This window comes from Musca vetustissima, unplaced genomic scaffold (assembly GCF_032173495.1).
Source record: "Musca vetustissima isolate MV318-11 ecotype Yass unplaced genomic scaffold, APGP_CSIRO_Mvet_v1 utg29627, whole genome shotgun sequence".
NCBI classification, from domain to species: domain Eukaryota; kingdom Metazoa; phylum Arthropoda; class Insecta; order Diptera; family Muscidae; genus Musca; species Musca vetustissima.
In genome coordinates, this window is record NW_026887236.1 from 1 (window position 1) to 116,120 (window position 116,120).

Here is a 116,120-nt window from a genome sequence, read left to right on the forward strand (position 1 = left end):
CCTTGTTGATGGCTTGAAAAAGTATTCTTTAAAAAATCCACGCCTTGTTGATGGCTTGAAAAAGTATTCTTTAAAAAATCCACGCCTTGTTGATGGCTTGAAAAAGTATTCTTTAAAAAATCCACGCCTTGTTGATGGCTTGAAAAAGTATTCTTTAAAAAATCCACGCCTTGTTGATGGCTTGAAAAAGTATTCTTTAAAAAATCCACGCCTTGTTGATGGCTTGAAAAAGTATTCTTTAAAAAATCCACGCCTTGTTGATGGCTTGAAAAAGTATTCTTTAAAAAATCCACGCCTTGTTGATGGCTTGAAAAAGTATTCTTTAAAAAATCCACGCCTTGTTGATGGCTTGAAAAAGTATTCTTTAAAAAATCCACGCCTTGTTGATGGCTTGAAAAAGTATTCTTTAAAAAATCCACGCCTTGTTGATGGCTTGAAAAAGTATTCTTTAAAAAATCCACGCCTTGTTGATGGCTTGAAAAAGTATTCTTTAAAAAATCCACGCCTTGTTGATGGCTTGAAAAAGTATTCTTTAAAAAATCCACGCCTTGTTGATGGCTTGAAAAAGTATTCTTTAAAAAATCCACGCCTTGTTGATGGCTTGAAAAAGTATTCTTTAAAAAATCCACGCCTTGTTGATGGCTTGAAAAAGTATTCTTTAAAAAATCCACGCCTTGTTGATGGCTTGAAAAAGTATTCTTTAAAAAATCCACGCCTTGTTGATGGCTTGAAAAAGTATTCTTTAAAAAATCCACGCCTTGTTGATGGCTTGAAAAAGTATTCTTTAAAAAATCCACGCCTTGTTTCTTGAAAAAGTATTCTTTAAAAAATCCACGCCTTGTTGATGGCTTGAAAAAGTATTCTTTAAAAAATCCACGCCTTGTTGATGGCTTGAAAAAGTATTCTTTAAAAAATCCACGCCTTGTTGATGGCTTGAAAAAGTATTCTTTAAAAAATCCACTCCGTTGATAGGCCTCGAAAAAGTATTCTTTAAAAAATCCACGCCTTGTTGATGGCTTGAAAAAGTATTCTTTAAAAAATCCACGCCTTGTTAATGGCTTGAATAGGTATTCTTTAAAAAATCCACGCCTTGTTAATGGCTTGAAAAAGTATTCTTTAAAAAATCCACGCCTTGTTAATGGCTTGAAAAAGTATTCTTTAAAAAATCCACGCCTTGTTAATGGCTTGAAAAAGTATTCTTTAAAAAATCCACGCCTTGTTAATGGCTTGAAAAAGTATTCTTTAAAAAATCCACGCCTTGTTGATGGCCTGAAAAAGTATTCTTTAAAAAATCCACGCCTTGTTGATGGCTTGAAAAAGTATTCTTTAAAAAATCCACGCCTTGTTAATGGCTTGAATAGGTATTCTTTAAAAAATCCACGCCTTGTTAATGGCTTGAAAAAGTATTCTTTAAGAAATCCACGCCTTGTTAATGGCTTCAACAAGTATTCTTTAAAAAATCCACGCCTTGTTAATGGCTTGAAAAAGTATTCTTTAAAAATTTCACGCCTTGTCTTCTTCAAAAATATTCTTTAAAAAATCCACGCCTTGTCCTCTTCAAAAATATTCTTTAAAAAATCCACGCCTTGTTGTAGTCCCCTTCAAAAATTTTATTTTAAAAATCCACTCTTCTTGGAGTCCTAAGAAAAATATGTATCAAAAAATCCACGAATCTTGTAGTTCTTGGAAAAATATTCGTTAAAAAATCCACGCCTTCATAGGGTCCTTGAAAAATCCACTTATTGTTAGTCCTTCGAAAAATAGTTGGCAAGGTTAAGGTCCTGTTTCTTTCTACCCCCTCTGTAATAATTATTATGTTCTACGGCGACGATGTCCTTTTTTCGGTTCTCTAAAGTTATTTCTCACTACATTTCTTTGAAACACAGAAAAAAAATCTGCATACAAAGTTTTTCTACTGTGCTGTTAATGGTATCAGAGCAAGAATGACAGAAGGAAGTTTGTTTTCATTTATGCTCTCATTTTCTTTTACCAACAAAAAAAATACGGAAGACAAAAAATCGAAAAAAACTTTAATTAAATACAAAACACATAACAAAAAGTTTGTCCAGGCAAAACTTAACTCAATCTTTTATGGAGTTTCAATGTTCAACTCGTTCATTTCAGGCTGGCTGGTCCGGCGTTTTCCTCCTTTTTCATACTCAGATATTTTCCCGGAGAAAGTTTCGAAAGAAATTTTCTCAAAGATATTTACATATCCTTCACAACTATTTCTTCGAAATGTTTTTGTTCATCTATTTTTTGTTGTAATTTTTTTTTTCGGAAATAGTTTTGAGTTGGCCCTTAAAGCTTTTTGTTCCAGTTAAAGTGGCATGTCTCGCTTACTTCCTTTACCCTCCCCTCGCCCACACTCTTATAAATGATAATGATGGCCAAGTTAAGTTGTGATGACTTTTCGTTCCGTATCGTTTCGTTTTAATGAAACGACAAATAATCAAATATAAATACACACACAGACAAGTCAAACGTTTTATGTTGTAGTAAAAATATTCTATTGGGTAATGATAATATGTTATAACATTTAATAAACTATCCAATCGATATCGATTCTCTTTATTTTCAAAATTGTATTCTTCCCTGAAATTCTGCTTGGCATTTTTCTTTTTATTTATGTCCACATTATTTCCATTTATCTGTCATAACAGGCAATATGTTTTTGTCATCCCATTATTTTTCGGTCTAAATAAATATCCCAACACCATAACCATATCTCATTTAACCGCCACCACCCCTGCCCCCTAATCAGGATACCATCATTTAAATGAGTGCCATATTTTGTTCTTAACATTTTATAATTTTATTAGTTAAATTAAATATGCAATGGAGCAGGTCGTAAATCATGTCACACGTATATTATAACCTCTACTCTCTGTGAGAAAAATATTTTCACAATTTAATGACAAAACCACTCATACCTCCCCCCGCACCAGAAAACAATACAACAAACGTAAAATAACCCACCTCTCCTCCTCTTTAATCATATTTGTGCACTGAAATACGAGTATATATGCACTTTAAATGCAAATAACTCCGAACGCTTCGCTTTCACCCTCAAAACATATCGTTGCCATTATGCATATTAGAAGACATAAAATAGTGGTTCTTTGTTCTTCTTCGTCTTCTTCTATTTTTAGCCACATCCGACAATTGACTTGCTGTGTATGTGTGTGTGTGGCCAGAGACCGCATGAGAATACTTAGAAAGAAATGAAGTACAACAAGGAATGTCCATAACTTTCGCATTCATTTCCATTTAACGCATACAAATGTTTAAACATCATGCGATCCAATTATGGGATAAAGAAAACATTTGCTTGACACGAGCGCATAAAAAATATTGGAGTCCGCACCCACGGTGGTAGGTGTAAGTGTTGCCATCTTAAAATGTCTCTTAGAAATATTCTGCAACGTAATTTGATCGGAAAGTATAGAGCTTCAGGAGTTTCTATGAGAGTGCTAAGTAGAGTTTCTATAGACGAGCTGACAAAAGTGACAGAAATTTAGAATTTCTAGATACTTAGCCATTCTCGTTAAATTCCATTATCTTTAAAGGTTGGCAGGAAGCGAAGATAATCTTTATATTTGGGAGTCATCCTAGACAGAAAACTTAAATGGAAAGACAGCATAAAACAACGAATCAGCAAAGCATATAGATGAGCCCACCAAATGAGCACTCAGTTCAGAGATGATAACCTATTCTTTCATTTTACTTTAGATAGCTCGAACGGAACATATGTTCCATAAGCCGAACTTAAAAATGAATTCCAGGCGCGATGATATTGTGCGCAGTTTATTTTTTTCAATTTGAAGGATCATGAATCGAAATATTTTCTTCCACTTGATCTTTCCATCGAATATTTGACCATTCCCTTCTGCGTTACTTTCTTACTTAGTTGGCTTGTGACAGAACATTTGTTCCATAAGCCGAGCTTAAAAAAGTTATCCAGGCGCGTCAGTCTTCTGCGCAGCTCTTCCAATTTGAAAGACCATGCTCCAACAAGCGATCTTTCACTTGATCGCTGTAGCTCGATACGTCTGACTGTGTCGATGTTCGTGAATAACTATAACTCAAGGTTCATTCAACGGCGATATTCATGTCGACGCAGATCGGTCCATAGATCTTTCGGGTAATTTTTTTCTCAAACACTCCAAAATCTTCCACATCTGCTTGCTTATGATCCATACAACAGCACGGGTAACATCAGCGTCTTGGTCTGGAGAGAGGTGGCCTTGCTTTTGAGTTGATTAATCAGACCATAGTAGCGTCTGTTGGGCAACACTATTCTCCTCCGAATTTCAAAACTGATGTTATTAGTTTTATTTATGACGGTACAAAGGTATATAACATTTTTCTCGAAGCTGTAGTTCTAGGGTTCCACAGTTGGTCCGAGTCTACTGGACGTCTTGTGTGTTGATACCATAAGCCATTTACTGTCAGACCAACTTTAGCAAACTCATTCCCAATTTGTTCGATGTCATCGACATACGCGAGTAACAGATGTATTTTGGTGTACAAAGTGCCATTTCTGTTCACATTTGCATCTCGTATTACCTTTTCCAGCAGGATGTTTAACAGGACACACGACGAACTGTCACCTTATCCGAATCCTTGTTCGGTATTGAAGTGCTCCGAGAGGTCCCTTCGAACTTAAACTGCTGACCTTGTGCCAGTTAAAGTTATCCTGTGTAGCCGTATTCACTTCGCAGGAATGCCGAACGTAGACGTGGCTTTAATCACCTCTGAACGGATAGGGCTGTCGAATGCGGCTTTATAGTCGACGAATAGATGGAATGTGTCGATGTGTTTTTCGTGGGTATTTTCCAGGATCTGGCGCAGAGAGGATCTGGTAGATTTGCCAGGTCTGACGCCGCATTGGTATGATCCAATACAATTGGTTTCAGTCGTTCACACATTACGCAGGATGTCGATGTGTTTTTCGTGGGTATTTTCCAGGATCTGGCGCAGAGAGGATCTGGTAGATTTGCCAGGTCTGACGCAGCATTGGTATGATCCAATACAATTGGTTTCAGTCGTTCACACATTACGCAGGATAGCACTGTATATGCGATTGGAAGGAGGTTTATTCCTCTACAGTTAGCACATAACGTCTTGTCTCCTTTTTTGTGTGTGGGAAACAAGATGCTGAGATTCCTACTACGCCATCAGTAGGTTCGTTTTTACGTGTATTTTGATGTCCTGTCCTAGGGACCCCTAGCGTTTGCAAGTGGAACCTACTTACTGACGTTGCTGGCTAAATGGACATTTTGCCCCAGCGTAAGCTGAGTCATTTCTTGTCAGTTAGTTAGACTGGACAAAAAAAAAACCAAAATTCTATTGCCTGTGGATCATAATATAATTCAGCAATGAGTCCTTTTACAAGACAGCAGATAATGATACAAAATACGATTGGCTCTGTGAGAGAAAACCCCACCCCTCCATATCCCTAAGCCAGCAACGTACACAGGATTTCATTTCGCTCTCTCAAACTATTCATTCACTGCCTGCTTTAAACCTACGTTTCCTTAGCTTTCCTCTTCTTTATTTAATATTTATTTCACATTACAGGTTTTATCACTTTCCATTCCAGTTTCGTTCTTTTCAGGCGATTTTGTGCAGAGGCATGTCCGCCCGTTGTATGTGTATCATATAGGTATGTAAGTTATTTTACAATAAAAAAGTATATCCTCATTTAATTGTTAACAATTTACCCTCATTTTAGAAGGGCTTTCAACTATGAGTAACCGACCTACCAGTACTAGGCTTTTAGGTTGTTTGATAGGTACCTCTGTTCGTCCATCTGGTCTACAGAGAATACTTTTTTTTATTATTATTATTTTTTATTGCAATTCATTTATACATTTTACTTTTGAAGCCCCAGCGCCAAAAAAGCTTTATAGGGGCAAAACTGGCAACCATCAAAATTACATTTTATATAAAATTATGTTTATGAAATTTAGAAAAAAAAGGTAATTACGAAAGAATTGTGTCTATTTTTGTCAATAAATATTTTTTCAATTTAGTTTTAAAAGAGGAAATAGAATTTGAGTTTCTTATTTCAAGCGGCAATTTGTTGTATTCACTTGGCCCAGCAAAACCAATTCGCTGCTTAGTGGTCTCAAAACGACACCTGACAACATGAAGTTGGTCTGATTGACGTGTATTTCTTGCAGTTCTCTCAAAATTACCGGCGAACTCGATTGATCTTACACCTGTGTTCCTGGTAGACTTGAAAACATACGTCAATATTTGCTGCATATATAATCCTCTTATCGGCAGAATAGTTTTGAGTTTGCGTCTAAAAAGTTGGAGGGAAGAATAACGCCGTGGTAGATTTAAAACAATTTTTAATGCAGTGTTCTGTGCTCGTTGCAGTTCTTTTATCGATCTATTGTTTTTATAGGCATATATTCCTGGTAGATACGTAAGATGGGAGTGAATCAATGCTTGATATATCAATAGCTTGCTATCTGTACTCAACAAACGATTAAACTTCCGTAGAATCCCTGTTGCAGAAGAAACTTTAGCTTTCATATTTTCAATGTGGGAATTCCACATCAAATTGTTGCTCATAGTTATACCCAGATATCTAATCGAGCTTGATTCATTAACAGGGACTCCATTTATGTACACGGACATAACATCTCCACCAATGTGAGGTCTAAAACGAATAAATTTTGTTTTTGACGAATTTAGCACCAACTTATTTAGCCTGGCATACTCGGCCAATAAGCATGAGTCGTATGCAACTTGCACCTGCAGCACTTTCTCATCCATGTACTTGTAAAATAGGCTCACATCATCAGCATACATCACAAGTTTACCAAAAATTGCATATTCTTTAAATCATTTATATAAAGTTTGAACAATAATGGACCGAGAACACTTCCTTGCGGAACACCATTTCTCACTCTTACCCAGCTACTTTCTGCGTTGCCGACTTTACTTGAACGCCATAGGACTGGTGGTGTACCTGGTGGATCTTCCTCGTTATGGTGATGACGTTGATTGCGTCTATGTAGATTATGTGAATATCTACTCTTTAAGGGCAATTGATGAAGTTGTGGCTGAAAATATATCATAATCATAATATTCAAGGATTATGATGTTTCGAACCGATAATATCATACGTTTGGGAGCCTTTGATTTTGAAGCGTTTTCTTCGATGTAAGAAAGAACGACCTTTTCTTCACTTTCCATTAGGGTAATATAGAGAGGCTCGCTGTCAGGACCCCGAATACAATGTTGCCACATTCATCATAATTGAATTGCCAACCATCGTTAAAAAATGTAATGACAAAAGCACACAACATTAATCTGGGGCATCCGCATCTATTCCCATAACATGGTCTTCACTATGAACACAGAATTCATAGAATTATAGGGAGACCAAGACTCCAGATGTTGCTTCTACATTGATCCTTTCTAGAAAGCAGAACACAACATTCAACCTAAAAAATGGCAACACTTCCACTGTAGGTGGCAAACAATGAACCTCTGTGGCAAATAAATATAGTGTGTGGAAACGTGGGGGCTACAAAGAGCAACAAAGAAAATTTGCATTTTTATATAAGGAAAAAAAGAAATTCGTTTGTTCATGCTATCGGTGTTTGGTTTGTTGGTCCGTGGTTTATTTATTTCTTTTTCTATCCACTTTTTTCTCTGTAATAATTCAAATAAAAAATGGCCACTCCTGATGCACAATTTGCCGCATTGTAGCTGCAGTATATGCGTATTTATCATAGTTTTTGCTGTTGTTGTTGTTTTGATAAAGATTCAAACAAAATAAATGACTAACTGGAGGCAATGCCTCACACCATCATGCTGACTGACTGGTTGGTTGGTGTGCAATGCAATGCAATTTATTTCAAACGAGATGTCGTCGTATCAATGACAAAGGTAATCGCAATGGTGCAAAAGGATATTAATAATAAAAAACACACATTTATTAATAATGTTAAAATAATTGGATATTGAATGAGTTTTTCAATAGTCGTTCAAATGTGAAATATAAAATATTTGTAATGAAAGGCGCAACAGCTGACACAGGCGTTTTTGTCAAAAAGAGATATCAATTTTTTTCGCCAATTTTATATTAAACAACTTCCGAGCTATTATCAAATACTACTTCCGCTATAATGTAATGATCATAATATAAACTTTTAAGTGCATTGTTCAAGGACTTCCAAAAAGTTCCTTTCCACCCACTTTCTTTAATTTCACGCATAGTTATTTTAAAGTTTAAACTCAAATATATAAGAAAAATACATTCAAACTTCCACGAAAATCTTCAGTCTGTTGCATCATCATTCTCATCGCCTTCAGTTTGTAATCACGGTTGCATTCATAAATACCATTACAATGAGATTCACACATACTTGTATAAACATATTACCCTAAAGGAGATAAGAATAAAACAAAAAAGAGCAGCACACACACATACTCATACAGCTATAAAATTATGAATGCAATTGCAGTAATTCAAAAAGGAAGCGAAGCATTACCCATGAAAGTGGAATAAGAAAAATTAACTTTGCATACTTTCACTTCCTTCCACTGGCTTAACGAAATTCACGGTTTAACTTCAAAAAGAGCAAACAAAGATATAAATCACAACTATAATGTTGAAACCGAAAAATAAAGTAAAAAACGCCAACAAGAAGAGAAAGAAACCGCAAGGAGGTTCGGTGAAAAAGAATCTTCAATACGCTTCTTTGTGATGGAGAATTGGCTGAAGGAATTTCGGAAGAAAGATAAGCGGTGTGGAGGGAAATATAAACGGACAATGGGGAGTCTTCATAGACGAGCTAAGGTAGTCTCTATAGACGAACTGAAGGGAGTTTTTCGTAGATGAGCTGAAGTGAGTCTTTATAGACGTGCTGAAGAAGGGAGTCTTACATAGATGAGCTGAAGGGAGTCTTTCATAGACGAGGTAAAGGGAGTCTTTCATAGGCGAGCTAAAGGGAGTCTTTCATAGGCGAGCTAAAGGGAGCCTTTCATAGGCGAGCTAAGGGGAGCCTTTCATAGGCGAGCTAAACGAAGCTCTTCATAGGCGAGCTAAAGGGAGCCTTTCCTAGACGATCTAAAGGGAGTCTTTCATAGACGAGATACAGGGAGTCTTTCATAGACAAGCCGAAGGGAGTCTTTCATAGACAAGCCGAAGGGAGTCTTTCATAGACGAGCTGAAAGGAGTCTTTTATACGGGCTGCTGGAAGGCTTTTAAAAGGGCTGCTGGAAATCTATGGAAGGGAGCCTTTATAGACGAGCTGAAGGGAAGAAATATCTGCAGACGAGTTGAAGAAAGTTTTTATAGACGAGCTGTAGGGTGTCTTTATATACGAGTTGGAGGAAGTATTCATATACGAATTGAAGGGAATCTTCATATACGAACTGAAGGCAGTCTCTATGAACGAAACTGAAAAACTGAAGTGCATTCGAGCTGAAGGTCGAGTCTTCTAGATGACGATCAGGAAGCGTTTATATCGGAGGCAAAACTATATACACTCCCTTCTGCATTATATAGCGACAAAAATCGTTGACCGCGCATTTTGTAATGAAATTAAAAAAGTCCTCGATCGGAATGTCAGGGCTGCACGAAGGATGACACGTCAATTCCAAGTTTTGACAGTTGATGATTTGAGCCTATGTGTAAAAGTTGGCCTTGTCATGGTGTACTATTTCGCCCAGTGTTCTTCCAAAATCTTGAAGCATATGCATGTGACCGATATACTCTAGATAAAGACGAAAAATTGATGAGTGGCTCACCCTTTTTTGGAATAGGGTCAAGGTCTTCAATAATTTTGCTTCTAAAATCGTGTCATCGAGAACTTTATAATATGGCCAAAATATTTGGGTAATTTGAGCTATAGGAGTTCATGTCACCTGAGTCTTTAGATCTGTGGGTGAACATTTATCTTCGACTATCAATGCTTGCTTTCAGAGTCAACATGTCTTTAATTGTCTTGTCCAAAATTTTCTGAAAGTTCTGAAATCCTATTTCCAAAAAGTTATTCCAGTGGTCAAGGAGGATTTTTAAGCCATGCGAGAACGATTATTGAGTCCGTTCAAATTTGTGTCGAATATGATGTTATTTGAAGATTATTTATAATGGATGCGGCTAATTTGGACAGTAGTACAGCTCCGCATAATTCGAGTCGAGGAATTGAAAGTTTTTTTGATTGGTGCCAGGGTCTTGGCAGCCAATAAAAATGTATATGTGCTATGACCTTTGTTTTCTATCGGAATATACAGTGTAGCTCCGCATGTACGTTCCGAAGCGTCGCAAAATCCGTGTATTTCTACAGGAACCTCTAGAGTGTGATTCTATCCATCTTGAAACATTAAGAAATTGGATTTATTTACTATTTTTCACAACATTGCTTCAATTCATCTGGGTTCCTGGCTTAAATTGGTCACCCCAGGTTAATTTTATCTAGTGAAATTTGTTGCATTATTCGCTTGGCTACTGGCGAGAGCCAACCACAAGCGACAAATAACTTGGCTATTGTTGTTAACACCTTTCGCTGAGTTGAGGTATTTTTTTTTTACTTTCAATTAGCGGTGTCTATGCAGGATAACTTTAAGTGGCACAAGTTCTCAAGTTAAAGTCAGAAAGGACCTCTCTGTGCTCTCCAATACCGAATGAGAATTCAGACAAAGTGACAATTTGTCGTGTGCCTAGACATCGACATAATGGATCGAACATTGCTAGCCTGTCAAAGACCAAGCCGATGGTATCAACACGCAAGATGTCCAGTAGACTCGGACCGACTGTGGAACTTGAAAACTACAGCTTCGAGGTAAACAAAACTGGTAACATCAGCTTTAAAATGCGCAGAAGAATAGTGTTGGCCAACAGAGGCAACCTCTCGGCAGACCAAACTCACACTCTACAAGACACTATTGCCCTTGATGTTGTATGGATCTGAAGCATGGGTACTTGCGCAAGCAGATGAGGCAGCTCTTGGAGTGTTTGAGAGAAAAATTCTCCGGAAAATCTTGTTGCCAGGAATATATATAACGGCCATCCATGTACCAGCCACTATTCACGTTCTTTATCATATTGTAGGGTATAACAACTGAACTTGCTGAAGGAAATTGCGTTGCATGTAATGATAAATGATTTTATTGCATAGCTTTAAAGTCATCATTAACTATCGTACTCACATACACACTCTTTAACTACATTTTACTCTTTACCCTATATTTTTTGACAAACAAATTTTAAACAAACCTCTAAAATTTGTTTAAGGAATATTACAATGCAAAGCAACCATTATCACGAATAGAGGATATCGGGATTTAGTTTCTTTAAATGGCAAAATCCCTTTTCATTGTTATGTGCGTAGCACAATATTCAGAGCAAGAAGAAGTCGGTAATGGCAACATTTTGTTCTGAATGTTCGAATTGGAAAAGATGTAGATAAACATATGGATGGATGGGTGAACGTTCAGTTAAATCGCGAAGGACTGCAATTGGCACGTCTAAGTCAAGGGTAAGTATTTAATTTTTAAATAAATTAAAAAAAATATTTGTGTTACATCCGAATTTATTTGATTAAAGTAAATGAAATTGGAAATTGTCAAACGTTAACATAATTCACAAATTAATTTATCGCCCACACAAATATAATCAGCCAATATTAACTCATTCATCAATGCTTGAATGAAAAGCTCTTTCTGGTTGGTTGGCCGGCTGAATGAATTTCATTAATGAGCATACTTTGATGCTGATTAATGTATAGCCAGCCAGCCAGTAATTCAAAAAGACAACAATCGAAGGTCAAAAGTGTCCTTCGTATTTAAATGGTTTGTAAAAGCGCGATGAAGTGGAAAATTAATTAACAGGACTAACACAATGAATTAGTCCATTAACATAATATAGAGGAAATTGTATATCGAAAAAATCAAATGCAAAAACAAATACAAAATAATGTTACAAAAGTCAACATTAATGCCTTATTTATCACATGTTTATATGGGAGATTAATAAAAGGAAAACAAAAATCCTAATTAAGGATTTTTTGCGTAAACAATCTAAATTACACAATTTGAGTGTTGAAAATTGTTTGCCACTGGTCATGTCAAGTATTGCCTTAAGTTAATTTTAAGGGATTATAGCCCCTTGAAACTTGAAAATCCGCCTTCAGAGAGGAGAGTTGAATACTAACGGACGCGTCAGAATTTCTTCATAAAAATTTAATAACAATGTATGCGATTTTTCGACTGATGTTGGTGTGGCTGCCTTGGCACCCTCAGTCTCGAACACTACAAGTTCAGATTTCAATCAACCCCCACAAATGTTGACGACTCACGCTAAGGTATTTAACCCTTTGTGGCCCAATGTTGCCCACATGCAACAAAGTGTTTTAGAGCTTATATTTAATATGCAGCTAGTAGATATATATTATTAGGATTACATATGTCAAGACCTGCTTATTGACGACACATATCAAAAGAAAAATCAAAAAAATTCAAAATGTTGGTAGAGTTATGAGGCATTCAATATAGAGAAGAGGGTAAATTTGTGTACAGTACTAATTTGTGTATACAGTCCAAATTATTTAAATCGCTTCGTATTCCAATTGTACGAATTCTGCCATCAGAATTATTTTTGATTCTTGTACAAATGAATATAGAGAATAATTTAAAATGAGTTTTCGGTCGATTTTGCATTTGATTTTCCTAATATTGGACTTTAATTTTTTCGAAAGAATGTACTGTATATCCCGAATGCTAGGATGTAGAGATGTCAAATTTTGTGCATATCCTATTTAGTTGCTTTAAATCTGTAAACAGAAATTTGTTCTAAGATGCGGGGCTCAAAGGGTTAATATCGTCCGAAAACGACCACTGCCGTAAGGAAAATTAATATGTTCCGGAAACAAGTAAAAACGTCGTTATGTTCGGCAGGGATTACATTTTTTATGTTATCAGGTGGACATTGAAAATATCCGTAATCTTTCGGGGTTTTCATACATGGCATTTAGGAAGATTTGAATCCTAATAAGGATTAAAAAAGTGAGAGTATCGAGGTAATCCTAAAAAGGTAGATCGATGTCGGTCATTTTTTGTGTGGTTTAATACCCAATGGAAACTCAAAGAACAAAATTACAGGCAATTTTGTTTAAAAATATTCCCAAATTCCACAAAATACCAAGTAATGAAGAGTACCATATGGTTGCTATCTTAAAATGTGAGCCAATATTGATAATAATTTAGTGGAAATACTAAATTCAGTAGTGTTGGCGGTTTATTTGGGATACCATTTGTATTTTGTTTTTGCAAAATAGTCAGGCTGAATCCCAGTTTGTTGTTTTTATAAAAAACAACTATTTATTAGTGGGGAATGTATGGCATTGTTTGCCGAGGGGTAAGGCAGGGAAGACTATAGTTTCGGATCACGCCACTGATCCTCATCAGTTCCCTTAGTTTTTTGTTGGGATATTCTCCCCAGAAGCTATTGCTTCTATACAAAAAACCTTTCATACCCAAATGTCTCTTGTAACAAAGCGAAGTACTTAGCTGACCAACGACATAAACTGCATGAGAATTTCGCTGGAGCCTCACTTCGAGGTTAACAAGGCATTTACAAACAATACGGAAGTGGTTTCAAAAATTCGTAATATAAATGAACAAAACTACATTTAGTAGAATAGTACTTGAATTTGGTTTTGGTGGTTTTGGGAATGTCATATACACAGAAAACCATTTAAAAAATATTTCCATAATATAATTTTAGTTAATTTTTTTCAATGTTGTACATGTATCTCGTTTAGAATACAAGTAAAATTCTTATAATCATCAGAACGCCACTATGTTATTAGAAATATGTAAACATTTCATAAATATAACAACTATTTTCCTACTTTACCATTTTTGCTCTCTATTTCTCTTTCTCTTTTGAGAAAAACAAATGTATAAGGTTTTCTAAACAAATTGTGGACGGTCCTAATGGTCGTAGTACCACTCCCGTAAACGATGCAAATCTCGCCTGCAGTGTCCTTTGCACTATTGCCTTTTTTAAAGCAATGAAGCATAACATGCCGTAAATACCTCGTTTGGTTCTCCATATTGAACGGGACAGAAAAAATTAAAAAAAAAAAAACTTTGTCACCAACGAAACGTACTTTGAAAGAGCTCTGGCACGACTGAGACCGATGCCATAAATGGCTAAGAGATAAGCCTGCATGTTTATATAAGCATAGCCAGTCAGGCCCGTTCATAGCGCGCCGAAGAAACTTATGGGACACTCACTTGATTGTAACTAGTTTTACATTCCATTGTTTCTTTATTTCAGACACTCTTACCCACCTCTGCATGGGTGTTACAGAATTCGCTTATGTATTTTCCAAATTATTTGGATATAAATGCTAAATATTACAATACATATCCTAACAATAAATCCAGAAGTTATTTAGAAAATCGGCAACTAAACTTTGCATGTGCGTAGCAATTCCGAAAAAATATAATCTATGTAGCAATTTGTACATCTCTGTTTAACAACAACATCCCCATTCATACAGCATCATTTTGTTGTTGCTGTTATCACAAGAAACAAAATAAGGATTTTTCTGTTTTAACATTTTATATGAAAAATTGCATTTAAAGTAAATGTAATATGTGATAGAATGTATGTATGTTTCTTTAACACGCGAAACTCGGTGGTAAACTCTGAAGAATTTAAACTTTCAACACCGAACCACAGTCACATTGGTTGTGCAAAAAAAATGCATTTAAAGGAAAAACAAAACGAATAAAACACCGCACAGTGGAATGAAAGTGAAATTTTGTAAATTATTTCAAAAAAGCCATGACAGACACCAGAAGCTGAATTTTATAAAGAATATTAGCCCCTTGAAACTTGAAAATCCGCCTTCAGAGAGGAGAGTTGAATACTAACGGACGCGTCAGAATTTCTTCATAAAAATTTAATAACAATGTATGCGATTTTTCGACTGATGTTGGTGTGGCTGCCTTGGCACCCTCAGTCTCGAACACTACAAGTTCAGATTTCAATCAACCCCCACAAATGTTGACGACTCACGCTAAGGTATTTAACCCTTTGTGGCCCAATGTTGCCCACATGCAACAAAGTGTTTTAGAGCTTATATTTAATATGCAGCTAGTAGATATATATTATTAGGATTACATATGTCAAGACCTGCTTATTGACGACACATATCAGAAGAAAAATCAAAAAAATTCAAAATGTTGGTAGAGTTATGAGGCATTCAATATAGAGAAGAGGGTAAATTTGTGTACAGTACTAATTTGTGTATACAGTCCAAATTATTTAAATCGCTTCGTATTCCAATTGTACGAATTCTGCCATCAGAATTATTTTTGATTCTTGTACAAATGAATATAGAGAATAATTTAAAATGAGTTTTCGGTCGATTTTGCATTTGATTTTCCTAATATTGGACTTTAATTTTTTCGAAAGAATGTACTGTATATCCCGAATGCTAGGATGTAGAGATGTCAAATTTTGTGCATATCCTATTTAGTTGCTTTAAATCTGTAAACAGAAATTTGTTCTAAGATGCGGGGCTCAAAGGGTTAATATCGTCCGAAAACGACCACTGCCGTAAGGAAAATTAATATGTTCCGGAAACAAGTAAAAACGTTGTTATGTTCGGCAGGGATTACATTTTTTATGCTATCAGGACATTTAAAATATCCGTAATCTTTCGGGGTTTTCATACATGGCATTTAGGAAGATTTGAATCCTAATAAGGATTAAAAAAGTGAGAGTATCGAGGTAATCCTAAAAAGGTAGATCGATGTCGGTCATTTTTTGTGTGGTTTAATACCCAATGGAAACTCAAAGAACAAAATTACAGGCAATTTTGTTTAAAAATATTCCCAAATTCCACAAAATACCAAGTAATGAAGAGTACCATATGGTTGCTATCTTAAAATGTGAGCCAATATTGATAATAATTTAGAGGAAATACTAAATTCAGTAGTGTTGGCGGTTTATTTGGGATACCATTTGTATTTTGTTTTTGCAAAATAGTCAGGCTGAATCCCAGTTTGTTGTTTTTATAAAAAACAACTATTTATTAGTGGGGAATGTATGGCATTGTTTGCCGAGGGGTAAGGCAGGGAAGACTATAGTTTCGGATCACGCCACTGATCCTCATCAGTTCCCTTAGTTTTTTGTTGGGATATTCTCCCCAGAAGCTATTGCTTCTATACAAAAAACCTTTCATACCCAAATGTCTCTTGTAACAAAGCGAAGTACTTAGCTGACCAACGACATAAACTGCATGAGAATTTCGCTGGAGCCTCACTTCGAGGTTAACAAGGCATTTACAAACAATACGGAAGTGGTTTCAAAAATTCGTAATATAAATGAACAAAACTACATTTAGTAGAATAGTACTTGAATTTGGTTTTGGTGGTTTTGGGAATGTCATATACACAGAAAACCATTTAAAAAATATTTCCATAATATAATTTTAGTTAATTTTTTTCAATGTTGTACATGTATCTCGTTTAGAATACAAGTAAAATTCTTATAATCATCAGAACGCCACTATGTTATTAGAAATATGTAAACATTTCATAAATATAACAACTATTTTCCTACTTTACCATTTTTGCTCTCTATTTCTCTTTCTCTTTTGAGAAAAACAAATGTATAAGGTTTTCTAAACAAATTGTGGACGGTCCTAATGGTCGTAGTACCACTCCCGTAAACGATGCAAATCTCGCCTGCAGTGTCCTTTGCACTATTGCCTTTTTTAAAGCAATGAAGCATAACATGCCGTAAATACCTCGTTTGGTTCTCCATATTGAACGGGACAGAAAAAATTTTAAAAAAAGCTTTGTCACCAACGAAACGTACTTTGAAAGAGCTCTGGCACGACTGAGACCGATGCCATAAATGGCTAAGAGATAAGCCTGCATGTTTATATAAGCATAGCCAGTCAGGCCCGTTCATAGCGCGCCGAAGAAACTTATGGGACACTCACTTGATTGTAACTAGTTTTACATTCCATTGTTTCTTTATTTCAGACACTCTTACCCACCTCTGCATGGGTGTTACAGAATTCGCTTATGTATTTTCCAAATTATTTGGATATAAATGCTAAATATTACAATACATATCCTAACAATAAATCCAGAAGTTATTTAGAAAATCGGCAACTAAACTTTGCATGTGCGTAGCAATTCCGAAAAAATATAATCTATGTAGCAATTTGTACATCTCTGTTTAACAACAACATCCCCATTCATACAGCATCATTTTGTTGTTGCTGTTATCACAAGAAACAAAATAAGGATTTTTCGGTTTTAACATTTTATATGAAAAATTGCATTTAAAGTAAATGTAATATGTGATAGTATGTATGTTTCTTTAACACGCGAAACTCGGTGGTAAACTCTGAAGAATTGAAACTTTCAACACCGAACCACAGTCACATTGGTTGTGCAAAAAAAATGCATTTAAAGGAAAAACAAAACGAATAAAACACCGCACAGTGGAATGAAAGTGAAATTTTGTAAATTATTTCAAAAAAGCCATGACAGACACCAGAAGCTGAATTTTATAAAGAATATTATTCCAAAGACCATCAGATGCGGATTTTTTAAGAAAATTTCTTCAAGGACCAATAAAAGCATGGATTATTTAAAGAATATTTTTTTTTCAACGACCATCCATCGTGGATTATTTAAAGAAGATTTCTTCAAAGACCATCGAAGGCGTGGATTATTTAAAGAAGATTTCTTCAAGGACCATCGAAGGCGTGGATTATTTAAAGAAGATTTCTTCAAGGACCATCGAAGGCGTGGATTATTTAAAGAAGATTTCTTCAAGGACCATCGAAGGCGTGGATTATTTAAAGAAGATTTCTTCAAGGACCATCGAAGGCGTGGATTATTTAAAGAAGATTTCTTCAAGGACCATCGAAGGCGTGGATTATTTAAAGAATATTTCTTGAAAGGCCATCGAAGGCGTGGATTATTTAAAGAATATTTCGTTAAGGGTCATCGAAGGCGTAGATTATTTAAAGAAGATTTCTTCAAGGTCAATCGAAGGCGTGGATTATTTAAAGAAGATTTCTTCAAGGACCATCGAAGGCGTGGATTATTTAAAGAAGATTTCTTCAAGGACCATCGAAGGCGTGGATTATTTAAAGAAGGTTTCTTCAAGGACCATCATCTCTGTTTAACAACAAGGACCATCGAAGGCGTGGATTATTTAAAGAAGGTTTCTTCAAGGACCATCGAAGGCGTGGATTATTTAAAGAAGATTTCTTCAAGGAACGTGTCGTGCACAATCGCATTAATTGGAAATCTAGATTATTGAAAATCCCACTGTTCGCGGAAATGCAATTCTCAAAATAACCACCAAACGAATAAAAAAGATCAAGTGAAAAACGAAACTTACCAATGAAGAATAAAAAAGAAAAAACAATACAAACCAACCAAGGAACTCCAAGGACCAAAGGAGGAACGAACTTTGTCTTTTTGCCACTAGCATGTTAAGAAAATATACCTTAACAAAGGAAGACTCCAAACGGCAACAGGACTTTTGGGAATAATACAAAAGAGAAAAAAAAAAAACAAACGGAAACAGAAGAATGCACAAACTCACGCCCGACATACGCTTTTCATTTGAAAATCCCAAAAAAAAATGAAATTCAGACGGGTGGGCAAAGCGAAATAAAGAATGAAAATATGTTTTTAACTAAATGCGGTTGTGGCTGTGTGTGTTAACCGCCTTCTTTCGTAAATCTCACACACATATTCACTTACCAGGATGTGTGCACCGCACCACCAAGAAGATGAAGAAGAGCATTCCCCAAAGTATCCTTAATGGTTGCCACACCAAAAAATTTCCAACTCAAATCGCGTACCTTTATCAAGAAGTACATACAGACTGACATAATCCCATATATGCGACGTCTTGGTACGATACGTCGTAGCTTCCATCTCTTTATTCCGTGGCAAAGGTGATACAGCTGTAATGGGAACGGGAATAGTTGTTGGTGATTGCTTAAAGATGCAATGGAGCAACGGTTGCAGTCAACTCACAGGGTTACCAAAATATGTTATGTAAATCGCATAAAATGCACACCTACACACAAACACACACATATATTTCCGTGAAAGTACGCTTACATATGTATTTATATATGTAGAATACGAATATGTAATAGTAACCAAACACATATCGCCACATTGTATTTGTTTTCTTTGCTGTGCTTATTTTCAGTATTTTTCGCCATCGTCTCAGCTTACACTCCGACGTTTTATTTCATTTCGCATTTGGTTTATTTGAATGGAAATGTGATTGTATTTGTTTTACATTAACCTGTGCGATATGGGAAGGAGGAGACGATCGCCACCACACACAAAATGCAATTGAATGCGTGCGAATTGTTTTTGGCTTTCCCAGAAAAAAAAATCTAGGAAACTTGTTCCAAAGCGTGGATTTTTTAAAGAATATTTTTTCAGGGACCACATCAAGGCGTGGATTTTTTAAAGAATATTTTTTCAGGGACCACATCAAGGCGTGGATTTTTTAAAGAATATTTTTTCAGGGACCACATCAAGGCGTGGATTTTTTAAAGAATATTTTTTCAGGGACCACATCAAGGCGTGGATTTTTTAAAGAATATTTTTTCAGGGACCACATCAAGGCGTGGATTTTTTAAAGAATATTTTTTCAGGGACCACATCAAGGCGTGGATTTTTTAAAGAATATTTTTTCAGGGACCACATCAAGGCGTGGATTTTTTAAAGAATATTTTTTCAGGGACCACATCAAGGCGTGGATTTTTTAAAGAATATTTTTTCAGGGACCACATCAAGGCGTGGATTTTTTAAAGAATATTTTTTCAGGGACCACATCAAGGCGTGGATTTTTTAAAGAATATTTCTTGTGGATTTTTTAAAGAATATTTTTTCAAAGACCACATCAAGGCGTGGATTTTTTAAAGAATATTTTTTCAGGGACCACAGCAAGGCGTGGATGTAAAAAAAAATATTTTACAAAAGGAATATTTTTTCAAGGACCACTACAACAAGGCATGGATCTAAAAAAACTATTTTTCAAGGACTACAACAAGGCGTGGATTAAAAAAAACTATTTTTTCAAGGACTACAACAAGGCGTGGATTTAAAAAAACAATATTTTTAAGGACTACAACAAGGCGTGGGTTAAAAAAAAACTATTTTTTCAAGGACTACAACAAGGCCTGGATTTAAAAAAACAATATTTTTAAGGACTACAACAAGGCGTCTATTTAAAAAACAACATTTTTAAGGACTACAACAAGACGTGGATTTAAAAAAAACAATGCTTTTTAAGGACTACAAATGAAAAAAGTTTACTGGGTTATTGGCGAAACCTCAAAACTAGATTCCCCCCTACACCCAATGTACACACCCATAAACATTTGAACAAATATGTATATTTCAAACAGCATCCGCATCCGGATGGAAAATCATATGACAACAGCAGCAATAAGAACAACAACACTGACGATGATGATGATTCGCACTCTGATACTACTAGTCGAATATTTATTTTCGTTTAGCTTTGGCAATGGATGCCCTCACGCCAAAACCCCGCGTTGATGGTGCGCATAAAATACAATAAATGGTTATGCACGGATTTCACGTATTTTGTTTTAAAAATTTAACATATCTACGTGTGCATCTGTAAATTAAATTGGTGTTATCTTCTTCCTTCATTTGCTGGCTGGCAGGTACGACTGCATAGATTTTTTGGGACAAACGGAAAGGAAATAACTATTCACGCAGCACACACACACCTTCACAGGCTCGTTTGTTCGCTCGCTAGCTAACATCGACTCTATTAAAAACGAGCAATGACTGCGACTACAACTATTGCCGGGGTATGTGGAATAGCAGCAGTAGTAGTTGGAAAACAAGCTACGGAAACATTATTGATGACACATTCAAATATCTTTTAATGCACTTAAAAGCTTTGCACCCAAAATTGCATTCATACGATATATATTTTTTTCGGTTATTTTAATGGAATAGATGGATGAAGAGAGACAGAGATAGAGCGAACAAGATATAAGGGGCCAAAGCTATTAATAACAATTATCCTAAATATCTATGAGGTGATTTTTTGTTTTTTTTTTTTCAAGGTGCAAATTGAATTGAATCCGTGTTAATGGTTGTACTAGGGTGCAAACCAAATGAATAAAATACAAATGAGTTCGCTGAATTTATTGATTGTTGTTGTTGAAACTAAATCACAAGAAAAATGTCAATGTAGTTGTTGGTTACTCCGCAATGACGGTGATTTCCTATTGATTTGAAATATAGCAACAGTCTTCAGATAATCTCTAAAATGTCATTATTTTCTATAAAGACGCTCTTCCGATCGGTTGTACATCCCATCCTCAGATTTTCTTTAAAAACTCTCATCCCCAAATCGTTCATAAAGATTCCTTGCGACAGTTTCCTGATTTACCTCGTACATTCCAAGTTCGAGTAGTTATAGGAGGGTTGTCTTCTGACCAAAACTAATGTATGCTTTGCTAGTTCTGACATTTCCATTATAAAACTATATTTTTGTTAGATACGACCATTTAAGTGACTTGAGATAATTGCATTCAACGTGGCTCGACAAAGGTTAATCGATTAACTTTAATTTGTGTAAGGAAATGAAGTACAGAAATTAATACCGTGATAATAAATTATATTTGTCAAAACTTTGCCTAGTGTTCCGCTTGAACAACGTAAGTGAGTCAATTCTTAGTGGTACACCACAAATTGTTTGCTTGAAGTCTTCGGAGAAATTAGGCCTCAAACCTACACATTTAGGCCTGGCCTAATCGTAGAATTTGTGTATCAGCCGACTTGACATCCTCAATTGACATCCAATGACTTACTTTTATTCCCGCACTTCAAGAACAAATCGTGGTCATCGATGTTCGTTCCTCGAGATTATGTTTGAAGCTTTCAAAAACCATGGAAATGTCTCAATTGTAATCACAAGCTCGTCAAATTTAAAATAGAGCTTCGAATTTAAAACATACTTTTGTACTTCCCTGGGATTTTTGATACTAAAATATGAGGTACTGGTTTATATCGATAGCCCCATATATTCGGTATTTTGGGGATTTTGGTCTGGATTTGGTTCTCATAGGTTAGCAAATCATCTTATTAAAGGTCAATATTGGGTAGCCTCCTTAGAACGGTACCTTTCAAAATCGGTATTTTGAAGAGTTTAGGCACATTTTTCAATCAAAATTGACTGTACTGTACGAATCGACTGTGTGACGAGGCGCCGGGTTAGTTGCCCGCACTTGGAAACCCCCTCTTACTATGAAAAAGCAACGTGAAATCAAATCGATTATGTTGTGATAGCGTTTTAGACGTTCGATCGATACGAGTAGCGAATATCGATTCGGACCACTGCATTGTAGCTCAGGTTCGCACTCGTCATAGTATAGCAGCAAAGGTGCGATCTAACACAACACCGAAACTCGACGTCGAAAAGTTGCAAACACAAAAGGTAGCAGAGGCCCACGCCGCATAAATTACCCACCTGCTTGACGACAACACTTCTTGTCACGATAATAATATAGAAGCACAGTGGCAGAGAATTGGCCACCCACTACAAACTGCAGCAAAAGCAACACTTGGGTACCATAAACCACCATCAAGAAATCCATAGTGCGATCAGGAGTGTCGTAATGCTACTTACGTGAAAAATGCAGCGTATAGGGCAACCCTGCAGACAGTAGCAACATGTAATGCGATGGAGAACTATCGGGAGAAAAGGAGAGAGGAGAAACGTGTTTTCAGAAAAAAGAAGAAAGAACAAGAAAAACGTGAGTGTGAGCAAATCAACATTTACAAGAGTCAGAACGAAGTCCGAAAACTTTACCAACGAGTAAACGGGATAGTAGTATTAACAGCAACAAAATTAAACACTCATTCTCTGTTCTCCACAGAAATACACGCAACAGCAACACTTGGGTAACATCAAGAAAGCCGATCAGGAGTGTCGTAATGCTACTGATATGAAAAATGCAGCATATAGGGCAACCCTGCAGACTGTAGCAACACGTAATGCGGTGGAGAATTATCGGGAAACACGTGAACAAATCGAGATGTACAGGAGTCAGAATGAAGTCCGGAAATTTTACCAACGAGTAAAACACCAAACCGAAGGTTTTGGTGCAGGCACATCCTCCTGTAGAGATGAAGAAGGAAACCTGGCGACAGATACAGACAGCGTGTTAGGGATCTGGAAGTAGCATTTTGAAAAGCTTCTGGTATCAAATAGTGGGGGTGAAGAAGATAAAAGATGATGGTATAGAGTGTATACCACCTAGACAAGATGAGGTCATTAAAGCAGGAGCCGACGGGCTCCAGCCGAACTATTCAAGGCTGGTGGTCAGATGCTGGTCATGGGTATGTATCAGCTGATTAGTACAATTAGAAGGAGGAGAATGGGGAATGTAGGAGAGTCTGGCAAAGTGGGTCTGGCAGAAGACCAAGCTGATGGTATCAACGCGCAAGACGTCCAGTGTACCCACTGTGTAACATGAGAACTACATCTTCAAAATAGTTACCGCCATAAATAAAACGAATGACATCAGTTTTTGAAATTCGGAGAAGGATTGTGATGGCCAACAGATGCTAGTATGGTCTAAGTAAGCAGTTTGAAAACAGGATCACCTCCCGCCATACCAAACTCACACTTTACAAGACGCTTATACTACCCGTGCAGTTTTATGGATCTGAAGCATGTTTGAAAGAAAGATCTACGGGCCGATCTGCGTCGACGGTGAATATCGGCGTCGAATGAACCACGAGCTTTACAATTTATACGCAGACATCGACATAGTCAGTCGTATTGAGCTGCAGCGACTTCGTTGGCTAGGCCATGTTGTGCGAAAGAATGAGAATGTCCCAGCTCAAAAGGCATATGAAAGCGAGCCTACTGATGGTTCTCGTAGAAGGGGAAGGCCAAGAATCATATGGAAAGACCAAATTGGAGAAGATGCGCATAAGACTGACGCGCTTGGAAATCTTTTTTTATTGAACAACCGTTCTGAAACAAGCCAACTAAGTAAGTATGCTCTCATATATATATATATATATATATATATATATATATTATTAACTGATTTCATGTATATGGTCTCCCAGAGAACCCACATTTATTTGATTGAAAATATATTTTACATATAATTCAGAATTAAGTCTGGAATGAGTCAGCTTTAAAATTCTGCAAATTTAACGAACACAGAATATACTTCCGAATTGTATATGCAATGTTCTATTTAATTTAATATGCCTATCAATAAGATTCTTAAAGCATACCTGGTATATTTCCAAAGTGGTGTAGGGTATCATATAGTTGACCCCGTCCGACTTTAGTTTTTTCCTTACTCGTTTTATTTGTGTCACTGCTGACGTTTGCCATTGAAAAATGTCAAGACCTTACAATTGATCAATCAATTAGAGATTACCTTATGAATGATTCATGCAATATTCATTTCTTTTGGTGAATATCGTACACACATCCATACATACGTTTTGAATCCACATTTCATTTTTTTCTTGACTTCAAACCACAATCGTTATTATTCTTTGACCGAATTCAATATTATTATCCTTTATAATGATACAAATATATACATACAGACACACACACTCATACATTCAACAAACTTCAGTTAACTTTCAATCCATTATAAATACAACAAGCCACAGAAGACGAGTTTAAACGAAGAAGAAAATGTAGACATCAAGAATCACATCCTGCCATAATTTTCGTATGCAAATAAATAAAACCACAAAGACGCAGAGGAAGAGTTCAAGCGTTCAGGGCAGCAACTGAAAAAAAAAATCATCAACCATGACAGTTGTAAAAATTGCTTTGGTCATCACAGGTCTTTCGGACCAGAAGGCGAAGAAAAAGAAACGTTCAGCGAAAGGTATGAGTCGAGAATGCAAACTCAATATGCAAGTGCGTATGTGTTTGACTGCAACAAGGATCACAATATATTTGTGTATGTGTTTGGACCACCCATCCATCCACCCACCCTTTTTCTTTTTTATAAATAATGATAGAATGCTGAACACAAAATGCATTTACCACATGTCAAGTGCATCTCATAATAATAATGGCCAACTTCGACTATGAATGAGTACGACCGACCAAGTAGCCAAGCAAACACATGTCCATCCACTTCCCCACTATTTGTCCACTACAAGAAATACACATAGCTCAGCAGCACTCACTTAGGTGCTGCAATCTTCGATGTCACACACACCCAAACACTAGTGTGGTTAGTGGTGGCACTTGAAAAAAATGTTTCTATGCAATCGAGACATAAAAGTTTTCTTGCCAGCACGGAGACAGACAGAGATCGTTAGCAGAATGTATGCGAAAAATGTTATAAATAAACTAAATTACCTTATTTTTGCTGCTGCTACTTCTTCTACTTAGAATTTGTTTTATGTTTTTAGATATTACAAGAAGTATACGCAGGTGGATGGAAAAATGTTCAAAAGGAAAATCGGAAGTATTCTGAACCAACACACCAGAGTCAAGGAGGTAGATCTGCTCAAGAAGCTCAGAAAAAACACATGCATGGCAACTTTTATGTATTGCTATTCAACAATCTCATAAAGGGTGATCCAAACTGTTTATAATAATTCTGTATTACGGTTTCGGCTTTATTTAAAAATTCACTTCGACGAATAGTTTTTAGTAAGTTTCGTGAAAATCAGTTCGTATTTACATATACATTTTCGTCCGATTTAATGTAAATAGTGCGCCAAAGCCCCTGTATATATTTTGATTTGTTCTATTTTAGGTTTCATAACATAAAATGTACAGGGAGAATATTGTTAGACTTTATATACCCTGCTGATCAAGTATCCGAAGTGGAGCTTATTTTCAGACCAAACACCAACTGATCGTGGTACGCTCCGTCGATCCAACCTAAATTATGCAGGCAACACGAATCTTACCCTGTGGCCAACAAGAAGAATTTGCAGAATATCTACAGCCACACCTATCATGACTGATCTTCGTCGCATGACAAAGATTCGATGATGAGAAATCAGGATTTTATATTGAGAATGAAAGATGTTTCAAAATGTATAGAACATGTTACGGACAAACAGGCTTCAGATATATAAAAAGAAGAAATTTATATAGTCAAAGTGGCCATTGAGACAATTTTATTCTTTGAAAGGGAAGACATCGCCTTGACGGACGTAAAGCCTCCTGAATACTTTCGTTAGACACAATCTTACGAAATGTTTGGAAAGTACATCCAAAAATGCAATATACCTGAATCCCAGAATACAAAATAAGTTAATAGAACTAATTGGAGAATACATCCAGAAGCCTATTGTTGAAGAAGTGAAAAGTGCTTCATTCTTTTCGGTTTTAGCGGAAGGCAATATATGTGGGGCAATATTGCCAATGTTTTAATATTCCATTTTCAAAAATCGGCTTTTTAGTTTTCGCTCTACATCAATAATTTTTGATACACATATAGAGAAAAATGTCCTAATTCCGAATCCGTACGCGATGAAATTTTTGGTTGATGCGGGCAAAAGTTATGGTACCTATCGTATTAAAAAATAGTAGATTCTTGCAGTACAGGAACATTCCAATTATAAACACAAAACATGATCGTACGTTAAACGGTATTTTTCAATGTGAATGTTAATAGCCAGAAATATATGGGAAATTACAAACATCTTTTAAATTCCATGAAGCTGAGGTTTGCAGGGTTATAACTCGCGAAATATGAACATATTTCATATAATTTAAATTCATTTCTATAAAATGAAGTGTTCTTGTCAAAATCTTAAAATATTGGTAATAAATAATAAGTTGCGTGGAAGCTGTGATGGTGGTAATGTAAAAAAAATGGGTGAAAATGTGTTGAAGCCAATGAGGTTTTTTGTGTTCCTTCCTGATTTGTGGCTAAACTACACAACGCACGCACATGTGATCAGTGACTAAGTTGCAGAATACCCCATGGACAATATGGTTCTAATGTATGATTTTTCGATATAATCACTGCATCCACCCAAAATGGATGCTGACATTTTGAAGCCGGATTTTCGGTGTTTTTTGAATTTTTCTTATAATTAGGATGCGCATCCAGATAATGGAATAAAATAATTATAGGATTGTAGAACTCGTGATTTTGCTTCGTTTAGTGTGTATCTCATGAATGTGCTCACCGTAGCTTCTTTGCAATTGGGTTCCAAAGACGAAAATTTGGTGGGTAAATTTTTATAAAAAACATATTTTTTGAGTCTAAAATTAAGAAATTCCATTCAAATTCCGTGGAACCCCGCGTGATTTTAGTTTTTTTTTTTTTTTTTTTTTTTTTTTTTTTTTTTGCCGGATCTAATGAGCCCATCCATGTTCAATTCCGCCCAATAAAACGGCGGATATAGGTACCTTGAATGTGGGAAAAACTGCAAAAACTTATTTTGACAAATTCGCGTATATAATCGCGTTTTTCTTCGAATTGATTTCACATACATTCATGCTTGTGTTATCATATTCGCGAATCTGTGTGAAAGTGGGTCAAAAATATATCGATACGCGAATAATATGCGTATTTTATCCAAAATCGATTGTGGTTCTTAACCGATCCTTTTAAAATAGGTGTCCTTTTGTGTATTTTAATAGGATATTACTAAAATCGGATGCGCATAAAAATCGTATGCACGTTGCGCCATTTTAATTCATTTTTAGGGTTTTTGCATAGTAAAATGCATCGAGCGGCAAACTTTGACCCCTTTTCAATATTGACCATTTTTATGTATTGTAAGTGCAATATATTCAGTAATTTTTAACGTCGAAAATCTTATCAGATGAATCTACAGACATTTAAGAATCATCTAAAAGAATTTGCAGAAGAAAGCGTCATATATTTCAGAAGATTAGGGCAAAACCGTATTCCCTTAACCACAGTAAAAAATCGAAAATACAAATAAACGTATTGTCTTAATTAAAAAAATTATTTATTTTATTTTCAGATATCTTCATGCTTCTATTTGTTTATCGCGACTACTACACCGTATTTCAATGTGATTTGACAAGTATGCAAAGAAAACAAATGTGTTTATCCATTTGTGAAGAAATTCGCGAATTACAACAAATAGTTTGCATTTAATTTATATTTGAAATACAAGATTTAAAACCGCTATAACTTTTGTGCGCAGCATCCGAATACCAAAATCATGAATGTGCTCGCAAAAATTTTTTTCAATTTTTTTTTTAATGGAATTTTAAAAGAATTTTGTAATTTCCCATAAAATGTAGCCTCTTAATTTCCTGTTGACATTTGCAGAGTTTTTCATTTTCATTGAAGGTAGCTGCACTTTTAAATGTTATTTATTCAGAAAATGAAAAGACATTTCTATCACATCGATAGATGTGAAAAGTTGTACCACTTTTTGGGTACGCAACTGACCAATAGAAATGCGAATGTGTGGTATTAAAATAAACCCCCTTGCAAAAAAACGAAATATCATAAGAATATTAATTTTCTAAAATCGTTTTAAATCAGTAATCGTTTAAAAAATAAAAAATTGTGTAAGTAGCATGATATAATTATTACAAGGTAGGGAAGAGCTACCAACTGATTACAATTTTTTCTCAATGTGGCTTGTTCCAACAAATCAAAATACATATTTTGTGTATGCATGTGTATTGTTTTGAATACTACCCAGAAGAAAATACTCTCTTGCGTGACAATTTCGTTGACGAAATTTATGGAATTGTCACATGATATGTCGTCGAAAATGTCGTTCTTCTCGAAATATGAAAACAAAACAACAATAGTCTGAATCAAGTGTACTATCAAATATTGATATTAGTTTTGTGTTGAAAAAATGTCAAATAAACACAAAGATAAATTTATAAAAGATAAATTTATAATTGAAGATTGTTGCCAGTTTTGGAACAGAGTATATATTTCCACAGTTATTTTACACAATAATATTTATTTTTAAAACAAAAATTATAATAGTGTACAAATGGGATACCATTTGTATTTTGTTTTTGCAAAATAGTCAGGCTGAATTCCAGCCTAATTTTTTGCAAAAACTACAATTATAATTTGTTTTAATGGGATAATTTTTTTTTTTTTTTTTAATGGAATCAAATTAATATTCTTTAATGCGTTTTCTAAATTTCTATTGTGATGACTAAAGTACAAAAAATGTAACAGTCGAAACATGTAAAAACAATGGCATTGCCACACACAAAAACACAATTTAGCCCCCACACAGCTGTTATTAAACTGTCAAATACAAACAGCTGACTGCATAACAAAATCACCTTGTCTCACATTTTCTCATTTTGTGTGAACATAACTCCATTCTACGGTTTTTGTTTAATTCATTAATAAAACTAATAAAAACCACACAGTCAAGATGTCGTTTATGAAAGGTAGAGCCCCGATTCGTCGTACTTTGGAATACTTAAATGCTGGCCGCTTGGTATTGAAGGATAAAGTGAAAATCTTCAGCGTCAATTATAATACCTATGGCGAACATCATGATGGTGCCCGGTAAGTTGATACGTAACAGCGGTGCTACAAGCGGCTACAATGAATTGAAATTATGTTATTTTGTATTTATTTTTTGCAGTGATTTCGTATTTTGGAATATACCCCAAGTCCAGTATAAAAATCCTGCAGTCCAAGTTGTTACATTCAAAAATATGACACCATCCCCATTTGTTCGTTGTTATTTCGAGGATGGTCGTGATATTTTGATTGATATTGATAGCAAAAATCGTCATGAAATTATGGATCATCTAATGAAGGTTGTCGGCAAAACGAAGTGAGTATAAATTTGGAACAAAGAGATCGGTTGTGGTATATATAAAAGTATAACTTCATAAAGAGAATTTTAATTTATGTTGATCAAGTTTAGAAGTTGTATCTAATAAGCCGGTTAAAAGCAACAAAAGGAAAACATCTGAAACTCTGTAAATTAGGAATTGACGGTACAATCATATGGGGTCATAGACAAAATTGTGAATCTTTCTTTCACCAAAAATTATCCCGTACGTGGGTGATTGTTCGTTTATGGCGTCTAGGCTGAAAATATTCACCAGCACCAGAGCTACCCCATAATGTGCTCTTCAATCGATCCAGAATCCCATCCACTAATAAACCAATGTACTAGGGGTCACATTTGATAGTCATGCACCAGGGACCAGCTCAGAAGCTCTTGGGAAAAAGATAAATAAACCCCTTTTTGTCAACTTATAAAGCTATATGCTGGTCTATTGTTAACTATGGAAACACAATGGAAACCTATTCAATCATACCACAACATAGAAAATGTGTATCTTCAAAACTTTGATAGACCAAAACAAGATGCTTCGGTGTTACTGTTACAATCATCCAGGGCATTTAAGACCCAGGCACGCCGGGCAATAGGTTCTGGAATACAAAATGGACCCTCTAGATCCGAAGTTCTGTTACGAAAATTACCCCCATTGATTTATTGGAAACTATGATTATTATAGAGCGAACCTTGTAGATCTCCTGCCATCAGTAGCATATTCAATTGTACTAGAAGTTTGACAAGATGTCTCTTCAAAAATCTAATAGACCAAAACGGGATGTTTGGTTTTTACGGAAACAATCATTATTAGTCATTTTGTACTCAGACACGTCAGGAGGGAGTTCTCGGAGTAAAAAAAGGTCAACCGGTCTACTACAAAGAGTATTTACATTAATGTATTGGAAACTATTCAAGATTACAGATCGACCAGATTTGGCACCCAATTAGGATCCGAAATACTAGATTACAGTTAATTCGATTGAAAAACTTGAACGAAATCCTCAAGATCCCGATATTTTGAGGGTATTTTTATAACGGGACTAACCCATAATGTGGGCCGATATTGATCATTTTTATTAGAGTGCTTTTGTATCAAATGATAATCCAAAATAGCGAAAATTTTGGAATACCTTTATATAGGGGCTACCCGAAAATTGGACCGATACTGACAATTTTATGCAACATTTTGGCGATCTGTTTGTATAGAGATTATAGTGATTACAAGAGACAGACAGAAGGGTCTACAATTCGAAACGACCCCAGTCCTCGGCCCACATCTGTCACCTGAGCTCATTGTTTTAAAGTCATTAGGCTGCTACAACTGACGGAAATGTATAAATCGTTATATACATAATATACTATACAAATTTATCAGGCATTATTGTTTTCTATGTTATTTGGTCCCGACTTCTCGGAATGAACGAATATTTATAAGCAATTGACTGAACTTTTTTTTAAACTTAATTTAAACTGAACCTATAATTAATCAATATTTGTTATTCTTTACAGAGAACAATTGGATGCCGAAGCACGTTTGGCCGAGAGTAAAGACAATCCCGCCAACTTTGGTCACGGTTGCAATCGTCACTGCATTTGTGAAATTCCCGGACAAGTACCCTGCCCAGCATTAGTTAAGCTACCCGATCATATGCGTGGAAAACATATTTTTGCTCCCAAATAAATTTACGTTACGTTTTTAAAACATTTAATTTTGCTACGTTTTTTTATTAGCTTCAAGTTTTTCTTTTGTTACGAGTTAACTCTATGCTGTGAGTTTTGTTTTAAGGTAGTCTGCGTTATGAGGTGAATGAGATAAAAATACACAAATAAATGGATGGAAATATAAAAACGATACATTTTTTCTTTTGAACTATAAGTACGGTGTGTGTTGTGACGAGAACAACAACATTTTGCTTTTACTTCTATCTTCGTTTTGGTCTTTGATGTCTACTATAGGGGCCGGAACTGCTTTTGTGATATGGTCGACGTTGTGTTGCTGATGCAGTTTTGGCATCACGATCCTTATTGAATTGATATTTTTGTATGAGAGGTATAACAGGGCCGGCGGTGGGTTGACTGAAATCAATATCATCACCTTGAGATTCGATGGCTTTGAGTTTTTGTTCGATGGCTTTTATGGCTTCTTCGCGTGTTATTTTGCCTTCACGTTTGCCCGTGCCCAATGCGGGGATTTCAATTTTCGGTTTGGGTCGTTCAAATTCGTCCTAAAAAGTAAAAGGTAAATTGTTAAGATTTGTAAATTTAAAATTAATTCGATTTCAACTTACATAATTTATATTTTTGGCCAATCTCACGGCAATAGGACGATTTAAAATCATATGGCCATTTAATTTTTCCAATGCCACCATAGCTGAACTGGACTAAAAATGTGCAACAGAAACCAAAAGAAATTTCCAGATGTAAATTAAGTCCAATGCCATCAAACATATGTCACTGTTTGTTTACTCACCTTGGTAAAGGTAACAAATGCATAACCCCTAGATTGCCCCTGTAGGGGACCACCTTTGTGGAAGAGCATATCAAATTTTTCTATTTCGCCACATTTTTGCACAACTTTCAGGAGGTGAAACCCATATTTCGAAAATGAAAAGAATGAAATGTTTGCAATTAGCTTCTGAGGGTCTTGATGAACACACATCAAACAACAACAAGCCAAATTTAGTGCTTCTACTTACTCGCTTAATCTGGGATCTAAATTGCCAACCCATATACGTCGATCATCGGTTGTGGATGTAGTACTTGTGGAGGCCTATAAATTTGGATAGTTAATGATTTAAATATCACAAAAATTAATAAATAATATTTTAATATTTACCATTTTCGCGTAAATGCTACAATCATAGGCTATGAATACACACACACTGATATATGGTCAAATGTCACTTGCACTGAAGTTGCCAGATGGCGATATCTTTTCACAGTATTAAGGTTGATCACATGGTGTATAGAAGTTGAACTGTGCAATAAGGGTACTCATTACTAGTCTTGTATACTTAAAATAGGTTTATGTAAGGAAAAAATTCAAGGTATGCTATCATGAGGTGAATAACAAAAAAACGCAACTCTGTGTGTAGTGGCATCTTCCGACAGATAAGAAATAAATATACACAACAAGTTGGGTTTATTAACCATATGTTTTCTCGGTTTATTCGTTACTTAACCCTGATTCTGCATTGATAAATATTGAAGATTTTGACCATTTGTGAGGAAGGTACCAAAAGAAGCGGTCTAGGATAGGTAAAATTATAGGTCGTGCGAAGTTTTGTTATGGTGTTTTTACACGATATGTATTTTACATATGTGCTGTCACTTATTTCATCCATGTGTAATTCCTTATGTGTGTCAAAATTAGCAGTGTACACAAAACATTTATTTTTGTGTTCAAATCGGCATATGTATTTTACATATGACATAACCTATAAACAAAAAAACACTTTTATTTTTTTCTTAAATCAACATCATTTTTTTTTTATTAAACACCTACAAACGAAATAATAATTTGTAATTGTTGCCTTTTCATCCTTTTTTTTTGAATTGCAATTGAAATATTTTCTTCCAACAATGTGTTTCATTCAAACAGCTGATTTCCTTATGTTTCACATACGAAAATAGAGCGCGTCCTATTCGGAAAAAAATACATATGTAATTGCATATCGTTTTGACACATTGAAATTTCCGTATGTTTCACATGACGAGTTCGATTTCCATATGTAAAAAAGTGACAGCACATATGTAAAATACATATCGTGTAGAAACACCATTAAAAGTAGCATTTCTACATTCGCCTGATACTGCGTTTATAAATGTTAAAAATGTTTACCATTTGTGGGGAGGTACCAGAAGGAGGGGACCGTCGGTAAAAATGGTAAAAATAATAGGTTGTACAATGTTTGATACAGATCAGATAATTCGTTCTCATGATATTAAAAAATTAATTTTTTGCACAATTTTGACCATTTTGTGGAGGAGGTATCAGAAAAAGTGGACCGATAATCCTCATCTTCGAACTTAAAGTAGTTTGGATGAAATCGTTTACTCCCTTCCAGAGCCAGACGGACATTTGTAAATAGGATACTAATTGTTTGAAACATGGGGTCTGAAACCAATTTTTCGATGAGGCACATTTTTGCTGTAGCAAACTGTATATACCCTCATTAGCCATAAGGCTGGGGGTATAAAGAATCATTCAAAGAAAAGAATGCTTGACCATGGGATTGCGGAGGTTATTTGCCACATTTCTGACTATTTTGTTGGGGAGGTGTCAAGTGGACGGATATTCCCCATCCTCGAACTTAAACTAATTTTGAAATAAATATTATGAAGTTTACTCCCTTCGAGAGTTAACGTGACCACCAGAGGGATTTAAGAAAGTCTTCGACACCATCCGACCAAATTCAGAACTCTCAACCTACCGTTTCTCAACAACTTGGTAGTAAAGCAAGGATGTCTTCCGTCACCAAACAATGAATGAAATCTGCTCCCAGAAAAGAAACATAATTTGAGGTATTTTACTACAATTTGAGAATGGGTGATATCTGATCTTTCTAACACAGGATATCGAACATGCAGTAATAATTAGAAATCCTTGAAAAACTAGCTCGCAATTTTGGATTTGAGATTAATATCAAGAAAAGTAGAACATTGGAAATTAGCAACATAAGTACAATGAACATTGTGCTACATGGCAATTAAATACGTTGATAGCTGTTGCTATCTAGGGAGAAGAAAAGTTCACATATATCTAGAAAACCCGACCATAAAATATTCGAAGCATGTATAAAATAGATTCTACGCTTCAAAACTGACTCGTCTATCACGCAAAAACTACAGGTATTCATAAATAAATGCCTGAGAATCATATGCAGGTTTATGTGGTCCAACCAGGTCCGACACTCATACAAAAGAAGACTAAATCTAGGAAAAGGAGATGCATTGGTTACACCTTAAGAATGGTGATTCAATGAAATGCCCAAGGATCACAAAGTCGAGACAAAATAAAATTACATATGAAGATGCAAAGACCAAAATAATTTCGATTTTAAATAAACGTCAGGATTTGTTCGAAACTTTTGGATACGCTTAAACGATATGGACTGTAAATTATTTACATTAATCTCCCATTTTGAAAAAAAGACATCTGATTCTGCAGTGACCTGTTATGATCCCTATGATTGTCCTTATCTCTTTTCTATGCGTAGAAATTAATGGTTCCGATCTATGTTTAGAAATTATGGTGTATATCTATATTCCACATTTCATCTTATTGTTACTTTCTCCTCGTAAAAATAGCGGATTTCCCAAACATTAGCTAAGTTTAGGTCTAACAGTATCATCAATTGTTAAATCGATTGACTGCTATCTATGTCGAGCAAGCTCATGAGCTACTTTATTTCCCTTAATGTCACTATGATCTGGATCTAAAAAAGTGCAACAAAATGCCGTATATTCCGCAGAGCGATTTTGGAATGATGAACTTCCCTATATTTCTTTAAGTGCCGTTTGAATATAGTCACCAGTACCGAGTCACTAGTACACAGTTCCTTAACTAAAACCGCTGCTTTAAGTATTGCTAAAATCTCTGCTTGAAAAAAACGCTACTATTTTTACTTAGCTTCTATGAGTTCTTGATTGAAGATTCTTCACAGAAAAATTCGGCACATGTGCCTCCTTCCATCTTTGAACCATCTGTATATATCGACAGACAATCGAAATATACAGTACACTTCGTAATTACTTTACTGATAAATCGTAAATGACATGTACATTTTAACTTTTCAGCGGGTTATAATGATTTAATTGTCAAATATTCAACGCAATTGACAATTTAAATCTACTTGGTAACGAAATTCAGTACAATGTAAATGTTTGCCACTTGCCATACAGGCTATTGTAAGGTAGCTGTTAGCTGCATAAACATGCTCTGTGAATAAACGTCAAATGATCAGCTGTGTAAATTTACAACAAAAACCAATATCATAACAAATAATCAGAACAATAACAAAGGAAAAATAACACCCCCCCACGTTGGGTTGGAAAATCTAAATTAAATGTTTAAGGATTAGAATTAGAAAATATCGGACAATAATGGAAATCACATTAGCTTTAATTAAACCCCATGTGGTACGTAATACAGTGGCGTTGCGCCATTTACTGGAATTGATAAAAGACAATTTCCAAGTACTGGAATCCAAAGAAGTTCACATTACGAAACATTTGTCGGAAAAATTCTATGCTGAGCATAAGGGGAAATTCTTTTATAATCGACTGACCACCTTTATGGGAAGGTAAGTCTTAAGAATGTAAATAATTTAATTATAATGGAATAATTGTTTTGTTTTTTATCTTTTCCAGTGGTCCATCATATGCCTTAATTCTACAATCAGCGGATAGCATTTCTAAGTGGCGTTCTTTAATGGGTCCCACCAAAGTGTACAAGGCAATTTATTCGAATCCTGATTGTATTCGGGCCCTATATGGATTATCGGACACTCGCAACGCCTGCCATGGTTCAGATAGTATTGAATCCGCTACAAGGGAAATATCAATATTATTTCCAGAATTTAATATATCAAAAGCACTGGATGCTTTGGACAAGAGTAGATGAATTGTTATTTGTTGTTATGTTTTAAGTTATACTATTTGCAATAATTAAAGTGTTAAGTGCCATAAGAGGAGTCGTTATTTCATAAAATGAAACGGGAATCAATTGAAAAATGTTCTCAATTTCTTCAAGAAGTCCATATCAAACTTATTTATGAAGAATAGCAGTTCGATTGTAAAATTCAATAATACTAAAATAATTATATCAAGGTGGGATCCCTTCACCTCAAATGATCCGAAGAATTATAGTGGCATCCACAATGGAGAAATGCAGTGGTTTAGCAAAGTTGATTTATTTTCGATTAGTTCTGTGAGAATATACACATAACGATCGTTGGGGGACCATGTAAAACAATATGTATAAGAGATCATGACTAACATAAATAATGTAAATCTAATGTCAGAATTTTTAAATTTTATACTACAAGCAATATTGATTCGCATTTATAATAAATGTGTTTCCGTTGGTATTGGGTAGATTAACACATAAAATTTTGACCGAGATAAGGAGGTTATTTCAGGAAGTCTGAAATCTGTTATTAGGGTCACTGTTGATGTATAGGATTTTGATAAGGAAATTGTTCTGACAATTTGTAATCAGGAGTATATTGCCAGAACAAGATTATACTAAATTTAGTGTACTAGGGTTAGATATTAGGTATAAGAAATGCTGTGGAAGCTTAGGTTTGATATAAGAACATTTAAATTAGGATATTTGATACAGCGTAAACGAAAAGATGTAACATACTTAGATTTGTTATGTGAATTAGTATATAGGGTTGATCTTGGTTAATTTAAGATTTGTTTAACGTATGGAGCTCGTGCTTTAGTAGGAGATGGCAAGTAATGAAATTGTTTTGGAAATGTGTATTAATGGGTCTACGAAAAATTCTAAATTATACTAAATTTAGTACAGTTGACATTGGGTGAACGATTATTCGTTTGAGACAAGGATACGTTTACTCTTTCCAACTACAAGTGCAATAATAGATCTTGAGAATACGAACTGTCACATCAGTCCATTATGTGAAAACCGTGGGGCTACCAAAACAACAACAGCTGCAGAATAAAATCAGCATTTTTTGGACGTGGTAATGATGATGCGATAGAGGGTATATGGAGGAGGAAATGGGAATGATGTTGGAGTATTTTATAGCAAGATGTTGGGGGGCTCGTATTTTTTTAAAAATTGTTTAAAGGAAAGAAATAGGAAACAATTAAGATATCATAGAAATTTCTTTCCGTAGGTATCCTCACATTTGTACCCACAGTGCAGGAGGTAATTGTTTAATGGAAAACCATTAAACAATTGTTTAATGGAAATATAAAGCGACTATATATATGGTGACATTAATAATAACGAACGTCACAGGTCGACTGTAGAGTGCTTGTATTAAATGGTTTCTAGATATTCGTGGACGAACCATATTAAATTTGCTATCTTACAATTTTGTATGGGGATTACTCGTTGCGTGCTGGGGTCAAGGAACAAAGCTCTCAAAGGGTGATAAATGTTACCAAGCTGGAATTATGTAATCTTCGAGAAAGAACTAAAAGGTACAAAATTTAGTGTAATAGGTCGATATTTCTCAAATAAAGTATGAAGGACGCTGTTTTGAAGACTCGTGCTATGACACTATAATTAGTACATTTGGAACTGAGTGAACGAAACAAGCTAGCTTATTGAAAGTCGATGTGTAAATTGGTTTTTAGTATTGAAGGAGATTGGTGTTGAAATGTGTACTTCGTTCGTTCATTTTGGATTTGGTTAACCTATGGAGCTTGAGAAGGAAGTCACTATAAAAGTGTCATTTTGGAATGGGATGGAAATGGGTATCTTGAAATTTGGTGCTGGGATTAAAACAAGTACAGTCAAAATCGGTTATAGCTACGGTTAAGGGCCGGTGAAATTGTTCGCTATTTAATCTTCAGAACTTCTTTAGAGGCTCAACCGATATGTGGTTAAACACGGTGTTATTATAAACGATGTTGACTGTAGTTTAGGGCGAATAGTACTAAACGGCGATTGCATCTTCAACTTTGGTATGTGTATCACTTTTCGAAATGGATAAGTCGGTTTTGATATCAAATATATGAAAAGTAATTGGGCAAGTAAGGCTGTGATAAGTGGACAAAGATGGAATGTGAAATTTGGAAGGAAGAAAATTATTGGTGTACAGTTTCTGAAATTTTAGAGAAATATTACATTTTTAGAAAGTCTTGTTATTGTTTGTACCAAGACATGGTTAACAACAAAATTGCAATGACTAAGGGCGATCAGAAGTGTCTATGACCCATCGACTGTCCCGTCTACCTATTGTATGGAAATAGTATAGCTGATATAATAACAAATGCAGAATTAGTTTCGTATGTTTTGAAATTCAAGAGTATCTACTCTGCCTACATTAAATCGCTGTGCTATTAGAGGAAATATAATTGTTGCATTTAATTGGAATAGCACCCTTATAAGGATATCGCATAGTTTTATATCCTCCATAATATGGTGAAGTGTATATTAAATTTGTCATTCCAAAAAGTACGTATATTAATGGTTAGAAACTTAATGCCGGTCTGTCCATATGTAGAAATGGCGATAGAGACCGTTAAAATACAGAAATGCAATTTTGCACTTTACATTGCTACTATTCCCATCAATATTAGTTGTGCCTGGTTACTTTTCCAGCAACATTTACTCATTTTATTCTCTTTTGCAATAATAACGAGAAAAGATAACAGACAACATCCAGTAAAATTTTTCAAAATATCACGTAATTTCACATAAAATGTAATTATGTTATCAAAAAAGTCCATACTTTCTAAGACTATGTTCATTTAAATTCAAGTATCTGTGGGTCGCAGCCCTTCGGCTGGAAATTTAAGACATTCTCCTGTAGACAGATGCCAACTTCAACTACGTGACAAAATCTCTTTCAATTAGAATAGTATATGTGGGTGGCCGGCCTTCGACCGCGGATTTAAGACTTTCTCCTATGGACAGATGGGTACTCCTATAGCGAATTTAAAATATAAAAAAATGAAAACTGAATATGGTAAACATTTAAAAACTATCCGCGACCTGGCCTTCCTCGAGTATTATGGCTGATTATCATTGGGTGGAAAATCTTTCTACCAACAATTACAAAGTTTCGGGAAAGGCCCAATATATTGGTACTCTTATTATTCGTTATTTTGCGTAATTTTTTGAAGCAAATTGAATGTAAGTTTGTATTATGGCTTCTCTTTGTTGTATGGCAAATATTTCAATCAGAAAGTACTTATCATCTGTCCATCATGGGATCCTCGATTTTTGATATTTTTCGGGCAAGTTTTTCAATCGATTTGGCTCTAACTTGATATTTTGAGTTCTCACTAGGTAAGGCATCTCTATATAAAAAATAAATATTGGTCGATTTTTTTGTAGGTCTATCTAATAGTTATTTATACGATTCTTTGTGAATTTTCTAACCGATGCCACTGTATTTTTGCATTGCGAACTGACATTCCTTAATACTTTCTGTTTGTTGAATATCTGAGCTGAATTTTCTAACCTGAGTATCCTTGGACTGATATCAATTATATCGGTTTGAGAGGACAGATATGGGAAATATTCTAAAATTTGTAAAGGGATTTACATATTTCGATATGGTTTATTACTACCACTATCACACAAGTGAATGCTAGTATTGTGAAACGATAACAGGCTAGAGGTTTAGCTTCGCAGAATGTTCATGTCCAGTGGTAGTTGGGTAGAGTATCATATGGTCTGCCCCGTCCAACAATTATTGGTTATTGGTTTTATAATATTTGTATATATGAAATATAGTAAGGAGTTGATTAAATTTTGTTTTACTTACTTGATAGTTCACCGGAAAATATGAATGATTTCTTTAGTTGAATGGAGAGTTGGTCCCAAAATTTTAATGTCAATTGATTAGTTAATAGTCATATTGTTTATATGCAAGATTATTACTGTCACCAAGTTCAAAGCAAAATTTTTGTGAATTTATTTGAGAAGTGATGTGTATGTTATAGCTGCGAATTCTTGTTTGGTTATTAAAATTTAAATAAATGGTTTTTGTTTTCAAATCGAACGGGCATAAATGTCTTTATAAGCACAAGGGTTCTAACACGGATATTATAACGAGACGAATCACGGCACTTTATAACGAAACCGAACCGGCACTTCTAAGATATTTTTTACCAACGGAACGATACCGAAACCGAAACACTTTTCACTCGCGATCACTTAAAACATTAGAGGACGACGATTAACCGAAACCGAAAAAACAACGATATATTTTATAAAAAATGTTAATTTTTATAACTTTCAAATTAATTGTGTAGTTTTTTTTTTCTTCAAAATTTGGATTGATTGAAATTATGATTTAATGGCAATTCTTTTTTATTTCGTTCGTTTTTTTAATTGAAGATGCTTTTAGTAATTGTTCACTTTTTAATGCATATTAATTTTGATTGATTGATTTCCATTAATTGCGTCTTTTCTAACGGGTGCATGATTGATTTGTATTCTGCTTTTCTTGACAAACATTTTGTAAATGAGAGAGATGAAGAAGTGGAGCTTATTTTGGAGTTATGCAAAATTTACGCAGGTATTTTTTGATGACGTCACATGATAGTACCGTTTGAATTGCTCGTTGAGTATTACAACAAAATTGCATCTTTTTTCATGGTGCATGATTGATTTGGATTCTGATTTTCTTGATCAACATTTTGTAAATGAGAGAGAGACGAAGAAGTTGAGCTATGCAAAATTTACTGTGTGGCACAGTTGATTATAATACAGTTTGAACTACTCGTTAATTATTACAACAAATTGCAGCCCATCAATGAAATGGAACCAATTGAAGTTTGTAAAGAATTTTATAATTTTTTTTATAAAATATTTTTTAGCACAGTGTCATTTTGGTTGATATTATGAAAATTTTGAAAGTGCTTGGTGGATTTCTAAGCACTTTTTAGTGGTATTTTGAGATGGTGATTTAAATATGACACAATTTTTTTATTATTAGTACACACACTTCTTTTGTAGAGTTTTTACTATTAGATCTCTGTTTTTCCTTGCAAATCCTTACTTAGAAACAAAAGCAGATTGCGTTTTAATATCAGGTTTTTTGATTTTAATGATTATGTTCGTCACGTCACAATTAAATTGCAAATGATTTTTGCCATATTTAAACTGTTGAATCTGAAATAAAAAAAAATAATAATAAAAAAAATTAGTTTAAATATTTTGATTTGTTTCTATTTCAATCTAAATAACTTATTTTACATGAAAAAGATTACACAAACTGGTGGACTTCGTTGTATGCAAAGATTTTGCCAAAATCAATACCTATAGTTTTTGGGCATGTATGTATTGTGCCAAAAAACTATAGGAATCAATTGGACCATATATCGATGGCGATAGCCATGTAAAGGCTATAAGTCCGTCTTTTAAAATCTTACCGGAGAGACAAAAAACAGCCAGAGGCATGTAATAAATTGGACTTAGCGCCTTGGTAATTGTAGATTTGTTTCCAAAATTTATGTATTTTTACTTATTAAACATGTCATTATTAAAATCTCAATTTCTAGAAAAAGTGGACTTATTGCCTTTTCACGTTAAGCCTGCGATATTTGTGTGCTAGCCAAGTAGCTCTATTATGGTTCGTACAGACAGTATTTAGTGGGTTGGCCAAGTCATTGTACGCTCAGCAATATGGCTAATTGTATATACCCTTCGATACGGCAAAAACATGCCTCATCATTATATTGTTTTTAGATGCCATGTTTCTTTGGACCAAAGCCGATTTACAAATGCTCTTCCGTATTTATCTAGCTGGTGTGCACGATAACTTTCGAAGGGAGTAACCAATTCCATTCAAACTTTGTAAATCGTAATATTTCTTTCAAACTTAAATTCAAGTCGAAGATGGCGAATATCGGTCCACTCTTCCTTTTTTCTGAACATTTATTTTGTAATATAATGCGAACGGATTGTCCATTTCAACTAAACTTTGCAGAACCTAACATTTTAACAATGACTGTATAATGTTGATTGGTCCACTCCTTGTAGTTCCTCCCCCCAAAGGGTCAACATTTTCAATTTTTATAAATCAAATATTAAGCGAATGGAATGTTCGATTTGACCTAAATTTTAAACATCGTAATATTTTTACCAATCCTAGATTAGGTCTGATGATGGGACCCATCGGTCCACTCCTTCTGGTACCTCCCCGACAAAGAACCCTACTTTTAAATATTGTTTATTCAATATTAGACGAATGGTATGTCCGACTCGATGCAAACTTTGCAAATCGTAATACCTTTCACACCTTCTGGTACCTTTCCCACAAATTTATTTTGAAAATTTCTTAATTCGATGTCAAACAAATGGAATGCCGCATTTGATGCAAACTTTGCACATCATAATATTTTTATCTTGGCAAGATCAAGTCCGAAGATAGGACCCATCGATCCACTCCTTCTAGTACCTCCCCCACAAAGTGTCAACAATTTGAACATTTGTTACTTCAATATCAAACGAATGATATGCCCGATTTGATCCCAACTTTGCAAATCGTAATACTTTTTCCAAACATAGACAATGTCCGAAGATGAGACCCATCGGTACACTGCTTCTGGCAACTCTCCTACAAAAAGTTTAAAAGTTTCAATATTTAAAAATTCAATACTAGATGAAAAGAAGGTCCGATTTGAAGCCGAACACATGAATGAATATCCAATATAAGAGAGTATGCCAAAATTCCACTAAATGGAGTTACTATTTAAGGCGAAGTTTCGGTAAAAATTTGCATGAAATAATCTTCAAACATTAAATTATATGAACCATTTTTTTTGAAAAATAACTCTCTTTTTCCAAAAACTCTTAAAAATCATTGATTGATGTTGTCACAAACAAAATATATGATGTAGCGACCTCTTTTGGAAACAAATATTAACTGTGTATCCTCAGCATGCTTTCGCTAATAACATAGTCGAGATTTAAACCATATGTTTGAAATAAATACTACAGAGTGGTGGAAATCCATAAATTTGTCACTTTATTTTAAAGTCTCCATCTTAAATTAGATTCCACAAGATCAAAATTTTTTTTGGTAAAACCTATCAACGTAAGCTTAGAAGTGAACCAACCTGGGAAAGCTTTGTTTTCATGAGTACATAAATTCCAAACACACACACGCAATATCTTAACAAACGGAACACAATACCACTGAACAAAAATGAACCGACATTTTTTCAGCATAAAATATAAATAATTATCATTAAAAATTTACTCACCCAGTGCAGGATTTACGAAGTTACCTACTGCGTTAAAAGTCTATATTTTTCTTTTAATATTCCAAATAGGGTATAAACTTTTCAAAGCGGCACTGATCAATATCAGTATCGATTTGTTTTTCTTTTTTGCATTCCCGTCCGCAAATATTTTAGACTTTCCGCGACACGTCCGTTCATTTTAAAGTCCGACACGAAACTGATTGTCACAATTCGATTTTCTATTTCACAATCCTCCTGGGGATTAAGGCTGTGTAAAAGGAATAGCAATAGACCCCCGAAACATTTATTCGAATATAAAAAGGCGCAATTTTATCAATTCAAAAATGCTCACATTACCCCAACAATGCTTAGTGGCCCTAGGCATAAAAAAACTTGAAGAGATTTTTTTTGAGGGGGAGCTTTATGGGATATTTGGGGAGCAGAAGAAGGAAATATTTATAGCTGAGAGAGGTTAGTTGCGAATTCCAGGACTTGTCCAATAATTGCAATGTCATTCGTACACATACCAACATACAATATGTGTGTAGCAATATACTGGAAACAAAAAATACTTGGATACTTTTTTGTTTGTTTCTGATTAGAAAGGGAAGACATCTTGAATATCCCAACGACATGTTGGCTACAACATGTTTCAACTACGAGGTATTGTTGCATATACAGCCAAGCATTTTCACGCTCTATGCTTGCAAATTCTTGGCTGTGTATGCAACAATACCACTTCCTTCCAAAGTGTTCTTTAGCAATACGTAGGTACGTACATACATACAATACAGACCATTGTTTCTGTTAGAAAATAAATGTCAAATTAGAGCTTTCGAAAGATAGACGATATTTCTAAATTTTGGCAAGAAAATTTTCCACCCTCTGAGAACATAAAATAAAAAATAAGAGAACATAAATCTGAGAACATAAATAAAGAATAAGGTAAATTAGGGGTATTAGGACTATTCATTATCATGTAGTGATATTGGCAATTTTAGTAAGAACGATTTTCGCCCAATGAGAAACAAATATTTATAATTGCAGCCAATTTTTTATACCTCTCACCACACTGTGGCACAGGGTATTATGTCTTTGTGCATTTGTTTGTAACAGGAATCGAGATAGAGCCATGGTTCCTTTTGGGAATATGTATAGAATCACTTTCTGAGTGAGTTTCAAAGTACAGGTCGCATTTATGATCCGATTTGGATAAAATTTGACACAGTTCATTTATTTGGCCCAAAGACAAATCCTATTGAAATTGGAAAAAATCGGTTCAGATTTAGGTATAGCTTCAATATAGTTTCGTCCGATTTTATGTAAATGATGCACCAAACTCCCAATGTTTGTCCGATTGGGGCAAAGTTTTGCACAGATTATTGAATTAGGTCCAGACTGATGTCTGCGAAGTTTAGTTAAAATCGGTTCAGATTTACATATAGCTCACATATATAGCTTCGTCCGATTTTTCGTGAATGATACAGTTTTTTAAATTCAATATCAGGTGAATGGAATGTCGGATTTGCACCAAACTTTGCACAACCTATTATCTGTAGCAAGCCTAGTCATGTCCGAATATAGGACTAATTTGTGTACTTCTTCTGGTACCTCCCCACACCTAGGGCCGATATTTTTAAATTCAATATTAGGCGAAATGAATGTCCCATTTGGACCAAACTTTGCACAACCTATTGTCTTTACCATGCTGGGATTAAGTCCGAAGGTGGAAACCGTTTGCCCTCTCGTTCTGGTACCTTCATCACAAAGGGTCAATATCTTATAAACTTTTAAATTTAATTATAAACATAAATCAACATAAAATCCGAAACATTGAAAATGTTGATCCTTTGTGGGGAGAGTACCCGAAGTAGTGGACCAATGGGTCACATCTTCCAACTTGATCTAGGCATGATAAGGATAATAGGTTTTTAGTTAAAATCTAACAGTTTACAAACAATTTTTGACAATTCTAAATCCGCAAATCCGACTGATTACAAGTTTTTGTAATTGGAGGCTTTTTTGCAAACACACACACGCAACATCTTAACAAAACGGCATACAATATCACACAATCACACAACATGATTTTACACAATTTCAGAGTAATTCACAATATTAGACTTTCCCGTACTCGTCCGTCCTTTTTACAGTTTGACGTCAACTGTTTGAAGTTTTTAGTTTTTTTTATTTTCTATTTCTTACTCTTCCTTGGCAGAGAGAAAAGAGAATAGTAATATGTGAATTGCAATATTATTCGAATATAAAAAAGGCGCAATTTTATCAGATCGAAAACGCTTCCATTTCCCCTTCAATATTAATTCCCCTGCGCACAAACAAGTAAGACATTTGTTTGCATTGTCATTTACAAACACACTCACTTCCTTCGGTTTTTAACCATACATACACAGGAAACGGGACACAACCTGAACCATTTTTGTGTCTAACTGAAAACGGATGCTTTTGAGCTTATTGAACACGCCATTACAACACTTTTGTAGGAATTCAAAACACACACACCAATTCAAGCATGGACAGTGTTGCCATTTGAAAATTTTATTTCCGCCCAAAATTTCCCTAAAAAGTGCCCAAAATCAACAATTTATGCCCAAAAATTCAAGATTTGAAAAAGTATACACTGACGTTAAGTATAAAAAGCAAGTGTCCTTTTTGTTCTAAATTTTTTTAAATGTTGAAAAACACATTTTTGCGGCATGGAAATATGGGAAAAGTAATAACAAAATTAATTTTTATTTTTGAATATTTTTTTGTTAATAGTACGTTTACATTTAACCGGATTTCGTTAACCCAGTGGGTTTCAATTGTCAATTCCTTCGCATATATGTCAAATAAATCCTCATAAAGTAGGTTAACCCGGTAAAAAGTTCTAATGTACATGCCGTTTAATGTCTTTGTTTTAAAAGTTTGTACTTTGTTGCGGAAAAGTCCCTCATCGAAATATTCGTTTAGTCTCCATGTGTCTTTGGACCAAATTCGATTAAATTTAGAGTCCATTTACAAATGACCATCTGTCTGTTTTGACGATATCTGTCGAAAGAAGTAACCCATTTCATCCAAACTTAGCATAGAGTAATTTTCTTTCCAAATTTAAATCAAGTTCCCCAAAAATGTCGAAATTTTTAAAATTCGTTCATTCAATATCAGTTGAACGGAATGTCTCATTCAAACTTTCACCTACTTTTACCAAACATAGATTAAGTTCGAAGATGAACCCAGGGGTCAACGCTTCTACATTTTAAATGGTTGTAAATATTGATTTCATGCATTGATTGCACATCGTAATATTTTACCAAATCTGGATATGTGGCCTCTAGGGCACTCTTTAAACCGAATGGTAAATACTGTGTAGTCTAAACATGAAAGGCCTTAATACGTATACTTAATATAAATTTAGGTCAATTATCGGTCACAATATAATAAAAAATGTTCCACCTTGGCATTAGAGAGTAATTTCATAGACCACAGCAAACCGTAGATTGCGGTTGTATATATGTCGGCAAACCCGACTGAATGACCTAAAATGAAACCAGTAAGCGGAGCAGAATATTCGGAAGGGGCTGACTATACAATATCCCACACAAATACGACTGGATATACATTTTCAGTGAATGGTTGTCCACATATGAGCATTTTGATATATTCGGCCACATATGTCAAGATAGTTGAGATGATTTCAAAGTAAAAATGATTTTATTTAATATGTTCGTGGATAAAACATGTCCACCATAGAATGTTATGTTCTTCGATGCCCAGATCCACTTCCCGGTTATATTACATGGTATTCGGATCATACATATGGTCTATAGAGCGATTAGAATTAGACATTAATAAAGATTTTGGTCAATTTTATCCCATAAATACTTTCCGATCACTACAGAAATCTATAGGTTTCAACCAAAACATTAAATATTTTGTAACGTTTGCGCGACATTTGATAGTGGGAAAAAGTTGGCCTATAATTTCTGGAGCAACCGGCCAAATATTAAATGATCTTCATTAAAACATTGTTGGGGTCATGGTTGTGAGCTCTACAGCGACCAGAACTACAGACAAAAATAAAGCTTAAGGTCCATTTGAACATATAGGAGAAAAAATATACCGGAAACGAAAAATATGCCCAAAATCTGCCCAAGTCCTAAATTTTACATTATTTATGCCCACTTTTGGGCATAAATGCCCACTTTCGGCAACACTGAGCATGGAACATGTTCGTTAACTATACACAGGAAATATTTGCTGTTGTTTCGAGTTAGAAAAGGAAGAGTAAATTAGAAAGAGAGAACATATTACTCTCTCGATCTTTATTATAAATGTTGCTAACTAAACAAACAAATAAAATCGCCAAACTTTCTAGAAATGTTGCCCACTAAAAAAACAAATAAAATCGTTAAAATTACTAAAAATGTTGGCAATGAAATCGCCAAAAATGAACAGAAATAAAGGATATTTTTACTTAAAACATATATGTTCGAAAATTAGAAAATTAAAAAAAAAAAAAACAGATCAAACCGTATCAAAGCATAAAGGAAGTTATAAGTGATATATACCAAGGAACTTATTTATATTTTTTTTTTAATGAAAGCAAACGATTACTGATTTTTACACTATTACAACAAAAAACATTTACAATGGCATTGCGAAAACACGTTCCAAGACTGATGAAACAAATAGACAATGTTGTTGCATGAAAAAAAACCCTATTTTATCAGTGTGTTCTAAAACGACATGTACATTTATTTGACATATATTCAAAGGAATTGACAATTGAAACCCACTGGTTTAACGAAATCCGGTTAAATGTAAACATACTATGAGGTGGGGGCACATACCCTATGCAGTTTTCAAAAATCGCCAAATTATCGAAAACCGCATTTTAATTGTAATGTATTGTCAACAATTTAAATATATGTCCATGATAAATAAAAAAAGCAATTCTTAAAATACTCTAAAAATCTCTCTATTTATGTCCTCTTTTGCGTTAATCAAGTTCTATGTGATAAAAGTGACAACTATATATCACCGTTTCTTTTTAATTCTAATTATAGTGCGAAATTAGTTGTCTTTTTCACGATTCGAACAATTAAATGTAAATTATGTTGTCGTTTTATCTTAAGCAATGTCAGTCCAATTCTGTTTTCGAAGATCATTCCTCTCTCTTCATTTTTCGAATGCTCTTGCAAAAAAGGGATGCCAACTTTGCTTTATTTATTAAAAACAAGTGCAATGGCGTTTAATTAAGACAGATTGGAGATAAATGGATGTTGGTTGTAAAGTACGACTAGGATCGATTTTAGTTGCTATTTCTTGTCAGTCAAAAATTTTTATATTTTCCAAATATTGTTTGGGGAGAATAATTTTGACGTAGATTACAGTCCTGATTGGACTTCGCTGAAAATTATAAGTATAGGTCTATGTGTATCACAATTAGAATTTAAGCAATGATCACACATCCCTGAAAATCCACCAAATTATACAAAATCACCAATATATTATTATATGAAAATCCCCAATATATTCTAGGGAACAATGTTAAATAAAACATGATGTGTTGTTAAAAAACGCGATAATGGACAATATTTCTAGTGTTGTCCTCTTTTGTTCTAATACCTTTTCATGATAAGAAAGCGACAACTGCATACTTCTATGGAAATTATTGCAATAAAATTATTGGTGTCCTTTTCACATTTCGAAAATGTACGAAATGTTATTTTCTAATGTTAAAAAAAAATAATATTAAGTATGTATTCTCTCTCTTTTCTGAATGCTCTTCAATCACAAAAAGTGATGCCAACTTTACATTATTTATTAAAAACAAGTACAAATTGCATTCATTTAGCACAGTCCTAACGTGTTGTGTTCTTCACTATCAAGGAAAAGTTTGGAAACAATATGCGACCAAAAATAAATTATATCTTTGACTGCCGCACATTTGTATCCGAAAGGGTCAATAGAAAAGTCATTCGCCTACTCAATATTTTCAAAAACGGCTCTTTTAGAATATTCCTTAACTCAATAACACATACACTAAATGTTCATACTATATTGCGAAATTATAGTCAATTTCGTAGTCTTATTAACCCATTTGAAATTTAGAAAATCGTTGCTAAAGATATGGTGTTTAATGGGCATGTTCAAAGGTTCCCCACCTCTGTGTGGCAATGGACATTTATAATAATTTTTTTAGTTAAGGGGACCTCACATATTCTCGATTTCAAATTTGGACATTTTTTTTTTGAAATTGTTTATTATCGATCAAAAATAAAGCTGAAAAATAAGGAAGATCTTGGCTGATTAAATTTATCCTGGTTCAAACAATAGCTATGCAGGTCTAGAATGTCAAATAACTTACCTTAGATATGTTTGAAACAATTGTTGGAATAAATTGTTTAACAAAAATTTACAATTGCATAGGGAAAACATGTTCACTCGACTATTTTAAAACGCTATTTTTCTGTTCAAATGTGCTCTTTTTTCCCTTTCCAAGATTTAGCACATTTTGTCCACATTAGAGTCTCCACACTAATATATTCATTTGTCCACAAAATACTGTAAAATTAGTAACACTTAGACATTTTCGTACACTTCTAGTACAAATTTCCAAAATTCATACCTCTAGCACAAAAACCCTCTACGCTTAACCAGAAAGCTTCAGTCTACATTTTCGAATTAATACGGGCCCAGGTTTCGATATAGCATCTATGAAAAAGTCCCGCTCTTTTTATAATGGTCCACGTTACCAGATTTTTATACTTTTTTCTTTTTGGGTTACAAAATAAATAAAAATTCAACGTTGTCTATTGTAATTACAAATAAACGTATAAGAATGGACCCGTTAATTTTTTATACTCTTCACCACACTGTGGTACAGGGTATTATGTCAATAGGTTCGTTCGTTTACTTTCCCAGTAATATTTACTCAGTAAGAATATGCAGAGAGTAAATACGAATTTTTCCTTTTCAAGAGAGAAAACTGCAAAAAGTAAACGAACAACATCCAGTAAAAAGATTGCTTCGACACAGCTGATTAAAACAACAAACAAATTGGCGCAAACATTCCAGACATGTTAGGGATGCACACTTTTTCGTTTGGATTTGGGACCTAAAAATCGTTCGCCAATTACTCTTGTATTACCTTATTTTTAAATACTTGCGTTTTCTTCATCCATTTTTGTATTTAATGATACAAAATCAAAATAAAATGTTTACAAAACATAACAAAACAGCTGATTAAATATCAGCTGATGGTACAAGAAAATTCTTACTGAGTAAATTTTCCTTGTAAGAATTTGCAAATACTCAGTAACACAACTGTCAAATCTGCTCTCTCAATTCACTCCCTTTTACTGGGATTTTGGGTAAACGAACAACATTTTGTAATAATTTGTACAAATTCGTACAAATTATTGAGTAAACGAACGATCCTATTGTGTATATCGCTCATTTGCTGCGAGACAGGCGTAACACAAAAAAGCGATTTTGCAAAAAAATGCGTTTTAAGTTTTCAATTTACTCACACTTTATATGGGACAGAGGAACTTCTACAGCTTCTCAATTAGAGTGGGTAAGAGATATTCATATTAATTTTTTACACAACATGAGGTTTATTATAGCGAACAATCGTACATCATTAATTCGAAATTACATTTTTTGAGTTATGCCTCTCTTGCAGCAAATGAGCAATATGTTTGTAACAGACACAACGAAACGAGATAGACCCATGGTTCATTTTGAGAATATGCATAGAATCACTTTCTGAGTCGATTTATGCATGACTGTCTGTCCGTCCATGTATTTTTGTGAACAAAGTACAGGTCGCATTTATGATCCGATTTGAATGAAATTTGACACAGGTGACTTATTTGACCCAAGGACGAATATATAGTTTCGTCCTATTTAATGTAATTAGTGCACCAAACTCTCAATATTGGTCCGATTAAAACAAAATTTTGCAGAGAGTACTTAATTAGGTCCTGATTGGTGTACTTGAAATTTTGTTGAAATCAGTTCAGATTTAGATATAGCTCCCATATATAGATTTGTCCGATTTTATGTAAATGGACCACCATACTGTCAATATTTGTGTGTTTTGGCGCACTGTGATGCAAACGCTGCGTTTGCTCAAATACGTCTATTTATATATAGCACCATACATACAATGATTGATGTATCCACAGTGGTGAAGGCTATCATATAGTCGGCTCCGTTCAACGTTGGAACTTGCCTTACTGGTTTTATTTTAGAATAATAAAGTCTTCGATTCTTGTTCCTAAAATTTTTCACCTCTTTTCAGTCAAAACAGAACATAAATAAAATGTCAATACTGCAATTATGCATTCAAAATTATTTGTTGTTTGATAATTAGACGTACCCGAAAATAATATACATAAAACCATATTTTATATTTGAAATTCATACACACACACAATTTAGTTTTTGTAAAACTTTATTTACGAAAAGATTCCCCATTAATAATACATTTCATTTAAAAAAATGAGACCTAAACTAAAAAATAATAATTGTATTCCAAAAATATATATGTATGTGTGTCTATTTGTATACATACTCGATATATATATATATACTCAACAAAATACTTAATAAAAATATATAGTTAGTATTTCAAGTGATTAACAATTGTTGTTATAAAAAAATATTTGTTCAATTCAATAAAATGAAGAAAAAATGCATAAAACCGAAAATCTGTGTGGGCAATTTGTTTTTGTTTGTTTAATTTTCATTTAGTATTTTGTCTTTTAATTGTAACTATATATATAATATGTATATTTATTAAACTTAATGCTTAACTAAATTGTAATATAATATATTGCTTAAGAAGCTTAAAAATTAATTTAATTGATAACAACATTTAGTGTTTGGTATTAAGTTTTTTGTATTTTTTGGCGGGTATTTCTCTTTCTTTTTCCTAATAATGCAAATAAAATTTTTGTTGTTTTATTTCCGTTTTTTTCAAAATACATCTATTCAATACAAATCTCTTAAAATTTTATGTTTTTGTTCAATTAATGCCTAAAGCAGTCCTACGAATTCATGGATTCTCACAACAATAGAAAACAATTAGTTGAGTTTCATTTTTTTCACTTTTTGATTCGATTTCAAAAAAACTAAATCAATTAAGTACATTTTGGTTTGGCAATTCATTTCTAAGGTCACTACAGATTTCATTTTTGTAATTTTCAAAATCTTTTTCCAAACTCATGTTGCATGTAAGTACTTAATTTTGGGCCTAAGGCCAATTATGTTGTATAGTTTATTGCCTCACATAGGAATTTTACCATAATTAAAAAAACCTGGTAAATATCCTATTTGCTACAATTTCCATTAACTTTCCAGCCTTAGATCTTTTGAGAAATCCTATTTTACGTTTCATGATATCTTCTTTTTTTACATTATCTTAAAAATTACATTGTCAGACCAGTGTTTCAATTCGTTTCCTATAGCAAATCCTTTACTCTGTTTTATAAAATAAAAAACATTTCTATAAATAAAGTTGTATACAAAAAACATTTTGAATATCTGGTGTTGACAACAAAGCCTTAATAAAATATTTTCTGTTTTCTTCAAAAAATTCTATTCTGTTGTATAGTTTTTTTTTGTATCATATTTTTTCTTTACATCAGCTACTTTTTTGAAAGCAACAGTTGTAGTAGTTTTTTTCAAAATATTTTGCACTTTTTTTAGATTTTTTTTCATGGTAATATTTTTTCTTCTGTTTCTTAAAATCTACAAAATATATATATTTTAATTAAATATGTTTATATAGTTTTTTTGTTTTCTTCTTCTTTTTGTAATTCTTTGTAATATGAATGTTTGGTTTGCAAGTATATCTTAGTAGTTAGTATATTTTTGACTTGAATCTTTTTTGTTTGTTTGTTGTTTTTGTTTTCAAGAATATTTGTGTCAAAAACTATTTTATAGTTTTTTTTCCATACACTTTTTTCATTTGTATTCTTTGCCTTTCAACTAACTATTCATAGCATTGTGTTGTGTGTTTTCTATTGGGCATCAACTTGAGCAGACTGAGTTGTCATCGTTGCTGTTTCTCAATCGAACAATGCCATGCTGGAGGTGGGCACAACTTCCAATAGTAATTGCAGGAACAAAGTTACTTTGTCTGGAATGGGGAAAAAATGAGAAGATCATTAATATTTTATTTTTCAAATAATATACATATAAATATATTCGAATATATTAATATATCTAACTTAGGTAACCTAATTCATTATTGTTAAGAAAAAAAGATAGACTTCTATGTTTTTTTTAATAATTTTTATCACTAGAGTTTTAAAAATTATTTCAAGATTTTTTATTTAAAAATTGTTTTGACCTTTCTGATTTATATAACCTCCTATATGATATGGAAAGTCAATACAGGTTCATTTTGTGACATTTCGTGTTTTCAGTGAGTAAAAAAGGGATTCAAAGAAATATGTTGTTACCCACCATGAGGATGACAAAATATATAAAAATGAGAAAATTCATGTTATGATAAGACCTTGAACATACCGAAAAATACGCGAGAAAAGGATGATTGAAATTTTCGAAATATCTAATAGTGAAGCTACCGTTATATCGGGCTATACTAAAACGGAGATGAATATAGATATTTTTTGATAGTGAGATTTGACAAACAATGATAATACAAGTTGAAAAAAGTGACCAAAATTATCAAAAATACCGCCATGGGTCAATGTTAATAATTGTTAGTGCGGAGAAGTGATGATACCGTCATGAGAACCGAAAATGCCAAATTCCAATGACCAAAATCTCAAAAAACGAATATTGGGGGATACCGTTATATGGGGATTACCCTGAATCCAAAATACCAAATTAAAGCCAATTGGATTGAAAACGTGTCAAAAATTCCCAGAATTCCGAACACTGGGGATTACCGTTACATGGAAGATACCCTGAAACTTGGATCAATAATAACTTTTGGTACGGAGATGTGCTATACAATGAAAACCTAAAACTCAAAATTACAGACAATTTGGTTTGAAAAACTGTCCAAAATACCGAATATTTTGGAGGTACCGTTATATATGGGCCACCCTCGAACGTGGGTCAATATTAAAAATTTTTAGCACGGAGATGTTAACACAATGAGAACCCAAAATACCAAAGTACAGCCAAATCGGTGTAAACCCGTGTGCAAAATCCGTAAAATTTCGAATATTGGGTGGTACCGTTATATTGAGGCTACCCTGCAACTTGTTTCAATATTAATAATTTTGGGTACGGAGATGTGCTATACAATAAGAACCAAAAATACCAAATTACAGCCAATTCGCTTGGAAAACCTGTCCAAAATCCCCAAAATACCGAATATTGGGAAGGTACCGTTATATGGGGTCTATCCTGGAACGTGGGTCAACATTAATAATTTTTGTCACGGAAATGTGTTATACATTGATAACCCAAAATATTAAATTACAGCTAATTCTGTTGGAAACCTGCCCAAAATCTACAAAATACCGAATATTGGGGGCTACCGTTATATGGGGTCTATTCTGGAACGTGGGTCAATATTAATAATATTTGTCACGGAGATGTGTTATACAATGATAACCTAAAAGACCAAATTACAGCCAATTCTGTTATCCTATGACATGCAAAATTTCGTGAAGATTGGTCCATAACTGTGGCTTACAAATTATAATGGACAGATGGTCGGACGGACACATGTCTAGATCGATTCAGCTAGTCGAGATATGGCGAGCGGTATAATGAAAGGTGGGTCTAGGACCACCCTTGGCTGCACAAAGCGATAATACTTCACAACATAGTTGTGTAGGGTGAAAAATATATATTTTTAAAAACTACGCCTGGTGCTAGACTTAAAAAATAAAATAAAAAACATTTTTAACAAATGCACGCTTTATGTTAAACTTGAGTTTTTAAAATTAATTTTAACTCCAATATTAAATTTAACTCCAAAAAAATGTTTTTTATTTATTTATTTTTTTTTTTTGAAAATCCACGCTATCCATGATATTCTGGTTAAATATTTAGTACCAACAAAAATGTTCGTGTGTTTTCAAAACTCTTCGAGTAGATTAGAAGAGCGGATTCTGAATTTGGGGTACTTGTTTTATGGGGGAATTTCTCTAACAAACGATTAAAATTGACAGGTTACATATTTTATCAGTATGCTAATTAGGCAAAGGGGGGGAAAGTGTGATAATAGATTATGTGTATTGAATTTAAATGAGAATCATTTGTTTTTATTGGGTAAACAATGTAAGATAATTATTACTCAAGAGAGCGGTAAATACATATTTGTATATTCAGGTTGATATCAATGTGTGTTACATTTCTATTGAACGACGAATGTTAATAGCTTGCATGTATATCAGAAAAGGCGGCAACCAAATCATTATGATTATAAGAAAGCGAAAAAGGTTTTTGTAATGTTTAAACTTTTATTAAAATAATAATAACGATGTTTGTCACATTTTCAGTGAATATATTAAAAATCAAATGATATGTAAACAAATGTCCGCTAACAAGACTAAAATCTTATATATATTGATACCAGTTGACTTTTAATATCTTCAATTAAAATGTGACAAACATCGACATTATCAATTTAATTTAAATGCAAATATTATGAATACAGCGTAGATATTGAATCACTTAACAAGAAAACATTTTTCATTCTCATAATCATAATGAGCTGATTTCCGCCCTTTCGAATATACATGCAAGTTATTTACATTTGTTGTTCAATAGAAATGTGACACACATGCATATCAACCTGCATAAACAAATAGATATACCACTGTTTTCAATAATAATTATCATACTTTTTATTCCCTTTCATGTAAAGACAATAAAAAATTTAAATGAGAATCTTCAATAAACAAAATCCATTATCCCATGTCCCCCCTTTTTCCTAATTAGCATACTAATAAAATATGTAACATGTCAATTTTTATCGTTTGTTAGAGAAATTTCAACCATAAAACAATTACCCCAAATTCAGTATCCGCTCTTCTAATCTACTCAAAGAGTTTTAAAACATACACTATTTTGACCAAATCGAAAAATATTAGGGGCTTTGGTGCCCCATTTACATTAAATCGGGCGAAAATATATATAGGAGCTATGTCTAAATCTGAACCGATTTTCAGGAAACTTTACACACATCATTCTAGACTCAATTCTGTACGCTATGCCAAATTTCGTGCAAATCGAAAGATATATACTTTGTTTACATTCTAACATGAACAGACGGACGGACATGCATAAATCGACTCAGAAAGTGATTCTATGCATTTTCTCAAAAGGAATCATGTGTCTACCACGTTTCCTTTTGCCTGTTACAAACGTTTCCTTTTGCCTGTTACAAATAATACCCTGTACCACGGTGTGGTGAAAGGTATAAATAGTGCCAGTGTCGATCTACAGCGGTGATTTCAAAAATGTATATAGAGGCTAGCCGAGAAGTTTCCTTTCTTTTTTCCATTTCAATATAGTCCTAAATAATTTATAATTTTTTCCTTACTCCAATTTTAATATGTAATTCTGTTTCATCATTCTCAATTTTTTGTCAACTTACTCATAAATCTCGGAGTCATGCCCAGCTTAACGAATGGTATGTAAAATATCAAACCGGCAAATATGAACAGTAGAGCATACAAATATTCAATGCGTGGCGAATCGATAATGGGTGCCACCACCAGATACATTGAGATCACCAGAACCACAATGGGAATGATAATAGGCACTTTATATGGCCTTGGATAGTTGGGTTTGGTGAAGCGCATCACAATCAGAGCCATCATGGAGCCGCCATAGAATATCCATGCAGTGAAACTGAAGAAATCGATTAATGAATCGATGGTGCCATAGAGGACCATGGCAGCGGCAATGAGAGACTGGAAGGGAAGGAGGAAAAAGAAAATTAATATATTTTTTTATTAAAATGAGCTATAAGCAAGACTTACATGGAAAATCAGACCAGGAGCTGGTGTCAAACGGCGTACATGGACATATGACAGGATATCCAGTAAATGACCCTCACGAGAAGCAGCAAAGCATAATCTGTAATGAAAGAAAAGATGATTAAATTTTTAAAGAATTTTATTATTAAACGTTCGACATACCTTCCCGCTGCAAACAATGTACCATTGGCACTGCCAAATGTACTAATCGTTACACTCAAGGGCATCAACCAGGCCATTACGCCCAATATACGATTACCAAAGGTCACAGCTACCGCTTCCGATTGTACCATTTCGGTGGGTGACATTGCCGCCAGATATGAGATATTGATCAAAGCATAGCACAGCGTTACCAACGGTATACCAATGACAATGGAACGCGGTAAATTCTTGCTTGGATTCTTAATTTCTTCGGTGACATAGTTGAGATTATTCCAACCATCGTAGGCCCACAGACCCGTGTAGAAGGCCGTTGCAATAGCTCCTACATTCGGATTGGGTCCACTAAATGCATTTGCCAGATGTTGAGTATTACCCTGGAATAATTTCCAGGCACCTCCACATATAACAATGAGTACAGCTACCAGTTTAGCGGCCGTAAATATATTTTGTACAGCCATGCCCAAATTAACGCTATAACAGTTAACAAACAAAATCATCACTGTTGAGGGGGGTGGTGTAGTGGTAGTGGTGATTTTTTTACGAGTGGGGGGAAAGAAAAAGGAGAACAAAGATTAATGGATTGCAAACATATTTTTTTTGGTTGGTGGGGGTATTTATGTTTTTAAAATTTTGAAAGGGGGAAATTTTATAGTTCCGATAGATTTTTTTTTTAATTTTTTAGGGAGTTTTTGGGGGGAGGGTTTAGTTAAGGGATATACTTACCTATTGCTACTAATGCAACCATTTTAACAACCGACATTGGTGGATCACATTCAGAGACAAATGCCTCGACGGCGTATTGTGCAAATGATAAGCAAATAATTGCCATTTGCGATGGCTTTAAGACTAACGTTGATACCCATGAGAATAAGAACGCCGGTGCTGGTCCATATGCGTCCATAAAATATGCCCATTCAGCACCAGACGATGTATTCATTGTACCCAATTCAGCATATGCCAGGGCACCTGGAAATGAGAAAAAGAAAAAAGGAGAGAAGTTAGAAATTTATTGTTGGTAGGTAAAAGGGATTTACTAGGAAATAGGGGGAACGTAAGATGGGCGATAGTTTTGTTGGCAACACTTGTTGGAATCTAAATCCAGATCCTTTTTAGTCCATAGAAGTCCGAAAAAGTCTTCTGTTCATAGGGGATTTTTAATATATAGAGAAAGTCATCAAACAATTTTTTTTATTTTTTTTTTAATCCACGCCTTGCATATTTTTGAGAAAATATTCTTTAAACCAGTGAGCGGAGCAGTATAGTCGGACGGGGCCGACCATATGACACCTTACACAACTACCACGGAACTTTTACTTTCTGCGGATATTAATTCCGAGCCTGGGCAATATCTCGCTATATTTGCACCCTCTTGACCGATTAGAGATCTACAGCACCTCTTCCATACACTGACATATTTTCCGAATATCCCAGTATTCACTACAGCCCTCTAATTACTTGTCCAGATTCCCTTCACAGTGGGTTGTGTTGTGATGTTCGTGGCATATAGATTGACTCGAAAAAAATAAGTTTTCGGTCCACTTTATCCCAATATTATTATAGGCGTTGTTCTTGACCATACCTGGATCCACAAGGAAATTTTCAAAGCGATGAGCGCTATATTTCCGTCCTCTAGTGTGGTAATGGGTTTCAGTGTAATTCCGACATCCGAGTACATACGACAATATAATTGTCATCAACATAAGGGTCAACCACTCACCTTGGATATACTATCAACTTCTCGGGTCAATATCCTTCAGGGGTAAAAATATACGCTATAGAATATACATTTTGTAATATTTCACACAAAAGTCAGGGTCCATTTGACCCGCTTAATATTGACCGATCTTTATCAAAAGAGACGTGCTTATTCTTTGGGCCGATCGCCTTCTCCATGTAAAAATTCACGATGTTTGGGTCAAAATTGCGGCCTCTGGAGCGACGAGAAAAACCCACAAAAATTAAGAAATAGGTCCATTTCATCCCCAAAATGTTAACTGATCTTTACCAAAAACAATTTACCAAACATTGGCCAGAACTCATCCTACATGCAATATTTCGTGAAGATTGGTCCATAACTGTGGCCTGAATCGTGTTTAAAAATTAAAATGGACGGACGGACTGACGGACACACATGTCTAGATCGATTCAGCTAATCGAGATATGACGAAGGTGGGCTAGGATCAATATTTCGCGGCGTTACAAACTCTTAGGGCTGCACAAAGCTATAATACCCAGTTGTGTAGGGTATAAAAATCCACACATTGTACAGCCTTTAAAAATATCTTTAAAAAATCCACGCCTTGTATAATCCTTGAAAAATATCTTTAAAAAATCCACGCCTTGTATAATCCTTGAAAAATATCTTTAAAAAATCCACGCCTTGTATAATCCTTGAAAAATATTCTTTAAAAATCCACGCCTTGTATGAGCCTTGAAAACAAATATTCTTTAAGAAATTCACGCCTTGTATAATCCTTGAAAAATATTCTTTAAAAATCCACGCCTTGTATGAGCCTTGAAAACAAATATTCTTTAAGAAATTCACGCCTTTTATGACCCTTGAAAAAATATTCTTTCAAAAATCCACGCCTTGTATGATCAGTCTACTATTGCAGTTTGCTATAATTTTACGCATAACTGTAACAATTTCAAGAAGTGTTTCATTTCCCCATATTCAGCACCCTCTCTGTTCTCACATAACTCATGAACTTGACAACAAGATCGGCGAAAAAAATTCACAAAAAATCAACACAAATCAGACTACATATACAAACTAATATATACACACCCAAAATATATGTATGTACATACATATATATTTATAATTACACATAGGATAAAGCATCTGACAAATTGTTCATTACATTACTACATGATTATAAGCGTCACCGAGAGAGAGGGAGAACTAAAGAAAAACTAATTCAATTTTTTTTATTATAATTTGCTCACGTTCCTCGGCCATCCCCACCACTAACCCAAAAAAACGAGAAGAAAAATAAAAACCAAATCAATTAGTATTCTTTGTTCCATTGTCAACGTTTTAGCATTAATACACTCACGTAGTTCCCCTATACATATACGTGTGGATGTTTTTCTTTTTAATTAACTTTCAATTTCTTTTCAATTAGCAAAGGCACATGATTTAAGAAATTATTTTATGTGTTTATTTTTCTGTTTTTTCAAAATCTATTTATCGCAAAGTACATTTGCCACAATTTTTAACCTTTCAATGTTCAATAGACAATGCCAAGTTGTAGCAAAAAATAGCAACAACTACGAAAAACATCATTATAAACAGGCAGACAAACAAACAACCAAATTCAATCCATTAATATAAATTTTTTTGTTTTTACGTTTTAGTTTTATTGGTTTGTTGAAAATGATTTGGGTATTGATCTATCCCAATATGAGTTGAAGCGTACTTAACATCTCAAATTAATTGATCGTCTACGTAAATTTTTGGTCATCATATTGTGGTGACATTTTTTTGGCTTGGGAAACGGAACAAATATTATATACTCATTATAATTGTATACTGGTTATAAATAGTCAGTTATATATTGAAGGGGAATTTACTAAAATAGATTTCTTGAACAAAATATATGTTTAAAAATAAAATCTATTTATAACGGAAATTATTTCTAAATGTGCAATATTCAATATTTGTAAAAATGTTGCATGAAATTATTGAATATGAATTTAAATTTAAAAAGTCTATTATTTCCGTATTGGAAAAGACTGTATAAATAATATTAAATAATTGTATGAGGACATTTTTAAAAGACTCATTTCTCATTTTGTCATTAGAAAAAAACAAATAAACTTTGTTAATATAAAAGGCAGTATATATGTAATGCTATGCGAAACAATATAGCTCATGACATATGAAATGACAATTCCTTTTTATCATGGACATTATGTAAAATTTTATGAGGTAAATTTTTTTAGTGTTAGTGTTGTGGTAATTAGTTAATGATTAAAGAAAATAAGGATAAGCCAAACAAACATGAGTAATGAACTATTCAACAAAAATATACCTCAATCGATTTGACATACATACTTGCCAATTCAAAAGTACTGCATTGGCTTTAAACAAGATCACGAGCAAAAAATGATCACACCATAACTTAAAAACTTTGACTATTCCAAATTTTCCCTTCTGTGTTCTTAATGTTCTCATGGAGGGCTTTCAACGCCAAATGAAATTTGTTGCCCCCAAAATCTTCTTGCAGTGTGATTTACTTCCAGCAGGTCTCCACATTAAATGGTATACAAAGATATGAATTTGTGTATTATAAGGTCATCAGTAAAGGTTTATCGCGCCATAACTCAAACAAATTACCTATATCGAATTTGACCTTCTGGGTTGTTTTGGCATATATCAACAAAAAACAAATGTCGATCCTCAAAATAGTGTTATACAGTGTAATTTTTCTAATAAAGGCCTTTCATCTATAAATACTCACAGATGCCCATATTTGTTATTTAAACTTCTGAGCTAATACGTTTTTTATACAAATTTAAGTTTCTAGCATTTTAAATCGAAGATATTTCTCTGTATAGTATTAAAAAAAATAAGTAAAGATGCGGAACTTTTTATACCCTATCCTATGAAGTGAACAATCAAAAATCGATAGATACCTTTACAGAGTCAATGTTTGACAGAAGAAATACAAATTCGAAACTACTGATATTTAGGTTCGAAAATTGGGCTAGGAACTCAAACATTCCGAAAATTAAAATTGACCTTTTTATTAACCCCAATACAAAAAAACATGGACTCTATTGAAAATGTTCTGTGATTGACTTGTAATGCTAAAATATAGTTATTTGCGAGGAAGAATATATATATATATATATATATGTGCCGCGAATTCACCCATAAGAACTATAAAAGAATGGGTTGAGGCGTCGGGTAAAAAAAAATAATACTATGAAAAAGCAACGAAAAAGAAAACAAAATCCCCTAATGTTGACGACCTGCGAATCTCCACTTGGCATGTGCGTAGTGGTACAGAACCGGGGCAGTTTTCGCTTTGGCGGATGTACTCAAGCTGTAAATCAGATGATTAGGCACTATATTATAGCTGCCATGAAACGGGGCATGAATTTGACTGCGGATTTATGGTTAACAGGAGAATAAAGATACAGGAGAGATTCCAGATTAACTCCAGCGAAGTTCTTCTACATCAGTCTCATTTGCACCCATGTAATAGACGGAAGGCATTCATCCAGTGTGTTAGACGTTCGATCGATACGAGGAGCAAATATCGATTCGGACCATTACCTTGTGGCAGCCAAGGTTCGCACTCGTCTTAATGTAGCAGCAAAGGTGCGATCTAATAATAACACGGAAACTCGATGTCGGAAAGTTGCAAACACAACAGGTAACAGAAGGCTACTCCGTTCAACTTACCCAACTGCCTCCCTACAAACTGCAGCAAAAGCAACACTTGGGTACCAAAGACCACCATCAAGAAATCCGTGGTACAATCAGGAGTGTCGTAATGCTACTTATATGAAAAACGCAGCGTATAGGACAACCCTGAAGACTGTAGCAACACTTAATGCGATAGAGAATTATCGGGAGAAAATGAGAGAGGAGAAACGAGTTTTCAGAAAAAAGAATGAAGAACAAGAAGAACGTGAGCAAATCGAGATGTACAGGAGTCAGAATGAAGTCCTGAAATTTTACCAACAATTAAAATACCAAACCGAAGGCTTTGTTGCAGGCAGGATGAAGAGATGAAGAAGGAAATCTGGTGATAGATACAGACAGCGTGCTGAGGATCTGGAAGGAGCATTTTGAAAAACTTCTGGTATGAAATAGTACCGGTGAAGAGGATACTCCAGAACCAATAAAAGATGACGTTATAAAGTGTATACCACCTAGCAAAGATGAGGTCAGAATAGCAATCAATCGGCTGAAGAATAATTAAGCAGCAGGTGCCGATGAGTTACAAGCCGAACTATTGAAGACTGGTGGTCAGATGCTGGACAGGAGCATGCACCAGCTGATTAGTACAATTTGGCTAGAGGAATGCATGCCCAATTATTGAAACTTCAGCATTCTTTACTGAGCACAAAAAAGTAGACAGGACGATATGTGCCAACTATAGAGGAATAAGTCTCCTTCCCATCGCATATAAAGTGCTATTCAGCGCGCTTGGAAATATTTTTTGAGCTAGACTTATGGAGCAACCATTCTTTAACAAGCCAACTAAGTAAGCAAATTATAAAAAAATTATATATATCAAAATTATTTACATTTCTAGAATGAGTTGATTATATATTGAATATTTTTAAGGCCTATAAAAACACGAAGAAAAATAACGTATTACAGAATAGCGACATCAGTTGCAAAATTCTATATTCAAAAAGTATATAAATTAAGGAAACATCTGGAATAATATTTGTAATTTTATACATTTAAATCAACAGGAGTCATTCTGAAATCTCGATATTTGAATCAAAACAAAAATGTTCTGCTTTCTACATATTCTTCTCTATGGATATAGCGAGAATTTCGTCAACATGATATATACATATATTTATTGTCAAAAGACAAGTGTTGTTTATACACAAACATTTCGAGATATATATTAACTGCATATATATATTCATATATATGTGTGTGTTTGTGCACAGTTCATAGTATAAAACACTTTGAACGACACGATTGGCGTTTAGCCAATTTGTCTTTTTGTTTTTCAAAAAAGAAATGAAAAAAATACATTCTCAAATGCGAGTACAAAACGACCATGTACGAGTACATGGACATGGTGGCGTTTATCATTTCATCAGCAACAGGTTATAGCCAAAAAGTTTACAAGGTATTTTGTCTGAGAGTATTATTTAGTTGATTGTTGTGGTAGTTTTTGCTTTTTGTGTTTTATACGTTCGGTTCATCATGTTTTCGTTCTTTACATTTTGTTGTTGATGTTGCTATTGAAATCTAGAGAGTCACATTTTTATTTGTAAGCATTTCGAATTAGGACAAGTAAACAAATCGGTCGGTTGATGCAGTAACGGTAGCAGCAGAATAAATAGGGTTGTCGCTGCATGTATTTGCGAGATAATGCGAAGTGTATATGAACTTTGTCATTCCGTTGAATATTCCATTGAATATTGAAAAATGACAGATAATTCTTATGGGAAAAATTTCCAAAATTCGGAACAATTTTGTAGAAAAATGTTTAAATGTTTTATATACTTTGGCATCCCTGTCTTTCTCTACAATGCATTTTCTGTGAATATATAGTATATAACTCTACAGTTACACTTGTTTGAATGCACACACCAACAAATGTATTATATGTGTGTACGCCTGACATGACCTCCATTGGGGGTTATTTACAATTCCATTTAGCCGCATACAAACGAACAAAAAAACCCCAATTGGCCAATAACAACGATACCTGTTGATTATAGCCATTCTACTTGTTGTTGATTATTGTTCGTTTGCCAACAAAACTGCTACCGTAAATGAGTCAAGGATTATGAAGGGGCGGATTGCAATTTGAACGGCTTGCATGTATTCGGATTTCATGAGTTTGTTCAGTTTTTATGTTTATTTTGTTTTTAGTTTTTTGTCTGTGTAAAATCTACTTACCCATCAGCGAGAGCACACCACAGGCTAGCCATATTATAAAGCTTACACCAACGGAACCAGTTCTAGCTAGTAGACCAGAAGGTGACACAAATATTCCAGACCCTAGAAAAAATTAAATAATGTGTTAATATTTGTATTTGAATCATGAATTAATAGAGTCATATATTTTTAAGGGTATATAATAAAATAACTGCATTTCAAATTTGTCAACACTTCAAAATATTTGTCGACACTTCAAAATATTCACTGCAGACCCCATTTATATTATTCTAAATGCTATGCTTAGTTAACCATATCCGTCAGTCTGTTTAAATCAGAATGTAGCTCGGATGTTTGGTATTGAAAATGTGGTATATTGATATATAGCGTTACTCTAAAAATTCTCTAATTTGGGCAGGTTTTTCAACCGAATTGGCTGTAATTTGGCATTATTGGTTCTCAGCAAATCTTCCTACCATCATTAATATGGATATATTTTGGCTGTATTTATTATATTGGATTCTCATGGGGTAGAAAATCTTCCAGCGGAAAACTATCCATTTTGACATAAGTTTCTGGGTATATTCAGTACAGTGGGGCACGTCTTTCAACTAAATTGGCCATAGTTTCATACTTTAGGTTTCAGTGGCGGTGAAATCTTCGTACAAAGAATTTACCTTGGCAAGTCTTCCTTGTTGTGGAGGGTTTGACACGGCCGTTCGACATGTAAGTAGGTCAATTTAATGTCTAATTTAATTTCAACCTATTACTTCCTAAGAATGTATTTTTAAAATTTTTAGGGAACATTTCAAAAACCGGTTAATTCTGAGCGAAGCCAATAATGCTAGTTGGTATTTTGAGATTCGGATTTTTCAGTGATGAGCAATCATACCCGTCGTCAAAAATAAGGATAAGGATTACAAAAAAACAACAACGTCTTTATCATAGTTTATGCTTTATAGGGAAAACCTGTGGACTTCTATAAGGAAATTATTACTTTTGTTTATCTATAAGAAGGCCAGTGTAAGGGCACGTTAAGTAGTCCTTCTGGTATCCTTTATATACACCTCTATAGGAACCTTAGGGAAAATGATTTGCCATTTTTTTCTTACCTACAATAATACCACAAATATCTACGGTTCTCTGTATTAAAATCTTAGGGCTTCTACATTTGTATTATCTGCGGGTGATAATATAAATATAGATCCTTGTTTCGACAGTGAACCTATATAAAGGTGTCATTCTATTCGAACAGCTACGACTACGATAATTATTTCCACGACTGCGAAGTAACAATCCAAATCGAATCAAGTTCGAAGAAGTTCCAAGGAAGATAAAGAGGTATCTTCTATTTTACTAATGAAATTGTATCGCAGGTGGGATTGTGATATTGATTCCTCATTCCATGACTGTGAGGTATACAGTTCAAATCGAACCCAACCTTAAGCGACCAACGACTGTCACCTCGATAAACAGTTTAAAAAGTTTAGGGCTGCTACAACAACTTAGAGCGAAAAACCATTGTATTTTCTATGTCTGACTCAAAGAAAGGCTCTTAGAAAATAAAATGTTCGTAATATACCCGCCTAGTTTTAACAATGTTGTGCTATTTTTTTCCATTTCAACGTGCTGCTATTTGAGACTACGGATTGTCAATCGGTTCAAAGTCTCATTTAAGACAATATAAATCTACTCTCTGCTATCATGTCTGATTTTATGATATTTGGATAAGAAATATGAGGTCGATAGAAGTTACACTGCGGCCTCGGCAACTTACAGGCATTCCTCGAGACAAATACCCTACCGTGTTCTTCCTAAAGGTTGAAGTTCCTTCCATGCGTTAAAGCATATCCAGATCAAAATTTCGTGGCGTTTGAATAATTAGTTCGATCGGAGGGACTGAGTCATATGATTGGATTGATTTATCTTATGATGAGATGATTATATATATATATATATATATATATTAAAATTGTTTCGGCCAATACAAAACAACACGTGTTTTTGGTATGCCCACTAAAAATCAATGTTTTCTTAAAAAATACATTTGGCCTTGACAACAGTTTACTTTTGCCGTATTCTTTTTCTAGTAAGAACTTTGTGTCGTAAAGAAAACATGATATATATGGAAAATAACTAAATTTTAGAGACGCCACACTTATTAACGCATAAGTTTGTCATCAAAATAACGATACGTGTGTATTTCATACGCCCCTGTACCCTACGTCAATGCTGCGTATGATTGCTATGATTATGGTTTCGATCTCTCTTCTTCCACTCTCATACAAAATATATGAGAGATCTTCATTTTGGGAAAGATATTCTAAAATAGTGTCTCTCTCTATTTCTTTATTCTCACGAGAGAGAGAGAGAGTTTTTATGATAAACATTAATCACATTTTCGTATATCTATATATATACATAAATACGAACAATTGGGCCATAACATTAGCATGAGAAAATAATCATCCTCGTGATTTTTTCGTTTTATTTATATAAATATACATTTTTATACATATATATTTTGTATACGTAAAGTATAGTTTATATATGTTGGCATATATGCATTATTTTTTTATTTATTGCTTTTTATTTTCTTTCTATTTTGTATACAGTAGAAACATTGAAAACAAAAACAACAACTGGAAACATATATGCGTGGGAAATCAACAAAAAATCGTCGTTGTGTGTTTTCGTGTCCAAAAGTCATGTGAGAAAATGCGAAAAATATTTATAATTTTTTTATGGATTTTCCAAAAAAATCAACCTTGATAGGCAATAAGAAGAAACCTTGATGTTGACAAATATTATAATTTCAATTTTTTGAAAATATATTTTAAATATTGGTACTGTCTATGTAATTAAAAATACAGATTATTTCTATTTGTTAAGCGTTTTTTTGGCAACAAATTACACGGCATGCCCTACAATCATTTATATGAAATTAGGATGATGTTATGACGGAAATATATGATCATGTTTTCTAATGAAAAAGTGTTCTAATAAAAACATAGTACAGAAATTAAATTTTACTTTGCATGTATATTTCGGCATGCTATTAAAATTGTTCTTGGTATATGGAATTTCGATCTAAAGAAATTATTATTAAATACATCAATAAATTATGTCTTAATATCTTCCAACTGTCTGCACATTTTACTTTGTAATTAAAGTATAGACCACAGCCATGGACCAATCGTCATGAAATACTGGCTAGGGTATGTTTCTGAGCAAGAATGAAGCTTCAGCACTTAAATGAAACAATGTATCACGTGTATGTATGCATTTAGATTAGGTTCTGGCCAAAGAAGACCGGTTAATATTTAGTGTATGAACGAATAAACCAAAATACTAAGGCCCGAACATCTCGAAATTACATGAGGAAGGGGACCTGGCAATAGCGGCTTTGATGATCCGTCAATATTTACAGGGTCAAATAGATGAAGACCTTTGTGTGAAAAATGAAAACCTCTTTACATAATTAGCATTTGAATTAATATATTGCTCCACTCACTGGTTTAATTATTTTTTTAGTTCAAGTCTCTAAGTAAAAGTATTCCACCCGAAATACCTTCTCTGTCTCGGCATATATCTTAACTAATTATTATATATAGTACATATATATTTATTATATTTAATTATTATACACTAATATCTAAATATTATAATTATTTTATTTCATTTACTTACCTATCATAGTTCCGACAATTAAAGCCACCCCACTGAAGAGTCCCACCCGTCTCTGGAGGTGAACAGCGTCGTTCGGCGCTGAGCCCTTCCTCTCCAACGACTTCCGCATCCCCCCGGTCCCTGATGAGTCGGTCTCTGTCGCTTCGGGCCCTTCTGGCCCAATAGAACCGTTGGTACACGCTGTCCCCCCATTGAGCGCTGCTTTATTTGGCACACTTTGTCCTGGAAGAAGATGAAGAAAAAAGAGTAAATTAAATAATTAAACACATTAATTGTATTGATCAGTATACAGTTACATACATATGTATGTAAATATTTAGATATGTACATACATTTTTAATATAATTTAATATGTTTCGAATTTTTATTTTAGTTCATTTAATGCTTCTTCAATCATTTCTACAATATTAAATTATTTATTTTATTCGAATTATTACACTGTACAGCAATACAATAATGAACCAATCGGGACCGCCAAAATCTGAATTATTGGGCTATAAATTATTAGCTAAGATTTTTGTTTAAATCTGGTTTTAAGTTTTACGACTTGACGTGGACTGTCAAATAATATGTGCTGCTTATCACGCGAACTACTCGAAATATTGATTTTCACTTTTCAGCAATGATTTATTTGCCCCTTTATAATATCTTCAACATTTGCTTTGCGATTAAATCCAAAAAATCAACAACATCTTACTCAAAATTACACATTTATCAAAATATTTATTCGACCAACAACATATGGCAGGAAGATAGTCAATGGAAAACAAACAACTCTTCTTAAAACTCTGTCTGGATTTGATGAAATCAACATGTACAGGTTAAAACTCAAAATCTTAATTATAGTATTAAACACTTATATTTTCGTTAGAATAAAAAAAAAATATTATCAGAACCCCTTTTAAAAAAAAACATTACGCGTCTTTAAAATATTTAAAATAAACGGGGTTTTCGAAAGCGTATTCGTTCTAAGGACAACATTCGACAAAAAAGGTATGTGAAGATTGGTATTTTTGAATGAATTTGCCTTTGGAGGACAAGATATTAATCCTAATATCTACAATAATATCTTCAAATCCTAAAAATCACTTTGTTGTCTTACTTTAATATACACACTTTTTAAAGTCTTTTTTATTAATATTATATTTCGATAGTGGAACTATGTCACGATATCTCGACCGACATTATTGAGTTTTTAAATATTTTCATATTCAATCGAAAATTGTAATTCGACTACTAAATTTGTAATTCTTCACAAAATTACATCAAAATTACATATCAAAATAACACATTTAAATTTCGAAGTATTTAAATAAATTTATTTGCAATAAAAAACATTTCATTTAATATTATAATAATTTCCATTTTGTTAGAATGTTTATATAATGAAAACATTTCAATTCAATTTATTTTAATATATGAAAATCTAAACCAAAGAACCATGAACGATTCCAAAAATAACAGCTTATGATTTACTTCAAATTATATTTCCAATGGTATTGTTATAATTTCAAATCAATTATTTTGGATTTAAAACAGAATAATTTGTATTTGATTTGAAATAAGTAAAATTACAAATAATACATATTGAATCAAATATGTATTTTTTTAAAGATATATTTGTAAAACATTTGAAAAATATGATTTTTTAATTGGAAATATTGTATTGTTATAAATTCAAATCAATTAATTTGAATTTAAAATAGAATAATTTGTATTTGATGTGAAATAAGTAAACTTACAAATAGTACATATTGAATCAAATATGTATTTTTTTAAATATATTCTTTTAATATATATATATATATATATATATATATATATATATATATATCGCAAAATGTTTAATTTGGACAATTGTATTCATGGAATGAAATATTTTAAATTTCAAATGTAATTCTTTGAATCACAAAGATGCATTTGAATTTTGAAAAAATACAAAAGGAAAATAATAATTTACAAATCTGAATCGCTAAATAAAACCGAAATGTTTTGAATTACAAATGTAATTTGTGAATAAAAATTTAAATATTCAAAATGACAACAGATGTAGTTCGAACAACATGAAAATGTGCAGAATTTATATCAGAGTTTCTTAAAATCCCAATAAAAAAATTCCAGAATTTTGAATTATATCTAAAGATGGCGTAGAAATTCAAGAAAATTTCCTGAAAATACCGAATTAAATTTGATACAAGAAATTTTGGATAGAACCGATATATGAGGTATATATCAAAATTAGGATTCAAATCAATAAATGATTGTAAAGAAGTGTTTCCTTAATAAATTCTGTGAGACCTATAAGTAGTTGAAATATTTTTTACTAAAAAAATCGTCGAAACTTTCAGCGAATTCCATTGATGCTTGAATATATTGATTGCAAAGAAGTATATACCAAACAATAAAATCCAAATCCATAAGAATTTTCCCTAAATAAATTCTGTGGGACTTTCAACGTGTGAGAGATATGAAAAAATTTAGACCCATATGTAATAAAATAGTAGAAAAGTTTTTTTACTAAAACAATTCGTCGGAACTTTCAGCGAATTCCATTGATGATTCAATATACCCAAAATTGGGCAGTACTGCTATGTGGGAGTTATGCGAAAAAGTATAACTTTTAGGAAAACAATTTTGTATGGTTAAAATTTAAAAAAATTGTACAATTGTAACCATTTAAGTTAAAAATGCGCTCCTATGTTAAAAGATGGACACACCTATGGATAGTTTTTGTTCGGGGTTACGCTCGTTTTTTCGCAAATTACAAATTTGCAGCCAATTGGTTTGGAAAAATTATTTCAAACAAATTGAAACTGGATGTTTCTGTTATACGAGGGGCTATAGTAAATTATTTATTATTATCACACTTTTTCTGTTTTGAATATATGGTGAGGGATTTCGAACGATTGAAGGATGAAGATTTTAACATGCTAATTTTATCCAAAAATCGAATTCAAAGTTTCTGTATGTGCTTAGTATATTAGTTTTATAACAATATGGGTTTCCATTAGATATTTTTTTAATCTAAACAATTATGGCGCAAGGGTATTACAAGTTTACGTAGCCCTGAAAGTTTGTAACTTCTTAATAACTGAGAAAGATCATCGCATGAAATGTACGTTGTCCTTATTCAAGATCGATATTATAAATATAAAAATTTATGACTATAACGAGACCTTTGACACTTCAATTTAAGATTTTGAAAAATTGATTTAATCGAATTGTGCAATGAACAGCTCACTTATGTCCCGAACTTCAGGAATTTCCTGGTAGGGAAGGGGCCAACGAATGAGCATGTTAGTTTTAATTTAGATTGGTCTACATTTAGCGGGTTAAATGGACTTAGACTTTTACTATTTGTGTGACAAAATTACAAAAATTCTTTATATGACACTTTTTTTTAATCCGGAAAGACATAAGAAGAAGTTGCTAAAGTGTCTAAGAAGTGTTGTTAGCCTTAAAATTGAAATAAATTATATTGTTGTAAGTACCCGGATATGGTAGGTATTCTAAAACGTTTACATGTGCTGACATATTGTGATATTTTTTAGTAGTGTTATTAACACACCAGAGAGTGTATATTTTGTAAAACTAGGCCCAGACATGGGATTTGACTTTGCCGAAAAGTCCACTGGTAGTTGTCTAGTGTATAACAGGATCGGCCATCTTACTGCTTTATAAATACATTCGAAATTTGGCCACCATTAAGAATTGCTGGTATTTTCGGAATCTCAAAATGTTAAGTATGAAATAAGCTGCTTTACTGCATTTTCAAGCATTCATATAACGTAATTTTCTAAAATCTTTTGATTTTATGCAATTTTTATTATAAATTTCCTAAGAATCCCATAGAACATAAAATTTTTTTAACCCCTTTAAAAGCATGGGGGTAATACGTGCGCGATTCATTAATACAATACGGTGAGATGAATGCAAATTTATTTAAGAAGTTATTACTCGCTTATGCGGAACACACCAACGTAACTATGACGTATTTTTTCAAAGTTATGATTATACAAGACACCATACAATAATCTCTGTATTTGGACACTCTGAATTCCCAATGGATAGGTCGTCATCCCTTATATATCGCATACTTGGCGCCCAATTACATATATACATATACATATATTTTTCTCTCTGCCTCACGCTCTCTCTCCCTCTTCATTCAAAAGCATGCTTTACAATGGCATTCAGTTTTCCTGTCACGATTAAAGTCTTTAATGATTTTAGCTAATTTGATACAAGTTACTCATAATGATTATTGAGGTTATATTTATAAATCTGACGGATTATTCATGTTCTAAGAAACATAGTACCGAATTTTCATATTTATTTTTTTGCCTTTATTATGGTTTTTGTTTTAATTTTGTATATATTTTAAATTTGTAATATATAAATAACAACAATATTATTATTTACGTTTGTCGGATTTTTTGTTTGACTATAACTTTGTATATTGATATATATTTTTATTGAAATTTCTTTAATTTATAATATGATTCATTTCTTATTAATTATAAGAAAAAATTTTGTGTTTTATTTTAATTTTATTTATTTTTTTATTATTTATATTTGTGTAAGAGGTTTTGATGTTATAAATCACAGTGGCATTTTTATTATTTATTATATTTTTAATCAAATGTTTTTGATATTATGAATCACAGAGGTATTTTTTTATTATACACTATATTATTATATTATTATTTCTTTTTAATATTTATTAATTATTTTAGGCGTATTTTCATGTGATTGAAGGAAGCATTATTTTGGAACACTTTTTTATACATAAAAATATGTATATTATACATAAAAATATATTTATTAAATAAAACAAATTAGAAAAAAATTATATTTGTGGTTTTTAATTTATATTTTTTTCAATTTTTTAATTCTTTTAGAGGGATTTTGTTTATTTATTATTATTTGATTGATGAAGCATTGTTTTAAAACGAGAAGAAAATATTTTTTTAGAATAAATGTACAAATATTTCAAATTTATTTAGAGGTGTTAAAAAAATCATTTTAATGTTTTTTTATAATAAAATTCACATTTTATAAAAAAAAAAAATATTTAATTATTATTATAATAAAAGCTAAATAGGTTTTTTTAATTTTTTTCAATTTATTAATTATTTTAGACCGACTTTTTTTATTTTTCATTATTATTTGATTGAAGAAGCATTGTCTGGAACAAATTTTTTGTGAAAAATATTCAATTTATTTTTGATAAAAATTTCAAGTATTTCAATTTTTTTAAAAAAAAATCTAAAATTCACATTTTAAAATAAAAAAAATTGTTAATAATTTTTTTAATATCGCACACACACACCTCTATTATCTGTTGAATTATGTTTGCATGCGTTTTTTGGCAAGCAAAATAGTTGGGAAATTTTATCGCGCATGGCATGGACGGATTACAAATTTTACAAATTATTTCGCCGCAAATATTCACGAAAATATTAGGCGAGCAAACGAACAATGGTCTCTGAAAGCTATGAATAAACTGTTTTTCCGATTTTTCACACGCCAATGACTGAGCTGACAAAATCGTCTATGATGTTAGATACTTTTTGTTGTTGTTGCTGTTGGTTCTCTTATCTCTTCTGCACAGGAGTTTTTCTTCTCGGAGAATTTTTCACAAACAGCACTCACACTAACACACAATTTGGGGGAAAATTGTTTCTCTATTTTTCCGCTCGATTCTATTTAGTGGCGGTGTTCTACCCTCTCACTTAGTGTGTGTATGTATGTGTGTTTTTTACAGACAAATTGGTAAATGTATTTGGTTAGAAAGCAAACTTGGCCTATTCTCACAGACACACGGAAAACGCCAAGAGCTATAACAACAAAAACACATGTAAAGCGGGATGATGGGTTGGTTGATTCGTTTGCTTGCTTGTTTTATGGCTAACTGGCTGGCTGATGACGACAATGACGTTGCCTCAGACAAAATGAAAATTCTTTTGACTTTTCTCGTTGTTGTTACTTTTTTTGCTTTTGCTTTATTTGCTTGTAGGCGTCAGTTTATATTTTCTTTTTACGGGGGAGAATAGCAGGGTGATGCCATCACATAGATAATTTAGTCAGTAAAGGAAAATGTGTTTTTTCGTTCCGTTTCAATTTATTGTTTTTGTAAAGAGAAAAAGCTTTAATTTTGTGAAAAATTCAAGTCTTTTTTTTATAATAATCACACTCGCAATATTGAAGTATTTTCATTTTTCGAAAAAATTCTTTTTCCGTTTTTAAGCACTTTTTTTGTTAAAGAATTTTCGTTCGTTTATTTTTTTGCAAAGGCGCGTGTTATCAAATATTTTTTATATGAGTTATTTTGTCTATTTTTGTAGCAGAAAAAAATTGTTGTTCCTTTTTTAAATTTCGTTTTTCTTTTTTAATAAATACGACGACTTTGTGTGGCCAGTAATATTGAAAACATATGGGAAAGTTTTAGGGCAAAGAATTTTAAAAAATTTTGCCATTTATGGACTAATTTTTTCCAAGTTTTTTTCTGCGCGACTGTAAAGATTTTTTTAACTTTATTTTTTTAAAATTTTATTTTATTATTTTTTCATCAGATATTTCAAGATGGGTAGTAGGTAGTTTGTCCGATACACCAAGAATTCGCTTCAATATCTGTTCGACAACTGAATGTGTTAATTTATAATAATTGCCTTCAAATACTCAACTGAAGAAATTCCTCCTTCATTTAGATTTCAATTTTTTGTCTTCGTCTTTTTCGTTTATTTTCTGTTTAGCGTAGATTTTTTTCTGTTCTTGTGGTATTTTTTTATTTCATTTTTTCATTTGCAATTTATTTCTTATTCTTTATTATTACTGTTTTCTGTTGTGTTTGCAAGATTCTCTGTGGCGGTGGACCACATTGACTCAATGTATTGTTAACCAATATCCACTCAATTTAGCCGAATGATTTTTGAGCGAAAAATTCAAAATAAACAGAAATTGAAAAAAAAAACAAATTCAATCATTTTGCGGTGTGTACATGATTTTCATACCGTACATCCAGTGAGTGGGTAATTGTCAATATGACGTAGTTTTCGGGAGAATGGCATAAATTTTAGAAGGTTTTTTTTTTGAATGCAGGCTACTCAATAAATTACCAGTCATCAAAAATTTGACAATTAGTTATTATTTGCAAAATAATTTTTGGTTACCATATAATTTCAGACATGTGATATAATTTCAATAATTTGTGTTGTTGTTCTTTTTTCAGTACAGCTAACCTGAGTCGTTCTTAACTCACACGTGCTGCAATATTTATTATTGAGTTAATTTTTATTGAACTTTATCAATGAATTTGTCTTTATAGACAATTTAATTGAGTTGGAATTTTCTTCGTTATGAATTTGCGTTCGAGAAGTCATCCGGAAAAAATAAATATAGTATATTGACGTTATGGTCAATTTTAGAATTATAAAAAAACAATATAAATTGTAATTTTGTTGAAATCCATATTGAAACAATTAAAAATGCATTTTGAAGATTTGAATCGGTTAGATTAGTCGTTGATCAGTTTGGAATTCTCGGAAAAAGTGGAAGTCAAAAATATGGAGTTAAAAATTTGGGTATTATTTAAAAATATATATATTTTTTAATGTAAAGCCCTATTAGCCAGATAGTTCTCGAAAATGTGCATGTACATTGGTAAACATGGAAAATATGTTTGAATAATAAATATCCAACGTTTAAAATAGTATTTCTACCGGGCCATACTTTGTATACCCACTACAAAATTACCGACGATTTTGTTGTATATTCCGGCTTCGACTTCAAAATACAAGAAAATGCACAGTGCCGTTATATGGAGGCTATGTTATGATATTGACTCATATTCTTCATTGTATTGAGGGACTATGATCTATTAATTTGAAATCCGAAATGTCATCTTACCATCACATCGGTTGGCGGCTATTTCTTTCAAAATACTTACAATGTTACGATGTGAAATCTTAGGACCAATTCTGATAATCATACGATATTTATAATTTATTTTATACAATTCGCCACATTGAGGTACAGGGCATTATGTATTTGTGCATGTGCATGTATGTAACATGCAAAAGGAAACGAGATAGACTCATGGTTCCTTTTTGAGAATATGCATAGAATGACTTTCTGAGTACTCCCCAATTTTCGGTATTTTGGGGTTCTTTAGCGCATTTTAAACTGAATTCGCTAAAATTTGTTACAATGTGTTCTTATTGGGTACAAAATTTCTGCACTAAAAATTATAAATATATGTCCTATTTTTCTGGTAGCCCCCATATAACGGTACCCTCAATTTTAATTTTATGGGCGGTTTGGCACCATTTTTCGCCCGAATAGGCTGTAATTTAGTTCTTGTTTTAGTTCTTATTGGGTAGTAAATCACTCATTAAAAAATTATAAATATAGTTTTTTTTCTGGTAGCCCTCTTATAAGAGTATCTCCCAATTTTCGGTATTTTGAGGTTCTTGAGCCCGTTTTCAAACCAAATCTTCCTCCCAAAAATTTTTAAATCACCCAAATCTCCCTCCCACAATTTTTTTATAACCCTTTTATACCCTTTACCACACTGTGATACAGGGTTTTATTTCTTTGTGCATATGTTTGTTATATGGTTCTTTTGAGAATAAGCATACAATCACTTTCTGAGTCGATTTATGCATGTCAGTCTGTCAGTCCATGTATTTTTGTGAGCAAAGTACAGGTCGCATTTATTATCTGATTTGGATAAAATTTGGCCCAGGTCACTTGTTTGGCCCAGGTCACTTGTTTGATCGAACCCTATTGAAATTGGAGGTAAACAGTTCAGAGTTAGATATAGCTACCATATATAGTTGGTGACCAAACTCCCAATATTGGTCCGATTGAGGCAAAATATTGCACGGCATACTGAATTTGGTCCAGCTTGATGTTTGCGAAGTTTTGTTGGAATCGCTTCAGATTTAGATATTGCTCCCACATATAGTTTCGTCCGCTTTTATGTAAATAGAACACCACACCGCCAATATTTGCCAGATTGAGACAAAAGTTAGCATAGCGTACTGAATTAGGAATCCGTTTAGATTTATATATAATTCTTATACATAGTTTTTACCGATTTTAGGTAAATGGTGAAGGGTATCATATAGTCGGCCCGTCCGACTTTTGAATTTTCCTTACTCTTTTTAAATTGTTATGTGTAATTCACCAGGATTGCGGAATATCAAATTACTGCCACTTCGGTGGGAAAATCTGGCTAAAATCTTAAAAATGCCAAACAAAATTGGTCTCGACCAAGACTCGACCTGTTGTGTAGAAATATGATTTCGCTCTTTAATAACCCAGAATAACAAATTATAGACACTTCGCTGAAAAAATCCGCTAAAAATTTTAAAATACAAGTAAATCCGTTTATATGAGGTCTTTATATTTGTCGGTTTTGCTGGTCGCTCTAGAAACCACAATTACGAGGAGAGGCGACTGGCTATAGAAGCATCACAGTTTCAATGAAAATCGGTCAATATTTAGCGGGACAAATGGACCCAGACTTTTGTGTGAAAATGACAAAATGTGTATTATGTGGCGAATGTATTTAATCCTGAAAGATATGGACCCCAGAAGTTGACTACAGGTTGACCTTTAAATTGATACCAAATTATATTGTTGTATGTACTCGGATGTGGAAGTTATACGTAAATGTTAACACATATCTACATATTCTGATTACCATTACCACACTAGATAGCATGTATTTCGCGCTTGTCGATTTGAAATTTTACACGATATTGCGGTTCTGGTCAAGAACGACGCCTATAATTTTCGGAGCTGATCGATTGATATTTAGGGATTGAAATAGTCCAAATACTTAATTTGTCCAAATACTTTCAAGTCGTTCTATAGGCCACAATAATAAGACGAACATTACAACACATCACATGGGGAAGCAATTCTGGCTAACTAATTAGAATGGCTCTTTTGATGGTCAATATTCAGTTAAAACAACCAAGATCTTTTTGTGTAAAATGATAAAAAAATGCATCTTAGGCGTAAATGTTCACCCCGGAAAAATATTCCGAAAATATGCCAGGGTATGAAATAATTAGCAAAATATTATTCAGGCCCGAAATATAGATCCGCAGAGAGTTAGAATTCCGTTGTAATTGTGTAGAGTATCATATGGTCGGTTTTATAGGATATCATATGGTCGGTCGGTAATTAATACCAAAAAAGAAAAGGCATTTTTAGGTAGACCTATATATACACCGCACATAGTTGTATACGATTCAGCCATCCAGAACCCTTTATACCAAATTTCAGCCCCATCGGTTGGAAAATGGGTCTAAAGTTTCAAAATACCGAAGATGGGATGGTATTATTCTATGGGAGCTATGTCAAACCATAAACTGACATTGATCATTTTTGGTAGCCAGATTTGAAACCCGATTACAACGAATTACCACAATATAAAATAACATGGGCCAATATTGATAATTTTTCTTAGTGAAAAGTGCATCCAAAATACCAACCGTAGCAAAATACGGCTAATTCCAATAATTGGGCATACGCTTATATAGGAGCTATATCAGAAAGTGGGCCGATATACCCCCATTTGCAATACCAACCATCCTTTGCCAGTGCAAAAATGTCATCTATATCTCAAATGTTAATATTTTTTATCTTGACTTCATAGAATTTTATTCTGATCAAGAATATACATATGTATATACTTATTGGGGATAACGGTGAATATTTCGATTTGTTGCAAACGGAATGACAAACTTATGGTAGCGGGTATAAAAATCATCTTTATTTTAAAATTTCGGGACGTTCGATTTTCTCATTTGTTTCCGTTATGTTTGCACACATGTCTGTTATATATGAAGGTCATATCAGTCATTTGGATTCTGACAGATAAAAACGATAGTTATGTTTTGGCGGGCTCTTCGATTTTTTTTTATAATTCGAAAAAAATGATCAAAGAAACTGTATTAATTTGGTGAGGAAAATTAAATGAATTTTTGACATATTACTGTGGTGTCGACTATGAGCAAATTTAATTGTGCTATAACCGGTTTAAACAAGGTCGTATGGTCAATAGGGAATGCTACCTGGAAGTTATGCGCCGTTTGATCGATGTAATTCGTCAGAAACGAACAGAATCTTCGAGAACCAATTATGAGGTTCACACTTCGAAACGTGTGTGTATATTTTGGGTCAAATATTAAAACGAATTTTGTCCAAAGATACTTCTGGTCTAATATCAATATTCGCGTGAGACAAATTTTTGATCACATCAAACCCGGGTTGCACCAATTCCGTTGGAAAATTCGGTTTAAACGATCCAAACAAACACTAACTCGTGAAGTACTATGTGGAAACGTGAATCTGTCTAGGAGAATTACAGTGTGATACAAACAAAGTTCTAATGCACCAATTATTTTTGCTAAGTGACCCAGAAAACCCAAAGGTATTTTCGTGGTCCAGGGACTCCAACTAAACAGAATTGGTGAATGAGAACACCTGAAAAATTTTCGTGTCGTAAAATGGGTATATTTGGAAAGCTACGACCTAACTCAAGTAATAGAGTAGGAAATATGTAAAGCACAACTCACTAGGCCCAACTAGCAATCTATCAATAATCGTTTAACTACGGATTTCTGATTTCTTTTTTTTTAAATTTCGATGAATTTAAAAAAGAAAAATGAAATAAAAACGAATTTGGTGTAACTGTTTTTTGCATAAAATATTTTGTTTATATATTGTGTTCTATTTTTAAAATTAACACATTGGTGGTGTAGGTTATAATTAATAGTTCATTGTAAATATTTCCAAATAAAAACATTTTGTATTTATGTGACAATTACAAAAATTAGCATTAATTAATTGTTGAATAGCAATAAAATTATGGCTGATGAAATTTTAACAATATTTCGGTTCATTCATTCATCGTCGCAACCAAACAAACCAAAACAAATAAACTTTCCATTATTAGATATCGACAACAAAAATAAACTATTCAATATTTTGTTTATTTAAGTTGTTTTCATTTTTTGTTGTCTGTACATACTATTCTAAATATATATATATATATATTTTTGTGAAAACAAAGTGTAGTGCATACATGCGTATGAATGTGTGAAGAAAATTGTATAAACATACAACATATGTAAATTGAAGAAACACAAAATCTTGAATAAATATTGCTCTTCTAACAAAATTGTGTTTGCCTAGATATGACAAGAATGATGGAATTTGGAATCAATATTTCGTGTTATAAATTCACACACCCACACCCACCTTGCTGAAAATACTCAATACGGACTCACACGCAAGGCTTTCGAAAATACTTTCACTCATATTTATATACACTTGTCTGTCCATCGACGGTGGGATACTTTGGATCATCATGTCAGTCATTGTTTTTGTGTGACGTATAGTTGATGATTTATTTTTATACGAATGGGAATAAAGAGGAAATATCCAAGATCTATCTGTAGTGGTTAGTGTGGTTGGGGTTTACTTTTATGATCCAAATATATAATTGTGTATATTTTAAAAAATCTGTAATATAAGATAATTAAGATAATAATAAGATAATTGGATTTTTGAATTGAAATTTTGACCAAGATCCATATACCATAAAATTGGACTGATGGTGCATAATGGAGTGTGGGGTGGAAATACCAAAGGGTTTATTGAATACTAGCATATGCCCGCTACTTCGTTAGTGAATGTAAGAAATATTTAAATATGTATTAACATATTATTTTATTTTCACAAAAAATTGCATATGTCAGAAAAACTAAACAATGCACAAATTAATATCGACCATAAATTTAATTTGAGTACCAAATTTAATGATTCGAGCTCTAAAGGTTCACCCAAATCTAAATTTTACCAAATTAAGTTCCATTTGGCACATATTATTTCCATAAGTACCCTCCTCAACCATCCAACAAAATTTCCTGCATACCCCGATCCTACACCCCCACAATATTTTCAAATTTCAGGATTCCATCTCTAATGGTTCACCCACAATTCCAATTGTACCTTCTTACCCCAAACCTACACCCCCAAAATGATCCGGAATCCTAGTTTCTGGATTCCAACTCTATCGGTTCACCCACAATTCAAATTGTACATAATTTAGTACACAGTAGTACGAATTTCCAAAACATCCTATTTAACCCAAATCTTCACCCCACAGTGAGCTTCAATCAAAGTTTCAGATTTACAACTCTATCGATTCACCCACATTTCAAATTGTACATATTTTTGTACACAGTAGTACCGATTTCCAAAACTTCCTGCATACACCAACTCTACACCTCCACAGAAATCCAAAATCAAAATTTCAGGATTCCAACTCTATCAGTTCACCCACAATTTAAATTGTACCAAATTTAGTATACAGTAGTACCACACTAGTACCCCCACACAGATCCTAAATCCAATTTTAAGGAATTCAACTCTATCGGTTCACCCACTATTCAAATTGTACTAAATTAAGTAAATAGTAGTACCAATTTCGAAAACTTCCTACACCTCCACAGTGATCCTAAATCAAAATTTCAGGATTCCAACTCCATTTGTACATCAAAATTAAATTTGAATCAAATATAGTATCATATAGTACTTTTCGTACACATGAGCACACGGTTTCAAAACCATCTCCTTACATCGACCCTACTTCCCAACCCTAATTCGCATTCCAGATTTCAAGTTTTTAGCTCTATCCATTCAGGTGCTACGAAATTGTACCAAATTTATTTCAGTACATTTCGCATACTTATAGTTCGAATGTCCAAAAAAACCCTTTGTTATATCTATTCTGCACTCCATCAGTGAACCTCATTAAAATTTAAGAGTTCTATCTCTACTGGTTTTCCAAATACAAATGGTATCACATTTAGTACTTTTCGTACCGTTGTAGTACGAATTTCCAAAAACCCAGCCTTATCTGTCACCTTTGTCCAAGAGTGACCCCCACCCAAAATTTCAAGATTTTAGCTTCAGTCGTTTCGTCTGGGCGTTGATGAAACGTTAAGTCAGTCAGTCAACCACTTTACTCTTTTATTAGTATAGATAGATAGTACTAAAAGTGTACGAAATGTAGTAAAATGTACTATAACAGCTATTACTGGTAATTATTGAACGAATAAAGGTCTGCGTAGGAAATAAATTTAGTCCAAAAGGTGAATGCATAGAGATAAAATTCTAAATTCTTCTAGTTTTTTTTTTTTTTTTTTTTTTTTTTTTGAAAATTCCAACAATAAGTACACAAATACGAGGTCAAGTCAAAAATAAACCGTCAAGGTCTGATAAAAAAATGTACAGTTTATGTAATTATCAATAACTATCTTAAAAATAGTTTCTATACCCTACACAACTACGTTGTCAGGGTGTTAGAGCTTTGTGCAGCCCCAAGAGTTTGTAACACCGCGAAATATTGGTACTAGACCCCACCTTTAAGTGTACCGATCATATATCTCGTATCTCATATCTCTGTCCATTATAATTTGTTAACACGATGTAGGATGGTTCTACCCGAATTGTTTTTGGTAATGATCCGTTAATATTTAAAGGGTGAAATGGACCAAAAACTTTATTGTTGTCTGTTTTTTCTAGTCGCTCTAGAGGCCACAGGAAATGAGGAAATTTTTCAAGGAGAAATTTGTCTGGCCATAGAATTAGCAGGACTGTTTTTATGAAGGTTGGTCAATACTTAAAGGGGTCAAATGTACCCAATGTGTGAAAAATTGCAAAATTTGTGTTCTGGGGCGTATATATATAGTCCTGAAGAACATAGACCGGAGAAGTTGACAGTATATAATATCTATTATATGGCAGTATGTCTTCGGATAAGGGAATTATACGTAAATAGTTATAGGGATCTACCTATTCTGATATTATTTGGTATTACAATTGTCAAACTAGAGGGCGGAAATGTAGTGCGGATGGCTAGGAAATTTAGCTTGAAGTTCCTGCTATGGTCAAGACGATGTCTATAATTTTCGATGATGATTATATCATATTTCGGACGCTTTAGATGTCAAAATTATCAGCGGACCACCACAAATTTTCTATGGCAAAGGCGATCGAGTGGATGTCGTTATGATGAACCGACAAATGAACCAAAACTTAGTTGTGTGAAATAACAAAATTTTAATCTTATGAATACATTTTTACTCCGGAAACCATTAATGGGAAAATATGACGCCGAGGTGCTGCTGACCTCTACTCGGCCAAGAGAGTGCAAATATCGCATAATATTACCCAGGCTAGGAATATAGATCCGCAGGAACTTACAGTTCAGTGGATGTTGTGTGGGGTATCCCGTCCGAATATTCTGCTCCGTTCACTGGTTTTAAACCTACGCTTGTCGAATGTTTTCAAAATCCACGCCTCTTTAGAGACCATAAACTATTTATTTTAATACACTTAGGTTATTCTTTACATATACCCCGATTGTCTACAGTCCTTGTCGTAGATCATTTAAAATGTGTGTTTTTGATCCAGCCGTGTCTATGGTTGTTAAACATTTTTTTTTAAATAAAAATATCTTTTGTCCTTAAAACTATTTTTAAAAATCCGCGTCTGTCGTAGGTCTATAATAAATATTTTTAAAAAATAAAATCCATAAAAATATATTTAAACATATCCACTTCTATTAAAAAATCCAAACATAGGAATTATCGCTTTTCTTTGGTATAGACCCCATATAACAGTACGACTAATATTTGGTATTTTGAATTGGCTATAATTTGGTATTTTTGGTTTCCAATGTATAGCGACCTCACTAATAAAAAATATTAATATTGACCCAATATTCGGCGTAGTCGCTATATTAACGGTGCCCCCCAAATTTCGATATTTTGTGGTTGTTGAGCTAAATGTTCATCCGACTTGGTTGAAATTTAGTAGTTTTGTTTGGCAATGCAAATCGATCCTTCTGAATAAAAATTATTAATATTGACCCGGCTTCGGCGTAGTTTCCATATAACGGAACCACCCAATCTGTAATAAAAATTATTAACATTGAACCAAGTTTCGAGGTAGCCGCCATATAACCGTACCAGCAATATTCTGTATTTTGGAGATGTTGGGCACTTTTTTCATCTGAATTGGTTAAACATTTGGTAGTTTAGGCTCTCAATGTATAGCCCACCTTCCTACTAATAACTTTTAACATTGACCCAAGTTTCTGAAAAGCCCCCATGTAACGGTACCCCCCATTGTTCGGTATTTTGTGGTTATTGGGCACGATTTCTATCCGAAATGGTTGAAATTTTGTATTTTGTGTTCTCAATGTGTAGCCAGCCTCCTCCCTAACATTGACCCAAGTTTCGGACGCAACTAACGACGTTAATGATGATTCTTTTCATTTAATTTCCTGTCTAAAAATAGAATGGGTTGTAATTTATGAATGGGTATTAGGCTATGGGAAATTATACACAACATCCTAAATATGTATGTAACTAGCAAAGTACCCGCTACTTCGTATGCGGAAAGGGAATAAAAAATATTTCATATGGAAATCGTGAATACCGTATAATTAGTTGTACTATAGTTCTGAATTCCACCTCAAGTTTATTACCATTAAGTACTCTTCATACACATAAGCACTATTTTCCGAAATCCACACTTTAGCAAAAACGTACAGGTTGTACATGTAACTCCATGTAGAACTTTTCGAACACATAATTATAAATTTTCAAGACTACCTCTATACCGTCACCTCCACTAAATTTAGTACCGAAAACCCTTTGGTCCTTCTTTCTAACTCTCTGTCAATGACCAACATTCTAAATTTTAGGTTTCCAGCTCTCTCCGTTACCCAAATTCAAATTACCTGCGTAAGTCCAAATTTAAGAATTTCAGCTCTATCTGTTCTTACTTGTAATTTTCCTACACTCCCAGAGTAACCTAAGTTGCAACATTCAGGATTCGAGTTCTACCCGTTCACCAAAGTCCAAATTGTACCAAATTTTTTGGTTGTCGTACCCAAAGTACAAATTTCCAAAAATACCTCAGTCAAGCACTCCAATAACAACCTTAGGTCCACATTTAAAGATTCCAGCTCTATTCGTTCACCAACATCCAAATTGTACCATTTATTACTTTTCGTAGACGTAAGTATGAGTTTCTAAAACTGCCTCAATATCCCACTGAAACAGTAATTTTATTCATTAATTTCAGGATAACAGCACTATCTCTTCACATAGATCCAAATTGTACCATATTTAGTACTTTTCGTACTCATGAGTTCGAATTTCCAACACTGTCTCAATCCTTTGCTATAAGAGTAATTTTATTTTCAAATCCTTCCATCACTATCCTTTCATTTAGTACAGATAATTACGTATTTTTAAAACTACCTCATCCTACACTCCAACCTTATTTTTAAGTCCATATATTAGGATTCCCGCCCACACAAAACGAATTGTACCATATTTAGTACCAATTAGGTCTTCTCGTATCCATAAGTACGAAATTCCAATACTTCCTTAATCTTGTAATTTTAATTCCAAATTTACATTTACTATCTCTATCCGTTAACTCGAATCAAAATTGTACCAAATTTTTTTACCATTTAGTACACATAATTACGAATTTTAAAAAATTACCCACATATCTCAATTCTGCACTCAAACTGTAATATTAATTCAAAATTTCAGAATACAGCCCCATCCGTTCACACATTTGTAAGCTTTTCGGTACATTTAGTATTTTTTGTTTCTATAATTAAACATTTCTTAAACTATGTCAATCCTACACTCCAACAGTAATTTTAATTAAAAAAATTCGGGAGTCCAGCTCTATCCGTTCACACGTAATCAAGTTGTACCAAATATAGTACTATTTAGTAGTAGGTAGGTGATATGCTTCCATATCTCAATTCTATATTCAAACATCAACCATTAGTCCAAATTATTGGTTTCCAGCTCTCTCCGTTCACCCAAATCCATCTAGTGCCGTTTAGTACTTTTCGTACACATAAATACGAGTTTCCAAAGATGTCTCTATAGCTCAATCTTCAACAGAAATCTTAATTCCAAATTTCAGGTTTTCAGTTCTATCCTTTCAAGCAACATACAAATTGTACTAAATATAGTACCATATATACCTTTCGTACCAAAAAGTACGAATTTCATTTTAATTCCCAATTTGAAGACTTCAGCTCTATCTGTTCACCTAAATCCAACTTCCACCAAATTTAGTACCAATTAAGTACTTTTCATACAAATAAGTAAGATTTTTTAAAGCTAATTCCGATTATCAAGATTCCATCTGTACACACTCAACTGAAGGTAAATAGTACGGAATTTAGTACCATTTTACACTTTTTATACACATAGGTACGAATGTTTTAAACCATTTTCGTACATCAACACCACTTCCCAACATGTATTCCATTTAAAATGTCAAGATTCCACCTATATATGTTCAATATATATACAATAGGAACTAAATTCAGTAAAGTTTAGTACCTTTAGTGCACTTATTGGTCGAATTTCCAAAAACCCTTTTGCACATCTTTCTAACTTTCCATCAGTGACCAACATTTCAAATTACAAAATTCTAGCTCTTCCCGTTCGCTAATAAAAAGGGTACCATATTTGGTACATTTTAGTACTTTTTGTACCCTTCTACTTCCAACAAAACTTCCTGCATGCCCCGATCCTACACCCCCATAATGATTCCAAATTCAAGTTTAAATGAACCAAATTTAGTACACAGTAGTACCAATTTCCAATACTTCTTACTAAACCCACACCCCCCCATAAACAGTGAATTCCAACTCTATCGGTTCATCCACAATTCAATTTGTACCAAATTTAGTACACTGTTACGAATTTCCAAAAATTACTACTTAACCCAAACCTACACTCCACAGTGATTCTAAATCCCAAGTTTCAGAATTCCAACGCTATCGGTTCACTCACAATCCAAATTGTACCAAATTTAGTACACAGTAGAATGAATTTCCAAAACCTCCAACTTACCCTAACCCTACAACCCCACAGTGACCCTAAATCCAGGTTTCAGGATTACAACTCTATCGGTTCACTCACAATTCAATTTGTACCAAATTTAGTACACTGTAGTACGAATTTCCAAAACTTCCTACAGACCCCAATCCTACACCCTCACAGTGATCCTAAATCCAAGTTTCAGGATTCCAACTCTATCGGTTCACCATCAATTCTAATTGTAAAAAATTTAGTACATAGTAGTACCAATTTCCAAAACTTCCTACATACCCCAATCCTACACCCCCACAGTGATCCTAAATTCAAGTTTCAGGATTCTAACTCTATCGGTTCATCCACAATTCAATTTGTACCAAATTTAGAACACTGTAGTACGAATTTCCAAAACTTCCTACATACCCCAATCCTACACCACCACAGTGATCCTAACTCAAAAAATCAGGATCCCAGCTCTATCGGTTCACCCTCAATTCAAATTGTACCAAATTTATTACATAGTTGTACCAATTTCCAAAACTTCCTAAATATCCCAATCCTACACCCCCACAGTGATCCTAAATCCACGTTTCAGGATTCCAACTCTATCGGTTCACCTACAGTTAAAATTGTACAATATTAAGTACACAGTAGTACGAATTTCGAAAACTTCTTACTTACCCCAAACATAGATGCTAAATCCAAGTTTCAGGATTACAACTCTTTCGTTTCACTCACAACTCAAATTGTACCAAATTTAGTACACAGTAGTACGAATTTCCAAAACGTCCCACTGAACCCAAACTTTCACCCCCAGAGTGATCCTAAATCCAAGATTTAGGATTCCAACTCTATCGATTCACCCACAATTCAAATTGTACCAAATTTAGTACACATTACTAAAAATTTTAAAAACTTCCTACATATCTCGATCTTACACCCCAACAGTGATCCTGACTCCAAATTTCGTGATTCTAGCTCTATTGGTTTGCATAAAATTCAAATTGTACCAAATTTAGTACCATTTAGTACCCATGAATAAAAATTACTGAAACTGGGTAAAAAAATTCCAAAACTACGTACATTCCCAATCCTACACTCCGACGGTAATGTTAATTTCAAATTTCAGGATTCCAGCTCGATTTTTATCTCCAAATTAAATTTGTACCAAATATAGTATCATATAGTACTTTTCGTACACATGAGTACACGCTTCCAAAACCATCTCCTTAAATGGACTCTACATCTCATCCCTAATTCGCATTCCAAATTTCAAGTTTTTAGCTCTATCAATTCACATGGTACGAAATTGTACAAAATTAAGTACATTTTAGTACTTTTCGGATATTTATAGTTCGAATTTCCAAAAACCCGTTGATACATATATCCTACACTCAGCGACCACCAATCCAAATTTCAGAGTTCTAGCTCTACCGGTTCGTCAAATACAAATGGTATCACATTTAGTACTTTTTAGTACTTATCGTACCGTTCTAGTACGAATTTCCAAAAACCCTTTTGTACATCTTCCTAACTATACATCAGTGACCCACATTCCAAATTTCAGAATTCTAGCTCTTCCCGTTCGCCTAATACAAAGGGTACCATATTTGGTACATTTTAGTACTTTTCGTACCCTTCTAGTTCGAATTTCCAAAAACCCAGCCTTATCTCACGCCTACACACCAACACCAACCCACACTCAAAATTTCAAGCTTCTAGCTTTAGCCGTTTCGTCTGGGCGATGATCTGTCAGTCACTCACTCACTCACTCACTCAGTCACTTAACACTAAGCTCTTTTATATATATAGATTATTCAAATGCTAAAATTAGAATCTAGTATTTATATGAAATCAATTTTCTTGCGTGTTGTGAGTCACATTTTTAAAATAAATTATAAATATTTTAAAACTTAAAAATCACACACATTTTAATTTCCCAGCATATCCTTTAACCGCACAATGTCACGCACCTGAAGTCACTTTACACGTTAATTAATTTTTAAATGAAACTAAGTTTGGAATAACTTTATTAAAAATTCATAAAGAACGTGAGAAAAAATTTCATGTATTCAAAATATTTAATAAATCCAAAAATTAAACCTTCAAATGTCCGACAACCAATGTTCCCTATGTTTGTTATGATATTTATCCATGGTGTATATGAATATATGTATGTACGATTGAATAATCATTTATTATTTGACGTAGTATAATTGGTGACGTCAATTACTAATCATGTGTGAAAGAACGGATTTGCCTTATGAGAAAGTAGCAGGGGTTTCCGTTTGGCCTTGAAATAAATATGTGGTACATATAAACATAGATGATATCTATATAGGTCTACCTACACCTTATCGCCAATGCACTTGATAATGAAATATTTATTTGTCTATCATGTGAATTCACACAAGTTATGGAAAATGCGACATAAAAAAACAATGCCTATTATTGTATTGTCAATTATCATTGTTCAAAATTTTGGGAACAAACAAATAAAATATATCATTTGATCTGCTAGACACCATTATGGTATTTACTCAAGGACATACCCATTCTAAGTTTGTCATTCCATGTGTTTTTTTTTTTTTGGTTTACAGCATTCAGGACGATTTACTGATGTTTGCCACGTTTATTTCTAGCTATGGTCTATCCCTTCGTTCAGAAGTACGATAACATGTGGAATCGCGTTTTTGTAATATATTTCAAATTTGTATTATTAGATTGCTTCTTCAACGTACATCCACCGTCAGCGGAACACTATCAAATAAAAACCCCTAAGCAAACTAAAACCACTTTTCCAACGCCATTTATTTTATATTTATTTAATATCGACTTCCATGTCTTTCCCATATAACCTTTCAATGTCAAATTCAGAAATACCCTATATTTTCTGTTCGCAAACCCCTAACTAATATTTCGGAATTAACCACAGCGTCATATTCAAATTGTAATTAAGATCTTCTATCTGTGGTAATTGTAAGTAAAAATTACACAATTTTATTTCTTAGAAAACAAACACAAAATAACATTTAATAGCCGTTCATCGCCCAATTACATTTCGATCGATCATGTGAATTCCATACATTACGTTTTTTGTTGTTGTCTGTGGTGTTTAGAAAAAAAAAAACAACAACAACATGGGACTGACAATTAAAATGCTTTGTTTGTCATCACAAAATAAATCTAAACATTTTGCTTTTTTTTGTGTCATACTGCTGTTGTTCGTTTTGTTGGCGCTGGTGTCATCTGTCGCGTAAAAGTAATTTAACACCAATTGAAATTAATTGTGGTTAGACATATAAAATAGGGTGTCGGCTATTAGATTTTTAGAATGATAAATAATTGTATTCAATGTATTCAAATTACAAACATTTTTTATATAACCTTTAGTTCCAAGAAATTATGAAACCCATAAATTTAACAGAAAAAGCACTAGCTCCGACCGAACCTACACAAATACCCATCTATTTTCACTATATCTAAATCTTGATTCTGTGTAAATTTTCGTGACAGTTGACCCATATTTGCGCTTCTAATAACACTAAATAATTTTAGAATATGAATATGTTATTTAAATTCAAAAATATCTTCTTTTAAAATAACAAAAAAAAATTGTGCGCCATAGAATGAATGTGGAGATATCGCTCATTTGCTGCAAGAGAGGCATAACTCAAAAAATGTGATTTCCAGTTAATGATGCACGATTTTTCGCTATAATATACCTCATATTGTGTAAAAAATTCATATGAATATCTATTACACACTCTAATTGAGAAGCTGTAGAAGTTATGGGACAGAGCCATATAAAGTGTGAGTAAATTGAAAACTTAAAACGCATTTTCTGCAAAATAGGTTTTGTTTTTTGAGTTATGCCTGTCTTGCAGCAAACGTACGATATATGCTTACTCATTGCTCATGGGTCATTTTGTAACGATTGGTCCATAACTATGACACATGTCTAGATTGACTTAGCTAGTCGATATAGGTATACTAAAACCTGTAAGGAAAGTAGTACAGTCGGACTGGACCGACTATATGATAACCTTTACGGCGACCTGTACTTTGTTTACAATTTAACATGGACAGACGGTTGGACGGACGGATATGCATAAATCGACTCAGAAAGTGATTCTATGCATATTCTCAAAAGGAACCATGGGTCTATATCGATTCTTTTTGCATCTTACAAAAATCTGCACAAAGACATAATACCCTGTACCACAGTGTAGTGAAGGGCATAAAGATGGTCTAGGGCAAATATTTCCTGGCGTTAAAATTTCTTGGGGTCACACAACCGTTTAGTTGTGATAATTTTTTTAGTTAATTTTTTTAGTTGTGATAATTTTTATGTGAACTGCTGTACATATTCTTCAGTACCTTTGTATACTACATTGTGGTGTTTATACCAGGTCCAGCCTCAATGTGTAGACGTTCAGGAAATTTGCTATCCACCACCGCACCCTGTTATACCCTTATACACAGGTTTTTGCACATATGTTTGTCCTTTTGACAATATGCTTTCTGAGTCGATTTGTACATGTCCGTCCATCTTTCTGCCCATGTATTCTTGTAAACAGAGTACATGTCGCAGTTATGATCCCAATAAGATTTAATTTGGCACAGCTCACTTATTTGGCCCAAGGACGTACCCTATTGAAATTAGAGAAAATCGGTTCAGATTTAGATATAGCTCCCATATACATATATTTTCGTTCGATTTGTTGTAAATGTTGCACCAAACTCTCAATGTCGGTCCGATTGAGACAAAATTTTGCAAAGCGTACAGAATTAAGTACAGATTGACGTATGTGGAATTTTATAAAAATCGGTTCAGATTTATATTTTCGTCCGATTTTAAGGCCGATTGGTAAAACTGTTTTGCAAAATGTACCGATGATAGTATAACCTAACATGTGGCAAGTTTTGTTGGAAAAGGTTCAGATTTAAATATAGATCTGATATATGTTTTCGTCCGATTTTAAGTAAATGTTGCTTTAAAGACCCAAACATAGGCCGATTGCCACAATGTTTTACACAACGTGCTAGAGTTAGTATAGCCGTACGTGTGTCAAGTTTAGTTGAAATAGGTTCAGAATTTTAGATAAATCGTGGATCGAACTTTTGCATATTGAGCCTTGAATGACGTTATTGTGTTTTGTCGATATTGGTGCATATGGAGACATAGTTTCCACATATTTTCGACTGACTTCATGTTAATGGGGCAACAAATAATCAACGGTGTCCGATTGAGATTACATTTTGAACATTGCTGCAGCATACCGACTAGCATGTGACAAGTTTTCTTCAAATTAATTTTCATAATTTTGTCCAAATCTGCCTCAATGAAATGAAATTTAGCATAGGTCGAATAATAACATGTGTATGCATTAATTTAAGTCGGTTCACTTGTAAATAAAGATCACACATTTAAGTTCGTCCAATTTTATGTGAATGGTTCTATAATGCGAAGACTGTTTGAATGCATCTGTTGAATATAGCCAAAGTGGTAAAGGATATCATATAGTCGGTTCCGACCGACATTACTGCTTTTATTTTAAATTAGTATGGGAATAGCCAATTTGATTGAAAAACGTATCCAAAATCCCAAAATGCCGAATATTGAGTGTACCGTTATATTGGGGCTACCCTGAAACTTGAGTCGTTATTAATAATTTTAGGTACGGATATATCCCAAATTTGGCAGATATATCCCAAATATACCGATATAACCCAAATTCCAAATTTCTATCTTAAATATTGCGATCTATATCGGGATATACGAACAAACGGACATGCATAATTCGACATAGAATTTTATTCTGAACAAGCTTATGAACAACTTTATGGGGTATCCGGTGAATATTGTGGCAAACTGAATGACAAATTTAATATGCACTCACCTTATGGTGGAGTGCATAAAAATCGTTAAGTTTTGCCGGGCTGAACTTTTTTCACACTCCACGAATCAAAAGGGACTATGCAAATTGCCTGCTAGTAGGCTATTTATGTTATTAGAATGTAAAATACTCCGCTTGGAAGGCTATGAACTTCAATATACGAAAATTAAGCGGTGCCCTTAGTAGTTTTAATAAAAATATAGTGCAAGTCTTTTATAAAATATATAATATTTACAAATTCTGATCGTTGATATAGAAATATATAATATAATGATCTACATTTTAAAAATAACAAGTAAAAACGTTGTTAAGTTAGACAGGGTCCTCTTTATATGGGTCTATGTCAAAATATGGACATATAACGAACATTTTGTTGACCATTCATTACCATGAAATGTCAAATTATAGCCCCCAATAGATTAAAAGTATGAAAATGGGAGTATACCTTTATATGGGAGCTATGTTTAAACATAGACATAAATAAAAATTGTTCTACAAAAACGTATTTTACCCGAGTAGAACATGGAATGCCCATTAGAGCAACTTCAAGGAAAGAATGCGGATAAAAACCTTCTAAAAATCGAAAACAAATGAGATTTTTATATCAGGCCTATATCTCTCATATTGAACTAAAAAATTTTCTGCACTTCAAAAATAATTTTAAAATAGCGAAAATGGGGTGGTACGTTATATGTGCGCTATACCAAAACATAACCCGACATTAATAGTTTTTGGTTGAAAAACTTGCCAAAGGTCCCCAAAATACCAAATAGTGAGGAGCTGATGTACAGGGCTACCACGAAACATAGGCCAATATTGATAATTTTTGGAAGGAGGGTTTCTGCCCATTAGAATCGAAAATAATGCATTCTTAAATACCGAAATTTAGGATTTGTGGCTACACTATAAAATGGACCAAAGTGTTAATTTTTAGTAGGAAGTTTCTCAAACCAGTAAGAACCCAAAATATCAAATTTTGTCCGATTATGTTAAAAAACACGTTCACAAGCTTTATAGTATCCAATATTGGGGGACACCGTTGTATAGTGGGCCGTAAAAGGTGGACCGATATATTCCACTTCCAATACCAATCATTTGAGGAATAATATCAAAATATGTGCAAAATTTCACAGCTCTATCGCGATTTCAATAGATCAACGAATATGGTTAAATTTTGTGTACTTTTCGAACACAGATCCACCAAAATTTTCTAAATTTAAAACCAGTAAGGAATGTAGTAAAGTCGGACGGGGTCGATAATGTAATACCCTTCACCACTATGGGTATATTAAATTTATGTATCTTAACAGAAGAGCCATTAACATGAAATAGGATGAACTATAATATGCGACCTTTATCTAAATGTGAACCGACTTAGATCAAATTTCGTCCAAATCGAAAGATATATAAGGACTTTGGTACACCATTTACATTGAATCGGATGAACATATATATGGGAGCTATATCTAAATCTGAACCGATTTTCAAGAAATTTTGCACACATCATTCTGCAAATCGAAAGATATACGGGACTTTCGTACACCATTTACCTTAAATCGGTCGTACATATATACAGGAGCTATATCTAAATCTGAACCGATTTTCAAGCAAATTTACACACATCATTCTAGACTAAATTCAGTATGCCAAATTTCGTGCAAATCGAAAGATATATAGGGACTTTGGTGCACCAGTTACATTAAATCGGACAAAAATATATATGGGAGCTATATGTAAATCTGAACAGATTTTTCCCAATTTCAATAGAATTCGTCCTTGGGCCAAATAAACGAGCTGTGCCAAATATCATCCAATTTGGATTATAAATGCGACCTGTACTTTATTTACAATTTAACATGGACAGAAACACAGCGGACGGACATGCATAAATCGACTTAGAAAGTGTTCTATGCATATTCTCGTTTTCTTTTGCCTGTTACAAACATATGCACAAATACATAATACCCTGTACCATAGTGTGGTGAAGGGTATAAAAATTCGATACTAATATCAGCCAAGGTTTAAATGCTTCAAAATGGCTAATTATTGGCGAAATATCTTCACAACGTTACAAATGAAACGAAACACAAGTGAGTAATCGGATTAATGTCGAAACATTGTTACGACAATATCCTTTAAACAGAACAACCTCTAATTGAACACATACGTAAACTGTTATCGAATGTTTACACGTCACAACCTTCACTTCACATATTGAAATTATGTCCAATAATGAGACACTGTACATATTTTTTTCTTATCATTCCAAAATCAGAGGCTGTACAAAAATTAAATGAAATACATCACCACAAAAAAAAATTAAAAATGATGCCTATATTTTTTTCATCTGCTTCTTCAAATTACTTTATAACTAAAATATACACATTCATATCTGTATTTTGTAACAGAAGCATCCATACAGAAGGTGCTTGGATGAAAAACACAACTATTCTATTCCATTGTACAGTGGGCCTTTATTCCTCTTCAATGTCAATGTCAAGTGTATAATCACCCCTTTACAAAAAAGAACAGAAACATATTTTTTCATTTTTTTATTTTAATTATTACTATTGTTTTTTCAGTTCTTCGGTTTACTTTGCTTGTATTCTCAGTTGTTACTTAAGAGGATCATAAATTTCAATTTAAGACTTTTTGTTTTTGTTGCAATGAAAACAAAACAAGGCCTTTTATTATTACTTTTTCTAATACTTTTGTAGTGTGGGAATTGCGCATTTGTTTTCTTGGGGTTTAATATTATTTTTTGCTGTAGAATAATTTACAGGTGTTTTGAAAGGACAGTGAAGGTCGCAGTTATAAATTTTAATTGTTATTTTTGGCGTTATTATTCATAAGGAAAACTTTAAAAAAAGGGAACTCGTTTTGGTACCTTTTGTCTATTGGAAAAATGCAAATTGGGGTTATTAAGGTAATAACAAATTCCGCAAGATTACAAAATGTCCAAAAACAGAAATTTTATTTTAATCCCTTAACAATATAAGAGAAATGTTAAAAGTCTCCTTGAATTTTATAACTGAAAAAATTTGCGTTGAAATTGACCTATATCGAAAAGTGGAATTTATATTAAATTTGCGTCGTAAAGCTGTTGGCATATATTGCCACAAACATCCAGGTACTAAAAAGGTACTAAAATTGTAACATTAGTATTTGGGCGATGGCAATATGATCCAGAGATCCCAAATAGAAAATAATAGATATCATATAAAGGAGTTTCGAGGACGCTGATTACGATTCTGCATGAATCCAAAAGGTAATTGCAATATATAATTCAGAAGGAGTCTGCCGGCAGTAAATGGTGAGATGACCAAGCTGATGGTATCAACGCGCAAGACGTCCAATAGACTCGGGCCAACTGTGGAACTTGAGATATAGCTTCGATGAAGTGAACGATTTGTATATATCTCGATACCACCATAAACAAAACTTATAAAATACTTGCGCAATCAGATAAGACATAGTCAGACGGATCGAAATATCAAGTAGAACACAACATCTCGGAATATGGTCTTCCAAATTGGATGAGATGGGCACAATACCGCTTGTAAACTCGGCTTATGGTACAACCGTTCTGTCACAAGCCAGCTAAGTAAGTAAGCAATATTTAATATCAAAATAAAACCACTTAGCGGAGCATTAAAGTCGGACGGGGCCGACCAAATTGTTCCCTACACAACTACAGGGTTGCCCATATTCGACGGACCCATGTTTTTTTTTTAAATCAAAGAAAAAATAAAAATTTGGCGGTTGGCAATGTTAATCATTTAATTTGTTCCAAGTAGATTTGTTTACATCAATTTTTGAATATGATATCTCTCAAATGGCCCCCTCTGGCGTTGATGACGTATTGTGCCCTTTTCGCTGCATTTTCCGGCCGGAATAGCGGCTATTTCGTCACGAATGTTGTACTTGAGCTCTTCTACGGTCCTTGGCTTGTTAACGTAAACCTTTGACTTCAAATATCCCCACAAGAAGAAGTCAGGCGGCGTCAAATCGAGCGAACGCGGTGGCCAGTCCAAATCACCACTTTTCGACATCAAACGGCCCGGAAACAAATTCTTCAGAAAATCGATTGTTATGCGACTTGTGTGCGGTGGAGCGCCGTCTTGTTAAAACCAGAACTGTCTCATACGCTTTCTACGAATAATTGGCATCACAAAATTGGTCATCATGTCGCGATAATGGTAACAGCATGGCCATTTTCATTTTGGAAGAAAAACGGCCCAATGACCGTTTTCGCACTAACGCCGCACCAAATTGTGATTTTTTCGTCAAGTGGCGTAAAAACGGAAATTTTGCTTATTTACGGTCACATTCAATGTGAAATGGGCTCCATCGGACATGATAATTTTGTTCAAAATTGCTCGTCATCTTCGGCCATTTCGATGACACTTTGGGCCCATTCCAATCGACGAGTCTTGTCCGCAGGCAACATTCTTTGCGTCAATTGAATTTTGTACGGGAACTGCTAAGAACGGCGTTTTTTGGATGTTTTTGGGGACCTTTCAACACTGGCTCGTACGACAGCGATATTCTCGGTCGATTGCCTTGGTCGACTTTTATATGGCCTCTTCGGATTAGAAAGAGCCTTACCAGTCGAAATTTTTTCGTATAAACGCTTAATGGTGTTCTTAGAAGGCGTACTTCTCACATTTTTTAATGTTTTAAAAGCACGTTGAGTTTTCACAATTGACTTCTTCTGTTGAATGTAAATTTCAACTATTTCAGATCGCTCGCGTGGCGTGTATTGGTTCATGGTAAAAATCTGCTTGGACTGACGCTTCAAACGCGGTATGTCATTAAGCGATGTTACATCTCTTGACCGATTATAGGGCAACAGCTCCACTTTCTAACCCTTGCATATTTTCCAAATCTTGGTTTCCCGAAGTGAATATTTACACGATAAAATTAAAATTTGGCCGATTTAGGTTTTGGGTTGACTTCACCCTCGGAATATTGGCCGATTATCATCAAAACTACAGTTCTAAGTATTTTTTTCAGATCCCCTTCACCGTGTAAAATACATGATGTTCTGCATATAATAATGATCTCTAGAGTGATTAGAAAATCGGACAAAAATAAGGTTTTCGGTACATTGCACCCCTTTAATATTAGTCAACATCACCGAAAATTATAGGCGTCGTCCTTGGCCATAACAGGAACTTCACGTAAAATGTCAAAGCGATCATCGCAACATTTCTGTCCTCTAGTGGGGTAATAAAAATACTAAATAATATCATAACACATAGACACCTTTAAATATTACGTATAACTCTCACATCCTAAAAAAAATACAACAATATAATTGGTATCAATTCAAAGGTCAAGCACTCCTCTTAGATATAGTGTCAAAATTGTCGGGTCTATGTCCTTCAGAAGTAAATATATACGCCCCGGAATACAAAATTTTGCAATTTTTTACACAAAAGTCTGGGTCCATTTGACCCGTTAAATATTGACCGATCTTCATTAAAAAAGTCATGCTTTTTCCTTGGCCAGATTTCCTTAATGGTGTTCCCATAATGGTAAATTTTGAAATTTCCATTATATACATTTCCTTATTTTAATATTCATATTGTCCTGTAGGTTTGCATGTACAATTCGCCGCACCCCCTTTTAAATAGATATCGTCTTAGCGGTTCTGTACATATAAATAATGAATGCATTATTCATACAGTACATATGTACTGAATGAAAAAAATTACTTTAATCTCTTAGCACTTGTTCCTTCTATTTTTCTTTTATATTCTTGTTAATTGCATTCTTCTATTGTTTCGCATGCACATTACACGATATTGTTGATTTTATACAAAAATATTCAAACATACACATATATATTTGTATGCACAACAAAAGCACACATCTAAATTCAATCCGATTCTAAAGTATTCAAATTTTCATATGTCAAATGCAGTGAGGGAAATTGTTCTGTGTTTTCATTTTCGTCGTTGTTATTATTTTGTGGACAGACAAAATTCGTTGTCGTATTCACTTGGATGGGCAAAGGCGCCATTATGTCGTGCATTTGTCAATGCAAAAAGAAATAATTGTTCACTGTGAAATTATTCATAGCTCTATCATACATGAAAAATATGTAGGTATATACAGACATTAATGGCGGGTGGGTCCATGAAGGTTAGGGTGGAAAATCTCAAAAGAAATAGGGTTTGGTGAATTCAAAATATTTGTAAATATTAAACCGTTAAAATGGAATTCAAATCGGATCTAATAAATGAGAACTAAAGGAAGGGTATATGCAAGCGTATCTAATTGATCTAAGGTTTAGTTTTACACACAGCATTACAAAAACAAATAAGGCTGCATGCATACCCTCGACATATAAAAACGTCTCCACACCTTTCTTTAGATAATTTACTATTGAAAATTGTCTTCTTAAATGTTTATTTATGCTCTGATAATAATAACTCGAAAATTACTCAGTTTGGAAAACTACTCAGGAACTTCAACGGACATTAAGATGAACCATTATCATTATACACCTAAATTAGACATTTTTGTGGGAAGAATGTTTTTCTTCACTAGGGATCTATAATGTCAACAGCCACCTCGATTGGAAAATGCGGCTAAAAATTTCAAAAAACCATAAATGAGGAAGGTCTTTATATGGAGACCTACATCGAAAAACTTCTGCAAATTTGTATTTCTATGAAATTATAAACACTTCAGTGGAATAATTTGGCTAAAAACATTAAAAAAAAAAATAATAATAATACTCTATACCTTCTCTTTGATTAAAAATAAAACATAATTCATTAATTTTATGTGTATCAGTGTTATTGATTTCATATTGAAAATCTAATTAGGTGTTGAGTATTTATAATTAAATGACATTGATTTCCCAGCAAATTAACCATATCATAACCCTCCCACTGAATTTATATATCAACAAAATAAAAATATGCAAATCAAAAGTGAATGCATGTAAATGTAATTTTTTTTTATTTAATTATAAATGGCAGCGAAACGAATGTTCTCTCTTTTGACATTTTTGTTTTAAAAGTAAATATGTGTGTTTGTTTTTATTTAAAAATTGCTTATATGTTGTTGTAAATATGTATGCAAATCAGAGTTGTAAAATCAGATTTTTTTAAATAAATAAAAATAATAAAAATCCTGTTTACTTATTCCGTTCTTAAAAAAAAACTATATAAAATATTGAGAATATTTTAGTGGGGAGATTTGAACCTCCACGAAAACTTAAAATAGCAATTTACAGTAAATTTTGTTTGAAAACGTGCACAAAGTCTCCAAAATATCGAATAATTGAGGGTAACTCTTTGTAGGGACTAACATGAAATATGAATTCGGTTGAAAACCCTGTCCAAAATCCCCAATATATCGAAATTTATACCCAATGTACCAAATTGCAGCCAAGTGATCATTTCTAGTATAAAGATTTTCTATCCAATGAGAATCCACAAAATCAAATTGGAACCAATTCGGTTGGAAACCCTATGCAAAATTCCCAAAATATCGAAATTTGGGGTTACCGTTATATTAGGTATAATATTAGAAAAAAGTAGCCCAATATGGATAATTTTTGGAAGGTTGAGTTACTACCCAATATGTATTCGAACTACCAAATTACAGTCAATTCGATTAAAAAACATGCCAAAATATCCTAAACTACCGAATAATGGTTGGTATCATGATATGGGAGCTATCCCAGAAAAATCTACCAATAGTTATCATTTTCAGTTTGAAAATTTAATATCCAATGAGAACTCAAAATACCAAATTACAGTAAATTCGGTTTAAAAAACCGGTCAAATATCCAAAAATATTTTGAGGTACTGTTATATGGGTGCTATACCAAACATTGTACGAGAAATAACAATGTCTATACAGAATTTCAAAGCGGAATCTTAAATATTGCGAGCTCTGTATCACAGATCGATAGAAATTCATAAATGTATATCGATTTTTATTCTGATCAGGGATTCATTATGAGATATCCGATGAATGTGTTGCAAACAGGATGACCTTATAGAAAACTTATTCAAAAATCCTATACAAAAACTTTCAATAATAAACATCCTAGAAATAGAGGTGGATTATTTTTTGCAAGCTTTATAGCGATGACAACAGACAAACGGACAGTGTGCAACGGCAAAAATCTTACCGGCCAATAAGCATAACCTCATTTCTACTTAAAACCATGAAATGGACTTTCGACAACATAATGAAGAGCAAAATACCCAACGATACACTAAAATATAAACAGCATGCGTATAAAAATCGGAGATCACTGGAAACCGCTTAACACGAGGTAGTATACAACATTGAGGGCACCTTCGACAATAAAATGTATACTTAAGCTGTATGCATTCAACAATGTCGACACTGAAACTCTTATAAAACTATTTGAAGGAATATATGGATAAACTCTAGCCTACAAGGCATGACCATCAGAAAGTCACCACTAAAAACAGTCTCTTAAGGACATTAACAAGACAAAAATAGAACAGTATGAAGAGCCAATCTTCCAAAACAAAGTGATAGCCATATTAAATAAATAAAAAGTTAAATAGTTAGAAGTCATCCTAGATAGAAAACCTAAATGGGAACACCACATACAGGAATGGGTCGACAAAGCCCACAGATGTTTACCTTTTTGCAGAAGAGCCGTAGGCTCTAAATGCGATTTAAATCCTATGGTGCTAAACTGGATCTACCAGAGGGTCTGTAGACGAATTCTAATATATGCATCTACATATTGAAGGACAGCAATGGAAAACAAATTTAAAGTAAAACCATAGAGTGGGACAACGTGGACAACACCAACTAAGGCTTTGGTGACTAAATTGTATATACTTCCAATTGAAAAAAATCGGTATAGGGGAGATATATCTAAATCTGAACCGATTTTCACAAAACTCCGTTTACATCAATGTGGACCTATTTTAATACGCTCTGAAAAATTTTGTCTCATTCGGAAAAATTAAAATCGGACGAAACTACATATGAGAGCTATATCTAAATCTGAACCGATTTCAACAAAACTTCATAAATATCAAACATGACCTAATTCAGTAGGCTGTGCAAAATTTTGCCCCAATTGGAAAAATATTGGGAATTTGGTGCACAACTTACATATAATCGGATAAACTATATATGGGAGAAACATATCTAAAACTGAACCGATTTCATCAAAACTTCACGTACATCAAACTGGACCTAATTTAGTACGCTGTGCAAAATTTTGTCTCAATCGGAAAAATATTGGAATTTTGGTGGACCATTTACATAAAATCGGACGAAACTATATATGGGAGCTATATCCAAATCTGAACTGATTTCAACAAAACTTCATGTACATCAAGCTGGACATTATTCAGTACACTGTGCAAATTTTTTTTCTTAATCAGAAAAAATTATGACTTTGGTGAACAATTTACCTAAAGTCGGATAATGGGATTTATATCTAAATCTGGACCGATTTTCACAAAACTTTACATACAGCAATCAGGACCTAATTCAGTACACTTTGCAAAATTTTGTTTCAATCGGACAAAAATTGCGAGTTTGGTGCACAATTTACCTAAAATCGGACGGAACTATATATGGGAGCTATATCTACCTACCTGTACTTTGCTCACAAAAATGCATGGACGGACGGAAATGCATAAATCGACTCAGAAAGTGATACTGTGCATATTCTCAAAAGGAACCATGGGTATACCTCGATTCCTTTTGCCTGTTACAAACATATGCACAAAGACATAATATCCTGTACCACAGAGTAGATAAGAGTAGATACATCAGAAGAAACTATAATACCGGACAGAGAGTCATGGGATAGCGGAACCCTATCAAAAAAGCCCTCTGGCAACTGTTGTTAAACGCATGGCTCCCTCCTGCAGGAAAACTGATCGAGAACCGCAATTGCAATATGCCTACCAGTTTACAATACGACGGAGGTCCAAGCTATTACAGGGTGTCTAAACTGGTTAATTTTGAACTTTTGTCAGGATACGATAACTATAATGATAATAATAACGCACAACAGGCCATTAAAAGGCTGAAGTGTATAGCATGTTATTGGAAATGTGGTGGCGTAACCCACTCCTCTTTTCAACCTAACCTACTTGTGTTAGATATATGTAAGTATAGTATATATTCTTAAAGAATAAATGACGGTTACTACATTTTATACAGGTATATGACGTTTTCGATGTGTACACATTTTTGAAAGTCGAAAACGTAAAAAAATTCGTCACCATCCCTGGATGTCACCATACACTTTATATAGCATATATTGGTCATTCGGTGCAAATTTTTGAGTTAATGATGCAAAAATGTCAACAAAACATCTACATAATACCGTATGCAACTACCACTGTACTAAGTATGCAAAGTCGAGAGCAAAAGTCGATTTTTGATCTTTTGATTTTGTCAAAGCTGCTCAAAATCGATTTTCGACTTGTACCGACTAATGCAAAATCCACAAAAAAGATATTTTTATATGAATTGATGTCATCAGACGAAATAAAGTTCTGGAATATGTAGTTTTTGAAAAATTTGGGCTTTCCTCAAAGATAGAAGTCGACGTCGACTTTTATATTTTTCAATACAAAAAGGCGATAATCGGTTACTTGAAAGTCGATTTACTTATCCCTATACCGGACTTCAATTTTCTGGGAGATATCCACTTCCGGGCGGGATAATACTACTAAACAATATAAGAATATGAAACACCAAAAATGGTTATCGATACAATAGAAATAGATTATATTTCACAACAATAATTTCATTTAGAAAGCATATGTTTCGTACTTACGATTTAAATACAAATATTATGTATATGAAATAACATACCTGCAAAGAAAAACGTATTTTTAAAATTATTATATAATATATTTAAGTTCATTATTCAATGACAGACAATTAAACGATTAATCAAATTTATATTTAAGTTTTAATTAACTTTTTATTTGAAATGCCATTGTATTTTAAAGAATTGTCACGATTTCCGAAAATAACATTTTCCCAGACATTCGATTTGGTGAACAATGCTATATTTTCACTAATAAATGGTTGACTTTTTTATAAAAACAACCACCTGAGATTCGGCCAGTCTATTTCCAAATAAGACGCCAACACATAGGTTGTTTCAAAACATTAATTTCATTTTCAATAAACTTCGTTACAAACGCAAATAATTCATTCATAAATTATCTACAATATTATATACGCTACTGACAGACATACATTTGTTCCTTACTATAATATAATAGACATATTTGGTTTTGTTAAACAAACATTCCAAATAGATGTCCACTGCCAAAAAAAAACCAAAAGAAACCACACAAATGCAGGAGTGTAAATTCGTACACAAAAAATTATTTCGAGTTAGTTCTTATTTTGTTGTTGTTCCTGTATGATTGTTTTCTTGGCGTTTTGTTGCCTTTCTTTCCAATGACATGCAAAGGAGACATTGTTGGAAAGCGTCAAATGATTAGATTGTGTTGGCCTTATTTCATTAAGTCACGCGGTCAGTATTTATTAGATTTATTTTTATTGGCATTGTTTATATTTCTTCTATTTTACTTTTTTTTTAATTTAAGAATTTTTGGTTTTTTTTTAATATGTTTGCATTCTGTTTGCCAAATACCCGAATAAAATTAATAAATTAATGTTGAGTGTCATTTATGTGATGACGTTAGCAATATTTTTCACCACAAAAACAAAAAATGAAGACAATTTGAATGACTGATACTCAAATTTCCTTTGTGGACTTTTGTGCCAGACCTATTTAAAATTTGGGGTGTTTTCTTCATCACTACTGGCACTAAATTGAATTATTTCGAATGTCAATGAACTTGAAAATGAAAAAGACTCGTGTAACCCACTAGTCAGACATCGAAGACAATATGATAACTGACAACAATTCAATACAAATTTGTGACCAAATATTTGTAAAATGCTTTAACTGTTGTGTTCGTGCAATTGATCACGTCGTCATCAATTTATTAAATTAATAAATGTTGCCAAATATTTTATAAATTGACTTTTTATTGTCATTGTTTATCAACGCAAATTAATTGAGTTCATTATATATGTTGTATTGATGAAACGTGCATTATTTTGACAGACAAAAAGTACAAATGGTAAATAGAAAGAATGATAAGCATATATGTACGAACATTATTATTAACACTACATGTTTAATTCTTATATAAAATTTCCAAATTTTAAATTATTTACAATAAATAGGTATTGCAACAAAGTGGAGCTCATGATTTAGGAGTGGGAAATTAATTTTGGGTATGAAATACATTGAGGAGTACATTAAGAACACAGAAGGACAAATTAGCTTTATTTACATGTGACCAAATTATTAATGAAAAAACCTTACATTGGTCTGTTTCTGTAGTCAAAAATCTACTAATTTTTATTTACTATTTTTTCGATGTCATAAAGGAAAAACTTTGTATATTCAACAGATGGAATCCTACAACATTTTTGTACATTAACATGAAATTAAATATGTCATTCTTCAATCTATACTAATCTTTGGTCAGATATAGAGTTGCTTCATACAATGGGACAAAATTATGTAAATAAATTTGAAGCAAAATATCGAAATCTAAACCGATTTCATCGAAACTTGTAACATATTGCACTTATTTCATATTTTGTAACATTTTGAGTTTTTCATTTACTTATAAATCAAAATATCGTGCAAATCGAAGGTTATATAGAGAATTATTTACATAAAATGTGTAATATATACATATATTTTTTTACACAAAACTTAACACACTGCATAGTCAGAAGAACTAATCACCCTACACACCAATATTGACCATAGTACAATTTAGTTCCTTTATTCTCTTATAGTACGTATTTCCAAAACTACCTTCATAGCTCAACACTACACACCAATTCTGACCCGAACAGCAAATTAGCTTTATACTAATTTTGGTACCATTTATTACCTTTCGTACTCTTGAAGTACTTATTTTCGAAACTAATTCCAAATTTCCCATCGCTTCACCGAAATATAATTGTACCAAATTTAGCACAAATTAAAACACATTAATATGATTTTGGAAAACTTCATATATGGCCAAATTCTACACCCCAAAATGATCATAACTCCAAATTTTTGGATTCTATCTCTACAGGTTTCCAAAATTTCTACGGATTAACAGTTTTCCTAACACCTTATTTCAAGATTCTAACTCAATCGGTTCATCCAAAATTTAAATTTCATCAAATTTAGTACCATTTAATGCCCATAAGAATGAATTTTCAAAACTACATTCATACACATACACACTATTTCCAAAATTCAGTTTTCCAGCAACAATGATCCTAACTCGAAATTTCAGCTCTATCGGTTCACCCAAAATTTAAATTGTACCAAATGTAGTACCATTTAGTACACATAAGTATGAATTTCCAAAATTACACCCGTACCCCAATGTCACACTCCAAAAGTAACCTTATTTCCCAATTTCGGTGTTCCAGCTCTATCAGTTCACCTAAATTCGAATTTTATCAAATTTAGTACCATTTAGAACCTTTCGTACACATAGGTACAAATTTCCAAAACTACCTACATATCGCTATCCTACACTCCGACGCTAATATTTTAAATTTCAGGATTTCAGCTTCATCCGTTTCTCTAAATTCAAATTGTATCAAATTTAGGACAGCTTAGAACTTATCGTATACATGAGTACACGTTTTTAAAAAAAAAATTCTTTTCTGCATCTATTCTACACTCCATCAGTGATCCTCATTTCAAATTTAAGAGTTCTAGCTGCACCGGTTCGCCAAATACAAATGGTACCACATTTAGTACTTTTTAATGCATTCGTGCCGTTCGCAGAAAGATTAGTGGAATGACCGACCCCGCCTCAGTACACTGTTCCGCTTACAGGGTATTTGTAATGGCCTTTCGCAACTGAAGAGGATATAATTCAGCATTTCGGGTCTTTCGGAAAATAAAAGGGTCCCCTAATGGAAAAGAATACATTTATGTTCATGTTATGCCGTAGCTCCAAGCCGTATTTTTAATGTATTTTCATATTCTCTACATTTCGTTTCTGCCTAATTTTAGGTATTTTTATACCTTCAGCCTTATGGCGTATGCGGAAAAAAATGTGCCTCATCGAAATATTGGTTTTAGACACTATTTTACTTTGGACCAAATCCGTTTCAGACAAATGTCCGTCGTCTATCTGGACGGCTGATGTGCAAAATAACTTTCGGAGGGTGTAACCGATTTCACCCAAACTTTGAACATCGCAATATTTCTTCCAAGCTTTGTTCAAGTTCGAAGATGCGGAATATCGGTCCACTCCTTTTGGTACCTCCCCAATAAAACGTTTTACAAAAATTCCCTAAAATTTAATTTTATAATATCATGCGAACGGACTATCCGATTTTAACTAAACCTATTTTCTCTATCATGCATAGATCAAGTAGGAAGATTGAACACATTGGTCCACTCCATCTGGTACCTCTCCCAGAAATGATCGAAATTTTAAATATTTATAAATCCAATATCAGGCGAATGGATGGTCCGATTTGAACCACACTTTGCACAACCTATTATCTTTACCAAGCCTAGTTCAAGTTTGAAGATGGGACCCGTTGGTCCCCTCCTTCTGGTACCTCCCCCACAAATGATCGAAAATTTAAATATTTATAAATTCAATATCAGGCGATTGGAATGAACCAAACTTTGCACAAACTATTAACCTTACCAAGCCTAGTTCCAGTCCGATGATGGGATCCATTGATCCACTCCTTCTGGTCTAAATTGTTCATATTTATAAATCCAATATCTGGCCATTCGCCATTCGAATGTCCGATTTGAACCAAACTTTGCACCAAGCCTAGATCAAGTCCGAAGATGGTAAACATTGGTCCACTCCTTCTGGTACCTGTCCTACAAATGGCCAAAATTTTAAATATTTATAAATTCAATATCAGGCGAAAGAAATGTCCGCTCTTAACCAAACTTTGCACAACCTATTATCTTTACCAAACCTAGATCAATTCCGAAGGTGGCACTCGTTGGCTATGTTTCATAAACTTGTAAATTTAATTTTAAGCGAACTGAGTAACCTATTTAATCAGCATTAAATCCACAACCTCTTTGATAAAAACATATACATTATATAAAGCGAATAATAAAACCTGTGTGCGATTCCGAAGACCTCCGCAAACCATAGGCTGAAGATCTGATGAAAAGTAATTTAGATTCCATGCCGTTATTTCGGTGACGCACATTTTTCATCGTATTAATGTGTATATACCCTATAAGCCTGAAGTCTGCGTATATACGAACTTCCGTTATTCCGTAATTAGTCAATAAAGATTCTTAGAATTCCGAACAAAATTAAGAAGACAGTTCTTAATATAAAAGTGTCCATTAAGTACTAAATGATACTAAAATTATTTCATTTGGTATTAACCCTCTGTTCGATTCTTCAAACATTTTTTGGTAAAAGAAAAATCTGATTGTTTTAGTGCATTTTTGACTTCAATCTAGGAACGGAACCTCATTTCGTGAAGTGGTTGAGGTACGGAGATTGTTTTCGAATTTCCGAAAATTAGTGAATTAACCTTTGGTATTTGATGAGCGAATTGGGTATTAGAACCACCACTAGTGTGTTGAATTAATGTAAATATGTATTCAAAATTATTAAATGACACTAAATTGAATACAATTACATTCTATTTGGAATGGCTATCATTTTTGGTGTGTTTTAGATATACCAATGTATGTCAAAAATGTACGAAAAATGCTAAATTTGTATAATTTGTGTGTCATTGTTTTAGTACATATAACGAATTAAACGGGAGTTATTAAACATATGACACCTATTAAAAGGAACACATCTTTGAATATCTACATTTCTATATTTTAAACAAAAATCATTTATAACAGGTCTAAAACTTGTTAATCAGATTTTAAGAGTATATGCATTAAATAGATAGAATATTGAATTGAGTGATATCTAACATATGTTTGGTGGAAGAAATAATTTTTATAACCCATAAATTTTGATCACCCATATACAAATATAATTTATGACCTGCTATTTCTTCAAACACAGTACGTTTTTTTGAAAGGATACCAAAAATCACATCCTTGCTTAAGAAACATATCTTAGCTAGATTTCATTTTCATTATTTTAACATTATAATACAAAAAAAAAACACAGCATGTGATATTTATTTCAAATTGTTATGCGAAAAGGATAACATGACTATTTCAGAAAATACAAATCTTGGTTTTGAATTTTTAACATTAAACTGGCATCTGACATGCCTTTATATTCAAAACATTTATTAAATGTTCGCTCATGCATTTCATCTCAAACAAGATAAAAAAGACAATAAACAAGATGATTAATTTGTGTCTTTTAAATGTCATATGTGTATTAGGGTATATCAACAAATTTTTAGCACATTGAATGTGTTAAAAAACAATTTTCATCATATCACAAAATATTTCATCATATCATAATATAACCTTCTGTTTATGGAAATAAGACTATATGACCGAAATTTGTGTCAATGTCAAGGACGTCCAGTATCAACGAATTTTACCACAGTGGCGCTTTGACACGTTTTATGACTGTAACAATCACATTAAATGAAATTATGGCGCCTTTGTGTTTCATAGCAAAGCAGCGCCAGTGAACACATTTGTTTTTTTTTTTTTTTTTTTTTTTTTTTTTTTTTTTTGAATAACGAATAACACAAATTAAAAAACGCCTGCTTGTCATTGTGGGGGACATAAAAATACGAATATAATAATCCATAGAGATTATGACCACCCCATTATAAAAAAAAAAAATTTCCACAGAAAAAAATGTTCCACATTTTAAAGATATGCAATCTGATACCGGTGACGGATTTTTTGAAAACAAAAGGTCTTAAAGCATAAAAGAGTATTAATTTTAATTTTGTACAGGACTATAAGACACGAACATATTTTGGATTGGGAAAATCGATTTCGATTTACATATGTAATATTGAAATTAGTGTCTTGAAATTTTGAGCTTTACCTCACTCACTGAATTCTGGTGTCATTGAAGCTAATCTGTATACAAATATGTCTGTCTGTATTTACATTCACTTTATTGATTTATTCGTGTTCGATATACATAGGTTAAACATTTCTGTCCGGAAACTATTATAGAAATACAATTATTTAAATTAGTTAATAAAACACTTTTGTTGGCAATGACCATTAAGAAGATGTCATCCTCCGTCAATTGAAAAACTTAATCAATGTCAAATTATTTCATAGATCGTAATACTGTCACACATACGAGTATTGTTAGCATAGAAAACAAAAATGATATCAAATTTTCAACCTTGTTTTGCATGTGAAACACGTTTCACACATTTGCTCAAAATCTTTGTTATCTCTTCTTCATTGCCTGTCACTTGTGAAATGACCTTTAATAAAGTAGAAAGTCTATTTCCAAAGAAATATATAAATCTATTTTGACGTTTGCTGTTTACATCCCAACGAATCAACAACAATGGCAACACATTTTAATGAATATTTTAGATAGTCTTTAGGCAAGGACGACTTAAGGACATCCAATAAGCGCCTGGCAACTACAACAAGGCTAATATTTTCTATTATGAATGAACTTGTTTTGGATGCTTTTTTATTTGGGTCACTGATTTATTTAGGGGATAAATAAGTTTTGTTTTTCTTTTTGAACTTCCTTTAATTTTTTCCATTTTCCATCAGTTGATGTTGTTTTTCGAGGGTTCATGAAATTATTGGCATCATTGTAAATGAAAAAATGATTAAGTTAAAATGTTATCTCATTCATGAAATTTTTTGCGATAATAGATATCAATATCAATATCAATAGATATCCTGTCTTGTCTCATCTTATTTTCTTACATGTACATGTTCTGAAAATGGAGTATATCGATTCATTTTTATATATTTGAAATAAACATTCAGAACGCAAATCTAGTACTATGTGTCAAAATATTTTAAAATCAACACAAGCCAATCAAAAGTTTTCAATTTTTTCCGAATTTAAAATGTTATATCAAAAATTATGAATACTAGTCCACATCTAAATGTTGTGCAACATTTTCAATCAAATGTCTTGTACACTTCGAATGAGATCCCTATATATGATTCTATATCTATTTATCCATGCCCGTCTCTTTGTCGGTCTGTGAAATCACGATAGAGCTCACAATATTGAGATTTGAAATTTTGCACATACATTGCAACTACTCCTTCGTATTGAAAATATGATATACCGGTGTAACTTTTAAAGTAGATAGTAGATATTGATATGCTTGATTTTAATATTCTCTCAAAAATATTAAAAAAAAGGACATCCTTTTTGAGTAGCTCTCATAGATTTTCCCACCAAATTATTGGTAATTTGCCTTGCGGGGTTTTGCAGGCTGACAAACATGTATTTAGAAATTTATCAATTTAAGTTAAGGTTTGGACATAAACCCCTATATATACAACCCTATTCTTGGAATATGGGCGGAACCATGTTATTCGATGTCCCATTAGTGCACTTTTAAGGTTTTAAAACCGTTTTCCCACCGAAGTGGTTGAACTATCTAAAATGTATTTGCTGAGCATTTTTCTTGTAGGTTCATAACCCCCGTATAAAGGAAGTGACCCATTTTCGATTTATGATTCTTACATCGCTACCATATACTTTGATATGGCAAAAATGTGTGTCATTGAAATATTTGTTTTGGACCCCATGTTTCATTGGACCAAATCCGTTTCAGACAATTTGGAGTCGATTTATGTATTTCCGCCCGTGTGTCTGAATGTCTGACTGGCTTTATCGATTATTCCCTTCGCACTATAACTCTCGAAGGGAATAATCGATTTCATCCAAACATTGCACATCGTAATATTTCTTCCAAACAGAGTCGAAGATGGGGAATATGAGTCCAATCTTTCTGGTGCCTCCCCCACAAAATGGGCAAAATTATTTAAAATATTAGTTTAATAATATCATCCGAAGGGACTATCCCATTTGAACCAAACTTTGTACAACCTATTATCTTTAAGAAGTATAGACCAAATCCGAAGATTGGATCCATTGATCCACTACTTCTGGTACCTCCCACAAAAAGTGTCAAAATTTTCAATATTTATAAATCCAATATCAAGCGAATGTAACGACCGATTTGAACAAAACTTTGGAACCCACTGGTACACTCCTTCTGGTACCTCCTACAGAAATGGGCAAAATTGTCTAATGTGAATAAAACTTCAACCAACCTATTATCATTACCAAGCCTATATCAAAGCCAAAGATGGGATCCATGGTCCACTCCGTCTGGTACCTCCCCAAAAATAGTCCAAATATTCCAGATTTATAAATTCAATATCTGGCGACAAGAAATGATCATAAACTCCCCCTACCAATAATTAACAATATTTGCCCAAGCTTTCGTAGGCCCCATTATTCGGCATCTGGGACGTTTGAGCACATTTTTTAACCGAATTGGCTCTAATTTAATTTTTGTAGTTATCGTGGGGAGTCAAATATTCCTACCAAAAATTATAAAGCTCGGTATACGTTTTGATACAGCTGCCATATTATGATACCTACGAATTTTCGGTACTTTGGAGGCATTCTCCCACCGATGTGACTGTGATTTTGTATAATGGTTTCTTGGAGGCTGACATTTCAATATACCGAAAATGATTAGTATAGATCAGAGCTGTCCACACTAATACATACAATTTTTGTGATTGTATTTCTTTGAAATACAAAATTTTCAAACAAAATTCTGTTTTAATGCCGTATCTAAAATTCAACTAGATCGTTTGGCGTTATACACCCCAAATGTAAAACACATGAATTTATATGAATGTTACCGAATTACGTCGACGCACGTATTTGCAAAGTTGAACAAATTCAACTATGACATAACGTATTTTTGTTTTTTTCATTCATTGAAAAAAGAAACAAAATATAATAATTATTTTTAATTTTTATTATAATTTTTTTCTGCTAAGCCTACCTTTTGCCTTACTTTGGATATAACGAACTTCTTCTATAACGAACTAAATTACTTGATCCATACTACATAGTTCGTTATAACCACACATGACTAAATTTGGATCTTCCAATATTTTCTTGAGTGATTTAATGTCATATAAATAGAAATGAGATTATCGCCAACCTACTGTGGTTTACAATCCATTTTATATCCAATCCATCTAATATACAGTTAATAAATTCGTTTATTATTCAACAAAATAATGGTAAACATTGTAGCAAAAATAAACAAATAAAATAATTGAAAACAATGTTTCTCATATGATATACAAACCCAAAAATATTTTAATTTATACTAAACTGAAATTCAAATATAAATTCGTTCTAAGCATTTTGACAAATTGTTTGCATTAAAATGCAAAAAAAAATACAAAAAATACAAAAATACAAATACAAGTACATTTAAAACAATAATCGTCTTATGGATTGTGTACGAGTATATATTTGCAGATATATGCAATTGAAGCGAATTTGTATTAATCAATTTTTATTTTCGAATGGATTTTTAATTTACTCAATGAAACACACATATTCATCGGGAAATACAAAATATTACAGTAGCCAAATTTTACTAATAAAATCCAATTTTGAAAACAAACACGTCAGCAAGAAATTGTATAAATTTTACGCTCGGACAGACACACACATGAATATCACATTGTCCCTCACTTGTATTTAGAATAAATAAATAAATAAGAGTTTTTTATTCGTAGAAGAAATTAAGAAAATAATTTATAATTTTTTTCTGTTGGTTATTTGCCAAATACAAATCTAAATATTTATGTTATATTATTATGGTTAATAGAGGAGCTACATTTTTTTCGTGCATTCATGAGAATGTATACTTTTTGGTTTTGTGTATTCGGATAGGCATTTATTTATATATATTTTGGTATTTATATTTGTTTGTATGTGTATAATGATGATCATTATAATTTACTACAAAGTGGCTGTGTATACACTTAATAAGACATTTAGCATTCTTCTAATATTGTGTACACTGCATGATAAAAGTATTCATCACAGTTTGCTTAAAGACATTACGTTTATTAAAAGAAATGTACAACGGATTCTCCAGACCAACATTTTGTGTTGGCCTTTTAACTTCCCTACATAAGAAATGTTCTCTTAAGAGAATACTCCCCCCCCCCCCCCTTCACGATTTTAATTTTTCAAGATTTTCAATGGTAAATCAATACCAATGCTTGTTAAGGTTTGTAACTTTGCACATATATAAATGAAGGTTTAAAAGAGAAGAAAAATAATTTGTTGCTTTTTGTAATTGAAGAATAGTCCTTTTTTGATGGCGGGCATGATAACTCCTCACTGGAACATCGGAATGTTCTCATATGAACTAGGATTATTGGCTTCGCTCTAAAATTAACAAAATGGTGGACCTTTGAAAAAATCGCCGATTTTTTTACCAAAAACCTTGTTAGAAAATAAAGAAGATCTTCACCAATTGGCTTTATCCTAGTTCATACGATAGCTATACACTCACATAGAAACGTGTAAAAATTTGGAATCGATTGGGTTATTAGTTTTTGAGTTATCGTACCCGCCATTCGCAAAAAAATGTTTAGAGAAAAACGCGTTTAAAGTTTGAGAATCCCTTCAGCCGTCACTAGATGCTGACACAATACATCGGTTATATCTTCAAGAGTTCTTGAGATTTTCACTTGAAATTTTGTAGGAACATTCATTAATTAGTGTAGATTCGAATTATATCAAAAAAAATTACCCCTTAATTCCAATAAAGTATCAATGTTTTTCCCACAACTGTATTTATGGTGAAGGTACGAAAAAAAATAAAGAGGCAGATATAAATTCATTCCAACATACATATACAAATACGTATACGATTTTATTATTTATGCATATTTGTTTTAAAAAAGCATCAATAAAAACAATAACAAAAACATAGGCATCAAATCACAACCGCAGAATTATCAGCCATAGCTGCCACCCATTAA

At 33.3% G+C, this 116,120-nt stretch overlaps 4 protein-coding genes across 4 annotated transcripts; 2 read left to right on the plus strand and 2 right to left on the minus strand.

Annotated features, from left to right (window-relative positions):
- Positions 1–29,447: 29,447 nt before the first annotated feature.
- Positions 29,448–31,567, plus strand: LOC133334825 (small ribosomal subunit protein mS25-like). Its single transcript, XM_061543140.1, has 3 exons — positions 29,448–29,588; positions 29,668–29,862; positions 31,384–31,567. Exons 1-3 carry the CDS (start codon positions 29,452–29,454, stop codon positions 31,553–31,555), a joined length of 504 nt encoding a protein of 167 aa, XP_061399124.1. The 5' UTR covers positions 29,448–29,451; the 3' UTR covers positions 31,556–31,567.
- Positions 31,568–31,796: 229 nt separating this feature from the next.
- On the minus strand, positions 31,797–32,780 carry LOC133334824 (probable RNA-binding protein 18). The gene is made up of 5 exons (XM_061543139.1): positions 32,711–32,780; positions 32,569–32,644; positions 32,345–32,463; positions 32,163–32,255; positions 31,797–32,099 (listed from the first exon to the last, which is right to left on the minus strand). The coding sequence occupies exons 1-5, from the start codon at positions 32,711–32,713 to the stop codon at positions 31,797–31,799; spliced, it is 594 nt and encodes a 197-aa protein (XP_061399123.1). The 5' UTR covers positions 32,714–32,780.
- Positions 32,781–35,934: 3,154 nt separating this feature from the next.
- On the plus strand, positions 35,935–36,499 carry LOC133334826 (nucleoside diphosphate kinase 6-like). Its single transcript, XM_061543141.1, has 2 exons — positions 35,935–36,179; positions 36,247–36,499. The coding sequence occupies exons 1-2, from the start codon at positions 35,980–35,982 to the stop codon at positions 36,497–36,499; spliced, it is 453 nt and encodes a 150-aa protein (XP_061399125.1). The 5' UTR covers positions 35,935–35,979.
- A 17,274-nt stretch (positions 36,500–53,773) lies between these two features.
- On the minus strand, positions 53,774–74,740 carry LOC133334823 (b(0,+)-type amino acid transporter 1-like). The gene is made up of 8 exons (XM_061543138.1): positions 74,537–74,740; positions 69,205–69,426; positions 65,536–65,637; positions 58,647–58,889; positions 57,924–58,422; positions 57,765–57,861; positions 57,377–57,695; positions 53,774–53,929 (listed from the first exon to the last, which is right to left on the minus strand). The coding sequence occupies exons 1-8, from the start codon at positions 74,607–74,609 to the stop codon at positions 53,859–53,861; spliced, it is 1,626 nt and encodes a 541-aa protein (XP_061399122.1). The 5' UTR covers positions 74,610–74,740; the 3' UTR covers positions 53,774–53,858.
- Positions 74,741–116,120: the final 41,380 nt, after the last annotated feature.

Excerpts from the sequence above, each read along its gene's own strand:
- LOC133334825 (XM_061543140.1), top strand. The coding sequence starts at position 29,452 with ATGTCGTTTATGAAAGGTAGAGCCCCGATTCGTCGTACTTTGGAATAC. Across the intron at positions 29,589-29,667 it reads GAACATCATGATGGTGCCCG|TGATTTCGTATTTTGGAATA; the intron begins GTAAGTTGATAC and ends TATTTTTTGCAG. Across the intron at positions 29,863-31,383 it reads AAGGTTGTCGGCAAAACGAA|AGAACAATTGGATGCCGAAG; the intron begins GTGAGTATAAAT and ends TATTCTTTACAG.
- LOC133334824 (XM_061543139.1), bottom strand. Across the intron at positions 32,464-32,568 it reads AGATCCCAGATTAAGCGAGT|TTCACCTCCTGAAAGTTGTG; the intron begins AAGTAGAAGCAC and ends CGAAATATGGGT. Across the intron at positions 32,100-32,162 it reads TGGCCAAAAATATAAATTAT|GACGAATTTGAACGACCCAA; the intron begins GTAAGTTGAAAT and ends TTTACTTTTTAG.
- LOC133334826 (XM_061543141.1), top strand. The coding sequence starts at position 35,980 with ATGGAAATCACATTAGCTTTAATTAAACCCCATGTGGTACGTAATACA. Across the intron at positions 36,180-36,246 it reads CTGACCACCTTTATGGGAAG|TGGTCCATCATATGCCTTAA; the intron begins GTAAGTCTTAAG and ends TATCTTTTCCAG.
- LOC133334823 (XM_061543138.1), bottom strand. The coding sequence starts at position 74,609 with ATGCGCGATAAAATTTCCCAACTATTTTGCTTGCCAAAAAACGCATGC. Across the intron at positions 58,890-65,535 it reads TGGTGTGCTCTCGCTGATGG|GTGCCCTGGCATATGCTGAA; the intron begins GTAAGTAGATTT and ends TCTCATTTCCAG. Across the intron at positions 58,423-58,646 it reads GGTTGCATTAGTAGCAATAG|TGATGATTTTGTTTGTTAAC; the intron begins GTAAGTATATCC and ends CCCCCTCAACAG.